Source organism: Schistocerca piceifrons, chromosome X (assembly GCF_021461385.2).
Source record: "Schistocerca piceifrons isolate TAMUIC-IGC-003096 chromosome X, iqSchPice1.1, whole genome shotgun sequence".
Taxonomy (NCBI): Eukaryota; Metazoa; Arthropoda; class Insecta; order Orthoptera; family Acrididae; genus Schistocerca; species Schistocerca piceifrons.
The window spans coordinates 628,676,636-628,820,814 of record NC_060149.1 but is presented as its reverse complement, the minus strand read 5'-3'; the positions used below and the strand labels follow the sequence as shown (position 1 = coordinate 628,820,814).

At 40.6% G+C, this 144,179-nt stretch overlaps 1 protein-coding gene across 3 annotated transcripts; it reads left to right on the top strand.

Moving 5' to 3' along the window:
* Positions 1-67,237: 67,237 nt before the first annotated feature.
* LOC124721430 (MOB kinase activator-like 3) lies at positions 67,238-132,509 on the top strand. 3 transcript variants are annotated; one of them, XM_047246406.1, is made up of 6 exons: positions 67,238-67,390; positions 75,488-75,638; positions 94,374-94,601; positions 94,910-95,025; positions 95,113-95,262; positions 132,405-132,509. In XM_047246406.1, the coding sequence occupies exons 1-5, from the start codon at positions 67,349-67,351 to the stop codon at positions 95,257-95,259; spliced, it is 684 nt and encodes a 227-aa protein (XP_047102362.1). In that variant the 5' UTR covers positions 67,238-67,348; the 3' UTR covers positions 95,260-95,262; positions 132,405-132,509. The 3 variants fall into 3 exon arrangements, with proteins under 3 accessions (XP_047102362.1, XP_047102361.1, XP_047102360.1); XM_047246405.1 differs by lacking the exon at positions 132,405-132,509 and adding an exon at positions 107,592-108,145; XM_047246404.1 differs by lacking the exon at positions 132,405-132,509 and having other exon boundaries at positions 95,113-95,487.
* Positions 132,510-144,179: the final 11,670 nt, after the last annotated feature.

The following is a 144,179-nucleotide window of genomic DNA, read 5'->3' as shown; positions in this document are numbered from 1 at the left end:
TACAATTACAGACTGCATAGGTACTGTGGTATAAACGTATGTTACAGATAGATGCTTGCATCTGTATCTCGAGCCTTATAGGCTGCACTGTATCTGTTATTACATTTACGATGCGATCATTAATTTTAAGTACTCTAGATGGTTCTGCCAATCTGTGAGTGACATCGAATGACTTGCTTCTCTGCCCACTTTTCAACTATCTTTCTGCACTATTGGTTATAACATATTGAACCAGCGTGTCAAGATGAGCTGTTTCCTAACTACCTACCATTAACAGAATGCCACCATTCCACTTCCAGCCATCTAGGTTCAGAATACTATTCTGAACAAGTAGGAAATCCGCTGTGTACACTCCCACCGCACGATGATTTTTGCTAATGTCAACTGAACACACCTCCAAGAAAAATCTAATTACTGCAGTAGCTTTGTGTAGTTGACTGTCACTTTAGATGAGCCACATATTCTACATAAGTGTTGTATGGTTATATATATATTATCTTGTTACTAGCAAGGATCTACCTGCATCTTATGGTTTTCATGATCAACTAAAGTACTGTGCTGTGCTTCTTGTTTTAGTATGTGTTATCGCTGTATTTGCGTTAAAATATGGCACTGTGCTACAAGTTTGTCATTTAAAGTTGTGTGTTTACTTATAGATCTTAGACTGGGATATGGGTGTATTTGGATTTAAAAAATCAGTAAAAGCTATAGCGAATAGCAATGGGAGGTGTATGTGCTTACGGAAAAAGATCATGACGTCCTTCTGATATATATTATTTTAATATGTATTCGATGGTGCTGAGCCACAGTCATACAGTATTTTTTTAAGGAATGCTGTTTATTGCTGTATTTTTCTTCTGTACATTCTAGATTTCCGCTTTTACGTCATTATCCAGTACGATGTTATTAGACCATTCACACATCATGTCCGGTAAAATCGGAGGGTTTACCTGCTTTGGGCTGACTTTACCAGATAAGAGTATTGGGGCAAGGGGGATTCTAAGCCAAAATAGGGTTATCCAAGATGACAGCGATGACGTCATCCAAGATAGCGGCGATGACGTCATCCAAGATGGCGTTCTTGACATCATCATACAAGATGGTGGCTTGTGGCGGGTTGTTTGAATTTTAGCGGGAAGGTAGGTCAATTGGGCTACCCCCACTAAACTAAGTCACCTGAGCGCCACCTCTTCCTAGGGACTGGCGCCAACTTTGAATTTTGGTGGTAAAGATAGGTTAATTGGTCTATCTCTAATATCCTAAGAAAATCGCGGGAAAGAAAGGGCATTAGGACTAACCTAAGTCATCCAACCTTCACCTCTTCCTAGGGATTGGTGGGGAAAGGACTCAGCCTGCACTGGGCTAGTGGAGAGAGGAAGGGGTGTACTTTATTTATTTTGGAACAATTTATTTAGGGGTGGAGTATATTTATCACAGTGATACAGAACACACTCTCTGGCATGCCACACAGCATACAAACCTGCAAACTACTCCTAAATAACTCATATATAATGCTCTACACACGCGCCTGCTAATTGCAAACTGTCAAAACAACCCATTGCACAGCCTACAGACCTGAAAACCACTCGTAAATAATGCAATACATTTATGTCCAGAGAGCCAAACAACTCGTAAATTATCAAAACAATAATCCATCTAAAAGACTCTGCAAACATCCTTGCTAATCGTCAACTGTCGAAATCATGCACCAGTCTTTCTCTAAACAAGCAATTTGCAAGCAATTTTAGAACACAGAACGAGAGGTTATGTCATGATTGCATGGATAGATCTGGCATAAAATCGATAGAATGGCGAAAAATAACGAGGGAACAGGTATAAATCTACCGAATATACATCGAAATGCGGGGAAATGAGGAAGTACTTGCATATCTATTGGTGTGCTGTTTATAGAGCTAGTGACGGAATGACTTGTATTTTTTACATGTCGGTTGCTGCTGTTATGCGTTTATCTGTTGCCTTGTAAGAGGTATTCGCCGTTACTAACGATCTTTTTATATAGGCCTGATGCAGGCATAGTATAATTTCCGAACCGTGATCGGATGTGAACAGTGAGTGCTATACATCTTCGGAAAGCTATATTGTACTCATATCACACAGCGCCAATGATTTAAGGCAGTAGTTTTTCGCTTTACGGTTCGGTAACATAGTTTATCGTAGAGAACGGGAAGAAGGATGTATGTCCTGCGCTTGAAATATATTTCTTACATTGGAGTATTAACAGCGCTACATTCCATACGACTGATATGTTGTAAATGCAAGCGATCTAACATTATAAGTGCAGAACGTTGTAGCCTTAGGAGCGTGTGTGTTTATGTTCTCTCTTACCAATACCTTCCAGGTACCCATCCTAGACTCTAGAACTCTACCCGTCTGGAGCTCCATCACACATAAAAATAATTTGTTTCTTGTTCTTCTTAACCGTCTGCTATTACATCAAGACACTTTGAAATCTGTTACTATACATCGATAAGGAATGCGCTTCTCGAGAAATCTCGTGCACTTGGATGGGTGAGGAATCGGAAAGCTCCATTCATTCACGAGACATGGAGAGTAGCGGCCTTCGTTTGATCGGTTGCAGATTAATCCGGTTACGGTGCTGCAGGGTGGGTTGGTCAATGACACTGTGTTGAGGGTCTTTCACTCTCTCATTTTACTCTAAGACAGCGAGAATGCTCTGTGACTCTCATACGCACAGAGATAGATCGTAAATTAAGCACTGTGCTTGAGGTGTTAGAAATATATAGAGTGCTGTCTGGTATACTTTGATGATTTGTGTGTTCGAGAATTAAGACTGACTGGACGTACTGAGCAGTTATCTATCTACATTCGCAATTATACTCGCAAAGCAGAGAAAGGGCGGCTTCTCTATGATACTGAAATTGGGGTAACATGCTGTCACATCATTGGCCAGTGTTCAAGTTATTGTAAAATTGCTAAAATTGTTCACGCTATCAGCTGTGATGCTTATTATTACAGTACACCAGCGGTGTCTTTTCCATCCCAACTGTGCATTGGCACACTGTTGGTTACCACATAATGATTGATGACAGCGCTTGTTTAAGTTGGGGAATGAGTTTTGTGGATGGGTGACACCTTCTGGGGGTTGCTAGCAGCGAAACAGAGATCGCGTGCATGAGTGCAATATGAGGAATCAGTCAATAGGGAACGCAGAGCCATCATCTATTCCGTCACTGTGACAGATGAGTTTAAATGTAGAGGTCGTCATCCGGACATCGGTTTGAAAACTCTCCACAATGCAGCCAAACTCCTCTAGTTTCCTTATGTTGTAACTGTCTTTTATTTAAAACCATTCACTGTGTGTCGCGTGTTATGGTCGCCGCAGTAACAAAATGATTTACACCGTGCGATGTCTAGTTTTCTGTGAGAGACCGTGGATCAGAGCATCTTAATGTCAGTTTAGGACCTGACGCAGACCCCGAAGTCGTGGCAGAAAAACAGAATGTATGGCAGTGTACAAAGCGTGTTAAAAAAGAATGTTTCAAACAACAGCACAGGGTCACAGGGAGCGTCTCTTGCGACTCACAGTATAGTCTATGGGATACGCTCATCATCCTACAGTACAGGTGATGAAACCTTAAACTGTCCTCTGCAATGGATCCACATAGGCAGCAGCATCAGTTTGATAGGTACATTCGATGACGGATGGGGTGACCCGTTAGGAATGCTATTCTGGGGAGCATTGCGAAATCTCTTTCTCCTCTCTGGACCGCACCGCAGCTATGCGTCATTGTGCCAGCACCAGTGTCTAGGTGACTTTTGTATCAGATGAAGTTAGTGGAGCTTTTATAGTTCGTAAATTTTCTCTTTTGGGGGGTAGAGAATAACGATGATAGCATGTTGGGCTGAATGCACGACGACCTGCTTCCGACTGCAGTATCTGTATCTAGTTTGGAGACATCCCACATTGTGCGCATTTCCACCGAATGGTCAAAACATCGTCCTGCTGCATTAACTCAGGTCGTTCTGTTTCTACACGGGTTGCAGAAGGTGGTGGATATGTCTTTCCCCGACTCCTGCTCAGTTCCGACTTAAACTGGAACGATCACATGCGGAAAGCTGTAGAAATGGGAGCAGTTGCAAGATGCGTAGGGGATGACTAAACACACGTTGGAATATTACTGTAGCAGCTAGGTTCAGGAAGGGTGACTCGTTTCAAGGTATGGGAGTGCCAGAAATATGATTGACTGGTGGTTGTAATCATAGCAGCTAGGTTCAGGAAAGGTGACTCGTTTCGAGATATGGGAGTGCCAGAAATATGACTGATTAGTGGTTGTAATCATTAAAGAAATTTTCAATAGGATCCAACGCAGGTATGTGCTTGAATGGAAAGACCTGATTCCAAATCATGGACATAATTTCTAGCAAATAGCGTAACACTAGAGATCTGAGAAACTAGTGCACATTTTCTTATGATCTCAATCGGCACATCATGTACTACTACTATTTGTGTTCCTTCTAAATCAGTCATCGCCTGTAACTCAGTGGTCATATCGCAGAACCTCTGATATGGTATTGAGATAGAATGCGCTACAAATAATATAGAATTATCTGTCTGTGGTGGTGTGAGGGAGTCGCAAATAGAACTTACATACCACGTTCCTCAGCCGAATCACTTTCAAAATGCGGTAATTTTATCACGAGGTTGCATCATGGGCATCGGGTTGGTCTGATAATACACATTACTACGATCACCGTCGTGGTATTTGTCCGGGAAAAAACACCTCATTCAGAGGTAATGTTGTACCTCGATTTGTAAAGTGGGTATAGCTTTTAACATTGATACTTGTATGCATCTATAGAACCAAGACCGCTTGTGACAGTAACATACAGTAGTTGTTGTGATCGGGTTTTTTAACTATGAGACGATTATGGCTCTCTTTGTAAGACACAGTAGTAACTTATGAGAAATGTCCACCCATCGCTGATTTTCTCTCAGTATTATTTTATATCGTAGGTAATCAGTTACTGATGAAGTATTATACTTAGTAGTAGGGGATGCGTGTTAGGTTTGCCTTGAGCATCAGGCTTATAAAGTATGTATTTGTGTTCAGACATATGCAAAGGAAATGACTATGTCCATTCATCAGGAAGGTATTGATTTGACGTCTAGGACTGTGATAGCAAAGGGAAGAGTATGTCAAGTCATAAGAATGGCACTAATATTTCTATTTCCAGAGCCATAGCCGTCAACAGGTTGTATTTCGAATACTTCGCTCATTGTTGAATATCGTCCAACTAAGACCGTGATCGTATCACTTAGTTATAAGTACAGGGATGAAATATATATGTGACCAATTTCTTAGGATGAGTGATTCTACCTGTGTGTGCTCGGCCTGCAGCGCTGGTGACCTGTGCGGGTGTTATTCACGTTTCCCTTTAACGGTAGGAGTTGTCAGAATGGAGAGGCCTGTTGGAGTGTAGGAATGTAGATGAATTAAGGTGTTGTCCTCTAGATTAGCGAACAGCGAACTAAAATGTAGTATGTGTTGGATAGCTTTCATGATCACGTGGAAATTTGAGAATGAATATGGAGGTGCGTTTGCGCTGGACCATTATTCCCTCCCATGTAAATTGTTCGGTTGACTGCTTCTGCACATTTCGCGCTTTTGTTTTGTTAAGAGAAGATTGGTTGTGGGGTGTGCATCTAGCATGTGGAAGACACGTTTGCCTGTTCTCTAGACATGATAAACACCTTAGTTGAATGGTTCAAATGGCTCTGAGCACTATGGGACTTAACGTCAATGGTCATCAGTCCCCTAGCACTTAGAACTACTTAAACCTAACTAACCTAAGGACATCACACAACACCCAGTCATCACGAGGCAGAGAAAATCCCTGACCCCGCCAGGAATCGAACCCGGGAACCCGGGCGCGGAAAGCGAGAACGCTACCCCACGACCACTTTAGTTGACCTTGTAAATTACAGGGATGATCTGGAATCTGTTACATAACCGAGATCGGTATTCTCAGGTGGAAATATCATTTTTCGTCTGTTTGCTTCTAGTTACTGAGTGCTCTAGAGTACGCTTCACCTAGCTAAAGTTTCAGGTTTGTATAGAAATATTTCCCAATCTATATCTTTGGAATTATGTTGCGTGAGCGATTGGTAGGATACTGCTGTGTGCGAACCATGCACAATTAGATATATTCTTGTAATCCCAGGGTCTGGAGATGGGTATAGAAACGCGAGCAGCAGGCAGGTCTGGACCAGAAACAGTAACGCGTTTGTACTGAGGGTGGGAAATGAGCCAGTCTTTGCGCAACAGTTCTGAGAGTCACTTTGATCTACTGACAGCTTTCTAATGTAAAAGGGATGATTTTGTATGATGGAGGATATGACTCATATGTTTACTACATTGACACGGTACGCGGTGATATATTGCTGGATTGGAGATCGGTTTCACGCTCTGTTATTCAAGCTCCTGTCCTCAGTGGGAGGGCAGTGTAACTGAGTAAGAGTCATTCTTTATTTGACGATATGTATGGCACTTTGCGAGGTTTAGTTGGCGGTGCAATATGGCGATCAGTGTAAAATAGTTTATTGCCACTGAATGTCACGTCTGTAGAAAGAAAGAAAAGGCGGACAGTGCTTCTCTAGGACTGAGGAGCATTGTGACATATAGCTGGTGTGAGTGTAGGCATACCATAATTTTTTCGGATGCTGTACAGATATAAAAGATAATGGCACTGTTTGCGTAAAATGTGTATATATTGCATTGTAAAGTTACTGTGGCTCATGTTGTGTAAAATGTGTATATATTGTATTGTAAAGTTACTGTGGTTTATGTTGTGGCATGACTAGAGAGGATAACTGTGTGTCCTATCGTGAGGGACGTATAGATTCAGCACATCAATAACCACAAGCGTATGAGAGAGATTTTTTATGTGGAAAATTATGTGTGTCCCAGTAGCACAGCCTTCAAGAGGAGACATTACCTGTACATCGATTGGTGTCAGACTGTAGCAGCAATCATAATATTTAATTGTAGTTACACTGGTAAATATGTTCCCGACTTCAAATATTCTTGTGAGTCTTGTATGTATTTGATGATTGGTAGACCACTTTGCAGGTTTAACTGCCAATGCAATTTAGCGATCTGTGCAAAATAATTTTACTGCTGAAAGTCCCATCCGCAGAAAGAAAGAAATGATGGATGGTGCTTCGATACCAGCAGCATCAGCAATTCGGCGGGTAAATTCGATAAGTGCCCATCATAACGCTAGATTCATTCACATCCTTTGTGCTGGGATATAGGAGCCTCTACATAGCGGTAGGAACGTTAGTGTGTGTTGAATCCAAGAAGGGTAGCACGTGATGGACTGGGGTATCACGTTAGGACCGCTGGGAAGAGTACATTCGATGGTATTCTGCGCTATTTGCAGTTAAGCACAGTTAGATGCATCTCTCATGTTGTGCTAGGAACAATGCACCTTCTGCTACTCTGTCATCAACAGCAATGACACATGCTGCCCGGAGGTGTCTCGCATATGGGAGCTGCGTCAGCGCGCCTTAGAGTTCTGTGACGTCAGTATAACACTGACTGTATACCCGAAAATAGAGGCAACTTTCACCTGTGTCTGCCGGTGGCTCGCGGCTGTGACGGCACTTGCGGCCCTGGAGCGTCTGCACTCCCACCCGGTCACGTCAGCAACAGTGTCTAGGTGAACATGTATTTCGAGAGGAATTTCTCAGGTATCAAGTACGAAAGGGATGTCACCGCCTCATACGTGAGGGCATCTGAGCATTTTTTGAGAGCTGATGGCCACGTCACTTCACGGGGCTGGAGGTAGCCTCCTGTGCAGTCTACTGGACAGGGGGTGGCAGACAGTGTCTGCGTACATTGTTTGCGTGTCTGTTGCATAATTTTGTGAGCAGGTCTGTAGGCTGGGCTATGCATTATTTGGACATTTTACAAGTACTGAGTGTGTCTACACATCAGTGTACTGCAGTATTTAGGATGAGTCTGCATGTCTGTCCTGAAATTATTTTGGTAAATTAGGAGTTGTTTGCATGTCTGCAGAGCATTATTTAGGAGTAGTTTACAGGTCTGTGGGCTGTTTGGCGTGACCCCAAGCAGTGTGACAAATATACTCCATCCCTAAATAAAGTGTTCCAAAATAAATAAAGTACACTGCTTCCTCACTCTCTCCAGCAGCCCAGCGCAGGCTGAGTCATTTTCACGCCATTGTCGCCCTCCAGACCACCATCTTGGATTACATACAGGAGGGATGACAGTACCCTCTGGTGGCAGTATTGTGTACTAGGTCAGACTCAGTCTAGATCTCATGGTGGAGACACTGCATGCAAAATAAAAACTTATGTCTAGCAGAGGCAGGGTCGTTTTCCCACCATTGCCCCCCACCATCTTGGATTATGTCACAAAACAGATGGCGGCGCTCTCTGGTGGTGGTACTGTGTACTAGGTCCAGACCTCGCGGTGAACACACTGTTTGCCGCCATCTTGGATAACGGTACTTGCGTCATCAGCTGACATCATGACTGCCATCTTGGATGACGTCACGGAACGGACGACAGGTGGTACTGTGGTACTGTGTACTAGGTCAGTTGGAGTGTGGACTTCGTGGCGAACACACTGGATGGTGGTGCTGCCTCTAATTGTTTAAATAAAGACTGGTGCATGACTTCGACAGTTGATGATTAGCAAGCATGTTTGCAGAGTTATTTAGATGGATTATTATTTTGACAATTTACGAGTTGTTTTGCTCTCTGGACATAAATGTATTGCATTATTTACGAGTGGTTTGCAGGTCAGTACGCTGTGCAATGCGTTATTTTGACAGTTTACAGTTAGCAGGTGCGTGTGCAGAGCATTATACGTGAGTTGTTTAGGAGTAGTTTGCAGTTCTGTATGCTGTGTGGCATGTCAGAGCGTGTGTTCTGTATCGCTGTGGTAAATATACTCCATCCCTAAATAAATTGTTCCAAAATAAATAAAGTACACTCCTTCCTCTCTCCACCAGCCCAGTGCAGGCTGTGTCCTTTTCCCACCAATTCCTAGGAAAAGGTGGTGGTCAGGTGAGTTAGGTTAGTCCTAATGCCCTTTCTTTTCTTAGTTTAGTAGAGATAGCCCAATTGACCTATCTTTACCACCAAAATTCAAACATGACACAAGTTCCTAGGAAGAGGTGGCAGTCGGGTGACTTAGTTTAGTGACCTATCTTCCCGCTATTTCTTAGGTTAGTAGAGGTAAGTATAGTGTGGTGCATTATCCTGTTGGAATTTTAACTTCCCACCATTTCTCTGGGGGAGGGGAGGGGGGTTAGGTTAGTGGAGGTAACCCAGTTGACCTATCTTCCCACCAAAATTCTAACTTCCCACCAAAAGCCACCATCTTGGATGATGTCATCGCCGCCATTTTTGGTAACAGTACTTTGGCTTAGAATCCCCCTTGCCACAGTACTGATATGACATATTAATGGTCTAAATACATTGTACTCGATATGGCGTAAAAGCGGAAATTTAGGTTGTACAGAAGCAAAAAATATCTGTTGCGGCATTTTTTTGACATTTATAGCAATGGAAGGTGGTCATACAATGGCGTCAGTGTCGACTTCTGTATAAGAGCACCCTTACTTTCGACACCTTTCGGATTTATTTTTTACTTTTCTTTGAATGCTGTTAAACGAAACATAGAAGCTGCAATCTGAAAGACACAGCACTTAAGTCTACCACACTGCTGCTCCTCTAGACTCTGTGAAACTTGCATCAGGGTCGCAACCACACCTTCAGTTGTGCACATTTTAAGGAAATTTTGCACATGCTCAACTCGCATGACGTATTTGCCTTACTGGCCAAATACGTATGGATTTGATAAACAACATACACGGTTCACGATGTGCACAGCTAGCCCTTGCCACTCAACTAGAAGCTTACATTAGTGCCACCACATGGTAGCACACTGCGGCAGACTTTTATCCCCGTTCGCTCAACATAAATGCTGCTAGATGACAGCAAACTCCTCAATTACGCTAATTCACTCACTATATAGTAAATTTAGATTCGATATAAGTATGTGATGAAGTTATACTGACATTAAACCTATTTGGTGGTTTCTAATGAGTTACAGAAATTTATGGTATGAACTTTATCATACAGTAATCCATTTGAGGTAGTGAGAATCATAAGAGCCTGAACCACATCACCATCGATTGTGAGATTGTAGCAATTGTTCATGCTTCTGAAATCTGTTGATCTTATGGTGAGTCAGGTTTATTTGTGCTGTGAACTCGCATTGTACGCAGAAAAATTCACAAAAAGCTGTATCACTGATTTCTCTGATATTCACTTAAATTTTGGATCGACGGCGGTGTGCATTAGGCCCCTATGGATCTCAGCGGCTTATTTGTATTCTAGTCAAGTGACCATGTTCGTTAACTTCACTACTTGACTTTAATCATTTCCACAAATGTCTTTTTGTGTCTGATGTTGATTGTAGTACTAGGACAAAGCCGTTTTCAGCGTACATTGCAGGTTGTCTACATCAGGATGAAGCATACACTCAGGGGGAAATCTATAGTTCTCCTTTGATTGACAGATACTTAGATTATTGTTCTGCTAAGAAGATTAAGACCCCCTGGGCATAATCCACCCTTTTAATTGACAGGTTAAGACATTATGGGGATAAGCTACCTGTCTGATTGACAGATCGTTAACCTATTGTTCCCCCACCCCTCCTCCTCCTCCCCCCACCTCCTCCACCTCCATCCCTCAGGGAACTCCTCTCGCCAATATAAGCACACTTTTGGTATAAATTTGATTGACTAATTAATTAAATCGATCAGTTAATTAAATCGATTTGCTGGAAAACCTCCCCATCCCCTCCCCCTCCCCGAAACTGGTGGGAAAAAATTCAGTTGATCGATCATTTGCAGGGAATTCGATTGCATGTATGGAATATTGTTTAAATAATTTAGACAATGTGTGGAACTTTGTTTACTTATTTATGACAGTGTATGGAATATGGTTTATTTATTTAGTTAAAGAATTTGTCAGGAAATCGATTGCAGTGTACGGAATGTTGTGCAAACAATTTAGAAAATGTGTTTAATATTGTTTATTTAAACAATTTACGTGATTAAGGAGGTGTTTGGAATATAGTTTAGTTATCAGTTAAAAAATTTTTTCAGGAAATTGACTGCTGTGTATGAAATATTGTTTATATAAACAGTGGACAGGATACAGGATGGTGTACAGAATATACTTCACTTAAAGAATTTGTCAGGAAATCCATCGCATAATGGAATATTTAAACAATTGCGGCGCGTTTTTATTCTGATCGTGCTTGGAAACTCTGAGTAGCCTTAGTTTATATCTGTTGCCGGAATCAGGGATGTTAATGCTCTTATTTTGCTCACTTTTCGAAGCACACTAATGTCTAAGCACAGACGGGAAAATCGGAACATTTACATATCTAAAAATTCATGATATATTTCGAAATCCACCGTCACTTAATGCAAACAGGCAAATTACTAGACTCTCAGTGGCAAACACAGTTCGAGAAACATACAAGAGTCATATTGCACTGACAGTTAAACAATACAAAAGTGGTCTACAGGTCATGAATGGAATGAAGTGTGGTATAGTAGCCGCCATTTGGGGCGTCCCTTGTGTGTCCCTATCGTCAAGACACCGCACGAAGGTCAAAACCGCTCAATGTCCTACTGATCGCGTTACTAAATACCATTGATCACGGATCACATATCAGCCTTCTCTCAAACAAAGCATCAAGTGTCGGCATTCTGTTGATCGGGAAATTCCAGACTCACTTCCTGTCTCTGTCTTTCTCAACAGGCCACTCTCTGATTGTCTGTGTGAACCAACGTCCCGAAACACGCAGACGGAGGTTTGCATCTCTCCTCAGAATACAGAGTTGATATTGACTAATGTTGGAGACAAAAGGAGACCTGATACAATTTCGATATCAAAAATAGCGTGAAATAAGCCATATGGACTACACTTTCAAATTAATTGCTTAACAAATTACAGCAGTCAAATAGATCGCTTAAAACACTCATTTCTACCTTATAATGAACTTTCTGCGTAACAAAACATATTTTTAACGTTTGAGTATCACGAACAACCATTATGCAAATCAAGTAATGAAATTACCGTCGAAAATAGATCGTAGGGCTAAATACACTCCTGGAAATGGAAAAAAGAACACATTGACACCGGTGTGTCAGACCCATCATACTTGCTCCGGACACTGCGAGAGGGCTGTACAAGCAATGATCACACGCACGGCACAGCGGACACACCAGGAACCGCGGTGTTGGCCGTCGAATGGCGCTAGCTGCGCAGCATTTGTGCACCGCCGCCGTCAGTGTCAGCCAGTTTGCCGTGGCATACGGAGCTCCATCGCAGCCTTTAACACTGGTAGCATGCCGCGACAGCGTGGACGTGAACCGTATGTGCAGTTGACGGACTTTGAGCGAGGGCGTATAGTGGGCATGCGGGAGGCCGGGTGGACGTCCGCCGAATTGCTCAACACGTGGGGCGTGAGGTCTCCACAGTACATCGATGTTGTCGCCAGTGGTCGGCGGAAGGTGCACGTGCCCGTCGACCTGGGACCGGAGGGCAGCGACGCACGGATGCACGCCAAGACCGTAGGATCCTACGCAGTGCCGTAGGGGACCGCTCCGCCACTTCCCAGCAATTTAGGGACACTGTTGCTTCTGGGGTATCGGCGAGGACCATTCGCAACCGTCTCCATGAAGCTGGGCTACGGTCCCGCACACCGTTAGGCCGTCTTCCGCTCACGCCCCAACATCGTGCAGCCCGCCTCCAGTGGTGTCGCGACAGGCGTGAATGGAGGGACGAATGGAGACGTGGCGTCTTCAGCGATGAGAGTCGCTTCTGCCTTGGTGCCAATGATGGTCGTATGCGTGTTTGGCGCCGTGCAGGTGAGCGCCACAATCAGGACTGCATACGACCGAGGCACACAGGGCCAACACCCGGCATCATGGTGTGGGGAGCGATCTCCTACACTGGCCGTACACCACTGGTGATCGTCGAGGGGACACTGAATAGTGCACGGTACATCCAAACCGCCATCGAACCCATCGTTCTACCATTCCTAGACCGGCAAGGGAACTTGCTGTTCCAACAGGACAATGCACGTCCGCATGTATCCCGTGCCACCCAACGTGCTCTAGAAGGTGTAAGTCAACTACCCTGGCCAGCAAGATCTCCGGATCTGTCCCCCATTGAGCATGTTTGGGACTGGATGAAGCGTCGTCTCACGCGGTCTACACGTCCAGCACGAACGCTGGTCCAACTGAGGCGCCAGGTGGAAATGGCATGGCAAGCCGTTCCACAGGACTACATCCAGCATCTCTACGATCGTCTCCATGGGAGAATAGCAGCCTGCATTGCTGCGAAAGGTGGATATACACTGTACTAGTGCCGACATTATGCATGCTCTGTTGCCTGTGTCTATGTGCCTGTGGTTCTGTCAGTGTGATCATGTGATGTGTCTGACCCCAGGAATATGTCAATAAAGTTTCCCCTTCCTGGGACAATGAATTCACGGTGTTATTATTTCAATTTCCAGGAGTGTATATCCGAAGGTACACACCAACGTTTGAGAGCACAAACACCCTCCTCCACCACAATTTTACACCAAACATATCTGGTGAAAAAAACAATGCTACTGATCACTAAAACTAGCGATCACGAGGTCCGCGCCATTCGCCGTCTACAGTGTAACTCCCCATCCGCACCGACTGGCGAACGAACCCATACCCAACGCATACGTGCGCGCAATACAACTATCGGAAACGCGATGGGGTTTTGAAAAGTAATATAGGATCCTAAATTGGTTCTCTCCACTACATTCGGAAGGAGGGAGGAGGGTTCTACTGCGTGATAAAATAGAGACAACAGCAAATACCACTGAAAGACAAGAGTCCACTACGATGTATTGAGAAGTACTAAACACAGGAAATTTTCGCTGACCTCTTAACGTCTGTGCTGGCGGTGTAAATAGGGATGGGTGCGATGCCTGTGGACCTCAAGACAGGAGCACGCAGTGTGTGCGAGTATTTTCAGCTGTCTCCAACATCTAGCCATGACAGCTTATTGCTGCAGATTGGTTTGTGTGTGTCGTGTTTAGTGCTTCTCAGTGTGAGTTAACGAGCATTTTGCTCTGATTTGAGTATACAGCTGAAAGAGTCAGCCTTCAGGAACTGTGAAACGGACCCTGCCGTCCAGGACTGTGTGCGACAAAGAGCGCAGATTCGCCACATACATACATACATAGATACATTACATACAATATGGGGAAATTCGCAGGCGTCTATTGTGCTGAATGAGGCCTAAGCGCTGAAGTGCGTGGATGAGACAGACGAGAACTTACGTCATAGGCAAACTCTATAGAAGCTGTTTGTGGTCAGGGAGATATAGTAGTGTTAAATATGGCGGACCTCAGATCGGCAATAAAGGGAAACATTTATGAAAACTATTTAATTCTGAAGTAATTCAGGAAATGAAGCCACAGTAATTTTAATCTACCATCCTTAGTAAATTTTCATGGTGAGCCCAATAACACTTGAGTATTGATCATATCTATAACAGTTTAGCATTTACTGTTAAAGTGAAATTAACAACTTTTGTAACAAAGACCAGAATGCTAAAATCTGAACGCTTTGGTCGATCTTAACGATCGACATTTCATACAGAAGCGCATCATTAAAATGACAAACATTGTAAATATCAATTCTCTAACTTTATTTGTTTAAAAGATATAGTAAATTTATATTATCAGTATTTTCAGTTAAGCATCAGTCATTTCCTCCACACAAAACACATTGAATGATGACAGCATGACACCTTATTGAATCATTAGGTAATAGAATATTTGTTGTTAAGTTTAGTGCATAATGGTTACTTTTGTTCTTTATTTATTTATCAGAAAGCACATTGGTGGAAGACTACTGACCGTGACATTCAAAGTTAAGAAGGAAATTGTATCGGTTTTATGGTTCAAATGGCTCTGAGCACTATGGGACTCAACTGCTGTGGTCATAAGTCCCCTAGAACTTAGAACTACTTAAACCCAACTAACCTAAGGACAGCACACAACACCCAGCCATCACGAGGCAGAGAAAATCCCTGACCCCGCCGGGAATCGAACCCGGGAACCCGGGCGTGGGAAGCGAGAACGCTACCGCACGACCACGAGATGCGGGCTATCGGTTTTATGTAAGAGAATTTAATTTTTATTATGTAATGGATATTTTTGTTACTTTACCTAGAACGTGAAAGTCGTCAAGCTTTGATTATTTAAATATGTTAAGTGGTAAAATAGTGTACAGTAAGCTGTAGCCAATCAGATTTACCGCTTCAGGGAGAGGAACTGCACTAGTCAGTTGAGCGATGATGTTCGGCACGCGGGAGACGCGGCCGGGAATGGGCAGATGGACAGTGCTAGTGGAGACCCGAAAGCGGACGGTCGGTCTTTAGGTAGCTAGGAAGTGAAACGACTTAGAAAATTTTGCGTTGTGTGGTATCGCGGGACTTCGTCTCTGAGCGGTGAGCTGCCGCGAGCCTAGTGTGTACTTCTCGCGTAGTTAAAGAGGTGGAGTACTGGACTTGTAATTCGCGACGAAATTGTGAATGATCGAGCTGTGTCAAATTGATATGCGCTCGAGTGTAACAATAATTCTAAATACGACCACTTTCGCTATTAGTTTGCTTTCTGAATAAACATTATTCGAACCAAATCGTAACTGTGTGGCCTACATCATTAATGGGTCGTTAATTTAGTTGCCGATATTATTATTACTGCCATTATAAGTTATGTAACTTTGTTTCATACAATTTAGCAGACTTGCATCAGTCAGACAATTTAACCAAAGGGTCACAAGTGTCTAATTTAGGGCGTGTAATGCGACACATGCGGTTCAATCCCTAGACTAGTTTGAATCAAGACATTTCACCGAACCGCATGTGAGCCCGAATATCTTTGGGATGTTAGCTCGCAGAAGCACTAAACACGACATACTTAAACCACAATCCAGTCGGTGGCAATAAGCTGTCATGGCTAGATGTTGGAGACAGCTGAAAATACTCGCACACACCGCACGCTCCTATCCTGAGGTCCACACGCAACGCGCCCATCCTCATTTACACCGCCAGCACCGACGTAAAGAGGTCAGCGAAAATTTCCAGAGTGCACCACCCCCAGTCATGCAGGGCATCTGGGAATGATTGGAGTGGTAGGACTTGGGATGTTATCAACACGTCCAGCGCAAACGTCCATCATTTTGAATCTTCTGTCATGTAACACACGCACACGTCTGCTTCTGTCGGCCTCACCCGGCACACTGGCCTCTTCGCCAGCCCTCGCTGCTGCGGGCAAGAACAGGCAGGCGCATTCTTTGTACACGTTAAAGGCTGAGCTAATCAGTTACTTCCAGTTGCCGACTCCTTGTGGCCCCCTTGAAGGCAGCCGCGGTGCACTGCAAAACAAGCAGCTGCAGCTTGGACATATACTGTAGTTCTGAACAATCCCACCTCCACAAAGACCCTCCAGTTTAAAAAATCTATTTTACCCATACGCGACAGCAATGTTGTTGACCTTACACCCGGAATTTTTCACACGAAATGTAGATGCCTGCGGCGCGGGATTAGCCGAGCAGTCTACGGCGCTGCAGTCATGGACTGTGCGGCTGGTACCGGCGGAGGTTCGAGTCCTCCCTTGGGCATGGGCGTGTGTGTTTGTCCTTAGGATAATTTGGGTTAAGTAATGTGTAAGCTTAGGGACTGATGGCCTCAGCTGTTAAGTCGCATAAGATTTCACATACAGTTCAACACATTTTTTTGTAGATGCCTCCCGTTTATACGAGTTATTTTCGAAGATAGAAGAAATCAGACAATACACGTCGCTAAAGTATCGTTACTTGTTATGGAAATCCCGTAAAGGACTATGACATAGACTATATTCCCTCTAAGTATTCTTTCACCAAACGGAAAAATATCTTTCCTTCTCTGTCCTTCATGTGTGGCTCTGAGCACTATGCGAGTTAACATCTGAGGTCATCAGTCGCCTAGAACTTAGAACTAATTAAACTTAACTAACCTAAGGACATCACACACATCCATGCCCGAGGCAGGATTCGAACTTGCGACCGTAGCGGTCACGCGGTTCCAGACTGAAGCGCCTTTAACCGCACGTCCACACCGGCCGGCCCTTCATGTGTCCCAGGACTAGAATATTAAACTAAATTTTGGCTCATGATGGAGTGCTACGATCTACCACTGTCACAGGACGCTCCCTCACTTTCGAGCTCTCTCTTAAGGTAATCAAATATCTCGTCACACACGAAGTTTCTAACGGTAGCAGCACAGAGAAGTTGTAAATGTAAGTTTTGTACCACGTATCACTTTAAAAATTCGGTAACACATCTGCTTTTACTACGATAGTTGTCTCCCTGTATAGGTGGACTATTGAAATATCGTTAAAAGACATCACTGCAACGAAAAAGAAAAACGCCAAGTGAAGAATCATATCCGTGGTGCCCCAGCTATCGCCTATACCCTCCAGGCGACATGTCACTGATATCAAATTGACAGGCTAATCAATTAAATTGATCAAGAGAGTCAGTTTGCATGACAAGTAATTTTTCTTTTCCGGTAGTCGGATTGCACTCACCAGGTAGTTCAAATAGGAACGATGTTCTTTCCAAGAAACACTATTGGGAATCGACATTCGAAGCTGATCACTGAAGGATTTTACGGCCAGCAATATACATTACACGAGGGACCGCGCTACTAAAAGCACGATCACAACGACTATGTTATCGTCACTCTGCACAAAAAGCGGTCTTGGTTCTACAGGCACACACAAGAGTCGCTGATAGTGTAAAGATTTCTGGTACAAATGTTGTCAATGATTCGGAATCAAGGCTCCCCATTCAGCCACACACTTGCGTTGGATTCTATGCAGACGTCTTTTAATGATTACAGCCACTAGAGAGTCCTATTAGCGGCACTCTCATATCTCGAAATGAGTAACCTGTTCGAACCTATCTGCTACAGCAAAAACTTCAACGTGGTTTTAGACAATTCCTCTGCATCTTGTAACTGTTCCTCAGTCTCTGTCCTGCCTCCCTGCAGCTTTGTCCATGTGATCGTCCCAATTTAAATCGGAACTTAACGGAAGTCGGAGAGAGCTATATGCACCACCTTCTGCAACCCGTGTAGAAATAGGTTGAGCTGAGTTAATACAACAGGACAGTATTTTCGCCACTCAGTGGAAATAGGAGCTTAAGGACCGCCCTATTGAAAACACGATCGCAACGACTATGTTACCGTCACCGTGCATAAAAAGCAGTCTTTGTTCTACACGTACACACAAGAGTCGCTGATAGTGTTACGCTTTCTGGTAGAAATGTTGTATGTAACTTGGAATCAAATCTCTCCATTTAACCAGACACCTGCATTTGATTCTACGGAGAGGTCTTTTAACTATTACAGACACTAGTGAATCGTATCCATGATACTGTCCTATCTCGAAATGAGTCACCTTTTTCGAATCTATCTGCTACAGTAAAATTCAGACGTGGGTTTAGATTGTCGCTATGCATCTTGTAACTGCTCCTCCGTCTCTGCCCCGCCATCGCTGCAGCTTTGCGCATGTGAACGTTCCAATTTAAGTCAGAACTGAGCAGAAGTCAGAGAGCGCTATACCTACCACATTCTGCAACCTGTGTAGAAACAGAGTGAGCTGAGTTAATTCCACAGGACCGTATTTCGACCACTCGGTGGAAATGGGGACATGTTGTCGTAGCTCTGCCAACCATGTTCGAAGTGTAAAGTCTGCGCCAAATGAAGCCTGAATCTGCCACACAAGGTAGTATAAGACAGTATGAAAAGTTACGGTGCTGTTTCTTATCAGGAAAATAAGGAAGACTCCACATCATACAGGTACTGCAGTCTGAAGCAGATCTGTATCCCTCAGGGTCCATTTACGTCTATCACCCAAACATTCTATCATCGTTATTCTGTACCACCCAACAGAGAAAAATTACGAGCTATAAAAGCTCCGCTTACTTCATCTGACAGGGAACTCGATAAGATTTTTACTACATCTCTCTCTTCCGATATATCGATAAAAAATACCGTCTGCATGCTGGCATCAAGCTTATGTGGTGATCCTATTATATATACAGGTATTGATCCAGTTGAGCAGGTGGCCAGTCATCGAAATCGCTTGCACAGACCAGTGTAAAGTTTCATCGCCTGTAGTGTAGGAGGACCATATCCCACAGACTATTAGTCACAATTGAGTGTCCCTCTTTTGTAGTTAGATACATTGTATTTTTCTGCTGTAACATGCTTTGTACACTGCCATACATTCTGTTTTTTCCGCCAAAACTTCGAGGTCTTTGTCAGGTTCTAAGATGACATTAATACACTTTGATCCATTGCCTCTCACAGAAAACTAGACATCGCAATAGCTGATGGCTCAATGTTCCGTTTCGATTGATTTCTCATATTGCAGTCATGTACGCGATCACAATTTCGGCGCTACCCATCCCAGAAGTTCTTTGTTCAAATGGCTCTGAGCACCATGGGACTTAACTTCTGAGGTCATCAGTCCCCTAGAACTCAGAACTACTTAAACCCAACTAACCTAACGACATCACACACATCCATGCCCGAGACAGGATTCGAACCTGCGACCGTAGCGGTCGCGCGGTTCCAGACTGTAGCGCCTAGAACCGCTCGGCCACTCCCGCCGGCCCGGAAGTTCTTGCCCTCCACCAAGACTCTTTCTCCATCTCACACAAGCGGTCTCAGTCAATCACTATGTGGTAATCAACAGCGTACCAGTGAACGGATGGCATGGAAAAGAAACGGTCGATGTACTGTAAGAAGCATCTCAGTTGATCGTGTGATCAATTTTAGCAATTTTACTGCAATTTCAACACCGACCAGTGATGCAGCAGCATGCTCCCTAATTTCTGTATCATCGCTAAACCGCCCCTCCTTTTCTTTTCGAGTACCATTGCGAATGTTGATAGAGGACTGTGCAGTACGTCTGTTCATTGTTAATTGTCGAACATATACACCAAAATATACCAGACAGCGATCTACATTTTCTAGCACTTCGAGCATAGTGTGTAATTTACAATCTTTCTCCGTGCGCATTCTTAGAATAAAGTTACAGTCCGAAAGATTTCCTCGATTTGTCTTTCACTAACCCTCCTTTCAGCAGTGTCACTCATTTAATCTGCAGTTGACCCCAAGTAAACCGCTACATACCATGTCTCGTGAAGGAATAGAGAGAGCCGAGTTCGTAACTGCTGTTCCGCACCCATCCAAGAGCACAAGATTTCTCCAGATGCGCACATGTCGAGGAGGTTAGCGCCCCTTATCGGCCTATAGTAGTAGATATGAAAGCTTTGTGATGTAATAGCAGATGGTTAAGAAGCAGAAGAAGAAACGGGTAGTTTTTATACATGATGGAGCTCCAGGTGGACAGAGCCTTCCGTGACCCAGACATGCAGAAAACAGAGTAAACGCACTGCAACTTTAGAATATGTGGTTGGAGGTGACTAGATGCATTCGAGTATAGTGCTACACTATGCTGCCCGATCAGAAAAATAGTGCATTTGCGCAAGTTGTTGGCAACTGTACTACGAGGAATTTTAGAATACGGACTGAGAAATGATGTTATGATCATATGGGTAGAAGTGACATAAAATCTATACAGGGTGTTACAAAAAGGTACTGCCAAACTTTCAGGAAACATTCCTCACACACAAATAAAGAAAAGATGTTATGTGGACATGTGTCCGGAAACGCTTAATTTCCATGTTAGAGCTCATTTTCGTTTCGTCCACCTACGTTCAATGGAGCATGTTATCATGATTTCATACGGGATACTCTACCTGTGCTGCTAGAACATGTGCCTTTACAAGTACGACACAACATGTGGTTCATGCACGATGGAGCTCCTGCACATTTCAGTCGAAGTGTTCGTACGCTTCTCAGCAACAGATTCGGTGACCGATGGATTGGTAGAGGCGGACCAATTCCATGGCCACCACGCTCGCCTGACCTCAACCCTCTTGACTTTCATTTATGGGGGAATTTGAAAGCTCTTGTCTACGGAACCCCGGTACCAAATGTAGAGACTCTTCGTGCTCGTATTGTGGACGCCATTCTCCAGGGCTGCATCAGCGCATCAGGGATTCCATGCGACGGAGGGTGGATGCATGTATCCTCGCTAACGGAGGACATTTTGAACATTTCCTGTAACAAAGTGTTTGAAGTCACGCTGGTACTTTCTGTTGCTGTGTGTTTCCATTCCATGATTAATGTGATTTGAAGAGAAGTAATAAAATGAGCTCTAACATGGAAAGTAAGCGTTTCCGGACACATGTCCACGTAACATCTTTTCTTTCTTTGTGTGTGAGGAATGTTTTCTGAAAGTTTGGCCGTACCTTTTTGTAACACCCCGTAGAATTACGAAAAATGGCAGAAAATACGTATAAACTAAAGGAAAATACGTCGAAATGCGGGGAAATTGAGGGATTACTTGCATGCTTTCTGCTTGGTGCAGAACAATTCTTGTACATGGGAACGAGTATGCAACAGCAAGAGGAATACGTGAAAATAATGGCACCAGGAACCAGGGAAACAGTCATTTTTTTCTTCAAGGTAACATTCCACTGTACGTCTATTGAGATAATACTGATACACGCGAATTGACTGCTGTCTTTGATGCTTTCCTGGAAAAAAGAGAACCATCTGCCTCTAACCTTACTGGGAAATGCGTTAAAGGATAACCGAGAGTGGATGGAGGGATCGGTTAAGATGGAGTTGTAACAAGGTATGATTTAATGGTAGAATGATGATGCATTCGAGAGAGAGAGGGAGATGTTGCTGCAGGGCATTTGACCATTTTTTTCCGGTGCTCTGTTCGGATGCATCAGTTGTGTGACATAACCTGCGTTCGACTCGTATACAACTGCTTGTTCTGTGTGTGATTTAAAGTACTGTCTACTTGCGATCGTCACAGGCAAACCTCTCAGTCATCAGAGGACTAACATTTCATGTGTGATGAAACATGTCCATCCTGTTTCGACACATTCCTCTGGATGAACAAAGATTTATTCGACGTTCTCCGTTGCCCTGCCCCATCTTCGGCATAAAATTAGGTCTTCAGGTCTATAACTACGGCGATACTAAGTTAGCGACAGCTGTTTGTGAGGTACTGCAATCCCAGTGTATACATTTGCTTGAAAGGTGTCTTGTTTACGGAGTTAGTGGCGGCATGACGCGTAATTTCACATAGTCATACACCGGTGCTATACGTTTGTCTCTTTCTTTGTAAGAGGTATTCTCTGTTCTAACCATCTTTTTATGTAGGTCTGATGCCAGCATAGCATAATTACTGTGTTGCCCGTGAGAGAATCCTTCAGTGATCAGTTTCGTTGGCAGAGCTACAATAACATGCTCTATTTCCACTGAGTGGCCAAAAGACTGTCCTGTTGCATTAACTCACCACAGTCTGTTTCTACACGGGTTTTAGAAGGTGGTGCATATAGCGTTCTCTGACTTCCGTTCAGTCCCGACTTAAATTGAGACGATCACATGGACGAAGCTGCAGGGAGGCCAGAGCAGAGACAGAGGAAAACAGTTACAAGATGCACAGGAATTGTCTAAACCCACGTTGGAGTTTTGCTGTAGCAAATAGGTTCGAAGAAGGTGAGTGGTTTCGAGATATGAGAGAGCACGAATATGACTCACTAGTGGCTGTAATCAGTAAAAGACGTCTCAGTAGGATGCAACGCAAGTGTGTTCCTGAATGGAGAGACTTGATTTCAAATCGCTGCCAACATTTCTACCAGCAAGCTTTACACCACGTAGTGTAGCACTTACATTTACAACTTCTCCGTGCTGTCACCTTAAGAGACTTCGTATGTAACGAGACTTCTGATTGCCTTAAGAGAGAGTTCGAAAGTGACTGGCCATCGCGTGACATTGGTAGATCTTAGTACTCCGTCATGAGCCAAAAATTAGTTTAATATTCTAGTCAGATATTTTTCTGTTTGGTGAAAGAATACTTAGAGGGAATATAATCTACGCCATAGTCCTGTGAGGGATTTTCACAACAAGTAACGATACTTTAGCGACGCGAAAACGCGTGTATTGTCCGATGTCTTCTGTCTTCGTAAATAACTCGTATAAACGGGAGGCATGTACATTTCACGTGAGGTATTCGAGGTGTATGGTCAACAACATCGTTGCCTCAGATTGGGTAAAATAAATCTTTTGAACTGGTGGTTCCATGTGGGTGTGGGACTGTTCAGAACTACTGCATACGTCCAAGCTGAAGCTGCTTGTTCCACAGTGCACCGAGACTACCTGCAAGGGCGGTCTCGAGGAGTCGGCAACCGGAAGTAACGGATTAGCTCAGCCTTTAATGTGAACAAAGAATGTGCCTACCTGCCTGATCTTGCCTGCGGTAGCGAGAGCTGACGAAGTGACCAGTGTGCCGTGTGCACGCGGCAGAAGCGGACGTGTGTGTGTTATGTGACAAAAGATTCAAAATGATGGACGTTTGCACTGGATGTGTTGATAAAACCCGAATTCCTACCACACCACTCATCCCCAGATACCCTGCATGGCAGGGGGTGGTGCACTCTGGCATCCATGCATGTCCACGAATGTGGCTACGGCCGCGGCGTAAATTTTCACTGACCTCGTTATGTCGGTGCTGGAGGTGTACATGGGATGGACCTCGGGACAGGAGTGCCCGGCATGTGCAAGTGTTCTCAGCTGTCTCCAACATCTAGCCATGACAGCTTATTGCTACGGACTATATTGTGGTTTAAGTATGATGTGTTTAGTGCTTCTCAATACACTACAGTGGGCTCTACCTTGCAGTGGTATTTGTTGTTATCTCTATTCTATCATGCAGTAGAACTTTCCTCCCTCCTTCCGAATGCAGCAAAGAGAACCAATTTAGGAATTCTACAGTGCTTTAAAAACCCAACCGCGATGTCAGATTCCGGATTGATAGAGATCTCTGACGTCTAGCCATGACAACTTGGTAATATGGACTGGATCGTGGTTTGTGTGTGTCGTGTTTAGTGCTTCTCAGTACATTTCAGTGGACTCTGTTTTGCAGTGGTATTTGCTGTTGTTTCTACCCTACCATGCAGGAGGCATTTCTTCTTCTCCTTCTTCCAAATGTAGCGGAGTGAAGAGGCTTAAGGGTTATATAGTGCTTTAAAACCCCAATCGCGACCTCAGATTCCAGATTGATAACCACCTCTGACATTTAGCCATGAACAGCTTATTACTACCGATAGGATCACGGTTTAATTACGTCGTGTTTAGTGCTTCTCCATACATCACACTGGACTTCGTCTTTCAGTGGCATTTCCTATAGTCTCTTCCATCACGCAGTAGAACCTTACTCCCTCCTTCCGAATGTAGCGGAGAGAACCAATTTACGAATCCTATAGTACTTTTCAAAACCCCATCGCGTTTCCGATAGTTGTTTTGCGAGTACGCATGCGTTCTGTTATGGCTCTCTCTCCCGGTCGGTGCGGACGGGAGCTATGCTGTAAATGGGGAATGGCGCGTGCCTCGCGATCGCTAGTTTGTGTGACAGGTAGGATTTTTTTTCACCAGACATGTTTAGTGGAACGTTGCGGCGGAGGAGGGTGTTTATGCCTTCAAACGTTGGTGTGTAAAGGACCTTGGATATATTTAGCCCGGCGATCTATTTGCGGTGGACATTCCATTATTTGATTTGCATAATGTTTGTGTGCGATACCCAGTCACCGAAAATATGTTTTATAATGAAGAATGATCATCGTAAGATGGAGGTGAGTGATTTAAGCGATCGACACACATTAAAAAAAGTTTTGCAACACCTCAGTTCCGAGAGTTCTGGAACCTGTACCGAAAATTGGAATAGAGATCAACATAAACATCATTTCCGCCCTTTTTATTGCTCATGAAAACCACACATTGCATGTTGTACCACTATACAGCGAGTCCTTCAGAGATGGTGGTCCAGATTGCTGTACACACCGGTACCTATGATACCCAGTAGCACGTCCTCTTGCACTGATGCATACCTGTATTCGTCGTGGCATACTATACACAATTTCATCAAGGCAATGTTGGTCCAGATTGTCCCACTCTTCAATGGCGATTTGGCGTAGATCCCTCAGAGTGGTTGGTGGGTCACGTAACCCATAAATTGCCCTTTTCAGTCTATCCCAGGCATGTTTGATAGGGTTCATCTCTGGAGAACATACTGGCCACTCTAGTCGAGCGATGTCGTTGTCCTGAAGGAAGTCATTCACAAGATGTGCACGATGGGGGCGCGAATTGTCGTCTATCAAGACAAATGTCTCGCCAATATGCTGCCGATATGGTTGCACTATCAGTCGGAGGATGGCAGTTTCGTATTGTACAGCCATTAAGGCTATTTCCATGACCACCAGCGGCGTACGTCGCCCCCACATAATGCCACCCCAAAACAGCACAGAACCTCCACCTTGCTTCACTCGCTGGAGAGTGTGTCTAAGGCATTCAGCCTGACTGGGTTTCCTGCAAACACGTCTCCAACGATTGTCTGGTTGAAGGCACATGCGACACTCATCAGTGAAGAGAACATGATGCGAATCCTGAGAAGTCCATTCGGCGTGTTGTTTTGCCCATCTGTACCACGCTGCATGGTGTTGTGGTTGCAAAGATGGACCTCGCCATGGACGTCAGGAGTGAAGTTGTGCATCATGCTGCCCATTGCACACAGCTTGAGTCGTAACACGACGTCCTGTGGCTGCACAAAAAGCATTATTCAACATGATGGCGTTGCTGCCCGACCCGTAATCCGTATGTAACGGTCATCCACTGCAGTAGCAATTGGGCGGCCTGAGCGAGTTCCTGTCTCTCTATATCTCCTCCATATCTGAACAACAGCGCTTTGGTTCACTCCGAGATGCCTGGGCGCTCCCCTTGTTGAGAGCCCTTTCTGGCGCAAAGTAAAAATGCGGACGCGATCAGACCGCGGTATTGACCGTCTAGGCATGGTTGAAATACAGACAACATGAGCCGTGTACCTCCTTCCTGGTGGAATGACTGGAACTGATTGGCTGTCGGACCCCGTCCGTCTAATAGGTGCTGTTCATGCATGGTTGTTTACATCTTTCAGAGGGTTTCGTGACATCTCTGAACAGTCAAAGGGACTGTGTCTGTGATACAATATCCACAGTCAACGTCTAGCTTCAGGAGTTCTGGGAACCAGGGTAATGCAAAACTTTTTTTCATGTGTGTATTTCACTGCTGTAATTTGTTAAATAATTAATTTGAAAGCGTAATCCAAATGGCTTATTTCACTCTGTCTTTGATATCGAAATTGTATCACCTCTCCCTTTGTCTGAAACATTAGCCAATAGGAACACTGTATTCTGAGGAGAGATGCAAACCTCCGTCTGCATGTTTCGGAACGTTGGTTCACGCAGACAATCAGGGAGTGGCCTCTTGAGAAATAGAGAGATAGGAAGCGACTCTGGAATTTCCTGATCAACAGAATGCCGCCACTTGTTGCTTTGTTTGGGGCCGCGAGATCAGAGGAGGGTGGTATGTGGTCTGTGGTCAGAGATATTTAGAAACTTGATCTGTAACTAGTACATTGGGAGGTTTTGACCTCTGTTGTGGTGCCTTGACGATAGAGGCACACACGGGAGATTCCACATGGCGGCTACTATACTGCCCTTCATTCCGTTCATGATCTGTAGACCACTTTTGCATAGTTTAACTGTCAGTGCTATATGACTGCTGTATGTTTCTCGATTTGTGTTTGTCACTGAGATTCTAGTAATTTACCTGTCTGCAGAAAGTGATGTTAGGTTTCGAAATACATCATGAACTTTTAGATATGTAATTTTTCCTATTTTCCCATCTATGTTTAGATATCAGTGTGCTTCGAAAAGTGAGGAAAATAAGAACTTAAACATCTCTGACTCCCGCAGCAGGTATAACCTACGACTATTCAGCATTTCCATGCACTGTCAGATTAAAAATGCCGTAATTGTTTAAATATTCCATTCTGTGATTGATTTCCTGACAAATTCTTTAAATAAACTATATTCCATTCACCATCCCATATCATGTACATTAGTTAAATAAATAGAGTTTCATACTCTGCTGTCAATTTCCAGACAATTTCTGTGACTACATAAATAAACTATATTCCAAACACCAACTTGTATTGTCTAAGTTGTTTAAATAAACAATATTCCACACCTTGTCTAAACTGTATAAACAATATTCCATACACTGCAATCGAATTCTCTGCAAATGGCCTATCGACTGGATCTTTTTCCCACAAATTCCAGAAGTGGGAGGGGAGGAGGAGGGTTGGGGATCCAGCCAGTGGATTTAATTAATTGATCGATTTAATTAATTAGTCCATCAAACTGATATCAAAAGTGTGCTTGTATTGGTGAGGGGATTTCCCTAAGGTATGGGGGAGAAGGAAGTGGAGGAGGAGGAGGAAGGGGGGTTGGCGAACAATAGGTTAAGAACCTGCCAATCAAAAGCTTGGATTATCCCTAGGGGCTCTTAATCCTCTTAGCAGAACAGTAGTTTAACTACCTGTCAATCAAAGGAGAACAATAGGTTTCTCTCTGATGTATGCAACCCACAATGTACGCTGAAAACGGCTTTGACTTACTACTGGTTGTTTACTGTGCGGGAATCGGCTTTCATGTGCAGTGTAAACTATGTTGAATCTGTTTTAAGTGTTAACAGAAAAGTAAAACTATGAGGATGTGTCTTGAGTCGTGTTTGGGTAGCTCAGTCAGTAGAGCACTTGCCCAAAAAAGACAAAGTTCTCAAGTTTGAGTCTTGGCTTCAATCTGCCAGGAAGTTTCATCTCAGCGCACACTCTGCTGCAGAGTGAAAATCTCATTCTGCGAACATTAAACTAAATTATCAGGAAACGTTAGCCGCAAAGAAACTGGGGCCTCTGAGAGCAGATCCTTTGATTGAGAGAGTGACAAAATCAAATAAGTGTGACTGTAAGCGAACATTTAACAAGACAAGTGTACAGTTAGCACAAGTTTTTGTGTGGGTGCAATGTAAGAATATCTGATTTTCAGCCCTGAAGCAGATTAGAGAGGGCTGTGAGAAGGCGTCAATCATTTGCACACTGACTGACCCTTCTCCAGGACGACAATGCTACAGGAGTGGCCCCTATGCGAAGAGGACATAAGCACCACGCTCGACTGGTGGCGCCCAGTTCTACAGCAGCTTCAAGACTACCATCTTGGATAGAAGCGTCAACTCTAATCACTTGCTTGTACTGTGTATGTAACATGGACTTGGGAACTGATATACTGAAGAGATTTCTTATTTTGTCTGTCGCCCTTTGCTTGCGACATATCGGTGTAACACAAAGTTAAGTTTTGTATAATTTCACTTTGTAATAAAACTCATAAACACGATTTGTTTGAATCTTGTCTAGCGATTCAAGAGAGCATGTTTCGTAGACACTCCATATTTGACGAATAGGCTGGTTTTAACAAACACAGTATCAGAAAATAGTTAATTTTTTGTCTTTGCAACTTCAAAAATTGATATGTATCTGTGGTAAAGCAAAACAATTTTTTATGAGTAAGATACGGAACAAATAACACAACCTGCAAACTTTGTGATATTAGTGAGCATCTGAATTGAATCATATTGAGCAACGTTCAGACTATGAGCTGACTTTATTTAGAAATTCACATTGCCAAACAGTATTTACATCACTACCAGTATAAACTACTATTAAGATGTAAGCTGGCAGGCTTACTAAAGCGCTATACATCTAGCCATCCACATGAAATTTAGTATGTATTATACATGCAATGATATAGTTTGAGAGCAGTATCGTCTAGTTGTTGACACTGATGCTGCTGCAGTTCCACCTTCCTGCTAGTCAAATCGTTACACCATATGACAACTGAACGACAGATGACAATCTATTATCACTCAATTACAGTAGGTTCCACTCATTGTATTCGAGCACCTACTCTGGTAATGCGTCTTCTGTGCCTGTATGTTGTGACTACGTCAGTTCTTCTAGGATTGGATCAGAAGCCTCTTGTCCTTCAATGCTTCAGGCAATACTATGTATATGATAGAGGCGAGTGCTGAGTAGGAGTATCACTACTGTGTGTAAACTGCTTCCATGTGACGTTAATTAAAGAATAAAGGAGGGAACAGTCTCTGTATGGTGTTTAACAATGTTCCTGCAGCGTGTCCACTGGAGTACAGGTACACCATTAACTATATTCTACCTGCATATGGCTATAACAAGCTACTCTGACGAAGTGCTATATTAAAACACGGGAAGCGCTCTTCTCCAAAATACTGTCAGTGGTACAGTCTGTCAATCGCAGTTTTCAAACACAAATCGCGGACTTTAGCATTAAACTCTTCCATCATGTCATTATTTGCAGCCATTTTTTTGGCAGAATGTGCTATGACGCCATTTATTTATAGATAGGACATGTGGTATTCACACTCTATTCTGTGTCATGAAACTACACGATAAATCTACACCAATGGAGCCAGCCTGCTTCGGTAGTTCTATAATGTTTTCCTAGGTGGAGCATAATGTTTGCTTGGAGACGACATCTCCCACATATACTGACACCTAGGGCTATACTTTGTGATAATGCAGTTGGGCTTGACTGTTTAACGTAGATGACTCCCAGTTGTCGAGCAAAATCTATACAATATATTTATGTGTAAAACCACAAGCCCAGCCATGAGTAAAGTTGTTGGTAACCACCTTGCAGATTTTATAGTGCCCAAACATGTTACTACAGGAAACTTTTATGTCTTCCTTGGCTAAAGAGCATGGTATTACTGGGCTGGAGAAAAGTACAGAATGAATCATGTGTTTGATCCCTGCACAAGACTGTTTAAGTATGTGCATGATGATTTGTATCTTTCTTTTCAACTACTGTGTTAAGGAATGTAATTGTGTCTCTTCGGTAATTTCTGACAATTCCTCACTGCTTTGCAGCTATAAGCATACTATGTTGTGTCTGTTTACTCTGTATTACCACATCGATACCATCATCTCTGCAAACCAGCATTGTCATGCTGTCACACTTCATTGCTGAGGTCCCATACCTCGTAATATTTACAGCCATTTTGTTTAAACTTTGCTTATTGGAAGTCTTAACATGAACGATGTGGTTAAGGGCTTGATATTAAATGTGTGTTTCAGATGTGGCAGTATCGTGGGCTGGTAGAATCTGTAATGTCATTTCCTATCGTGATCCACTAAATTTTAGAACACGACAACTTTCATATCTACATCTATGTATCTGTATGTTATAGAGAATAGCATTATTTCAGTATGTGCTGAGGGATTTGTTTGGCATTTGTAGCAATGGATTTGGTCATGCATTGTCATGTGTAAGGCATTAGTTGTATTTGGACATCTCATTGTCCTTTCAAGGCAAAATCGAATTTTCGTGGCGATTTTACTTAAATTAAATAAACCTGTATTGTAACGAGTTATACAGACAATTTAGATGTGGAAATATTTAATTGGAATGTGAGGCATTTCATTATTTATGGTAAGCCACTTTATTTATTTTCTGACATATCGACTCTGACATTGTCTTTGGAAATGTCACATTTCTCACTGTTACCATCTTTGATCGTGTGTTGACAGGAAGTCAATGCCCTGCGCAATATTTTGATAATAAAAGCACCTCATTCCTTTCTTCCCCAATAAAAAATTCTGTGGTGCATGTGTTTGTGGTGGTGTAGTTCATTATAGGTTTTTATTTTCACAAGCCAAGGTTTCCAGAAATGTAACTGCACAGACTGAGTATATACTTTACGTATTTAGATATGTCTATATGTACTTTCTTTTACATTACTGATGTATGTGATCCCACATTAATTGATTTGAGTCTTTGTCATTTGTAATAATATCAACAAATGGAAATCAGTAGCATCATTTGTAATTTTTTCTACTGAATAACACAATGCATGTACTAACCTCAACTAGGTCATGGATATTCAGTGTAAAATGTCATACTTTTTACGCTGCCTACATATTTTCCAGACATTTTAGAATTTTTCAGACTCTTAGATGTGAGAAATAATTAATTTACAACTTGTGTTTTATGACTGCAAACTAATGTTATTGGACATAGACTTCAGTAGGCCTGTATCGTTTGTAACAAATGCAATAACTGGCACTTAATAGCATCGTTTATATTTTTTTCTAGTACATAACATGATGCATTATCTTCGCCATCATACAGTGGTGCTTGAGAAGAATTTAACCTGCAGGTACATGCAAGTGATCTGTGAGACCATGGAGAATATTTTCACATTAATACAATGTCTGATAATCGCTTCCAAGAAGCTGTCTTCCCAGTACCTTTAAGTGACCGTAATTGGAGATGGTATGGTGTACCAGGTATTTTAACAATAGCAGTTTCAGTTAGCTTACAACAGACAGTTCTAGGGTATCGTAGACCAGCCACATGCACTGGTATCAGATTATTTTTGGTTCTGCTTAGGTTATTCCTGTGCATGCACATATGCAGTATTAGATATGTTTAGTGCTAGAACATACATCTTCTTCTGTGGTATCTTATTTTAGTGTCTTGTAAGTATTGTAACAGCAGCAAGGCATATTGTTAAAAGACAGAAGAGGAGAGAATCAGATACTTCTATCATTTTCAATACAAATAAGGAAGAACAACTGAGAAGAAGAGGATTCTTGAGGTAACTTTCTTTCATACTTCTGAAATACCATATTCAGCGAAGAGCAGTTTTAAAAATTGTGGCAAAATAGGTACCTGGGAGAACTAATGAGCATTGTGGTGTGAAAAGCCCTGAAGAGGAATCAACTGCGAGCTCACGAGGATGTTGTGTGGGCTGGAAAAGATTGTCGCAGCTGTTATACGACATGGGAAAAACTGTTGACAGATGGTGTATCAGGGGTTTTGACCAGAATGCCCCCCAGCCATTCTACTTACAGAGACATAGAAGCAGTATTTTCCCTGCAAGAGGAAAGGAAATGACTGGTAGTGGTAGAAGCTAGCTGCTAAGCAATACACCATTTGGTTGAAGACAGACACAAACCATAGTGAGAAAGTCTATTAACAAAGTTTCAAGAACTAGCTTTACATGATTGCTCTTAGAATATATTACAGACCCATATATATCGCTCACATAGGGATAATGAATATAAGATTACAGTAATTACTGCACACACAGAGGCATTCAAACAACCATTCTTCCCACACTTCAAACGTGAATGGAACAGGAAAAAAACCCTAATAACTGGTACAATGGGCATACCATCTGCCATGCACCTCTCCCAAGACTGTAACGAGATGATATCCCACTGAATATGTGTATTATTTTTTATAACAGCTTACTTTTATGTATCTCCATTTTTTGTAAATGTTTTCGACAAAATATAAAACGTTTCTTTTAAATAGATATATTAAACTGATTGATAATGATACTACTTAATTTATTCACACTTCCCTCCATAATATATATGTAACAATGTAAATTAAAAGTGATGGAAAATGTAAGGGTCTATGAAACCATCTGTGTGTATGGATGTAGAGTTTCCAGGCACATGCAGTGTCAGGTTAAATGTGGAAATATTCAGTTTGAGGGTTTGTGGTGATCATATCAAGAGTAGGTCCAATTAGTTACTTTCAGTCTACCTATATCCAGTTAACACGTATTCTTCTGCAGTTAGAAGCCTGATCATGTTTGTTTTAAGTGAATGAAGTACTTGGCCTTAAATGTCAACTGTTATTAGATGTTGACATCTAGCATTGGGGTACATGCTTTAGTTTGGCGAATACGTGCATATGTGGAAATTATCTCACACTTTCTTTTACAGTGCAGGGATATTTTTGCAATATAGTGACATCATATTAATTTATTTAAGTCCCACAGAGCTTTTTCGTGTATTAACCTCAACTTGCAATGTAGACATCGCACTTTTCCCGCTGCCGACGTATTTTGCAGATATTTTCGAGTTATTTCAACATCTTAGATGTGGAAGATAATTAATTACGACTCTGTTGTGTTTTTTCAGTGCAGTAGGTGACATTAAGGAATAACGGCACGAAGATCAAACATCCCTCGATTTTACTGACAGTGCAGTCATCTGTGGGTAGCCGTACGGATTTGCTTTAATTCACGTTTCAATATTTTGTGGGATAGTATTTAAGGTAAAGCTCATTTTGAATAAATGCAAATTCATCGTTTGTTATTTACATTTCATAAGCAAATGTTGACTTTTAATTATTCGTAGAGAAATGTGCTATCAACTCATTCGAGTATTCCATGGAGAATGATATGTCACTTCAAATGAAATTTATCAAAGTGACTGGTGAGCCAGTCGTTACACGAGTTTTTTGAGGTCAGTAATGCAAACATAGTTGACAAAATTTTCAGCAATTCAGAAACTTCATCATATTTGGCTGCAGAGTAGGGGTACTTGGGTTGGGTGTGCTTCGCGCAAATTGCAGTGGCATGGGGGCCCTCCCCTCTTCCCCCATCTTCTTCCCTCCTTGGCCTTAGCATGCGGTTCCCGGAGATATGGAGATGCTGATGCTGATGTCAGCGAAACGTAAAATGGACGATTGTCGTAGCTGTTATACGACATGGGAAAAACTGTTGACAGATGGTGTATCAGGGGTTTTGACCAGAATGCCCCCCAGCCATTCTACTTACAGAGGCATAGAAGCAGTATTTTCCCTCGCTCTCTTTGTGAATGCAAGAGGAAAGGAAATGACTGGTAGTGGTAGAAGCTACCTGCTCAGCAATACACCATACAGTGGCTTGCAGAGTATGTATGTAGATGTAGGTGAATGGAGTCTTTGTTTTCAGTTATAGTTGATGATTCCTCAGTACTGTTATGTGACTTCTCTGGAGTGGAAACATACATCAGGGAACATATTTTATTGAAATGTGGCCATGTTCTTGTTGCTTGTCTTTCTTAATCACTTTTCTCTTTGTAGCATCCTTTAAACCAAGTCCTTTCAGAGCCCCTCAGACTTTTCCTTGCGGTTTTGACTTCCTCAAAGTTGGAGATCATAAAAAATTAATTTACAAATCAATTTCATTTATTGTAACTTAATATTGTTTTCAGTGTCTCAGATTTTATTTATTTTGATTTAAATTAGACTGTTCATATAACAGCAATACCTAATTATTATTTTACAGGCATTTTCAAATAGGTTTGCCTTTCAAGTCGTTAGGTTACACATTTCACTGCTTTTATGTAGCAGGCCATAGAATCGTTTACAAAATGAGGTTGTGTGATATAGGAACAACTGGTCAATAATAACATGCCTTTTCTATTAGCAGTAAGTATAGGCTGAATTACTTCCAAATATTAGAACAAATGGAAACTTCTGAACTGTGCTGCTGTTTCAGTGGAAAACAGACTGCTCTGTGAAAAATCAAGAACTATGTATTTGTGATATATAAGTGAGCACAAAAGGTTTCCATCTGAGGGCGTTGCAACAGCGTGTACGCAATGTAGCGCGACCCTGATGTGAATAAAATATAAGCTCCAACTTCTTGGTAAGGGATTATCGTGACATTCATGTCTTTCCAACGTGCGGTAAATGCATGTTTGTCGAAAAGCAACGTTGTGGACTGGTACGACAAGGGATGCTGCTACTTCATGATAATGCATGGTCCCATATCACAAATGTCGTTACTCAGAAGTTAACTCCAATTCAAGTGGAAGACACACGAGCACCCGCCCTATAGTTGTGATCTCTCTCTATGTCATTATCGTGCCTTCAGTCCCCTAAAAACGGTCTTGAAGGGTCGACGATTTACGTCGGACGAGGATGTACATCAAGCAGTTATGGATTTCTTCAAGCAGCAGGAAATGGTGTTTTACCAAATGGGTGTGTTCAACACGGTGCGTCGGTGGGATGACCGCCTCACTTCCCATAGCGATTTTGCCTGATTGGCATACCCATTCAGGACTGCATGGCCTTTGAACAGAAACTTTTTGATTGCTGCTCATAAAAATATTTTCGACTGTGGGAATCAATTACAGCTTGATATGCAACACTGTTAGAGCGTATGGCAAACAAAGTGACAGCGGCCTTTTTAAAAATTACAGCTATTCAGAAATCTAGAGATTAACAAATTAGGAGACGTTTTTGAGTGCTGATATTACTGTGACTCACATTTTAGTAGGAGATGAAATATTCCCCATGAAAAACAGCTTGGAACCGTCTAAGCTCCACACAGAGGCCAATGTTGGCCCATTGGTACTCACCAACCACCGTTTCATCCTCTGCCAACGGTGTCATAGGATGCAATATGGGGTTGTGGGGTCAGCACACAGCTCTCTGGGCCGTTCTCAGATTTTGTGATCTGGAGCTGATACGAATCAGTCAAATAGCTCCTCAGGTGACACTAACGAATTTCATATATAAATGCCTAATATCATGTAGGGCCCCCATGAGGACGCAGAAGTGCTGCAACACGACATGGCACAGACTCGATTAATGTCTGAAGTCGTGCTGGAGGGAACTGACACTATGAATCCCGCAGGGCTGTCCATAAATCCGTGAGAGGACGAGAGGGTTGAGATCTCTTCTGAGTAGCACGTTGCAAGGCATCCCAGATATGCTCAATAATGCTCATGTCTGGGGAGTTTGGTGGCGAGCGGAAGTGTTTAAACACAGAAGAGTTTTCTTGGAGCCAATCTATAGGAATTCTGGACGTGTGGGGTGTCGCATTGTCCTGCTGGAATTGCCCAAGTCCTTCGGAATGGACAAAGGACATGAATGGGTGCAGGTGATCAAATAGGATGCACACGCCCCACACCATTACAGAGCCTCCACTAGATAGAACAGTCCCATGCTGACATGCAGGTTCCATGGATTAATGAGGCTGTCTCCATACTCGTACACACCAATCCGCTCGATACAGTTTGAAACGAGACTCGTTCGACCAGACAACATGTTTCCAGTCATCAACATTCCAATGTCGGTGTTGATGGGCCCAGGCGAGGTGTAATGCTTTGCGTCATGCAGTCATCAAGGGTACACGAGGGGGCCTTCGGCTCCGATAGCCCATATCGACGATGTTTTGTTGAATGGTTCTCACATTGACACTTGTTGATGGACCAGCACTGAAATCTGCAGCGATTTGCGGAACAGTTGCACTTCTGTCACGTTGAACGACTGTCTGCAGTCGTCGTTGGCCCCGTTCTTGCAGGATCTTCTTCCGGCCAGAGCTATGTCAGAGGTTTGATGTTTTAGCGGATTCCTGATATTCATGGTAAACTCTTGAAGTGTTCGTACGTGAATATCCCCACTTCATCGCTACCTCAGATATGTGTCCCATCGCTCATGCTCCGACTATAACACCACGTTCAAACTCAATTAAATCTTGATAACCTGCTATTGTAACAGCAGTAACCAATTTAACAACTGCGTCAGACACTTGTCTTATATAGGCGTTGTCAATCGCAGTGTCATATTCTGCCTGTTTACATGTCTCTAAATTTGAATATACATGCCTATACCAGTTTATTTGGCGCTCGTCCTACCTAAACTTTTCACCGCCAATATCTCTGGAACCACAATAAATATTGAGAAACGGCGTTCACTGGTATGAACGTACGGCAGGGGTTCACGAAAGAAAATTCTATGAGACATTATAAACCATGTGATCTGGAGCTGATACGACTCAGTCAAGTAGCTCCTTCGGTGACCGTAAAGAATTTGGCTAAAACACAAACTCATGTTTATTTTATGGATACCTCATATTATTCCGTACGCTATCAATAACATAAGAAATTACAATAATCATGGCGTTGGTTGCATCACAATACGCCAATTACATCTCGAGAAATTTTAACGCGAAATTGATGCGTGAAATCAACGAAACGCGCCGTTATTGCACTTCCCGCGATGCAAACTTGACCAACACGTTGCCCGTAATCGCGATGTGATTGACGTACTACGGTGCGACAAACGCTGTGCTTATGTATTGTTATGTACACTGTTAGTACATTGTCTGGGAAACACATGGTGTTCAGTTGCCCACAATGAAAACAAGGACATGGTTTCCTCATACGTGCTTTACTGAATTTTTTGACAGTAATACAATGGACATAACAGTAACGAAATACCGGCCAGGGTAAACAAAATTAATGGCTGTCAAGGGTTGTACATAGTTGTATATCAATTACACAACGCTAGATTCCACATACATAACATGTCACTGAATATTTTTAATGACTGCGACGGAATTGAACTGTTGCAGGTGGTGCAACGCACACGTAAATGTACAGTAGTACTAACAAAACAAACATACGTCTTCTCTGTAATACACAAAATGTACGCTGGTATGCAATCATATGTATCACAGCCAAAAAGTTACAACATATGTTCATAGAGAAGGCCATTTGCTTGGCAACACTGCTGTGCACTCTCCATCAGAAATCCATTCACGGCTGTCAGTGTTTCTGATGTAATTACAGCACATGCAGTGATAATAAGAGTTTTCTTGTTGGCTATTGTTGTTGGGACCTGCTGATACACATCTTTCACATGCCCCAAAGAAAAAAGTCCATGTGGGTGAGGTCCGGCAACCGTGCTGGAAATCTCTGAAAGGGACCGCTCCGTTCAATCCATCGATTTGGTAATTGTTGGTTTAGCGCCTGTCATGCCACCATGGCATTATGTACAGGGTACTCATCATGTTGATACCACATTATTTGACGCAGATGAAGCGGCAGGTTTTTCAACAGTCCAGGTAAGATACACCTCAGGAACCGTTCGTACTGTCACCTGCTAAGAATGCCATCAATGAAATGCAGGCCAGTGATGTGGTGTCCTACAATAGCATTCCATACATTGACACTCCACGCACGTTGAAGTTCGACCCGGCGAACCCAGTAAGGGTTTTCTAGTGGATATTAGTGCATATTGTGTAAGGTGACGTTTCCATGGTTTGTAACTGTGGCCTCATCTGTAAACAGTATCCTATGCATAAAGTCATGGCCTTGCCACAGAACCCACTGACCGCTGACAGTATTCCAGGCGATTGTGAACATCGTTGCCATGGAGGCCTTGATGTAGCACCAAGTGATAATGGGTAGTACCTATACCTGTGCAGAATATGCATCAGGCTTGTTCAAGGGATTCCCATCTGTCTCTACATTTCACAATTACTTGCATGAGGGTTCATTTCAATGGCCGCCAGAACAAGTACTTCTGCTGCTTCATGTCTTACACCTCTGCTCTAGATTCGCATTGATGGAGACTACTGCCCTGTCGTGCGAAGCCTTGTAACAGTATTCATGAAGGTAGGCAGGATGGATGACGTCTGTTAGGGTACCGTTGGGCATACACCTTTACTGCACGTGTTTGGTGACGTTCTCCATGCAGTAATATCATGTCAGTCATGTCCTCATGTGTAAACACCATGTCGAAAGCCTAGAACGGATGGACAGGTAAATTAATATCACGATTACAATAATGATACTAATTACAGTGTAAAGTACATTGGTGCCATGTACCTGTACGTACTTCCACACAGAATAGCGTGCTTCATAATGAACCATTCCCACACACAACGCCGATTGCAGCCTGTTCATGTACACAACTGCAGAGGTGAAGGGTTAATCTGGGCAACGTAATGGAGCGGCATACACTGGCCACTGTTGTTCTGTAGTCTATACGTTGATAAATACAATGGGCAGGAGGGACACCGTTACGTACATATCAATGTTTGTAGAAGGAATCCCTAGTACTACTTTCAGCCCTCGTGATAACAGTGAAAGTAAGCATACGTACGTCAATCACATCGCAGTTATGAGCAACGTGTGGGTCATGTTTGCATCGCTGGAAGCGCAATAGCGGCGCTTTTTCGTCATTTCTAACGTCAACTTCGTGTCTCAGTTCCTTGGGATGTAATTGATTTATGGTGACTGCTCATGGTATTGATTGCGTATGGAATAAAGTGGGCTGTCCATTTAACAAAAACATAAGTTTGTGTTAGTATTGGAGTAAATCCTATTCTGGCACACTCTGCACTGTTACCAGATGTATCCAAGATGGTGGCGATTACGTCATCCAACATGGCGGCATGTAGACTTGATAACAGCGCATGACGTCATCCAAGACGGCGGCCATGACATCAGCTGATGATGCAAGTACCATTATCCAAGATGGCCACTTTTGGTGGGAAAGTGCCACGCCCCCTCCCTTCCCCCAGAAAAATGGAGGGAAGTTCAGACTCAAACAGGATAATGCATCACAACTAATAAAATCAAGAGAATATAGGTCAATTGGGCTACCTCCACTAACCTAAGTCATCCGAGCGCCACTTCTTCCTAGGAACCAGCGCCAAGTTTGAGTTTTGGCGCTAAAGGAAGGTCAATTCGCGTATCTCTACTAAGCTAAGAAAATGGCGCGAAAGAAAGGTTACCTTCACTAATCTCAGTCACCCAACCACTTCCTCCTAAGGATTTGTGGGAAAAGGACCAGTGCTGGACATAAGTCTTTATTTAAAGAATTCGAATGTGTATCTGCCACACGTTATATCTGGAGCAATGTAGAGATGTGGATCCACAATATGCCACACATGGGATAGGCTTTGAAGGTGGATCCACTATGCACAATGTATGAAGTGGTGTTATGGGTGCAGATCCACAATATACCACATCCGAATTAGTGTTCGAGTGTGGATCTGCCATGGACTATATATGCGGACCAATGTTCGCAGGCAGATCCACCACACGTCACATCTGCGATAGGGTTCGCTGATGGACCAACTATGCGTTACGCCAGACACGTATTCTGTGCTTGAAGTTTGGTCCAACAGTGGACGGATCTGGGTCCCAGGTGCCATCCGCGAGGTATGCATATACACAGACATACAGAAAACAGAGCAAATGCTCTCCAAATTTGGGGGTGACTGGATACAGTCGAGCACAGTGCTATATTACACGTTCTGATCAGTGCATTTGGGCTAGGTGTTGGCAGCTGTGCTATAATTTTAGAACACAGAACGAGAGGTTATGTCAGGATTGCATGGATAGATCTGACATAAAATCGATGGAGTTCCGAGAAATTATGAGAGAATAGGTATAAATTGACCGCGTATGCGGGGAAATTGAGGAAGTACTTGCGTCTCTTCTGGTTCGCGCCGAACAATTTGTACATGGGAACAAGTATGTGGCAACAAGATGAATCTGAGAAAATGTCGACATCGAAACGAAGGGAATCAGGGAGGCAGTCAATTTTCTTCCGTCGAGGCACCATTATACTGTATGTCTATTGAGGTACGAGTGATACACAAGAGTTGACTACTGTATTTGATGCTTTTCAGGTGGACAGAGAACCATTCACCTCTATACTTACTTGCATCTGGGCTAAAGGATAACAGAGAGTGGATCGATTGAGATGGAGCTGTAACGAGGTACGATTTAATGATTGACTGATGCATTCTAGAGAAGGAGAAGTTATTGCAGGTAAATTTTTCCAGTGTTTTGTACGGATGCATCAGTTGCGTGATATACCCTGTATTCTACTCGTATACAGCCACATGTTCTGTATGTGGTTTAAAGCACTGTCTACTTGCGATCATTAACGGTAAACCTGTCGGTCATCAGAGGACTTCCATCTCATGCGTGATGAAACTTGACACATTCCTATAAATGAACTTTGATTTATGCAATGTACTCCATCCCCCTGTTGCATCTTGAGTGTAAAATGGAGACTGCAGCGTCATAATTAAGTTAGCGGTAGGTGCTTGTGAGGTGCTGTAATCCCTATGTACACATTTTCCAGATGGATGTGCTGTTTACAGAGAGAGTGACGGAATGACTTGTAATTTTCACATGTCGGACACTGCTGCTATGCATTTATCTGTTTCCTTGTAGGAGGTATTCCCCGCTACTAATGATCATTTTATATAGGCCTGATGCAGGCATCGTCTAATTTCTGAACCGTGATCGGATGTGAACAGTGGGCACTACATGTCTCCTGAAAGCTATATTGTGCTTGTATCACGCAGAGCAAGTGTTTTACGGAAGTAGTTTTTTTTCGTTTTACGGTTCGATAACATAGTTTATCGTAGAGAAACAGGGAAGAAGGATGTATGTCATACACTTGAAATATATTTCTCACAATGAAATATTAACAAAGCTACATTCCATATGGCTGATAGATCGGAAACACAGGCGATCTAACATGATAGCCCGTTTTAAGCGCAGAACGTTGTAGCCTTGGGAGTGCGTGTGTTTATGTTCTCTCTTACCAGTATCTTCCAGGTACCGATCCTAGATTCTAGAACAATACGTTAGAGATGATAGCTTGGCTGATTTACGTCAAAATGCGTCGAACTCCATCCATCTGGAGCTCCATCGCGCATAAAAATTATTCGTTTCTTGTTCTTCTTAACTGTCTGCTATTACATCACGGCACTTTCAAATCTGTTACTATACATCGATAAGGAGTGCTAAGCTCCTCGACATAGGCGCGTCTCGAGATGGGTGAGGACTCGGAAAGTTCCAGTCATTCACGAGACGTGGAGCGTAGCGGTCTTCTTCTGGTCGGTTGCAGATTAATTCGCTAACGGTGCTGCAGGGTGGGTTGGTCAATGACAGTGTGAGGAGGGTCTTTCACTCTCTAATTTTACCCTAAGACAGCGAGAATGCTCTGTGACTCCCATACGCAGAGAGATAGATCGTAAATTAACACCATGCTGGAGTTGATAGAAATATGTGCAGCGCTGTCTGGTATACTTTGATGATTTAGGTGTTCGAGAATTAACACTGAATGTATGTACTGCACAGTCATCTATCCATGTTTGCGATGATACTCGCAAAGTGGAGGAGGGGTGGTTTAGCTATGATACTGAAATTGGGGAAACATGCTGCCACATCATAGGCCTGTGTTCAACTTACTGTAAAGTTGCTAAAATTGTTCGCGCTATCAAATGTGATGCTTATTATTAGAGTACATCGATGGTGCCTTTTCCATCCCATCCGTGCACTGGCACGCTGTTGGTTACCACATAATGCTTGACTGATATCGCGTGTTTGAGTTGAGAAAAGAGTTTTGTCGGATGGACATCACCTTCTAGGGTGGATAGCACCGAAACACTGATCGCGTACATCAGTGCAATATGAGGAATCAGTCGAACAGGAATGCAGTGCCATCAGCTATTCCCAAAGTGTGAGAGACGAGTCTAAATGTAGAGCTCGTGAATCACCTTCGGACTGTACTTGGAAACCTACGCCAACGCTGTAACTCTTCCGGTTTCCTTATGTTGTAACTGTCTTTTATTTAACATCAGCCGATGTGTAGTGTGTTGTGCTATCTGCCGTAAGAACATGATATACACCGTGAAACATTTAGTTCCCTGCGAAATGCCATGGATCAAAACTGCTTAATTTCAGTTTAGAACCTGGCACAGGCCTCGAAGTCGTGACAGAAAAACGAAATGTTTGGCATTATACAAAAGCGTGTTAGAAAATAGTGTTTCAAACAACTAAGCAGGACCATAGAGAGCGTCTCATGCGATTTTGTATAGTCTGTGTGATACGATCATTCTTAAAACTTTAAAATGGCCTCTACAGTGCCTGTATATTTAATAGGATCGTGCCACATAGGCGGTAGTAGTAGCAACAGTTTGAGGTATAAATTTGGTGAGGGTCGGGGTATACCATTAGGAATGCTTGGAGGGCTGCTCGCTGTGCTAGTTTGGGGAGCATTGCGTAATCTCTTTCTCCGCACTGGACCGCACCGGAGCTATGCGTCATTGCGCCAGCATCGGTGCCTAGGTGACTTCTATATCGGATGAAGTTAGTGGGGCTTTTATAGTTCGTAATTTTTCACTATTGGGGGGTAGAGAATAACGATGACAGTATGTTGAGCGGATATATTTGAATGGACTTGGATCTGCTTCAGACTGTAGTACCTGTATCTAGTTTGGATATGTGCCACATTGCGCGCATTTCCGCCGAATGCCAAAAACACAATCCTGTTGCACTAATTCAGGTCATTCTGTTTCTACGCGGGTTGCAGAGGGTGGGGGTTATGTCTTTCTCCGACTTCTGCTCAGTTCCAACTTAAATTGGAACGATCACATGCGGAAAGCTGTAGAAATGGGATCAGTTGCAGGATGCGTAGGGACTGACTAAAACCAGGTTGTAATTCTACTGTAGCAGGTAGCTTCGAGGAAGGTGACTCATTGTGAGATATGAGAGTGTCAGAAATATGACTGAGTAGTGGGTGTGATACAATGCAGGTATGTGCTTGAATGGAAAGACCTGTTCCCAAATCCCAGACATCATTTCTAGCTAATAGCGTAACACTAGAGATCTGAGAAGCTAGTGTACATTTTCTTATGACTTAATTCGGTACATCATCTATTGCTACTGTTTGTGTTCCTTCTCAGTCAGTCATTGCGTATAACTCAGTGGATATATTGCAGAACCCCTGATATGGTATGGTATCGAGACAGAATGAGCTACAAATACTATAGAATTATCTAGCTGGGGCGGTGTGAGGGAGCCGCAAATAGAGCTTACATACCACGTTCCTTAGCCGAATCACTTTCAAAATGCGGTAATTTTATCACGAGGTTGCATCGTCGGCAACGTGTTGGTCTGATAGTACACATTCCTACAATCACCGTCACGGTATTTGTCCAGAAAAAACCACCTCATTCAGAGGCAATGTCGTAAGTCGATTCGTAAAGCGGGTATAGCTTTTAACATGGATACTTGTGTGCATCTGTAGAACCAAGATAGCTTGTGACAGTAACATGCAGTAGTTGTTGCGATCGGGTTTTTTTAACATCTGGCCGACTACATCTCTCTTTCTAAGGCAAAGTGGTAGTACTCGCAAGAAAAACCTAAGAGACGTGCCCACCCATCGTTGATTTTCGGTCAGTATTACTTTGCATCGTGTGGAATCATTTATTGGTCAATTATTATACTTAGTAGTAGTGGGGGGTACTTGATATGTTTGCATTTGAGCGTTAGGCTTATAATGTATGTGTCTGTGTTCCGACATGTGTAAAGGAAATGACTATGTCCAGTCATAACAGATATTTCCATTTCCAGGGCTAAAGCCTTCAGCAGGGTGTATTTCCGATACTTCGCTCATTGTCGAATGCCTTCAATTGAGACAGCGATCGTAACATTTAATTGTAACTATAATGATAAAACATATACGTGACTGATTTTCTGGAATGATTCCGTGTATGCATGGCCTGTGATGGTAATGATTCACGGCGGCAGCAGTCCGAATGCAGAGGCCTGTTTGAGTATAGGAATGTATCTGAGTTAACTTTGCGGTCGTCTAGACTACTGAATAGCGAACTAATAAAAACTCACTGTGTGTTGGGTGGCTTTCGTGATTATGTGGAAATCTGAGAAGATTGTGTATGGAGGGGCGTTTGCACTGGAGCGTTATTGCCTCCCATGTAAATTGTTCGGTTGACTGCTTCTGCACATTTCGCGCCTTTATTTAGTTTAGAGAAGATCGATTGTGGTGTGTGCATCTAGCATGTGGAAGACATGTTTACCTGTTCTCTAGACATGGGAAAGACCTTAGTTGGCTTGTAAATTATAGGGATGATTTGGAATTTGTTACACCACCGACATCGGTATTCGAGAGTGGAAATATCAGTTTCCTCTACTTGTTTCTAAGGTTTAGTTGACGGTGCAATATGGTGATCAGTGTAAAATAGTTTGTTGCCGCTGAATATCACATCTGTAGAAAGAAAAAAAAGGCGATGGTGCTTCCCTAGGGCTGAGGAGCATTGTGACATATAGCCGGTGTGAGTGTGGGCATACCATAATTTTTTGGGTGCTGTACAGATATAAAAGATAACTGCACTGTTTGTGTAAAATGTGTATATATTGTATTGTAAATTTTGTGTGGCTTACGTTGTAGCATGACTAGAGAAGACGAGTGTGTGTCCTATTGTGAGGGACGTATAGATTCAGCACATAGATAACCGTGAGGTTATGAGAGAGACTTTTTTCATGGAAAATTATGCGCGCTATAGATATGAATATTCGTTCCTGAACCACAACCATCAATAGCAGAAATTACGTGTACGTTGCTCAGTGTCAGACTGTTGCGGCATTCATAATAATATTTAATTGTAGTTAGACTGGTAAACATGTTCCTGGCTTCCGATATTCTTGTGAATATAGTATGTATGTATTTGGTGATCAGTGGACAAATTTTGTGGGTTTAACTGTGAGTGAAATTTAGCGATCTGTGGAAAATAATTTTAGCGCTAGAAGTCTCCTCTGCAGAAAACAATGGTGAACAGTTCCCACTGGAGCCGTACTGCAGCTATAGCATGACCGTGCCAGCAACATTAAAAACCACACGAGCACATGGTCTGGACCAGGCCTGAGCGCACTCTGAAAAAATAGGTCTTCACTCTCATGCGGTCGCGTCAGCAACTGTGCCCAAGTGAAGACGTATTTTGAGAGGAATTTCTGAGGTATAGTGTATGAATGGGTTGTCGCTGCCTCATGATTGCGGGCAGCTTTGCGTGACTTGGCAGCTGAGGGTCGCATCACTTCACTGGTAGCCTCCAGTGCGGTGCAGTGGACAGGGGGCTGCAAGCAGTTCTTGCGTGTGTCTGTTGGATTATTTTGTGAGCTGGTCAGTAGGCCATGCTATGCATTACTTGGACAGTTTACGAGTTTATTTCATGTCTGCACCTCAGTGTATTGAATTATTTATAAGCGGTGGAACAATTTTTGTATAGCACGATTTGGGAAGTCTGTATGCAGCTCACACACACACACACACATCATGAGTGGTGGAACAGCACAATCTGTAACGTCAGTATGGGCGTCACACACACCTCACAAGTGGTTGAAAAACACGATCTGTGACGTTGGTATCCGCGTGTCAGAGGTGTCCTGTTACAATGGCGATAGAGAGAAAGCAGATGAACAGATGAGAGGGATGATAGCTCACACTAGTGATGGTGCTGTGCACTAGGTCAGTTGGGTTCTGGACCTCGTGGCGAACACACCAGATGGCGTGGCTCACGTTGTTGCATAATTTCGACAGTTGTCGATTAGAGTCTTTTAGTGTTTTGCATGTCTGTAGGCTGTGTGATGTGACCCCAAAAATGTCAGAATATGTGTTTTTTATAAGTGTAATAAATATACTCCACCCTTAAATAAATTGTTTCAAAACAAATAAAGTACACTCCTTCGTCTCTCCACTAGACCAGTGCTGGTTGAGTCCCTCTCCCACGAATCCCTAGGAGGATGTGGCGGTCAGGTGACTTAGGTTAGTGGAGGTAGACCAAGTGTCCTTTCTTTTGTGTCATTTTCTTAAGGTTTCAGAGGTAGCCCAATTGACCTATCTTCCCGCCAAAATTCAAACTTGGCGCCAGTTCCTAGGATGAGGTGGTGGTCAGATGACTTAGTTTAGTGGAGGTAGTCCAAGTGTCCTTTCTGTCGCATCATTTCCTTAAGGTTGCAGAGGTAGCCCAATTGACCTATCTTCCTGCCAAAATTCAAACTTAGTGCCAGTTCGTAGGATTAGGTGGCGGTCGGATGACTTAGTTTAGTGGAGGTAGTCCAAGTGTCCTTTCTTTCACAACATTTTCTTAGCTTAATAGAGATACGCAAATTGACCGTTCTTTACTACCAAATTTCAAACTTCCCACCAGGGAGGTGTGGCACTTGTGTCATCAACTGACGTCACGGCCGCCATCTCGGATGATGTCATACACTGTGCACATTATTGCATGTTAGTACACATTGCGAGGTGCCGGGGCTAGCGGTGTATTTAACACTAAATTCTAGAATCTACACATGTAAATGATGCTGTAAGCCCCCCCTATTCTAACTCCGACTTTTGCTGTTGCACAAGGATTAAAAAATATACGCGAACTGACTGTAATCAACCCTGCAAGTGGAGTAGAAAAGAGTTTGGCACCTGCAATAATTTAATTTGATAAATAAGTTAAATAAAGGAAGGTTTCATTAACGTAGTGAGAAATGATGGGTTGCTCTACCGATTAACAGAATGAAAGTTCTGTCCAAAATAACAATATGATTTGTTAAGACTAAACACAAAATAATAAACAAAAACACATGAAACATTTATAATACATCAAATTGGCTCAAATTGGATACACAAACAAACGCTGTGAAGGTGAAGTTGTCCCTAAACTAGATTGTGAGGTTTATGACGAAGTGGTATGTGGACCCAATTCCTTGCCACTTAAATCTTAAGAGAGACACACAGCTAACCCAACATTAATTGCTGCTACTCAAAACAGAACAAAGTTAGAAAAAGACGAACAGGCGCACTCTGCTGGGCTCTGATTATCACCTAGGAAAATCCCTATCTGCCGGTGCTGCAGACATACATTACCAAACTGCCTTCTTAACTGCCAGAACACAATCTGGCGTACCGGAGGCGAGGGCTGGTTGCTTTGACGTCCTCGACCGAAAGGCGAGAGCCGACTACCTAGAGCACCCGTACAGGCCGAACACACAACATTCCCGCCCCACAACAGTGGCCGTGGTTAAACGTTCCAATCAGCAACTCGAAAACCGGCGGAAAATTCCACTCCATTGCCGGAGCAATGGAGATTCTTGGCGCCAATTTCTGCGCTGATTTTGCTACGTCACGGAGCTATGCCCTGAGCCAGCCAATCACACTTACTATTTTGCAGAAAGCGCGGGAATTTTCCCGCCACAACTGCCTGGGTACACAAGTCATTCCCACGCCTCGCTGGTAGCCCGCCAGAAAGTGTTTTCGCTAAGTTTCTGCGAAGTAACGGAACCTCTAGCCCAGCCGCCACTTCAGGCCCCGGCGGGCGTGTCTCTTGACAATGTCGGCGTCTGGAAAGCATTCACTCGACTGCCTCACACACGTCGGCTTAACCCTCTCGAGATCAGTGTAGCCCACCTGTCACTGGACCACCTGGGTGACGAGAGACACTGCGTGGGAAGTCCGCATGTGAAGGAATAGCAACTTTCCACTGCATGCAATTAGAGAGGAGAATCGTAAGATAGAAATATGAGAGGGGGCTCATGCCACCTCTCAACATTAGCCCACCAACATGTGTTGTAATGGGATGTGGCGGTCTGTTGAGGATCATGGTGGAAACGTTAAGTATTTTCTTCCAAGTCCAGGTGCGCGTGGCACTCGCGAAAATCTGACAATATTAGAATTTCCCACCTGGGTACGGGGCGTGGCACTTTTTGAATTTCCCGCCGCCGCCATCTTGGATTTGGGGTGGGAACCCTATCAGTGTGTCTGTGACATCACATATCTAATGGTACTTGAGTCATCACCTGATGTCATGGTCGCCATCTTGGTTGACAGCGCTATCTGGTCGTGGCCCTGCGTACTAGGTCAGTTCGAGTCTGGACCTCATGGCGAACACACTCCTTCCCACCATCTTGCATTACATCACTGATGAGCATGCCCTCAGGTGGTGGTACTGTGTACTAAGTCAACTGGAGTCTGGACCTCATCGTGAACACACTGGATGGCTGTACTGAATGAAATTTTTTAAATAAAGTCTTATGTCCAGCATTGGTCGAGTCCTTTTCCCACAAATCCTCAGGAGGAGGTGGCGGTCGGGTGACTGAGTTTAGTGAAGGTAACCTTTCACTCGCGCCATTTTCTTAGCTTTGTATAGATACATGAATAGACCTTTCTTTAGCGCCAAAACTCAAACTTGGCGCCGGTTCCTAGGAAGAAGTGGTAGTCAGATGACTTAGATTAGTGGAGGTAACCCAATTGACCTATCTTCCCGTCACTTTCTTAGGTGTAATGCATTATCCTGTTGGAATTTGAACTTCCCGCTATTTTTCTGGGGAGGGAAGGGGAGGGTGGTGTGGCACTTCCTCGCCAAAAGCTGTACTCTTGGATAACGGTACTTGTGTCATCAGCTGACATCATGACCGCCATCTTGGATGACGTCATGCTCTGTTGCCAAGTCTACACGCCGCCATGTTGTATGACGTCATCACCAACATCTTGGACACATCTGGAAACAATGCAGAGTGTGCCAGAAAAGGCTTTGCTCCAATACTTGTGTTGAAACCAATATTTCCACATGGCTTACAATGTCTCATAGTACTTACATTCGTGAGACCTTGTCATACATTCATACCTGTGAAAGCCATTTATCGATATCTATTGTGGTTCAAGAGATATTGGTGGTGAAAAGTCTAGATGGTACACCCTATGTTTATACATACATTTTAGTTCTGGTCTTGAGTGAATCATATGATATCTTTGACTGTGAATCACTCTTTATGTCGTTCAACATAAGCACTTATAAAGAGAGTGATATGAGGAAAATAATTAAAGCATTCTTTGTTAATAATAGCATGATAGAAACTTAGTGACTACGAATATTTGTTATTTAATTTATATTTAACATATAGAGAATCACTGTCTGACAAAAAAAAGTCAAGCTCCACAAGGGAATGAAGCAACAAAATGAAACTTAACGGTTTCAGAAGCTATATGATTTTACTGCAGCTATTAATAACTGAGTCAAATTTACAAATGACTTGACAGTGCGAACCTTCTTATCAGTAAGACATTGCACACCCTCTGGCCTGGATACTTGGTGCTGATTTGGTTGGATAGGGTGTCATAAAGCTGTTGTATCATATCCTGAGACAAAATGGACCACAACTGCTGCAAATGGTCCTTGATATCCTGGATACTGGCATTGGGATGCAGCTAAGGTTTGAACTAGTCCCACACATGATTTGCTGGGGCCAGATCTGGCGATCATGCTGGTCGCAGGAATACCTCAGCATCACAAAGGCAGCACATAGACACATGTGGTATGTATGAACAAGCATTGTGCTGTTGAAAAATGACGCCACGATACCGGTACTACCAGTGATCAATGGGAAATGAAGAGGATAAGTTTGCTCACAAAGCTACCAGGAATATTCCATGTCAACATCTTGGCAGCCTGCATTGATAATGTGACAGTATCATATGCATTGCTTGTGTCAGAAAAACAGTGATGAGATATCCATCGCAATGGAGACTTATCTGGGTATAGGGTATTAATTTTAATAGAGTGTCGTTCATGCCATGTGCTCTCTGAAAACCAAAATCTCTTGTTGGAAACAAGTTGTGGTGCTCAAACCATCACTCAAGTTATCCTTCCCAGCACTTTTTGTACTCAGCTCAGGAGCGTTATTGTCATATATAAGGTTTTTTCATTAAGTGGTTTATGGTGTTTTGCCATCGGCACTATCCGTGATGTCTTTCATTCAGGGATATCAATTCTTTTGTTTTAAATATTATTAACTATACTATAAAGATGGTTCGTCCCTTTCTGAGATAAGTGAGAGAGAGAGAACATGTGCTAATGTATAAGGGGTTTCAAATAAAAATGGGATGGATGGAAAAAAGTAAATAAACTGTTTATTATTTCAGAAGTATTCGTCATAACTATTAATACAGTTATTCCACTGTGAGACAAGAGGGCGAATACATTGATGGAAAAAAGTTTGCGATTGCCTACAGGATCGTTATCGTGTCTTTATGTGCTTGCTGCTTGTTGTAAAGCTCCCTCAGGATCATCTGTCACATGTGGACGTTTGTCAGCCTCGTTGAGCAGCTGTGAGTCCTCTGAAGGTTGCTATTTCATAGATGAATTGATGAGAAGCATCTCTTGGTTGTCGGCCAAGGTGACTTCAGTGGTGGATTCGTCCATATGGCCTTTGTCAGCGTCCAGGAGCTGAAGAGCATATAAATGGCGTTGGAATCCTCGCGTGGTGCTACTGACGGGTGATTACTATTGTTTGGCTGTTCCCCCCCTTCACCATACTACCCACTGTCCATTCCACACCCGTGACAAGATGCACACGCGAAAAAGCGCTAACACTCTGTTAAGTTTGTCACCAGAAAACCGAAATAATATCTCAAAATCGGATAAATCCTGAAGAGCGAAATTTGAGCGTGAATCATCCCATATCACGTGTGATACAAAATACCAGAGTATAGTATCGAAAGTAAGGCACTAATAACGAGAATGTTTATTAAAGGCCAAAGCAAACTTCATAATGGATGAACTCTATCAGATTTATATGGTAAACTGCTGAAGTGAAACATTTCAAAATATCGACATTTGTTTGCTAGCAAAAATGTATACATACAGACCCATCAAACAATATTTGTAAGAGAATAAATAGAGCCTGTTTACCTGATCCATTTTTTACTTATGTAACTAAAAACGTTACAAAGAACTGTATTTTTCCCATTCATTAGAGCTGAACAGAGAGTATAAATAAAAACATAGACCATTGAAGCCATTTCCATTAAGTAACCTTTTACTAACTGAAACATCAGCTCTACTGCAGGAGAAAAATACAGTTGTTTATGACTTTATTAGCTATGTAGGGAAAAAACCTAAAGGATAAGATAAATAAGCTCTATGTATTCCCTTTTAAACATTATTTCATGTGTTTGTATGAACATATTTTCCCTAGTACATGAATGTTGATATTTTGGAATGTTTGACTTCTACAGTTTACCATAGAAAATTGATAAAGATGATTAATGATGCAGTTTTCTTTGAACATTAATAAACATTCTCAGTGTTAGTTCCTTACTTTCCATAGTATGCTCATTTTGTATTGCAGATGATACGGGCTGATTCACAGTAGACAATGGAACATAACAGACAGTTCTATGCCATCATCATCAAATGATGTGGGGTTCACACTAGACAGAACATTAACATGATGTCAATTGTCTTAGTCCAGCATAGAACGGTGAATGTGAGCTATTGAGATACCATCTGTGATACAAAATGTAGAAGTATAATATTGAAATTGAGGAACTAACAATGATAAAGTTAATTAAGAGCCAAAACATGGTCATTACAGGTATTCTTGATCAGTTCTGTATGGCAGATTGCTAGGAACTGAAACAACATTTCAACAAATCGACATTTATTTGATAGCGAAAATACATACACACAAACACATCGATTAATATTTATAAGAGAATACATAGAGCCTATTTACCCTAAGCATTAAGGCAAATTCACACTGTCCATCACATCAAAGAACCCCAGAACATTTCACAATGTATTTCAGAATTGTGGTATACACCCTGCACCTCACATCACATCACATCATAGCAACAACAAGGTTTATAAGGAACGTAGTTTGATGGCGTATGGCATCGCCCATTGTTGATCATGTGACCCCTAAGGCTATTTACTTCCAATAAATAGCTCTCATCCTTCCATACTTTTGTGCATCAGGCTTTCGTTATGTCATGGTTTTTGTGATTGATGTCAGTTGTTACTCTACATATTTGTTATTCATTCTATATTATTCGTTCTTTGTTATTTTTTCTTATTTGATAGACTGAAAATGTTGAGTACAGGCATGAAAGTTGAGATCAGATGATTTGGATTGATTTGATGTGACGTGATGTGACACTGTGAATACATCCTGACACGATGGTGCTGTGACATGATGGTACAGTGATGGTCATTGTGAAGTGACCTCTATGGTTCTTTCCCTATGACTCAAGTAACACCATAAACAACTGTATTTTTATCCTTCAATATATCTGATTTTTCACTTTTACTTCATCATTGTTTGTTCTTATTTATTCACAGTGTAGGCGCCACCTCTGTTCTGTTATTGTAAAGCCTAAATCATTTTTCGATTTCAAATATCTAGACTCACTTGTGGAAGAACGCTCAACTGCAAAAATATCCAAGTCATTGTGGAACATTTGCAATTTGTCATGAAAACAAAGCAAAATAATAAAATAAAGCCATGTTCTCATCCTTCATACTTCATGCCAGTACCTTTTCATTAGGTCTGGTTTTTGTGGAAGATATTAGTTGTTGCTCTACATCTTTGTTATTTATTCATTATTATTCGTTCTTTGTCATGGTTTGTTGTTTGTTAGATTGTAAACAGATGAGATCACATGACTTGAATTAACTTGATGTTGTAAGACAGACATGTGTATTGGCCTTAAGAACTTTTTTCTATCTAGCAAAGACTGCCATAAATAACTGTATTTTTATCCTTTAATAGAGTTGATTTTTCACATAATAAAAGGTTATTTAATGAAACTTACTTCATCAGATTATGTTCTTATTTATGCACAGTGTAGGAGCCATCTCTGTACTGTAATTGTAAGATGATGATGATGAGGTCCCATACTCCAAGGAGCATCGGGGGATGATGCGGAAGACCCGCACCGTCGACTAGGCAAGGTCCTAGTGGAGGTGGTTTGCCATTGCCTTCCTCGACCGTAATGGGGATAAATGATGATGATGAAGATGACACAACAACACCCAGTCATTTCGAGGCAGGGAAAATCCCTGACCCTGCCGGAATCGAACCCGGGACCCCATGCGCGGGAAGTGAGACACTACCGCAAGATCATGAGCTGCGGACTGTAATTGTAAAACCTATATCATTTTACAATTTCAGATATCTGGCCTTGATTAAGGAAGAACACTCAACAGAAAAAAATATCCAAATTCGTCATGGAAAATTTGCAGTTTTCATGAAAACAAAGCAAAATAATAAAATAAAAGTTAAGGAAAAATAATAGCATGAAATCAACCCTGTTAGCAGACGATGACACAGAATCACCCCCCTAAAAACCATCAACTTCAAAATTTTCTTCCATAGAAACCTTGACCATCCCCCCCAAAAAACTATCAACTTCCAAACTTTATTCCAGAGAAAGCTTGACAGTGATGTATGTAGCGTTCCGTCCAACTGAAAGTCTGTGTGAATGCCGCTGTTCAAAATGAATTATGGAATGTTTTGAGCCGGCCGGAGTGGCCGTGCGGTTCTAGGCGCTACAGTCTGGAACTGAGCGACCGCTATGGTCGCAGGTTCGAATCCTGCCTCGGGCATGGATGTGTGTGATGTCCTTAGGTTAGTTAGGTTTAATTAGTTCTAAGTTCTAGGCGACTGATGACCTCAGAAGTTAAGTCGCATAGTGCTTAGAGCCATTGGAATCATTTGGAATGTTTTGAGGTGATGTGACATGATATTCTGTTCCATCGATTGTGAATCTACCTAATCCCATAACATCACTTTCACCGTTCAGTAATGGGATACGGATGGTGACATTGCCTAATGGTCCATTCAGTTGACGTTTAGTGCGTGACTCAGCCTCTAGCTATTTCACTTATACCTAATATTTCTAGTTTGTTTAGTAATATTTTATGGTGAGTAATGCCAAAAGCCTTGGTAAGGTCTGCAAATATGCCTGCAGCATACTTTATGACGAGCTTTAAGTACAACTTCTTTAAACACTGTTGTGAATTATTCGATATTTCTGCTGCCTCGGAAGCCAAACTGAACCATGTTATTAATATTTTTATTTATTTGCTTATTTCAAGTTCTATAGATCCGTATGTGAGCTGTTCACAAGATACAGAAGCAGTGAATTTATCAAATTGTTGTTTAGTACATAATTTCATTGAATTTATTATATGAAAGACATAAATAATATATGAGTAACAGGTACTCATGAGAAGTTGAGCACATGGCTAACATACATTTTTCACTAAAAAATGCAGATATTCATAAATCTGAGTTAGAGTTACGCTGTACATAACTAGGAATCATATTATGCGTTATGACTAAGAAATTCATCTATACTACAAGGTGTACAACGTTGCTTCCGCCGTTTTTTCCCCAACATTTGAGGCCTTAATGAAACAAATTGATTACACGTGTATCATTCAAAGTATTTTCCAGCGCTGGCCACTACTTTCTCCCATCTTTCGGGCAGTGTACGAATTCGGCGTCGAAAAAATTGTTCATCTTTTGAAGTGATCCACGAGTCGATCCAATTTGTGACTTCTTCATGAGATCAGAAGTGTTTGTAAGCCAGGTCATTCGCCATCGATCTAAACAGGTGATAGTCAAAGGGAGCAAAGTGTGGAGAATACGGTGGGTGGGGTAGGACTTTCCATTTTAACGTTTCCAAGTACGTTTTGACCTCTTTTGCAGCGTGGGGTCGAGCGTTGTCGTGCTGCAAAATCATTTTATCGTGCCTCTCGCTGTATTGTGGCCTTTTGTCATTTAATCCTCTGCTCAAACGCATTAATTGCGTTCGATAACGAGCTCGTGTGATTGTTTCACTTGTTTTTAACACCTCATAGTACACGACGCAAAGCTGATCCCACCAAATGCAGAGCATGATCTTGGAGCCGTAAATATTCGGTTTGGCGGTCGACGTGGAAACATGGCTGGAGTATCCCTACGTTTTTTTGCGTTTAGGGTTGTCATAATAAACCCATTTTTCGTCCCCGGTCACAATGCAATGCAGGAATCCCTTCCGTTTTTGCCGCTGAAGCAACTGTTCACAAACACGCAAACGCCGTTCACCGTCTCTTGGTTTCAGCTCACACGGGACCCAAGTTCTTTCTTTATGAATCATGCCCGTAGCCTTGAGACATTTTGAAATGGCTTCCTGTGTCACTCCCACTAATCGTGCCAATTCTTCTTGAGTTTGAAGCCAGTCTTCACTCAGCAATATCTCCAATTCTGCATCTTCGAAAACACTCTCTCTGCCACCACTATGCCGGTCTACGACGTTAAAATCACCGTTCTTGAAGTGTTGAAACAACTCACGACACGTTCTTTCACTAATAGCGTCCTTACCATACGTACTTGAGAGTATTCTGTGAGACTCAGCCGCTGTCTTCTTCATATTGAAACAAAACAGTAACACTTTCCGCAAATGACGAGAATGAGGCTCGTACACTGACACTGTCAATCAAGAACAACTTTATGATGTATACACAAATCAATTAATGTTTGAATGAGATATTACTGAGGTACAACCTAACTGTCTGACGTCTGCGATCTGTTTCTTTCGACCGCTACGTACCGTTGTCGCCACCTATCGGCAAACGGTGGAAGCAAAGTTGTACACCTTGTATAATAACATCCATCTAGAAGTAACTGCCTTAGTTTTTCTTTAAATTTGCGTAGGCTTCCAACAATATCTTTAATTTTTGATGGTAGGAGATTAAAAATATTGGTTCCACTGTACATAACCCCTTACCCACCTTTCTGTTTTTTATGTAGATCATAGTGGATATCAAGTTTCCTCCAGGTGTTATAGTTATGGAATGAACTATTGGTTTTGAGTGAGTTACTGTTTTTAATAACAAATCTTACCAGGGAAAAAATATAACTATTGGTTTTGAGTGAGTTACTGTTTTTAATAACAAATCTTACCAGGGAAAAAATATATTGCGTGGTTGTTGTGAAATTTTGGAGATTTCTAAACAGGTCTCTGCGTGAGTGCCAAGGAAGGACACCACACATAATTTTTGTAGCTCGCCTCTGTGCATAGAACAGTAGTTGATACCCCAGAATATTATACAATAGGCCATAAATGGATGAAAATAACTGAAGTATGCTGTTTTTATTGTGCGCATTTCCATACTGCCAGAGATAATTCTACATGAAATTGTTGCTGTGCTTAATCTTTTGCGCTGGTCTTGAGTATGTAAGTGCCACTTCAGTTTTATGTACATATGCAGATCAAAAAGCCTAGAGGACTCAAAATTTGGGATCCCGTGATCATCCATTTTTAGATTTCTTTCATCTGCAACATTAGTATTAGAGGAGAGATGAACGCAGTTTGTCTTTTTTAGGTTGACTGAAAGACCATTAATTTCAAACCAGTTTACCATATCTGCAAATGCCTTATTTACTACCTCACTTAAGGGTATATGGAATGAGTTTTTCGATGAAAAATCGATTTTTGGGTAAACGCATTTTCGAAAATTTTAGACTCTCCCGTTTAATACCATGTATAAAATATTTGGATGACGTGAATAGAACTATTTTAAATAATTTTTTAAAATAATTTGGACACATGATGTTCCACACCTTGTATATGAGACGCAAAATATACCTGATATAGACAGCCTTGCCAGAGATATAATTGAGCACAAGAGAGTTAGCTTTTCTGTTGGCTACACTGCTAGACAGTTGACAATAGATTCTGCTCCATTTGTATTGTTTCCTTTGTGAGTACTAGTGATGGACTAAACTGCGATTTTCCGATATCAGTGATTTCTGTGAATGCTACTTTTCAGTATCTGTTATTCTTAACTGTGATTTGTCGCAGTTAAGAGTCGCAGTTAAGGAACATAGGTCGTGTATCCCTCCGCCACTGCTATTTCTGCGATTTCTGCTACTTCTGCGATTTCAGCTACTTCTGCGATTTCTGTGACTTCTGCTACTTCTGCGATTTCTGTGACTCCTGCGATTTCTGCGACTTACCACCGTATGAAAAAGTTACATCTGTCCACACAGAAAATTGCATCTCAACAAACCTGTCATTGGCAAGTATGTTTTACGTTTTTTCTTCCGTTGGCTTTAATTTTGTATTAAAGAAACAACTGTGAAAATATTTATAGTGTAATTAATGTGTAAGTAGCCGTACAGTACCGTAATAGTTCGTGTTTAGAAAATGAATTCTAACATATTGTTATGTTCACAGGTACCTGAACTACATTTCAGTCAATCAGTAAAGTGATAACTCAAAATATCATTGTCAACAGATCTGAAGAAATTGCCACTGCATATTTAGACAGTTTTCGTCAGACGAGAGGTTAGTTACTAAGCGTTTCGATGGACTTAATTACTTCAGTGAGATCGTTCTTGCAAATGTGATATTCATTATAGCAAATATTAGCAATCTACTCTGCCAATGATATTGCTAGTAATTAGTGACAGCAAAAATTGTTTAATAATCCTTGTGTTTTTGCAGACGCAGTTCTGACTCTGATTACTGGTTGCTGTACGTATCTATCCACATCAAGGCAGTTGAGAGAGAGACTCATGAAGATTCAAGACAGCTCTTAGAGGATTTGCAGTTTAAAAGTTAAATAGTTGTGAAATAAGTGTGTGAATGATTAAACTGTGTTTTATTGAAGTTGTTGGACGATTTTAAAGTAATAATAAATGTTAAATACAGTGAGTGAATAATAAAAATCTCATTTTCCACATGTTAAGCCGTCCAATACCCATAATTTTCCCCCACTTACTTATTGGTAAATATGCATTTTGAGGCTGTTGATATGAAAGTGGGAAGTACAGATCTTCCAGTTAAATCAGGAATAGCTTAAGTGCATTACTTGAAAGTAACACAGGAAAAGCGTACCTATGTAGGTGGCAGTAGTGTCAGCAAAAAGTTCTTGTGTGTAAAGTTGCCATGTAGAATACCAGGTGTAAAACTTTTCTCCCTTGTATTGAACTGTGTTGGAACAAAAGTGAGGCATTCATATGACTGTTTTCATTTCACTACACTTATACAGATGTCTGAGTTCTGCTCTGTTAACATTGCAAAGTCCTGTAGGCATGTGGAGTATTAACCAAAACTGTCATATTGGAAGCAGAATGAAACACATTTGTTACGTTACTTGATATTTTCAGGAGAAAAAGGCAATGTTGCTTCTTATTAATATAATACATTCAGAGTCACAGCAGTATTTGACCAATCATAACTGATGCTGAATGTGCATGTCGTCATATAATATGAAGGGCTTATTTCAATAGTGGTACAAGTCCATTACCTCCACTTTCCTGTCTATAATGCTTCTGAAATTAATGATCCAAGCAAACATAAATAAAGGTTCATCTCTAGCAAGAAGCCATATGCTTGAATATTTCTGGTATCTCAACTGCAGATTTTTCAGCGTTCATTTAACTTTACGACTCTGTATCTCAAAATGAACAAAAATGGACTTGTACCACTATTGAAATAAGCCTTTCATATGCACACATAGCACATTGATCTCGTCAGGCACAAGGCTCTCATAACGAAGTACGTACGTCGGTCAACAGCTGGCACTAGGAAAAGTATGTTAACTGCGCTTTTTAGTTGCTACTTGCGACTATTAGTTGCGATTTGTCACAGAAATCGCAGTTTGACTCGGTAGCGAATAGCATAGTATGGACTTTGCTTAACAGATGGCAGTGCTAACTGCGCTTTTTAGTTGCTACTTGCGACTCTTAGTTGCGACTTGTCACGGAAATCGCAGTTTGACTCGATAGCGTGTCGCAGAGATGAGCGTAGTACGAACTTTGGCCTACAGATGGCACTGTTAACTGCGCTTTTTAGTTGCTACTTGCGACTCTTAGTTGCGACTTGTCACGGAAATCGCAGTTTGACTCGATAGCGTGTCGCAGAGGTGAGCGTAGTACGAACGTTGGCCAACAGATGGCACTGTTAACTGCGCTTTTTAGTTGCTACTTGCGACTCTTAGTTGCGACTTGTCACGGAAATCGCAGTTTGACTCGATAGCGTGTCGCAGAGATGAGCGTAGTACGAACTTTGGCCAACAGATGGCACTGTTACTGCGCTTTTTAGTTGCTACTTGAGACTTCTAGCCGCGAATTGTCACTGAAATCACAGAAAGGAGTATGGAATTCGGCCTACAGATGGCTCACGGCGTTGAATGTGAAATGCTACTTCCGACTGCTAACTGTGACTGAAATCGCAATTAGATTTTGTAAAGTTGTTATTGTGAAATCAGTGACTTCGCAATCACTGTGATTTCTAACAGATACGCGATTTCCTGCCCACCACTAGTGAGTACATCCATGTCATTGAGTTTTCTTTCCTTCAACATGCCAAGACATAGTCTGAAGGTATTTAGAAAGCGTGTACATTGGCGCAAGAAAGTAAAGTGTACTAAAAATTCGTCTGATTCATCTTCATCAGTATCTGATGTTCCAGTAGCGACTAACCTCAACACTGGTAGTGATACATTGAGTGATGCTGCTGCCACTACACCGGAAAGTGCTTCAAGAGGAAACCTAGCTGGAATTGAAGAAGAATACAAGAAACTAAATGCTGGGACTATAAAATATGAGGTAATTAACGTCTCTTTATTATCAGACTTTTAGAGAACAATGTGTGCTGCAAACAATGTGGGAAATGTGGTGTTTCATTGAAAACAAACTTACATGTAGGACTTGTTTGTGAACTAGAGTTGATGAGCAGTTATTGCAAACACAGTGTTACTTTCTTCAATTCCTCACATGTTACTGCAGATACAGGTAAACTATACGATATAAACATTAGACTGGTTTATGGATTACGGTGTATAGGAAAGGGCAGGGCTGCAGGTGCCATGTTGTGTGGTGTGATGAACCTCCCTCCTCCACCTTCAAAATTTAACAAACACATAATTGCAATAGGCTCTGCTGTAGAAGATGTGGCACAGGAAAACATGAAAGATGCTGTTGAGGAAGCAGTTGTTGAAAATAATAATAGCAGAGACTTGTCCATAGCTTTTGATGGAAGCTGGCAGAAGAGAGGCCACACATCTCTGAATGGTGTAGTAACAGCTACAAGTGTGGACACTGGTAAGGTAGTTGATGTGGCAATACTTTCCAAGCATTGTAGATGCAAGGAGAAAATGAAAAATAAACATGAAGAGGAGTGCATGGCAAATTATTATGGGTCAAGTGGTGGTATGGAAGTAGCTGGTGTAAGAAGAATTTATCAGCGCTCAGTAAAATGGTACAACGTTAGATACATAAATTATTTTGGAGATGGTGACTCAAAGGCTTTCAAAGAAATTGAGGAACTGAGACTCTATGGTAACGATGTGAAAATTTCCAAACTGGAGCGTGTTGGCCATGTTCAGAAAAGGATGGGATCAAGACTTCGACGGCTCAAGGCTAGCATGAAAGGCAAGAAATTGAGCAATGGAAAAACTTTAGATGGGAAAAATAGACTGACAGATGCTACAATAGATCATATTCAGAAGTGCTATGGTCCAGCAATAAGACAGAATACAGCAGATGCAGAATTAATGAGAAGAGCAGTCTGGGCTCTGTTTTTTCATATAGCTTCAAACAATGAGAATCCCCAATATGGGCTATGTCCAAAAGGAGACGATAGTTGGTGCAAGTACAACAGAGGCAAAGTAACTAAGAAACAATACAATCACCCTCGTCACCTGCCACCTGCCATAATGGATGAAATAAAACCAATATTCCGAGACCTCACAGATATTAGCCTACTAAAGAAATGTCTTCATGGCCGGACTCTAAATCCAAATGAGTGTGTGAACTATGTGATATGGAATAGACTACCTAAAACTGTGTTTGTGGGTATAAACACACTTCACTTTGGCGTTTATGATGCTGTTTCATCATTCAATCAGGGCAATATAACAAAGTGCAAAGTTCTGCAGAAGTTGGGGCTCTGTGTAGGACTACAAACTGCCGCAGCTATGCTTTGTTTGGAGAAGGAATGGCTCAGGTCTTCAGATAATGCCATAAAAGTATATTCAAAGATGGCTAGACAGCATAGCAGAGCCATCAAGAGGAAGCTGTTGGACAATTCTGATGATACAAGCTATGGAGCAGGCTTGTACTGAAGTAAAAACTTTGAAGCTAATTTCCCATAACTTTAGTTTTTTTGTGTATAAGGTACATTTCCTCAGGGCCTATTTATAGTAGAAAGATGAAATTTTCTGTAGTTGTTCCTTAAGACCTTCTATATATCTGAATTAAAAGATATGTGGAATTATTTTGTATTAGTGGATGTAAATTTTAAAATACTTGTTAAAACGTATAACTTTTTTTAACATTTACAAAAAATAAAATATCTGAAAAACTATACATTATTTTTTCAAAATTAATAATTCAGCATAAAAGCAGAACATATCTCTGCGTTCTGTGAAAAAATCAAGAGTATCGTCCAAATAACAAATGAGAAAGTGTTCCTAACTTTTAGCTCAATTTAACATTGTAAGCATAGGGCGTTCCGTATACCCTTAATATACGTCCTGAAGAATTACTAGGTGAGTAAATATTTTGACCTTTCCACGTCCTGGACATAGTGCCAAGTCATTTATAAACATAAAAAACGCAGTGGATATAATACTGAACCTTGGGGCTCTCCAATGCCAGTGGAGCCCCAATCTGAAGATACATTGCCACGGTGCATTCCTTAAATGATTACCTTCTGCCTTCTACCACTCAGGTAAGATTCGAGCCACTTGTCTACTATTCCACTCATTCCTAAAGTTTTGGCTTTATTCAGGAGATTATTGTGGCAAACACTGTAAAAAGCTATTGACATGTCACAAACTATTTTTAACTGCCATCATATTGCCATTTATGTATTCTACAACATTCTCAACAAATGCACATGTTGCATCCTCTGTTGATAACCGTTACTGAAAACCAAACTGGCAATTTCTGAGGATGTTGTATTTGCTAATATGTTCAACCATACTGCTGTGCATCAATATCTAGTACCTTAGGAAAAATCGAGAGTAATGAAATTGGTCGATAGTTTCTAGCATCTTTTTTTTCTCCCTTTTTATAAATTGGCAGCATAAATCCATATTTTAATCTGCAAGGGACTATTCCTTCCTCAAGTGACATATTAAAAATATGACAGAAGATTTGCTTATTTCTCTGAGCATTATTTCAATAACTTACTGAAAGTATTATCAACTCCAGCAGAATTTTTACGTTTTAAGGACAGAGTTATTTTTCTTATTTCCTTCACTGCTATTGTCATCTAATTTGTTAGTTTAAACTAATCATTTCTTTTGTTGTTGAACTATTCTCAGTCTCATTTTTCACATATTTCCATATGGTCTTCATTTTGTTACTAGATTTCTCAGTTTCCTCTTTTAAGCACATATTTTTCGATTTTTGTATCACCTTCCTTAATATCTTATAGTACACTTTGTTTTGTCTCATCATTTCGAAATTTTCAGACATTCTGTCTGATGCATACATCTCCCTGTTTATTTTACTTGAGAGTTTTAGCTGGGTAATCCATGGCTTAAATGTAGTGTTGCGCTAGTTTTCTGCCATTCTTTTTTTAAACACTTCCTCAGGAAGACTTGTAGATGATTAATAAATTCATTTAATTTTTTAATCTGCTGCATTGTATACTTCCGACCAGTCACCTAGCTGTACTGTAGTTTCTATCTGTATGTCTCCATTGTTTATTTACTACTCTCAAAGTTTTCCAGACAGGTTTTGGCTATACCTTAAGACTGAAATGAGGGATAGTAACAAATATAGCATTGTGGGCTGACAGTTGATTTAAAACTTTTACTGACTGCCAAACTGCTGTGCCTAGACGTATCAACAAAAACATTATCAACTGAATTACTCGAGTGGTCAGTTACCCTAATCGTAAAATCTATTAGTTGCACTAAATCGTAAGGGCTTATCAATTGCTCCAGTTCTACTGTGTTACTACTTTCAGCCAACAAATTTACTTTAAGATCTCCTAGCAATAGGATTCAGATGGATTTTTTGTACAATTTTGAGAAGACTACTTCACACTATTTCAGAAAGTTTCTGAGCATCTACAGGTGACATGTAAATTGATAATGCGACAACTTATGTACTGTCTGCTGACAGTTCACTGCCACACACTTCAAAGTGTTGTTGAACACAAAAATTGCTAAGTCTAGCACTCAAAATACTACATTATTTGTAGCATAAATCACTACCCTGTCTTTGTCAATGGTTAATCTACAAAAATGACATGCTTATCAGGCTCTGTCAATGCACAACATGTCAATTCCATTAGTGACGTGATGTTTGGCGAAACATCATATCTCAGGTTGCTTTTCATATTCAGTATCATTTAAATTCATTACTAACCGGTCTATTTTATTTGTAAGTCCTTTTATGCTTTGGTAGAAAATTGCTAGAGATTTAAACTAGTTTAAATTTGCACTGTTTTTAGAATTATCAGATGTCAGGGTAATTCCACTGTGCACTCATATTTATGGTTTGAACTTACGATCCTCTGCTGTACCCTCTTCCTCTGCAGTGAAGAACAGCAAAAATCATCCTGGAATGTGGGAGTCTTCTTATTTCTTAGTTTTGTTACACTGTTCACCTTAGAATTCCTATGCAGCCCATGTCTTGTAAAGTGTTCTCTAAGTGAACTGCCAGTTTCAATAAATTTAGCATGCTTGAAAATGTTACATGCTTCACTTAGTTTTCAATTCACTACATTTATTTCCTGGTTTACACATTAGCTTTCTATAAAGTCGTACCTTTGAGGAATGCTCACTATAAAATCATTTCACGTGAGGAATTATTCATAACACTTCCCTTAGCGTTATTGATTCTAGGTGGTTCTCATTTCTATAAACAGGGTTCCCTCCCCCAATTATCACACAGCTACAATTATTCTCTAATACATTTTGGCAGTTTTTCAGTACCTCAGAGAGAGGAGCTCCAGGTTTAATAATACCAGTTATTGATTATTCTGTATGCATGTTAGACATAAATCCAACAAGGCCTTTTCAGTGGCTGTCAGATAATACACATACATCATACATCTTCTTGCCTCTGTTTATGTTATCATTAGGTCTTTTTTACATTATGAAGTTTTTCATAGATTACACTTTGTGGCTTTTCAGTGTTCACATGTTGTTGGCTTTGTCATGGAACTGAACACGAAGTTTGGCATCATTGATGTAATACTGGTTGTATCGTATATCTCCTGTTTCTAAGTTTTGCAGGGCAGTTCATACTGGCTGTCGTGTCATGGTAAAACATTCCACAATGCATTTCAAATGGCATCATTCACCCTAGCTGTCATGTCATGTCGCATCATGTCAGGGGGATCCATGAGAAGCCTTACGTCACAGCACCATCAAGGTTTCTCCGAGATGAAGTTTTGATGGCTGGTATCATCATCCATTGTTGATTACTACCCTCTTGGTAGTGACATGTGGTAGTCTGCACCACAGTCTTCTTGCGACCATACATTTTCGTGACCACCACTGTCAGCAATCATATACAATGGCTACTTTCCTGCCAAGTCTTTCTCCAGTATTGCTGAAGTAACATCCAGCTTCTCAAAGCCCTATTACACAGCCCCATTCAAACTCAGTGAGGTGTCGATAATGGTGTCTTCGTCGCTTTAAAGGCATTCTTGACTAACATCAACTCACCACGTCCGATCTCAAAGGTAACTAACACTCTCATTTTTTTCCCTTTGTTATCACATCATCTTCCTCGCCCCATGTGGGTGGGGTGGGAGGGGTTGGCAGCGGACAACCAAACCTGCTCTTCAGCCAGTGGACGTTATTTTCTGACTTAGTCGCTAAACACAGAACAAGGAGACATAGTTACCATGAATTGAAGGGCTTATTTCAATAGTGGTACAAGTCCATTTTTGTTCATTCTGAGATACAGAGTCCTAAAGTTAAAAGAGCGCTGCAGATTTTTCAGTGCTCTTTTAACTTTAGGACTCTTTATCTCAGAATGAACAAAAATGGACTTGTACCACTATTGAAATAAGCCCTTCAATTTAAAGTTAATTCCAAAGGCGATGTTAATGGGAGAATGTGAGAAATAGTGATGTTCCTATGAACAGTTGAAAAACAGCGATAAAAATGTGGACATGCAGGACAGTTAAAAACACTTAAAGAACACTACATCTACATCTACATGGATACTCTGCACAACACATGTAAGTGCCTGGCAGATGGTTCATCGAACTACCTTCACAATTCTCTATTATTCCCATATAGTATAGTACAAGGAAAGAACGAACACCTATATCTTTCTGTACGAGCTCTGATTTTCCTTATTTTATCGTGGTGATCGTTTCTCCCTATGTAGGTCAGTGTCAAAAAAAACTTTCGCATTCGGAGCAGAAAGTTTGTGATTGGAATTTCGTGAGAAGATGGGGTGTGGGTTGAAGGTTTAGAGAGGGTAGGATATGGCTCTGGGCTGGTCCCTCCAGTGGGCTGCAATCAGTGCAGCTGCTGTTTGATAGTGTTGTGGCGTCTGGTGTAGCAGTGGTGGTGCAGTGAGATATAACTTGTGCAGGTGTTGCAGGGGCAATGGCGAGTGCAGGAAAGGGTGTAAGTGGAGGATAGGCAAATGAAAATGGCGGAAGGTGGCAGAGGAGGTGTCGCAGGGAGGGGTGGATATGCAGCTGATGTGGCTATGGATGGGGAAGATACTGTGGGGAGCGGGGGTAGGCATACGGTGGTCGGCTGGACAAAGCACTCCATGTAGTGATGGTGGGAGTAGGGAAGGTGGTGGTGTTAATGGATGTGGTTGGGGTGTTCATAGTAGGTTGAGGAGTTGGGTATAAGGTTGATGCATCCCAGTGACAGAATGCCTCTGAGATGGTATAGGGTGGGCTCAACGATGTCTGAGATGATGTCATGATGGTAGATGAGGAGTGGCAGTGATGGAGACAAAGACGAGTAGATGGAGGCGGCGGTGAGGCTGTGGCTGTGACGACAAAGTCTAGGAGGAAATGCATGCGAGAAGATGGTGACGGTGCTGCTGGCAGCGACAACGGTTGGAAGCTACGACAGCGACGGCAGTTGTGCAGCAAGACTAAGGTGACGACAGGAAAACAACGATACGCGAGGAGATGATGAAGAACACATACACAGAAGACTGTCTGGACGACACAAGCAAAACTATACAGATACATAGCATAGGGGAGTGGCTGCTACTGGTCTATGTAAAACCAAACAGTAGCAATAAACGAACTAGTGCTAGTCAGTTGATGCAGCTCCGCTCACGGCTGTTAAAGCGTGTATTTAAAGCAAACCTGATTTGCATCCTCATAGTGGTGCTACCATGCGACTGGCGCGAAATTTGAATAAACATTGTCTTTCAAGTGTAGAAAAACGCCAACCAACCTTCGTTTTTGTCGCACAGCTCCTTGTTTGTGTTGCGATTTTTTTTCCATCAGTGTATTTATGTATTCGGGTAACTCGTTAGCCTGTCTTTCATCATTTATTACATATTTTTGACACTGATGAGGGTAGGGAAACTGACCGGTAGTTCTAAATATTTTCCTAAATATTGTTTTTTACAGAGGACACAAGTACGTGCCGTAATGCTCTGGGAAAATATCTGTACTTAAACACTCGTTTATTAAGCCTGTGACTGGAGTTTGTAGGCCGTCAGTGCACGCTATCGGAACAGAGAACTACTACCAAAACATATAATGAAATGTGTAAATTTCCATGTATTCTTTTTAATCGACACGCCACTATCGAAACATGAACTATCGTGCATCCACCTGTTTCGACTGTCACGCTCGAATCTGAATACACTTTGTGGCATAGCGATAGGGACAACCGCAATATCCTGTTTGTTTTGTTGTTTGTGCGTGTGGGGTGTGCAAGTTTTGTAATATATGGGCAAAACCAATGGCACTGAGTGGTTTCGTGGAATTCTTCCAGAAAGGAAGGGTATGGTGATATTTGCGTAAAATTATCGACAGAGTGCTGTATCATCTCGTATATTTTTAGAAAAGTAGACTCGCTCCAGCGGGTCGGCATCGGTTATTTACGTTTAGTTTTTTGCCGTTCGGCACATAATTTCAGCTGTTTCGGTGACTTTCTGTTTTTAACTTTATATGGTCATCTGCACTGATGTAACAAGGACAAGAAATGTCGCGAGAGAAGTGTAGATGTGTATGATTGCATTTTTCTCCACAGTGAAGCTAGTTCTATTAACCAAGCGGATTAAGTGATTTTAATTAGTGTCCGAAGAGCCAAAGATTTGGCCAAGGTGTGTCTCAAATTCTGTTGTTTTACTGTATAGATTTGGATAAAATGGAAATAGATACCCGGAATCTAATTTGCCATGGTACGCACGTTATACTGGTCGTACACAGTAAATCATAGATTCATACAGCAATTTAGATAGATTGTCTTGTACAGCAGTATCACTGTATCGGTTCCCGTAACAACAATGCAGTTTACTTTTCATTTATTGTTGTTGCAATTGTCCACAAAGGAGGCAGGCTGTCAGCGGATAGAAACCCCAGTTCATTTAAAGGTTCCATAAACTGTATTGAAAAGATGGTCAAAAGATATAAAAGATGATTTTGTAAGAAAACTTGGGTGAACGATATTTATGACTTTTACGTAAAAACAAGTGACAATAAACAAGGGTTTTGTAAAATACACATAGATGGAAAATGTTGATGGTTTTTAAAACTGGTTTTTATGATTTTATTTTATAGTTAATATATTGTCACTTATGAATGCGAATTATGTCATGATGTAATGGTGATACTAGATGATACATGAAGAATTGTCATGATGGTGACTATGGGGCACTGTTGAACCACAGGTAGCAACCAGAAGTCAGCTGGAATTTTAACCAATTTTCACTCCCCCAACTATAAAACCCGTCTCTAGATGTACCCCTCTTCCAAGCCCTAATCACAGTGCTCCACCTCACACCATCCTTCCATTTTCTCCTTCATCCATCTTGTTGACTTCTAGTTGCCACCTGTGGTTCTAGATGGAGAGATGGAAATCTGGAAGACGGAAACACCAAGTGGTGCGAACAAAGATGGTGGCTTTGCTTTTCTCTAGATTTACTTGAAGTTTCCTGTATTACACCATTTGACTAGGAGATTCAGGTGGCATTGGAGGGAGGCATGGGAGAGATGAAGGGTGTGGTGAGTGGCTTGGTAGGTGGTGGTGTCAGCATATTGCAGGTGGTGTGTTGGGGTAACGGTTTGGGATTGTCTGCAGTGTACAGGATGTAAAGGAAGGTTGAAAGGACAGAATCTTGAGGCACACCTGCAGTGGCGTGAAAGATACGGGAGCAGGAGTGATTGATTGTGACGTCTAGTATGGTGTTGAAGCAAGGAGTGCATAGGTTTGTAGCTTGAAGAGCAGTTCAGAATGCCAAATCTGTCAAAGGCTTTTAGGATATCAAGGGAGACAGATATGGCAGACTTACATTTAATGCAGTTGATGGGAGATTAGGTAGGTAAGGTAAAGAAGGTGGTTGTCAATGGAATAGGTGGGACAATAGCAAACTGGATATCGGGAATGGGTAGGTCGGTTGCAATTTGGTGATGGAGTCATTGAGAAATAATGATTTAGAAGATCTTACTGAAGACTGCTGTGAGGCTGATAAGTTGACGAGGGTGGTTTATACAATGCAATTGTGTACTTTTGCATATATGTGTTATAGATATTCTGGGTTCCATCTCACGATATAGTGTTTCTCACCTCTTCCACTTCTTGATGCAATTGGTCAGGTAATGTTGGTAAGAATGTGAAATAGACCAGCTGTTGTCCCATGACAGCTTGTATGTGCTCTATGGGGGACAGTTCTGGTGACGGAGCTGGTCAGAACAGGTGACAATCAACTTCAAGAGCAGAAACATTAATGTGAGAAGTGTTTGCACTGTTCAATGCCCAGCAAGTACAGCAAGTGTAAGGTTATTGTAAGCTCTTACCTAAAATGGTCTTGTATGTGATTTCAGTTGTGGCTGTTCTCATCAGTCCCACACTTGCGAAAATCCATTGCTTACGGCATGGCACAGTCTACTGTTGTCACCAAAGACAACTTTGCACCATCTGCCTCTCTAGTTGCCTTTTGCTGCAGAGATGGATTGCATGGTGTTAAGGTGTAGATGACACCTAATGAGTGGCACTCGTCATCTTAGTCTTAAGCAAACTTTTCCAGTTGGTTAGAGATGACAGACTGATTGCAAAATTGTTTTTCATTTATCCTACAGTCATTACACTTTTAGCATTGGCTTTTCATCTGATACAGTGGTCCAGCCATTAATCTCTGTGCTGCTGCCATCCAAAACTGGTACAAGAAGCATACACACCTTCCTCAGGCCACTGGCATCAACATTGATACGAATGTGATGCCTCATTGGCAAAATTATTTATTTATTATTTATCATATTCAGTGTGACCATGTGAGCCAAAGCCATTTGTTCATAGAATGAGCCAGTACATAGATCACATTACACTGATTAGAAACTTTATGAACAAAAGAATTAATAAAACATTGACCATATGAACAAATTATGAGAAAAATTCTGAACTACTGTAAGGTTCTCCTATACAGAATAGTAGTAGTGTGCCTCAGAGAAATATTTCAACTTAGATTGGAATACTTGGGATGTGTCATTGTTTCAGCTCTACTGGGATCTTATTGAACATGAAACCTGCTGAATAATGCACATCTGCTCGTACTTAAGGTGGTGTAATGGGTCTCTTGAACCACCCATACTGGATGTCATCTTTGTGAGGAAGAGAATAGCATGCAGACTACATTTATTGTGTCTATATTATTGTTTGGAATGTAGCCTGTGGTAACAGAGAGATCTGTAGTGTAGCCCAAGGTCTATGTCAGGTTGAAAAGTGACAATTTGGTTGAGTGTTGGTGAAGCTAACAAGTGTAAACACAAAATCATAGTCATGGTGACATAATGATCTGTAGCACAGTCATAGCTCTAAGTCAGGTGGAAACATTACAGTTTGGTTGTGTGTCGGCAAAGCCAAATTTAAAGTTTCAGTTAAATTACTGTGTGCCTCAGAGGATCATAGAGTTTATCAAATTGCATCTCACTACCAGCAGCTAACCCATAATTTGGCTTTTGTACTTTACATGACACTACAGTACTTTCAGTACATGTGCGGAAGGATCCATTGTTTAATAGTATAGAGAAAACTGGTGTGGGTATTTCATCAGAAGCTTTCATAATATCCGCTGCACTTACTTCAGGAAGTTACAGGAAAGGGATAGAATGACCATATCGTGGTGGTTGTTGCCAGTGATATGCAACACTCTTCAAAGTTGGTGTTGATGACTTTACTAGAAATCATTGCTGGTATCTTGCATTTTCGTATCATTATGCTTTCTAACTTTGATGGTACGTCCGGACATAGGATTACTACATTGTTGCCCAGGAGCATGCAGCCACTTACTTACCTCATATTTTAGATCTCCATGAACAGATCATGCATAGCTATTTAATGTTATATAGCAGTTTGTCTTAATATATGTAGCAACAGTTTAAAAATTATATTACTCCATAATTCTCCGAAATATGGAAGCGTCTGATCCCACCCGTCTGCTTTGACTCATGACGTCACAGATATGGTGGAAATGACCATAAAGCACGATTCCAATATGGCACATATAAAGTCCTTATGTACACATTATGAGGACGAAAATAGGGCCTACATCGAAAAACAAACACACACACTTTCCACAAAAAGCCTAATGACACTAACTGTACAAGTGCGCGAAATGGGGTGTTTTTGGGTGTGGGCAAACAAAATATAAACAAATTTAGACGCCCACCTCCATACAAAACCTCACAAAATGACGAAAAAAAACAGACATCAAAAAACTCCCCAAATACCACTAAACACAATATCATCTGGAATTGGACACTTCACTTGACCTATATAGCTCAATAGCAGCTCCGATCCCATAAATTAGGATCAAACACTTCCCTTGGCCTATATAGCTCAAAAACATCTCCCAATATCAATACCAACATACACAGCCACTCATTGGGATCGAACACTTCCCTTGACCTGCACACTGTTAATTTTATCCATCATATCCATTCCTGAACAAAAACAACAACCAATTAATTTTACTAAAATTACCACACGATGTACAGCGAACAACACTAAATTAACCTTAACGCAAAATCGTTAACTCACTGAAACGAATTCCACTACAAACACAGCCGACACTCGAACAATTCTGGAAAATGAGCCCATTACACCACACAAACGAAAACACTGAACATACCACCAGAGAGCACAACAAACCACAACACGACGACATCTACAAACACACCACACACACACAAACCAAACTCCGCGCCATCATGACGTCACACACGACAACACCCTTATGTCACGGGTCAAAGCCGACATGTGGGATCGGACGCTTCTGTTGATCCCTAATTCTCCACTGGAGTTTACAATTTTCAGAAATGTCACATTCACAGAATTGTCTGTGTGTATGAATCGAACATTATGCTTGACCAGAATGGGCAAGGAAAGTGCCATGGTAGTGTCGATGGTGGAACGACTGAAAGTCTGGGACGACAGGGAACATGACGTCACACACGACAACACCCTTATGTCACGGGTCAAAGCCGACATGTGGGATCGGACGCTTCTGTTGATCCCTAATTCTCCACTGGAGTTTACAATTTTCAGAAATGTCACATTCACAGAATTGTCTGTGTGTATGAATCGAACATTATGCTTGACCAGAATGGGCAAGGAAAGTGCCATGGTAGTGTCGATGGTGGAACGACTGAAAGTCTGGGACGACAGGGAACAGATGTAATAAACTGGACCAGTTTGAGGTGCACTTCAGTCTTTTACATGTCACAGGAAGATACTTAGTCCATAATTTTTATATATTCATGCATACATCCATGGATTCTCTGACAATGATATAGCATTTGTCATCATAATACATTGAAAATAAATTGCTCAAATATACACATACAGAGTACACAAGGGCGTTTTTATGAAGATAGGATAGGACAGGTGCTTGGCTGTGGCCTTGCTGGAGGAACCAGCCCGGCATTTTCCTGAAATGATTTAGGAAAACCTAATTAAGGTGACCGGACAGAGGAAAACTCTGTTGTGCTGAATATGATGTCATTGTTTTAACAACTGCACTGCTTCAGTTGTTTGGTCCTTATTGTACCATGTTGTTTTGACTACATAATTTGCACAACATAATTTATAGTACCAAAATAGTTTTGCACTGTTTGTGCACATCTCATTATACTGTCACTGCGCACACTGTGGAAATAGTTATGACTCAAGGCCACAAAACATGCTGCTATGTTCTTTGCATTCCCTTCAGTCTGTCCAGAAAAGTGACTGCTGGCCCATAAACATGCAGCTATGCCCCATGACCTCTCTTTAGTCTGTATGGAAAACAGTCAGCATGCTCCCCATCATGAGGGTGATATGAAGCTCAGTAGAGTAATACGACATTAGTACCAGACACTACAGATACTGATCTGCAATTTTCTTGAAAAAACATTGCATTGAGAAATAACTCATTTTGTACAACTATATTCGCAAACAGTAATACCTGTTGCTCATCCTGGATCATATAGTAGATATCTTTTACAAGAGCTGGGCTTTGAAGCTATATATTGTCTCATAGTGGATAAATGCTTTATTGGAATATTTCAATGGCAGTTATAGGTGACAGGGTAGTGATGCACAGAATTATAATTCTAGGGGAAAAAAAGAGATGTTAATTACTTGTATGTTAAGTTCTATTTAGTTAAAAATGAAATCAATAATGATGCGACTAAATTTTCGGGCTAAACCAAAAATTTTGGTACCACCTGTCAGCTTTGACCTATGATGTCATCAAAGTGGTGGGCACAACTATTTCAAAGTTGTGCAATATGGTGACTATGACGTTGGTTATTAAACCTGTGAATAAACATACATAACACTCAAAACATTTAACTCCAGCAATAACATGAAACTGATTGAACACCTGCTTGATTAGGTGTTTTGGGCAGGAACAGACTAAATACACAACAAGGATAATGTTACCATTCCAAAACAAGTATTATACCACAAATCAAGGACACAAATTCTCAGCTTTCAAGGTAATCATGCAAAAATGAAATACTATTGGTATTGTAAACTGCTCTTGACCTGCATAGCTCATATGAAGACCATGATACCAAGAATCCCACATGTTGTTGTTGTTGTTCTGGTCTTCAGTCCTGAGACTGGTTTGATGCAGCTCTCCATGCTACTCTATCCTGTGCAAGCTTCTTCATCTCCCAGTACTTACTGCACCCTACATCCTTCTGAATCTGCTTAGTGTATTCATCTCTTGGTCTCCCTCTACGGTTTTTACCCTCCATGCTGCCCTCCAGTGCTAAATTTGTGATCCCTTGATGCCTCAGAATATGCCCTACCAACCGATCCCTTCTTCTTGTCAAGTTGTGCCACAAGCTCCTCTTCTCCCCAATTCTATTCAATACCTCCTCATTAGTTATGTGTTCTACCCATCTAATTTCAGCATTCTTCTGTAGCACCACATTTCGAAAGCTTCTATTCTCTTCTTGTCCAAAATGGTTATCGTCCATGTTTCACTTCCATACATGGCTACACTCCATACAAATACTTTCAGAAACAACTTCCTGACACTTAAATATATACTCGATGTTAACAAATTTCTCTTTTTCAGAAACGCTTTCCTTGCCATTGCCAGTCTACATTTTATATCCTCTCTACTTCGACCATCATCAGTTATTTTGCTCCCCAAATAGCAAAACTCCTTTATTACTTTAAGTGTCTCATTTCCTAATCTAATTCCCTCAGCATCACCCAATTTATTTGATTACATTCCATTATCCTCGTTTTGCTTTTGTTGATGTTCATCTTATATCCTCCTTTCAAGACACTGTCCATTCCGTTCAACTGCTCTTCAAAGTCCTTTGCTGTCTCTGACAGAATTACAATGTCATCGGCGAACCTCAAAGTTTTTAATATTTCTCCATGGATTTTAATACCTACTTCAAATTTTTCTTTTGTTTCCTTTACTGCTTGCTCAATATACAGATTGAATAACATTGGGGAGAGGCTACTACCCTGTCTCACTCCCTTCCCTACCACCGCTTCCCTTTCGTGCCCCTCGACTGTTATAACTGCCATCTGGTTTCTGTACAAATTGTAAACAGCCTTTCACTCCCTGTACAACTCAAATTTCACTAGACCTCTACAGCTCAAACAAAACTCTCAATACAAAAACTCACACACACCACCTCAGCTGACACAAATGGTTTGGTGGTTGTATTTAGTGTTGAATACCTAATCCAAAAAGACTGATCAAAAACATTCTGCTGACTGCCTGGTGGAAGTACGGTGAGCAGATGTGTCATGTTGCATTTGGTAAACTGAAGATGCTCATTACTGATTGAAATTAATAACCTGATTACAAGTAAACATTGTGATTCAACATTAGAATCATAATAAAGCAAATATGGCTAAACTAACAGAAGTGGTGTATATGCATGATTAATATAACACTTTTGGCACTGTGTATCTGTTGACAGCACAGTGTTTGTACTAGTTTTTGAAATGAGCCTTTTTTTATTTCTTTCTTTCTTTTGTTTCCCTGTGTCATTAGTAGCTTTTTGGAGACTGAAAGTAGGCTCTAAGAACAAGTATGAACAGTGAAAAACCATTGTTATCCATGAGTTGCAAGGTTCCAAATCCTATCTTTCACCAGCACTGACACTATTACTAACACGCTTGTACTGTGTGATAGTTTTTTATTTTTTACACTGTCTGTCATTGGGTTGGTTATTTTGTAGATACGAGAGAGTGTGATACTTGCCTGTGATATGGAATGTCAACAAATAACAACTTGCTACAGGGTGAACATTTGTATTAATAACTTGAGTTTATATTTACATTGCTCTTGATTTAGGTGATGTGAATAGTGATTGTATTAAGATTTCGAGAAATGTACTTCATTATTAATTTATCTGCTTGCAGACTTTCCGTCCCAAAAAGAGCTTTGAACCAGGAACCTTAAGGTATTCCCTTCATAAACAAGCCCAAGCGTCATTGAGCTCTGGAATTAATTTACGAGCTGTTGTACAGCTGCCAAATGGTGAAGATACAAATGACTGGATTGCAGTTCATGGTAAGAATATTTACTGTCATGAATTCAGATATGATTGCCATTTTGTGTCGGGTTTTTATACTATACATTGGATGTTACTGTTTTTTAATTTGTTTATATAAACATAACTTTTTGTCTAGATATCATTGTATTAATTATTTTGGGGGAGTCGTGGTGGTAACCCATTGCTTCACAGAAAGTGAAGAATATTTTAAAAATTATTTCATTTTCAGTTAATCTCCCATGCTTTCTCCAATATTGTATTAGTATCACTTCACTATTCCTGAGTTCTGTGTATTTGAATCCCTAATATAATCCATGTGTTGTTGCTTCTATACCCTCATATAATGGTAAATGTTTGTATCCTCAGGTAATTTCTCTTGTCACTCTCATGGTGATTTTTTTGAACCAAACAAAAATTAAAACAGGCAACATGTAGTAATTTTGGCTGATGGGGCAGGAACGTAAATTTCAGTTTATTTTCTTTAAATGTAAAGATTGTGGTTCTTGGAGTTCATTTATCAGATAAATTCAGAAATTATCTCCATCATCAAGCAGGTTTTGGGCATTGAGACAGCAAACATTATTGTTTTTATGGTTTCCTTTCTTTCCCACATTAGATACCTTACTTTTTAAGTACATTTTTGTTTAGTTAGGGAAAATATTATTTCTAGGTGGTGGTGATTTACAAAATCTTAATATTTTTCAAAAGAACGTGAACTGGAACAAGAGCTGAACAACAGACCATCCCCAAGCATCTATATGTACAAAAAATGAACAGTGTGTTCAGTGATCACCAATCAAGAGTAATTGGCACACATGGCCTATAATTTGTGTCATTCATTCATTTAGTTAATATATTTTGTGGTTATATGAGGATCACGTTTGGTTTGAAATTGTTGACCCCATTGTTTCTAATTATAGGCTGTTTCATTACCTGTAGAAATATTAGGATGGTTTGTTTGATCAAAACTCTACTATTCCAGTAAGTAAGAGACATACAGTTATGTCAAATTATGATTTTTAAAAAGAATGGAAATGCATTTGGGGATTCTGCCTTGACCAAAACAAAGTTCTTCTTTATCTGTTAATTTCTGTTAACTGGTGTAATATGGATTTTATATCGCCCTTCTAGTTTCAGGGTCCCAGATTAAATTCTCTGTCGCCACTTTGAAATTTTCTGTGTTAAAAAGGCCCAGATTCCCATGCTCTGATGTTAACTTAGAAACTGTATGAATAAAAAAGCAGTGGTGTTTATACAAAATCTGCCAAATTGACATAAAGTCAAAATGTTTATTCCCAAGGTGAAAGAGACAAAATTTTTCTCATCATTCCATTCTCTTATCTTAAAACAGAAATACCTACATGTCATAATGTATCATAAACAATCAACCAAGTTTGTTAGGTATTAAAGGAATACGGTACTGCTATAAAAATATATTTAAAGATGCTGCTTCGTGCATAGCACAGTTTCTGTTTGTTCACTATTTCTTGTCTAGATATAAAATTTTTAAGCAACAGACCTGGATTACTAACCACATATTCATTTTTAATTGGCAGAAGGGCAGCTCTGAAAACGTATCTACATTGTATAATTGGAAAGTCTTAAAAAAAAAAAAAAATTGCTAAATTCCCAAGCCTGTCATATTCTTTCCAAAACAGAAATTTATGGTGGACACATTAACATCCCATCAAACATCTGCTATGCTGAACTAAAAGCATCGTGAAAGCACTCTGTAGAAACAGAACTGCATAGTTCACTTGTTTTTAGCAATACTTTTATAGCCTGCAGTGACAAAATGCCAAAGGTTACGGAGTTGAAAAATATAAATACAAGAATTGGTGTTGAACTGTGGAAGTCTTCAACATTTAATCTTACCTACAGTTCACCCAGTTCGCCCAATAATACGAGGCGTGTTTTATAAGTAAGTAGCATTTTGAAATTAAAAAAAGACGTGCTAAGATATCTCAATAATTTTATTTTTACATGAAAGCCTGTAACTTAATCTACTTTTCTACATAATTTCCATCAATATTCAGGCACTTGTCATAACGTTGTACCAGTTTTTGAATACCCTCCTCATAGAAGTCTGCCGCCTGACTCCTTAACCACTGTATCACCTCTGTTTTGACTTCATCATTGTTTTGAAGACACTGACTGCTCATGTGTTTCTTCAACATTAGGAAAGTCATCCCGCAAGGAGGAAATCATAAAGTGTCAGTTTTCTCTCACCTTATTGTCCACTTCCTGCACCAAACTGTCATTAACGACCGAAGGACACACATTCCGTTGTTCATCATGCATATTTGTGCGGCCATCTGTAAATGCTCTCACCCACTTTCTTACCATTCCATCACTCATAATGTTTTCTCTCTAAACTGCACAGATCTCATGATGAATATCGATCGCTTTTAGGCCTTTAGCACTAAGAAATCTTATAACAGCCTGTACTTCACAGTCAGCGGGACTCATGATTATCAGAGGCATCTTAAACACTCAATGTACGCAACATAAACAAGGAAGAATCAGTCTGTAATGGCGTCAGTGTGTACACAACAGATGTAGGTACCCAGTGTGCATGCGCAGAACGCCGACAGCAGTGCTGTGGCCGCGGTGTGGCAAAATGTTACTTACTTAAAAAACATGCTTCGTATTAAGGCTACCTTCATCTCTGCCAGGTCATATTATACACCCTAACTACAGTGTGATGGTTCAGTTAATATAAATTTCACCACGTTAACTTATGATTCAATCGGTGAGTGCAACATGTAGAAAAATTTCGTTCTGATCAGCACAATTTAGAAACGGAATGTTTGGGGTGACTAGTGGGTGAAAATTGTGTGAACATTCATGGACTTTGGAGCTCTATAGATATCCCCATCATCACAGTAAAAAATCTAATACAAGGGTTGGAGGTAATTAGGCATTAGAGGTGGGTCATTTGCGGAGTAACTGATTCAATGGAATGGTTCGTTAAACTGAACGGTAGAACCAAGGAATGACTTCTAAGGAGGAGTCATTCACCATTCCTTTCATGTCAGTTTCATACATGCCTGCCTGCCTCTCTCCTTCAGTACAGTTGAAGAGAGAAAATCGCCGACAGTTGAAATTGGCTTGGCACAGGTGCTTTGCACGTCTACCATAACCAGTCATGTAATAGGATATTGCATAAAACAGGTTTATAGATGACTGTTTTCACTTGCAGGCATTTGCTCTTAGTAGACAAAAGCTGGCTACTGTGCTGCCAGCTGTCAGAGACACTACCGTAGTTCCAATTACACCATTCCTATTTTCTACCTCAGACTCATTCTTAAGCTATGCTCAGTAGTGTGAAAGTACTCCAATCATACAGTATTAGTTGGAGGTGACTTTAACCTACAGGGTATAGACTGAGGCGTATGTGAATTTATTACAGGTGGTGTAGACACATGCAATGGAAATATTGTTGACATTGTAGTTACAGGGAGGCGTAACCTTGCTGACAGTGTCAGATGTCATCATAGCGATAATGGGTACTTAGGGAACTAAACCAGTCAAAGAGGATAGGAGAGCTTTTATGCTTGACAGTGAATGGATATTCTATTTGGTTTCAATATGGTGAAAAGAGAAGAATTATGCGCCATGTTGAAACTGATTATAAAATGCACTTTAGAGAAGTAATGTGCTGAATAAGTGGATTAGGATGGAAAAGACCCACCATAGTTTAATAATAAAATTCAGAAAATGCATAGGAAACAAATTCTTGCACACTCTGTTCAAAAAAGAATGTAGAAATGTTGACAGTGGAAGTTGTTGTATGCTTCATGCTCAGATCTTTACATAGATGCTCATGACAGTGAAAGCTGTTGCCAACAACCTGTATTAAGTCACTTGACAACCAGTCTGTTGTGGCAATAGAAGACAGAAAAAGAAAATTGTCAATTTTAAATGTTGTGTTTAAAATAACATACATGCAGGAAGTGTGTGTAGACATACCATCATTTGACCGTCTTGTCGACTCTATACAGGACATAGGGATAGGCATCCCTGCCATTGAGAAGCAACTGAAAGAGTTGAAAGCAAAAAAGGTGCCAGGTTCGAATGGAATAACAATTTGGTTGTGCAGGGAGTATACATTGGCATCAGCCTGTTACTTAACTAGCACTTAGTGCAAATCTCTTCTCAAATGCAAAGTCCCAAGTGACTAGAAAACAGCACATGTGACTCCAATGTATAAGAAGGGTAGAACAACACACTCAAAATTACATACCAATATCCTTAACATCAGTATGCTGCAGGAGTCTTGAGCATACTACCACTTTGAATATAATAAATTTTCTTGCGACAGAAAAGCTTTTATCCATGTGTCAGTACAAATTTAGGAAAAAATCGCTTGTGTGAAACTCAGCTTGCCATTTTCTTGCATGATATCCTGCAAACTGTTGGTGAAGGGTAACAGGCCATTTCTGTGTTCCTAATTCCAAGATTTATGGAAAGCAGTTTGACGCAGTTATAAATGAAAGTGTGAGCACACAGAATAGATTCTCTGATCTGCAGGTGGCTCGAAGACTTCTTAAGTAATTGACTCTAGTATGTTGTCCTGCACGGCGATTGTTCATTGGAGACAAGGGTACCGTCAAGAGTGCTCAAGAGAAGTGTGATAGACCCACTCTTGTTCTCTATATACATAAACACTCTGACAGATAGTGTGAATAGCAATGTGTGACTGTTTGCTGATGATGTAGTGTATGGGGAAAGTGTTGTCATTGGGTTACTGTGGCAGGATACAGAATTTATATTTAATGTTGATGAATGGCAGCATGCTCTAAATGTAGAAAAATGTAAGTTAATGCATGTAAATAGAAAATACAATCATATAGTGTTCAAATGTGCCATTAGTGGTGTGCTGCGTGACTCAGTCACATTAATTAAATATCCAGACATAATGTTGCAGAGTGATACGAAATGGAACAGTCATGTAAGTGCGGTGATAAGGAAAGCGAATGGAAGGTGTCAGTGTATCAGGAGGATTTTAGGGAAGCGTAGCTCATCTGTAAGAGACTGCTTCAGAACACTTCTGTGACCCATTCTTGTTGTACTGGTCCAAGTATTCGGGACCCTCACCAGGTTGGGCTATAGGCAGGGATTGAAACAATTCAGTTGCATGCTACTAGATTTGTCACTGGTAGGTTCAGCCAACACAAAACTGGTACAGATGCTATGTGAGCTGAAATGGGAATGAATCCCTGGTGAAAAGTCAACATTCTTTTCACGAAACTCTATTAAGAAAGTAGAAAACTGGCATTTGTGGCTGACTGCAGAATGATTCTAATGTTGCCACTAATTTGTGCTCCATGTAATAACTGTAAACTCAAGGTAAGGGATTACTTTTACAGGGGCATACAGACCGTAATTTTTCCCTCGCATATCTTGCCAATCGAAGATGAGAACTAAACTTTGGCACTTCCTCTTCCGCACCCCCCCCCCCCCCCCCCCCCCCCCGCCTTTCCCCGAAAATCACAATGATGATAGGTTCAGAATAAATAGTACATTTTACGAAGTAAAGCAGGTACTAAAAAAACAATGTAACACCTTTTATAGTTTCATGTTTGTTTCGGGGTTTTGGAATTGGATGAAATGCCACTTGCTGCATCACAGGTCTTAGGTAGTCTATAGTTAAATTTGTCCCCTTTTCGACATGTGAACCACATTCTTAATTTATTAAGCTAATAATTCTTGTAGCTCTAACAAATACTAATTTATCACAATGTTTTAGATAAAACAATGTCAATGCTATTGAGATCCATTTTACTATGCATGTTGTTACATTGGTGTTCAGTGTTGGATAGGCACTAGGGGCTCACCTCTTGCCAGTGGCACTAGCCCCAGGGGCATCCAGCTGGAGCCACTTCCATACTGTCCCCCTCCCCACTCCCACAATATTTTTCTTTTTTTAGCTCCTCCCCCTAAAAATTGCCATGTTAGAAAGTACCAAGGTTTCCTCTCTTTAAACTGCCTCATTTAAATAATACGACAGAGTTTAGCCACAAGTACAGGGTCAGAGACTGTGAAACAGACCATTACGTTTTCTGATTTCAATTACAATTTTTACTGCATTTGTTTGAAAAGGAGGAACTGTAATGACACTGTTTAGTCCTACTGAAATAGCAATCATCATCACTGCTTATGAGACCTTGTGTGGTATTAATCGTGACTGGATACATAAAATCATACATGCTGGACTAGATTTTGTTTTCACTTACTGGAATTTTAAAAGAACATTGTTATTGTAATGAATGACAGTATTGTGCTTTACAATATTTCTTCATTGTTATTAAGACTAAAGTGCCATAAAAATTCACTATACGTGGTGTAGAGTTACAATCTTTCCATAGTCATCCAATTTTCTTGGAACTCAGTAATAAATAGAGGAAGATTCCAGCAGACCGAACGATTCAGAAAGTAAAAGATGCACTATAGTATCTGTCGATTTGAGGAAAGATTTTGTTCTTTTATCTATTGCATCACCTTGCCAAAGAGAGAAAAGGTCTAAGAAATGGAGTGGCAGATGGCGTTTGTATTCTGGACTGCCTGGTGCGAATTCATATTCTCCTACATGATGTTATCCAACATCACAAGGCTGCAATGAAAAATGTCACGTGGCTGGGAAAATGAGTGACTGGGAGTACAGACAATACACTAATGTTAGTAAACCCAACAACCAGTAGCCTCAGTGAAAATAGTTGTGTTAATCAGTGTTTATCCAAAACACAATGAAATATTGTTGTCTGTTCTGGTTGTTTCAAACTCATTAGTGTTTGTGTTATAGTGTGCCATTTTTATTAATGCAAAAAAAGTGATCAGTATCTTATATACAGGCATCAGTGGGCAGAAGTAAAGCCTCACATTGTGCACATAGGGCATCAACATGAAATGCAGCGTTAATATCTGGGTCTGGTGTGGAGTATTTGTCATCTCAACACTGTATGTCATTTGAACAACTTCTTTTCTTCAAAACATATTAATTATGGATACTTTGTTCCATGACAAGCTAGATCACCAGACCATACTCTATTTTTTATGAGGCAATGTTGAAATGTATAATATATGAGGAAGAGATTTCTAGCATGAAAGGAAATAAAAAATGCCAATGGTATTACACAAAGGGGGCACAGACACGATGGATTATGTTCACTAATCCTTTCTTTGAAGTGTCAAAGTTGACCCCCCCCCCCCCCCCCCCACACACACACACACACACACACACACACACACACACACACACACAGTACTTCGCTGCGGGTCCGGGAGTCAGAATAGGCCCGAGGTACTCCTGCCTGTTGTAAGAGGCAACTAAAAGGAGTCCCACAAGTTTCGGCCTTTGTGATGGTCCCCTGTAGGGTTTGATCTCCATTTTTCAAAATTTTCCCGAAGAGCGAGCCAATTGGGGAAGGGCACCTTACATGGTGCATCGTGTCCATCATGCGCTGAGACCTATCACATAATTTGTTGACGTGGATCTGCACTTCTGCTCATTCTTCAACTGTTGGGCAAGGTCACCCTCCCGGGTGCGTATTTTTCCATCAACTGTGCTGTATCGTTTTATGCGCTGACGATGACAATCGACTTGTTTGCTTGGGTGCACCTGATACTCAGCATGGTAGCCAGTCCGTTGTGGTGGGGCCGCCATGTACCCTGTTGGTTGTAGCTCCTGACCACACAGGGATCACTCTGCTGATGCCTGCACTGTTAACTCCCCACGTATGCCAAGGAGTAGATGCCTGTCTCCCTGGGGCATCAAGACTCCCGGCAATGGCCATCCTGCCAGGTGGCCCTTTCTGAGGCTGGGTGGCACCTGTGAGGAGGGCGCCTGATCGGAGTGGGTGGCATCAGGGTGGATGACACGCGATGAAGCGTAGTACATCATCTCTTGCTGGTGGTCAAACACCAGCAGTCTCTAAGCGTTCACGGGCTCAATTCAATGCACAGAAGTACGACCCCATATCGCTCCCCTCTGTGGCTACACCATGGGAGGAACATCAGGCTAAGGATGGCAGCAGCTTTTATTCGCCCCAGTACCTTCTATGTTAGAGAGCTGATGGGCATCTTCAAGACGATGAAGCTTCAGTTTTTTGTTGAGCATTTAGAGGACAAGTTTGAATAGGTGGAGGGCTTGTGCAAAATAAGATCTGGGTCAGTCTTGATCAAAACAGCATCCTCTGCCAAGTCACAGGCTTTACTCACTTGTGACAAGCCTTAGGGATATTTCTGTAACCATCATGCCCCAGAAGAGCTTAAATAAGGTCCAGGGTATCATATTTCCACAGGGACCTTCATTTGCAGTTCAACAATGAGCTGTGCGAGGTGTACATTTCGTTCGGCATGTCCACCAGGGGTTGGAGGGATAATCACATTTCCACAGGTGCCTTCATCTTGGCCTTTGAAGGTGATACATTACCCGACAAGGTCAAGGTGATGGTCTACTGCTGTGATGTAAAACCCTATATCCCTCCTCCAATGTGGTGCTTTAAATGTTGGAAGTTTGGTCATATGTCTTCCCACATGTCGAGATTGCGGACGCACATCACATCCCAATACTCCATGTGCCCAGCCTCCCATCTGTGTCAACTGTGGAGAGCACATTCTCCTTTCTTGCAGACTGCAGGATTCTCCAGAAAGAAAGGAAAATCATGGAGTACAATACCCTGGACCAACTGACCTACACTGACGCTAAGAGGAAATTTGAACGCCTACATCCTGTACGCATGACATCGTCTTATGCGCCTCTACAACTGTTCTAACCCCATCAGCCCCGCCAACCCCAGTCACCTCCCAGAGCCAGAAGACTACACCTGCCCCCTTGATGGTGGGAGCACTTCCCACCCTGTTGCTCCTGCACCACCTGCTTCAGGAGCAACACCCTCCCAACCATCGGGGACGTCCGTCCCCCATTCTAAGGCCGGATAAGCGTACAACTTTCTTCGGCTGCTCTCGATGGAAGGGGTCCCCTTGGGTCACTCCTTCCCAGATTTCTACTAAGGGAAAGATGACACCTGCCAGTGGCTGAAGAGCCCAAAAGCAGCTGGTTGCAGGGCTTCACGCTCATCCTCAGTCCTGAGACAATCAGTGAAGTCCTCCCAGCCAGGGAAACCAAGGAACAGTGAGAGAAATCCAAAAAGAAGGTCCCTAACACCAAGGGAATTTGCGGTGGGCACCCACACCACGCTACCTCCAAGCTCTGTGTCTGTGGATGAGGTGGAGATTCTGGTGTCCGCTGAGGCCCTAGATCTCGCCGGACCCTCAGACAAAATGGATATAGACTGCTCAGTCAAAAAGTCGGTGCCAGCAGGTGACCCAGAGCGTAAACTGCCTCACTGAATGTTTCCATGCCTTCCCAGTCTCATGATGACATCATCCTCCAGTGGAATAGCGGCGGTTTTTTCCACCACCTGGCTGAGCTACAGCAACTGTTAAGCTTTACACCTGCTATTTGCATTGCCCTCCAGGAAACCTGGTTCCCAGCAATGCGTACCCCTGCCCGGCTATAAGGGATATTACAGGAACCGTAGCGACCATAATAGAGTGTCAGGTGGCATTTGCGTTTATGTCCTAAATTCAGTCTGTAGTGAACATTTGTCCCTTCAAACCCCACTTGAAGCTGTGGCTGTCAGAATAAGGACGACACAGGAAATAACTGTCTGCAGTGTAAATCTTTCTGCATATGGTGTAGTATCCCTGAATGTATTAGCTGCACTGATTGATCAACTCCCTAAACTTTTCCTACTTTTGGTAGATTTTAACACCCATAACCCCTTGTGGGGTCGCACTGTGCTTACTGGCCGAGGCAGAGATGTCGAAACTTTACTGCCTCAGTTCAACCTCTGCCTCTTAAATACTGTGGCTGCCACAACATTTCAGTGTGGCTCATGGTAGTTACTCGGCCAGTGATTTATCAATATGCACCCCAGGACTTCTCCCATCTGTACACTGGAGAGCACATGACGACCTGTATTGTCATAACCACTTCCCCATCTTCCTGTCACTGCCCCGGCATCAAGTCCACGGACGCCTGCCCACATGAATCTCACCGACATGGGAAACACAGATGTGATGGTTGAGAAGCTGAAAACAACAATCTTTTTCTGTGGCAGAAAACGTGATCCCTCGTTCTTTAGCGTGCCCCCGGTGAAAGACAGTACCTTGGTTGTCACCGGAAGGTACTGAAGCAATTAAGGAGCACCAGCAAGCTCTACAGTGGCATAGGTGGCACCCTTGCCTGGAGCACATCATAGCCTTTAAACAGCTCCGTGCTCGCGTTCAGCAACTTATCAAACGACGGAAGTAGGAGTGTTGGGAGAGATATGTCTCAACCACTGGGTGCCATATGTCACCTTCCCAAGTCTGGGCAGAGATGAAACATGTTTTCAGGTGCCAGACCCCAACAGGTGTTCCTGGTGTTAACATAAATGGCGTGTTATCTACCGATGCAAACGTGATTGCTGAGCACTATTCTCGAGTCTGTGCGTCAGAGAATTACCCCCAGCCTTTCGCACTCTCAAACGGCAGCTGGAAGGGAAATTCCTCTCATTTACTACATGCCACAGTGAATCCTATAATGCCCCATTTACAGAGTGCGAGCTCCTGAGTGCCCTTGCACATTGCCCCAACTCAGCTCCTGAATCAGACAGAATCCACAATCAGATGATTAAACATGTCTCATCTGACTACAAGGGACATCTCCTCATCTTCAACTGGATCTGGTGCGATGGCATTTTTCCATAGCAATGGCGGGAGAGCACCATCATTCCGGTGCTCAAACCCTGTAAAAGCCAACTTCATGTGGATAGCTATCAGCCAATCAACTTCACCAACATTCTTTGTATGCTGCTGGAATGTGTGGTGTGTCGGCGGTTGGGTTGGGTCCTAGAGTCACGTGGCCTATTGGCTCCATGTCAGGGCGGCTTCCGCCAGGGTTGCTCTACCACTGGTAATCTTGTCCCCCTCAAGTCTGCCATTCAGTCATCCTTTTCCAGACGCCAATACCTGCTTGCCATCTTTTTTGACTTACGTAAAGCATATGACATGACATGCTGACATCAAATCCTTTTCACATTATACAAATGGGGCCTCAGAGGCTCACTCCCGATTTTCATCTAGAATTTCCTGTCGCTTCGCACTTCCCATGTCCAAGTTGGTGTCCCCCATAGTACATCCGTCCGCCATAGCACATCCGTACATGCCCCGAGGAATCGTTTGTTGTGTGTACTGATTCCTTGAGCAGCCTACAAGCTATTGACCAGTGCTACCCTTGCCATCCTTTGGTGGCGTCCATCCAGGAGTGCGTCTATGCCCTGGACCAGTCGCGTCATTCAGTGGTGTTTGTCTAGACCCTAGGACATGTCGGCATCCCAGGCAACGAACTTGCTGACAGTCTGGCCAAACAGGCTACGTGGAAACCGCTTCTGGAGATGGGGATCTCTGAACCTGACCTGCGTTTTGACATTCGCTGCAGGATTTTTCGCCTTTGGGAGACGGAATGGCATAACAATATGCACAACAAAGAGTGTGTCATTAAGGAGTCTATGAATGTGTGGAAGTCTTATATGTGGGCCTCTCGCAGGGAATCAGTTATCCTCTGCTGGCTCCGCATTGGCCATGCTTGGGCGACCCACGGTTACCTCTTGCGCCATGAAGACCCGCCTCAGCGTAGGTGCGGCGCCCGGTTGACAGTGGCCCATATTCTGGTGCACTTTCTCACTTTGACTGCCCAGTGACGAAATCTTGGGTTACCGGACTCATTGCCGCTAATTTTATCTGACAACACCTCATTGGCTGATTTAGTTTTACGTTTTATTCATGAGGGTGGGTTTTATCATTTGACCTAAGTTTTAGCGCATGTCCTTTGTCCCTTTGTGTCCTCCACCCTAGTTCTTTTAGGGTGGAGGTTTTAATGTATTGCAGAGTGGCTGGCTTTTCCTTTTTATTCTTGTGGTCAGCCAGCCACTGTAGTCTGCTTTCTTGTTTTACTCTCTTCTGTTTCTAGCATCTCTGTTTTCTTGTTCTCTTTTGTTCCTTTTGGGGTTTCTTGCCTTTCCTTCGTTCTTGTGGTTTTTCCTTTCTTTCTGTTTTTTTTATATGTCTCATCTGTTTTATTGTAACACTTGTGGCATTGTTTTATTAGGAACAAGGGACCGATAACCTCGCAGTTTGGTCCCTCCCCCCCCTCTCTTTTAAGCCAGCCAACCAACCAACCAATCAGACAGTACTTATGAAATGTATATACAACAAAAGGTTTTGTGTTTCTGTGTAATTTCAGTGCTCACACTTTCATATTACATCTGTTTTGTGTAACTGAGACATAAATCAGTTTCCACATTTTGGTTTGTGATTCTTTTTACCAGTTCATTTTAACACATTGGCTGCCATGGTATAGTTGGGTTACCGACCCCTTGGGCCATTTACTTTTTTTCAATATCGTTTTTTAGTTTGCTCCAAGTAAACTTGTGAAGTGCAAATGAAGTGAAAATATGGCATTTTAGTAACTTTTTAAAATTTTTGTGAGAGTTGCATATGATTCACATGGCCCCAGTGTAAAGGTACCAGGTGTGTCATTTGCTATGTCGCTAATAATTTTAGGTTTGTACTCCTGTCAGTTTTTCATTCCACAGCATTATTTGTATACAGTTCCTTTATTGTTGCTACAGTCTTTATTCAGTGTTGTTTGCTCCATAACAATGTGATACTGTGGCAGAAGAAAATTTCTCATAGAAGTTATGAAGATGAACAAAGGCATGTACAGCAGCTTTTAGATGAAGTTATGGACATAAGTGATGAAGATCTGTGTCTTTATTTGGTGATAGCTCAGAAAAATTTTTACCAGAGGAGACCAGAAGCGAAACCGGAAGGTCTGATGATGGACTCACATCAGTGAAGATAGGAAGAAGAGTTTTAAGTCCACATTCAGTCAAAGAACCAGACTTCACAGCTGTAAAAGCCAGGCAACAAAGCACATCTAACCATGTTGGTGCCATAACTACTGCAGTTGATTCAGAGTCAATTGAAGTAAGTGTAATATCAGAAAGTTATGAAGATGACACACTTAGAACAAATTCTAATGAGGTTATCTGGGGGGACTTATGGGTAAAAATATGAATAACTTTACATTTATTAATTCCAGTTCTGGTGTAAATGGTTCTGTTGCACTAACTCTCAAAGGCAAGACACCATACGATTTCTTCAAATATTTTGTAACTGATGTAATTTTAGAATATGTGACTCAACAAACTAGTTTGTACGCAAAACAAGTCTTAGAAAGCCATTCAGTAACTGTTAATTCATGAGTGAAAGCGTGGACTGATGTCAGCAAAACTGAAATTTTTAGGATTTTTGTTAAGGATGTCACTAAATGTAAAGCCAAGGATTCCAAATTATTGGTCAAAAAATATGCTCTATCACAACAACGTAAAAAATGTTATGTCACAAAATTGTTTTGAACTGATTTTACGTATATGGCATTTTCCCAGTGCCAATTGGGAAATCCTTTATTCAAAGTTCAACCTCTTACTGATAAATTACTGCAGAGATTTCAAAGTGTAGTTGTGCCGGAGAAAGACGTTTACATTGATGAAACACTTGTGCCATTTCGAGGAAGACTGAGTTTCATTCAGCATATAAAGAATAAGCACCATAAATTCAGAATTAAATTGTTTAAACTTTATCTAAAGGGTGGCTACACCTGGAATATGAAAGTTTACTGTGGGAAGAATGCAAATCCTGGTGTTTCTCTTGCACTTCTGTTGTTATGAGCCATATGAGAGGATTACTAATGGGAGGAGAATCTTATATACAGACAATTTTTACACAAGTGTTCATCTAGCACACCAGCTTCTTGAACAATCAACACATTTAGTTGGTACTGTAAGATCAAACAGAAAACTTAATCCTCAAAACTGAAGAAGGGGGAACACAAAGCAGAGGGAAGTACCACAGATGTAGTAGTACTGAAATGGAAAGATAAGAGGGATGTTCTGATGCTGAGCACTGTTCATGGAGGAGGAGGAGGAGGAGGAGGAGAAGGAGAAGAAGAAGAAGAAGAAGTTCAAACCAGGAAGGGGGAAAAATAAAAAGCTAACAATGATAATTGACTATAGTCCATCAACGTCTTTTATAGATCTTTCTGACCAAATGTAGTCATACTCACATTGTCTAAGGTGGGGTGTGAAATGATACAGGAAGCTTGCAATTGAATTGCTGACAGGGGCAGCACTAGTAAATGCTCATGTGATTTACCGATACATCATCAACAACAACAACAACAACACCTCTCACCAAAGCCCAGTGTTACCTGCAGATTGTGCACTTGTGAAAAGGGGAGCAGCCAGATGTAGCTGTACAGTGTGCTACGAAAAAATGAAGAATGGATTTGCATGAAAGCAAGCTGTCAAGAAATGCAAACAAACTGCATGGAAATGTAAGAATTGTGACTCATATTTTTGCATAGTGTTTTTTCATAAAGCACAGTGCATAAAGGTGTTAGAGAAACAAAGTGGAATGACCCAAATTTTTCAGTTTCATTGTTGCCGCAATTAGAGTTGAAGAATGTAAATAAAATTGTATGTAATTTGCAATCTGCTGTGTAAGTAATATGTCAAACTAAATAATGAATAAATAATAAAAAGAAGAAAAGTCCAGTACGACTTAGCCACGTGAGTTATATATAACTCACAAATTCAAATGTCAATAACTACTCTTGAGCTCTAGAAAACCGTAGGCCATGAACTTGATTTGTTACTGGGGCCATAACCTACTATAACACCAAGTCACAGCATGCTCCTGTGAGTTCCAACTGCACCACGGAGCTTTAAATGGAAAAATGTCCGTGAGTTGTATTTACTTCACGTGGCCCAAAGAGAACACTTCCTGTGAGTCATATTTAATTCACGTGGCAGTCAATGTGTTAAAGAACTAAAACAAAAATAAATAGAACTAAAAAGTATACAAATCAATACATTTATTTCTTAATTTTCTTTTAGCTTGCTATCTAGCCATGATGCGTGATACAAATACTGAAAGAGGGCGTTGAGGGATAAAAGCTGTTACTGATCACATTTGGTTGTATAGGCTATCCCATAATGTCATCTCCCTTGCAAGAGAATTTGTGGCATAGAGAGCAACAACATGCTCCAGTTATTATGCCATTTTGTTGTTATTTCTTCCTTGGTTCTAAAGGTGCGCAAAAACACTGAGAATCTGATGCCACTTTTCTCCAATATATGAAGTTCAGTTGTTGCACTCTCTTGGCCTAGTAATTTTTGGGGGGGGGAGGGGGGAGAAACAGTTTTGCATTTGTAGTTCAATATGTGACAATGTGCATGATTTTTGCTCGTCCTCCTTATATTGTTGGAGTCATTCGAGACTGTCTGGAATGCTTCTGTTTATAAGGTTTAGAGATTTCACATTGTGGAATGATGGAAGAAATTGCTTGATGATTTGTGTGGAGGAAAAGGCTACAGCCTTTTTTTTAAATTTTTTTCCTAGTTTTGTCCTTGCTTCAGACCTGGTAGTTGACAAAACTGAGATGAGAAATTAAAATACCATATTAGGATTACCCAGTGCAACAAAAGGGTAGAAGGACGAACAAATTTTAGTCATGAAAAAGTCTTTGTGCCAAGTTCAAATCGTGGACAGAATACACAAATGATAAGTATGATACTGAGATTATGACCTTTACATATAAGGAGAGCAGAGAGATATCTGGCACAGTGTGTGGCAGAAACCAATAAAAATAGAAAACAGAACAGATATTGATTTTTCTATTCAGAAGTTACTATGTGAAGAAAAAGCAATGTGACTGAACTTCATATAATGAATAAAGTGAAGTGAGATTTTGAGTTGCTGTTTGTTTCTTTCAATTTTTCTAAATCAAGACTATTAAAGAAAACACTGCATAAGAATATAAATGTGTATATTACATACAGCTTTGATCAAGGATACAAACGTAGCTAATGTATTTAGATATTTTTCAAGAGTTCCAGTGCTTCCGGCAACAGAATTTTTCAGTATAGGTACGTATGTTATGGTTAAGGATGCCCAAGCTTTGTGTTATTTAATATCCTGAAATGTCCTCAGCCATTAGGTTTGTTTAATAGATGAAATGTGTGTCCCATTTCTGCCATGTTGTGGCAACTAACACACAACTTACTTGTAGGGAAACGTTGGTTAAAACAGACAACTGGCTACATACAGGACAAGAAATTCCAATGTAAGCCACTGATCCACCTAAAGATAAGGGTGTAAGCCCTCTGTGGTGTCCTGCCCACTCGTCTCTTATAGGGTGCCTAAAGGATGCTGCTTTCTTGGATAGCTATACAACAATTCAAGCAAATCACATTAATGGTTTTTGTTATAATAAGGTAGATTGACAAAACTTAACTTTGGGTCTCAAGCAATTGGCAACATGCACGTAATCAATGTCCTTCGCTGTATACAATGTCCATACAAGTAATTCACACAAGTTCATAGGGATCACAAGTTACGGCTGTTCTAGTGCCTCTCTTCTAGTGCCTCTTTTACTAATGCATGGTTCCTAGTCCAGGTCTGCTAGTGCCTGTCTTCTACTGTCTGGCAGATGCTGGCAGGAGCGGCACTTATATTCTAGTCAGATAGAGGCCGCTGCTGTCGTGATGTGTTCCTAGTCAGTATACTACTGGCTGACACCATCTCTCGGCCTTCTCTGCTCTTGCATTCTTCATCTTCGTGCCGGCGCTTGTCATTACACTGGAACATCCTCAAAATGTGCTACAAAAGAAAATAAGTAGCTAACACAAATAACTTTTTTAGTTTGTCTTTTATTCCGTAAACAATCATTGTTTCCAAATCACAGTCTAATGTAGACAATATAAAGGAAATGTTTTCTGCCATGGTTAGAAGGCATTAAACGTTGTAACAGTTGATATAATCTCTATTTTAGCTGAAGAGGTGAATCTGGTATGTATTTTAAGATTTTGTGCTGCCTGACCTTCCAAAATTGTTAGCTAGGGTACTTGAATGTGACTAATAGATTTATTTTGAAAGGGATCAGTTAGCCACATTTTTGTGGCGTATTGTCCATCTTAGTAATGACGCTAATAACTACTCTGTTGAATACCATTGACTCCCACTCACAACCAACACCACCATCACATCTGTTGTCAGGGACATGTACCATTAGGCACTCAGGAGGAGGAAATGCAGTGGAACCACACTGTGACTTCAGAGTAATACTTGCTAGTTACAGGTTATGGAACTTTTACTGATGTGTGTCATGAGAGTTCCTTTATGTGCCTCAATAGTGTTTACCATTATATAATGATTTGTTATGCTTCTACGAAGTGTGTTCAAAAAGTATCAAACCTTCGATTGTCAGAAATACATTTATTGACTTGGTACAGAATTGTAATCACCTTCAAAGTATTCTCCTGGGTAATGCGCAGAGTTCTCCCGGTGCTCCTGCCATTGTTTGAAGTACTTATGGATCTTGCCTTAAGGAATGTTGATCAGCTGGGTCATCACATTCTGCATGTTGACCTAAATTGCTCTCCTTTCAGGCAAATTTTCTGCTTGAGAAATAGTGAAAAGTCTTATAGGGACATGTTGTAAGTGTAGAAAGCCTGACTAACCACTGAAATGTTGTGTTTGCTGAGAAAAGTCTGAATGAGATGTGCTCAGTGTATGGGTCCTTTACCATGACAGAGCTGCTGAGTCATTCATGCTGCATGGCATCACAAAAGTGAGGAAGGACCTCCTGGTAGTGTTGGCCTTTTGATTCATAATTGTGATGCACCATCCCATAAAAATTGAAGAAAACAATCCATGTGACTGGACCTGGCATGCTTGTTTTGGCCTTGATTATGTTATATGTTGTCACTGTGATGACTTCATTTTGGTCTCTTGAGTCGTATCCATAAACCTATGCCTCATCCATGCAGTCTTATTGTTCAGAAAGTTGGGGATACTGTGTATATTTTCCAGAATGTCCTGTGCAAGTTCCAGATGGTGTTCCTTCTGCCCCATTGGCAGCAATTTTTGGTACAAATTTCACTGACACACTTCTCGTGCACAAATCTCCAGTCAAAATTGAAAGTTCTTATCCAATGCTTACCCCTATCTTGCTCAAAAGCTTTTATACTGTGATACTATTGTCTTCCATGACTAAAGTCAGCCCTTGCTAAATGACATTGTCATTTTGGCTTGTTGAAGGTCTTCCTGAATGTGGTTTGCTGTTCACTGATGTGTGACCATATTTGAAGTGGTGATTGTACCACTCCTTTATCTGTGAGTTGCTCATAGTGTCATCCTCGAAAGCCTTTTGAATATTGTGAATATTTTCCACTTGAGTGTTGTCCAAGCTTTTGGGAAAACTTGATGCAGTATCACTGCTTAATTTTTCTCTGTCAACGTACTGGGATCAAAGGACTGCTCACTGTATGTTCTCACTCTCAGATGGACTGGTAGCAATTGACACTTTCTCCTGGAGGGAAAAAATTCACAACTGTACATGAATGTTCCCACACCATATCTCCATTGGATAAAGTTTGCAGGGCTTTATAGTTTTACATGGGAAAGGTAGTGGTTTTATACTTTTGGAGCACACATTGTATTTTGGAGAGAACATTATTATACATATATTTGTGTGTGTGTGTGTGTGTGTGTGTGTGTGTGTGTGTGTGTGTGTGTGTGCACGCGCGCGCGCGCGCGCGCGCACACGCGCTTTGTCTCAATTATTCTGTTTGTTTCAGTTGTTGATTTTTTCAATCGTATCAACTTAATTTATGGTACGGTGTCTGAGTATTGCACTCCAGAAAGCTGTCCAACTATGTCAGGAGGACCAAAATTTGAATATTTGTGGGCAGATGGTGTAAAGTACAAGAAACCAACTCCTCTTCCTGCACCACAATATGTTAGCCTCCTTATGGACTGGGTAGAGTCACAGATAAACAATGAAACTTTATTTCCTGTTTCAACAGGTAATTATTGACATTCTCTAAATAACCTCAAATTAAAACAAAGTTGCTGTATTTGTAGGGAAATAAGTCATAGTGACTGAAGTGTAAATATGAATTATTGATTAACAGTTGCACTAAGTACTTAGATTGTCAGAGTATTTAAATGTGTTACAAATTATAAAAGACAACATGCCACTGAATTGGGAATGGACTAGATAAATTACCTATGCGGTTAAGTTAAATATTTGTATATGTCCATGTATTGTATTGTGTTGTGTTGTAAAGAATTACAGAACAGAATAAGTGCAGATGTACATTTTTTATTTCAGATGTACCTTTTCCAAAGACATTTATCCCCTTGTGTCGAAAAATTCTGACCCGTCTTTTCAGAGTCTTTGTACATGTTTATATTCACCATTTTGATAGAATTGTGGCTATTGGAGCGGTAGGTATATTTCATATTTATATGTAAATTCTGATCTGAACAAAATGTTTAACTTGCGTCTGATAAATTCTGAATTTTATTTTCCAGGAACCTCATGTCAATACCTGCTACAAGCATTTTTACTATTTTGTGAAAGAATTTGATCTTGTCAGTAGCAAAGAGCTTGAACCTCTGAAAGAAATGACTGCTCATATTTGCCGGGATCATGTGGAATCTCAGACTACCTCTAGCTGACCAGTTAGTTTCTTCAAATGTTATTTCTTCTTTTACTATAAGTGTAGTAAGTTTTTGTTTTTATTATCTTTAACATGGCTGTGTACAATACATATTCAGTGTATTAAGAGGATGTCAGAAATATGTTGGCAAAAGGGATAAGTGTACAATTAAGACATTGATTAGGTATTGGATCTTCTTTGGATGAAAATATGTTGTAAAACCTTTTTTTTAATGACTCACTTATTTCTAAAAATTTATATTTGAAATATGAGAGAGAAGTGAAAAGTAAATATAATGTTCTTGCTAAATGCTACACATGTTTAGGATGAATATCTTCTTTCACTTGTCTTTATAGTTCCTGTGCACTGATTTTTCTTCTGTGTGTGAATCCCAGATGAAAAGAAAATCCTAAGACTGAACGTGTAGCCAGTTAATCAACATCTGTTTTATAATTGATTATGTCAAACTTATCCATCATCATCATTTGTATCTAGAGTGCAGCAAAGCATGATACTCAAGGTTAGAGGTGTAGAAATGGAGGAGACCACTGTTCCAGTCATTGTGAAACTGGCCATGATCTAGGTTTAGCTACACTCCAAAATAGAGGTGAATATGTCATTTTGATATGAACATATGATAAGATTGGTCCTGAAGTAAATCCAAATACAGTTTCCTACTGATAATTAGTGCACTGAGCATGCAATAACAAAGCATATGGAATTTAGTAGTTTGTGAACCAAAATGAGTTTTCCATAACTTTGTGGTTTTAATGAGGAAGAATGTTTCCATCTGGTATTGAGGCCCTAGTCTGTAAACAACAGTGGAAGCAGATTTATCATATTTAAATCAGTAATAAAGTTATTCATCTCTTTTATTATTGTAGCATAATATAAATTTAAAGTAAAACAAATGTTACCTTGACCAAAGCCATAATTTACATTGCAGTTTGTTTTCTAATCAGTCATCAGATGCTTTCTGATAGACTAAAGCTGGAATAAAATAACTTTGTGACTGACGGATTGCAGTGGTGGGGATGGGGGGAGGGGGGGTCAGTGACATATTGCAGTATGCAGCCAGCCACACTTGACGTGGTGTTGCATGTACCTACAAGACACACAACACATCAAGCCTTGTGGCACTCGTGAAAGACCTAAAACTATCTTGTGGCTGAGTTCTACAACTTGTCTCACCGAAACAAGCCACCATTATTTTAATTGAAGTAAAAAATTAGCTGTTGATCTAAGACCCAAACTTAAGTTTTTCTCATGAGCATTTCTCTTCTATCTAAGTAGCATATCGTGCTGAAACAAAGCTTCAGCCAGCAAGTACCTTGTTTCCATCTCAAGCCACAAGCTGATGTAGAATGAAAGATTAATTTTGGAATTCCATCAGTCATTATAGCTAAATTTTCATGTAGATCCTCTTATGGATGCTTTTTGTGCAAAAAATCACCTAGATTGTTTGGTGTTGTGAAATTACTTTGTCTCTCTCTTGTGCGCTGATTTTAAGATTGTGTTGTCGAGTTTGACATGCTCTGTAACTTCTAATTATCTCTCAATCGGTAAGGAGAGTGAACTCATGCTTTTGCTATCCATCACTGTATGATGCATAATGCTATAAGATTTAAGGATTTAGAAAAGAAATTATTTCCTTTCCCCAATTTTGAAACTGATTAACTTCAAGTGTGAGACAGCTTTTCTGTAAACTTTGGATGAAACTGACTGAGATATTACTGAGCAATCCTCTACACAGCAGACTACCATTTATCGGTTTAGGTGGACTCCCAATGAATGTGTTGAAATTTTGTGAATATGTTGCCTAAACTGGGAGCACTTAGAGTTCTCATATCCATTATTGGAATTTGTATATGCTGTTTCTGGCATCCTCCAAAAATGTGCTGTAAAACCCAAATTGTGTGTGTGTGTGTGTTTTTCGGGCATTAAATGTGACATGTGATGTAGAAAAATTTAAAAAGAAAGCAGAAGCCAAATCACGAGTCGTATTAATCAAATACCTCATTCTATAGATATATTGCAGATATTCAGATGGTGAGGTGAGATTCACATTAATTCAGGGGTCCATTAGAAATACAAACTTTATCACTAAAAAAACACTTTTGTTCTTGTGACCAGGGTTACCTGCCTAATGAGTCAAAATAGAATGTAATGTTTGCTGTTAATGGTGGGGTGGTCACATGTTAGACTCCTGAATGTTCTCCCTCCCTCCAGTTAGTAGATCTGGCAAGATAAACTTGGAATTTCGTGGTGTGTTATGCATTTAATTTTTGTGTATCTACTAACATAAGTAGTGTGACTATTTTTCAAACAGGGCATATGTTCTAAGGTGATGACATTGAGAATCTTGTGTTTAGAAATGTAAAATACAGCTGAATTTTGTACAGAACACTTACTCCTTTTCTCCACTTTAGTATGTCATTCTGTAACAAATTTTAGATTATTGAATTTTGCAGTGATAATAATGTTCAAATATTCCATATAAAGCTCTTCTTTCTTATTCATTGTATCATTTTTTAAGTCCATGTTGGCACATACTTGCTCACAATCTGCAACGAAAATAATGTACTATACTGTTTGGTCCCCCATAGGAGAAGCTACTGACAAACCAAAGAATAGTGCAAGAGAGAAAACTTATATAACTTGTGTTTGGTGAACATTGGAAAGTACTTTCCTACTGAATCCATTTGTTGTAACAGTCAAACCTAATTATTTTCAAGTTCTTTGAATATTTCTTTAATCTTGTGGGCATTTAAACTGGAAATGCTTCTTTAATCAAAATTCAATTTTGTGAGCATTTCATAAAATCAAATACATAAACAAAGTTATGTGCTATATATTTTTCATTTGCTTCTGAGACCCACAGAATCTCTCTCTTTAGCAATAGGGCAACGTAGTGTTGTTACGCAGTGTAAATGGGGAGGGGGAAAATGAAAGCTATGGCAAAGTTTGTAAAGGATTCCAAAATCCCCTTTGAATAAGAGTCAAAATTTTTAATCCATACTTTACATGTCTCATCTGGAGCTCTCGTAAGTCATTTCCTGGGAGTCTCTCTCTCTCTCTCTCTCTCTCTCTCTCTCTCTCTCTCTCTCTCTCTCTCTGTGTGTGTGTGTGTGTGTGTGTGTGTGTGTCCAGACTATTCTGCATTTTGATAAAGATCCTGAAAGGAGAGGTTAGAAAATGTCATAGTACTTTTGTGAGCTGTGGGGTATCACCTCCACAAAATATATTGGGAAAGGTTAGAGTTTCACTATTATTTACTCCAGTATTGTGCAGCCTATTTATTGTTCTTATTACATGAATTGTGACATGATTCTCAGTTATTTAGAATTTCTTCCCAGTATTCTTCCTTTCCTTCAGTATTTGCCTCACCTGTATAGCAGGTTCTGCTACTGGTTGGCAATTAACCATTCAGAATTTGGCAATAATCTTTGTCTTAAGTCAGTAATGAGATTGACTTTCTTATCACTGCACACATTACGTGCACAAAAGGAGGGAAATCGCGTGTGGCATCTGTCTGTGACTTGTGTAAAATTTTACTATATATATTCATATTTCATCTGTTGGCGTGTTGTGTTTCTGGGATTTATATGGGGGAATGTCTCTTGCATTTGTCGAGATAAATCGGGAAAGACTACCTAAAAATCACAGTCAGACAGACCTGGTATATCAGACAAACTGACTTTAACCGAGCACACACATTAATTCCATGTTTGGCTCACTTTCTAGTCTCGCAAGTTAGGATGCTGTTCATTAATCTTTATCAGCAAGTCATTGCTTACCAAATGTGTGTTTCCATTTTTCTTTTTACTAAGTGTACATGGCAGTTGTCAGTTTGTGTTGATCTGTGCTTATACATTTTTGTTGTTGTTGACAACTTAGCTCATTGCAGTATCTTATTTAACATACCCCTCTCTTTTATTATGGTTTGCTGTTAGAGGTGCAGTTCTACATCTACATATATACTCTGCTAGCCACCAAGTGGTGTGTGGGGAGGGCACAATTCACGCCAAAGTCATATCCCCCCCCGTTCCACTCGTGGATTGCGTGAGGGAAAAACTACTGTCTGAATGCCTCAGAACAAGCTCTAATTTCTCTTATTTTTTGAATGATGATCATTACACGATTTGAAAATTGGTGGTAATAACACATACTCTACATCCTTGGTGAAGATCATATTTCGGAATTTAGTGAGCAGCCCCTTTCGTTTCACGCGCCGTCCATCTGCAGTCACTTGAAAGTACAACAAGCAGTTGTGGAATATTTAGCTACTGTCATGCTCAACTGTGTAACTTAAGATACATTTTGTCATGTAGAGAGTGGCCCAAGGAAACACAAAAAAATTGAAGTAGTTTTTGAAAATAAGGTCCATATGATATGGCCATTCAGATGTATGCATTCCTGGAAGGAGATGTTGCATTGCACTTTGAAACACCAGAGATTTTTTCACTAATCCCTGTCTTCAGCTCTGTGTTAGTCGTATAGCATGTGGTGTATAGTTTGCGTTTGAGGCAGCTACTGACAAATCTGATGTTCTTGAGGACCAGTGAATGTTGTCAGTCTGTTAAATTATGAGGTTACCAAAGCGCTGCCAACCAGCTGGCATTGACACTCTGGCAGTATAGGATGTGGCTATATTTTGCTGAAACCAAGAACCAAGTATTATGAAAATAGGGTAAGTTTGGAGATTATTCTGCTACAAATGTGTCAAGCATATACACCAATTGTTCAGATGTTACTGTTGTTGCATTCCGTGTGTCATCCCCAAAGCAGTAAGGCCCCATCAACACCTCACATTGATATGACAAAAAAACTTTAACCTTTACGCAGAGTATTTCTGGTTTTTACTATTGACAATGGTTTTCTGGAGCTTAGTAGCTGAACCTCTGCTTGTTTACTTCTGCTGATACAGACCTAAGCCTCGCCAAATATGGAAAGATTGTCGAGAAAATTGGAGTTATCATTAATCAATCCCATCATTTTTCACAGAATATGTGCTCTGATTGTGTCAGTTCCTGAAAACTTGAATTTTGTAAGAGTGAAACTTCAAATCACTGTGGAGTATTGGATGGATGGTAGTTGGACATAGGTTTAATGCTACCATATGTTTCCATACCGATGCTTCTGACGTGGCACTCAGGGTGCTTAAATGTTTTATGGAGCATGTTGAATATGTTGACCTCTGGGTAGATTCTGTTTTATAACTGAACCAGTCTCCTCGAAATTCTCAACCTATGCCTTGATAGTGTGGCAAGATGTAACATGGCCACAGTGTCCTACATTTTAGTATCTGAATTTTTGTTGAGCAGAAGTTAGACTGTCACCATTCTTATAAAATGCCTTCACAGCAAATGCACATTGTGTACTGACCCACTGCTCCTTGTTTACTAAATGCCAAGAAATTGTGCACAGAGAGATTGTACTTGCCACTATTACTTTCCTGAATCCTTCAGACACCCTGTACAGTGCTCGTGTGGTTCTCTGATTATGTGATGAAATGTGTATGAGTGGAAGTGAGAAGGAAGTTTTACTTGTAAGAGTCAAACCTCGTGCTTCTTTGCTCTACTTTCTTTAAACATTTAGCTGTTTGCTGTGATTTTTCATGACATTTTCTTTAACAGTTAGTCATTTTTTTCCAAACGGTATCAGTCGCGTGTTTGATTTCTGAATGTGTTATGCTTTTCCTACATGTATCTCACAAAGTTCCCACAATAATCTAACTTGTGAATGTATGCATGTATGCAAAAATGTAGGTACTCAGTTTTGCTGCATTTGATCAGTAGATACTATGAATGAGAGTAAATGGCTATGCAACAGCCATGTTAGACTGCATCATATGGCGAGCTTTCAGACTGTGATTGAAAACCTGTATGTCAAGGTTTAGTTAGTTAGATTTTTCTAATATCAGTGCTGTTTTGCACCAAATGCCATTTGCTGTTGTATTAAAAGTGGTGATACCATACATTTTACATGTGGATTTTGATAAGCATACTCTGAACATCAAGTAAAAAGGGCAAATGTTGCCAGAGCAATGTGCAAATAGTGATTTGCATGTTTCCTGGTCCAAAAGTATACAGCAGCATTGTGCGTAATGTACTATTGGGCGACCATAAGAATTTATATATTAAAATACTAAAAACTGATACCTATAAAAACAGGAATGGGCAAGAATTTGGCATTGCAAGGAGTTCTCTTGTTCATGTGCCATAGCTCTCTTGCCTGGCTGCACACTTCTCCCACCACCACACTGTGCTGTCAGAGCATGAGGAACGAAAAGAGGGGAAAACTGCGAAAGCTTCGCATGTAAACAGCAATACAGCCATATTGCATGTAACACGATTTGATGTTTCTCAACATCATAGATCGCAAACAAAACAAATTTTCATAATTTTCCATCTGGTACAAAATGTCAACATACAGTCAGATGCAGACTATGTCACAGATTTTTGCACTCGGGTTGCTATGTAGTGGTGACTTGTGTAGTTCTATAATTGAAAAAGTCTTTAACACTTTATTATGTTTCCAACCTCATAATGGAGATGTGGAACTTCTTCAGAAGAAAACTATGTAGGCCCTCTGGACAGTTTAAACAAAAAAATAATTTATTTTTTAAATGGGAGTTACATTGTAATTTGCACATGCACAGGGCCACTTCTATCTGAAATGGCAAACTGTCTCGGGAAAAAGCCTAAGCTTGGCAGTGTCCCCAAAATGTTTAGAAAACTGTCCTTTAATTCTTTCAAGTCCTCAATGTATTCTTCAAACCTTGCATTTTCTTTAACATGAGTTGGTTTAGGGAAATGGATGGCATTTCTTTTTCATCTCAAATTATTCCTTGCGCAGTGCGAGATCTGCAGTCCATACCAGATGTTCTTATTTTCGTTTCTGCTCTTCCTTTTTCCTTCATAAATTTAAACTGATAAATAATTGCAGGCATACCCCTTGACTTAACCAATGTACTTTGCAGTAATATGTAGTGTCTCCATACTTTTCGTTTATTTCCATTGAAAACTGTTACAGTTCACAGTGGAATAATGTGTGAGGCTTCAGAAAACTTGCTATTCACACACCAGTTTGATCACATGTTCCATGCCTACAAATTTAGCACAAAGTGCTGCTTGATGAATCCCATGTGTCGATAATAATTTTTTGCTCTTTTTGTCAGCTAAATCTTTAAATTCTTTCTGATGGTGTTGCAATGTTGTTCCATAGCAGATTTGTGGTACGCTTTGACTATATGATGGGTGTTGTTCCCATTCATTTTTAAAAGCTTGTGACAGTAGATAACTAGATTGCCTCATTTTGTGCAGTAGATAGTGCAAAGAGTCACTGAACCTGTCAAGTTTTTTTTATACCATGAACGAATAACAAAGATTAAACATTGCCGACACAACAATTCCACTAAACTGAAGAAAGTAGTGCTCACTGAAGAATGCTGCACCTCATTGTTAAATAAAACGTTGCACTGTGCTGAATACTTCTGGGAAGTACCAAGCAATGTTGAGACAGACCGAGCCTTGGCCTGCACATTGTACTCACATGCTTTTTGCCACATAGTGGCGTACCATGTATAAAAGCAACCAGAAAATAGATTTGTAATCATCATCATCATCATCCATCATCAGAATATCAGGTTCCTATTGCTAGGGATCAAAGGATTCTTAGAAGCTGTTTCATAAATCTTGTGCTAGGATGAGTAGTAGTATTAGAAACATAAAAGCATACCGTATTTACTCGAATCTAAGCCGCACTTTTTTCCGGTTTTTGTAATCCAAAAAACCGCCTACGGCTTAGAATCGAGTGCAAAGCAAGCGGAAGTTCTGAAAAATGTTGATAGGTGCCGCCACAACTAACTTCTGCCGTCGAATATATGTAGCGCTACACAAGCATGCTTTGTGGGCACAAAGATAAATACTGGCGCCAAAACCTCTGCATCAGTAAATAAATTTAAAAAAAGGTAGAAGACGAGCTTTTTTTTCTCCACCCCGAGTTTCGACCACTGCATTTCATACATTATCCAACGAAGTAAATACAAATTCCGTATTGTTCATCTTCGAATGTAGCAGAATTTCAATGTACTACGAAAATCCGACTGGCAAGACTGTTAGGGATGTTTGTCAATATGGCCAACTCTACGTTCCGAGTTTTTTCCTACCTGTGAGAAGAGATGGTTGCTAATGCTAACCTGATGAAATGTGAATCACATGCAGTATTCTCTTCACCATAAGAATAATACGAATATAAACATTTTGCCATGTATTCTTTCGTGTTTGCTGCTATCTCATTTATATCCTGTCTGCGTAATAAACTACGAAACTAGAGTGAGACAACAGCAAACGCGGAAGAATATACGCATAGTGTCATGTTTATATTCGTATTATTCTTATGCCTAATAGTGATACAGTCAGAAATGAAGCACGGCAACTGACTAGATTTTAAATGTAAGATGACTAATTTCTGTGCAGAATTTGATGTACTAAAGAAGCGGCCGCAAAGATTTTCAAACGGAGGAAAATTTTCGCAAAACTCTCGTTCAGAACATGTTCTATCATACGCATGTTCTATCATACGCATTTGGTTCTTGTTGATCATTATCAAAGAAAGCAGCAGTGTAAGTAACAACAAATAGCAGTATCTGGCCATTGTTTCGCTAATGAGACGATTCCTCTTTTTTTTTTAAGCGGCGGTAGCGCGCACAAAAGCAAGTCATGCCGCGAGCGGCGACAGGCCGTAAACACGCACTATCAAAATGCGACAAACAATGCATTACACAGTACAGTAATGCATTTTCAGCTTAGAGTGACGTAAACACCTATAACAAAGAAAACGGCACTTATCAGATGAAAGCAAAATAAGCAATCGACTCAAACGAGACGAAGCACGTGAAAAGGAAGGGTACCCGTATAAATACGGACGGAGCGCATGACGCATAGCAGTGGCTACCTGGTAAAGCTTAACTGCTAAGCTTACGACTCGAACAAAACTACTGTAGCTGTATCGTCTTTCATTCGACGTAAATTGTGTCTCATATTACAATGGACCAACTTTGTTTCGATTTGGAGGTGCGGCCTAAAACTTTTCTCTCCCCTTGAATTTCGAGTCTCAAATTTCAGGTGCGGCTCAGATTCGGGAATTTTTTTTTCCCTTTATTTCGAGTCTCATTTTTCAGGTGCGGCTTAGATTCGAGTGCGGCTTAGATTCGAGTAAATACGGTATACAGGAAAAATACAGTAAAATCTCCTTTTCACATTTTTCAGTGGACCGATCCAAAAAAGTGTAGAATGCAGCAAAGTTAAAATAAAGGAAATCATAGGAAATAAAACAAACAAAAATCAATACATTACTCTGTCATTCTCTTTAAATTGTTCAAAATATGAAATTAAAATAATTTAAATTTTGCCTATTTAAAAAAAATCTGAAATAATTGATTGTTTTTGTTTCTTTCTAACAGCACTTTGCTCTACATGTCTCTGCACAGTATATACGGCATCAAACGCATTACCACCACCTGATGCACTACCAATGTACTGCCTAAAATTTTTTAATAGCTTCCATAGCATCTGTACTGCTTGGCACAAGTGGTTCTTGGTCATCATCTTTGTCGACCTCTTCACCAGTTATCTCTATTTTCCCTTCTTCAAAAAGTTTGGTAATTTGATGCTGTGAAGTTGGTGATTCCCATTTTTGCAGCAGACTGCAATGCCTTTTCCCCCAGTATTTTGCTGTTAAGTGGAATTTCTGATGCTCTCGTGCTAACAAACCGCTCTCCAACAAGTTTATCCAAACAGTCATATGCTGGTGGCCAAGTGTATTTACACTTTCTTTCCATGGAACCAGACTGTCTTACATTGGCTTCGATGTTAGGCTGATTTCTCACAGTAACGTTCAAGGTGGAAGAGGAAAATCCTAGTCCCTTCACTAACTGAGCTTGCGATCCAACATGTGAATCTACATATTGTAGAATTGTCGTAAGTGATGATCACGAAGTAAGTGGCTGAGAACTGACACACAATTGCGCGTGCGGGTTTCTCTCTTCATTCTGATCAAAAGTCTCTTGTGAAACCACGTTAAGAAGATGTTCATGTTCTAATGTGAGACTTATTGTTGATAATCATTACAAAATTATGGTGAATTTTCAAACAGAGAGCAATAGGCTCAAAATCTTCAGCTTGTTGACAGCTAGGAAGTAAATTGGTTCAGGGATATCCTGGGTGAGAAAGAGGGCAGAAATTGTCATAATGTTATGGAGCATCTTGAGTAGTAATGTTTGTTGGACATCAGGTTGTACCAATCTAAGACTGTGTGCTTAGTGTGGATTAGTGTACTTGACGCGGAAGTAACAATGATTCATGAAAGCCCATTATGGAGACAGCCGTCTTCAAACGTAGAGTTTGTTTGTTTGTGAAATTAAATTAAAGCTGTTGTAACACAGTGCAATGAGCAGAAGGAAGGTTGCTACTAGCCACTACCATCAGATCGTGATTATCATTAAGGCAGTGGTTCAGCATACTTTCCCAACCTTTCAAACACTGTGAACGTATCATACAGGTGGCTGGGATCCAACACACTGACAGTGGAAATCTTTCTTACTGCTTTAATGCTATGTTACATGATCAATAACGGTGCATATAGTCTGCATGTTCTGCTTTGTTCCAAGGCTGACTGAGCAGGAATATGATGCACTTGTTGATGATAACATCAAAGAAAACTTAAAATGCAGGAAATGTTGTAACATTGGATTGTTCGTGATGGGAAAGCATTATCAAGAGAATAGGACTAACAAAAACGAACGTAAAAAGCAGGAAATCATAAAATGCAGAAACTTTGAAATGGGGTTTTACTGTAGATGCTTGAATCCTGTGAATATACATCTTCCATCATAAAATAATAATTTCTCAAAAAACACAAATTTAGGTTTAGTAATGCCTTTTTTATAAAATTATATTATGGTTGAAAGCGGTCTTCTTACAAGAAAAGAAATATTTCTTCCAATAAGGAAATGGAACAAAGTACATGTTGCCATGTAATTTGGTTGTGGTTGTTGTGGTCAAAGGAGCAGTTTGCATCTTCAGTATATTTAAGGCAAATGATGATTGCTTAACAAGAACAAAAATTTATATTATATAACACAGCAGAAGATAAAGATTGAAAGTTTTAGATATCATCATGTGAATTGTAACATTTTGTGTCTGCTTTGAGTTAAACAGTTGGAACTGCAGTTCACATTTGTGGAATAAATTAATCTATTGGAATATGAATGTTGTGAGGTAGGTAGGTTAGAGTTTAATTCTTCAATGACATTGAGATAGTTAGGCATAAAGCAGTAGTTCAGTGGAAGAATGAAAGAAGGCATCAACAGTGGTTTTGTTCTGACAGTACCATCCTGGTATTTGACTAAAATGATTTACGTGAAGTCCCAAAAGTTTGTCAAGATGACTGGATGAAGAATGGACCCTTCCTTCTCCTGAATATGATTCCAGTGTCTTAACCATTTTGCTAGAGTCGCCTCTTGGTCAGCAATTTTCAGTAACATTCAGTTGGTTGTTGATGTATTAATTCTTGTCCCCCACCTCCAAAGGCTATCTCTCTCTCTCTCTCTCTCTCTCTCTCTCTCTCTCTCTCTCTCTCACACACACACACACACACACACACACACACACACACACACACACACACACACACACACACACACACACAAGGGGAATGATAATGTTGAAATGAAACAGTTTGAACATTTTTATCACATTGTTTATGATTTAATCTCCATAGAGATTGGTGTTACTGTTTACATGATTGTGATGAATGTCTAAAATTTTCTAGAAGCACAGCATTTATGTATGAATAAGACTTTAATGCATTGTATGTGGTTTTTGATACAGCAACAGAAGTTTAACTTTTTTGATTTTCCTAGTAACTTGAAGAAAAAAGTTACCCAACTATCATGTATTTGTCCCCCTTATCCCCCAGACTTTTATTAATAGAGACTGAATCAAGTGTTTCATTATTGTCATTGTTAACACTGTGATAACAATAAGATCTTAGTTTAATCCTCAGGGTATATTTGTGGGTAAATGTAAACATCACTCACTTATGTAGCTGTTTGTTGATAGTTATTCCTGAGACAGTTTCTACTATGGGCATACTTTGTCAATATCTTGCAGTATTTTAGATGAAATTGTATGTGTTATGAATTTTTAGTTCACTGCAATTTTAAAGAAATAAGTGTCATGTTTCAAGTATTGCATTATTTACACATATATTTGTGAACCGTGTGGATGTAAACCTAGTCATTGTAATTGGAATTATCATGTTTTAAAAATGCATTTATCTGTTCTGGTATCTGTTTTAAAGTTCACTGTTACAAATTTGGAGAAAGAAATAACTGGTTCCATAGTCAGCATGATCAGTATTTTTTTCTTTTACTGACAGTTGAGTGGTGTAACAGGTGAAGAGTATACTGTGGATCATGTACAGAATACAAAGAAATACATTTTTAAAGGCCCTGGAACATTTCTCCCCCAGTTTCATTTACTTGTGTGTCTCAGAAAAAAGTGGTGTGCTAAACATCCAGAACTTTGTTCAATGTAATTTTTGTGTACAAATTTTTAAACGGTGGCTAAGATGAACATTTGTCACTTTTTGTTTTAAATTAGCATTAATTTGTAGCTAAACTTTATGAAAAGGAAACTTTTCAAGATCTGAAGTTTTGTGCCATTGGTTGTATTATTTTAATTATTAAATTATTGGATTGCTGTGCATAATTTGCTTTGCAGTAATGCTATTGTTCTTGTGTGATGTACTCACTAGTCAGAAATGTCAAGAATTCTAATGCCTCCTAGTAATGTGAAAATAAATTAATGTGGATGCATTTGTAAACATATTATATTCTTTTGTAAGCCACCTTCACCGTGTTTTATTTCATAATAGTCAAGACATACTTGGTATGAAGGGGACAGAAAGCAAATCAGTACTTGCAAGTCTTAAAAGTGCTCTGTGGCATTCGTGTAAGTTGAAAAGCAAAGAAGAAAAATTGAAGTGGGCTTTCTTCATTACATTAAAAATTTTGATATGTAACACACACTTCAGGTGGGTATCATTTGTGCCAATATAACGTTAAACCTAGCCATGCGTACACTGTCTGACGAAACATGTGAAAAGCGAAGCACCCATAAGGGGAGATGGAAAGCAAGCTGTCCCATAACTGTTGTAACTTGTTCTTGATATCCTGGATGCTGGCACTGCATCAGAGCTGATAGTACACATGTTCTGTTGAGGACATACCCGGGGATCTTCCTGGCCACAGGAGTACCTCAATATCACAAACAGTTCGTAGAAATGTGTCAAGTATGGATGAGTAGTGTTGAAAAATTGCACCATGATAGTGTCACATGAAAGGTAACACATGGAAATGCAGGATGTTCATGGCAATTTGTTGTGCTGCCAGAGTTCTCTCAATAACTACCAGCCATGATCTGAAGTCATACATGATGGCTCCCATACCATGATGTCAGGAGTAACAACTCTGTGCCTCTCCCAAACATTAGAAGAATGGGACCTCTTCCCAGGTAATTGACGATGGTCATCAGGGGTTAATGCAGAACTAAGGTTCATTGCTGAACACAATGTGGTGCCATTCATCAGCAGTCCATGCTGACATCATCCAAGCACAGCTGTTTGTGCTGTTATTAACGGCAACCTAAGCATTGACAGTAATTGCGTAGTCTGGCTGCTGCTAGTCTCTGAGCAATGGTGTGGGATGACACAGAATTTTGTCAGGAGTCCATTAATCGTTCTCGAATGGCATGTGGAGATGTGAAAGTGTTACAAGGTGCTTGGTGCACAATGCGGCTATCCTCCCATGTGGTGGTCAGACATGATCAACTGGGACCTCGATAATAAATATACCTGTCCCACATTCCCATGCAGTCCAATATTGGGCCTCTGTCACTAGTGAATACCCCACAAATCTGGATATTGCATAATATAACCAGCGGAACAAGGGGACCCCCACAATGAGGTCACTTCCAAGTAATGTGAGGTGCTGATAACAATGCTAAAACATGAGGAACACCATTTTAATTGGTGGCCATTCTATGCGCTGGAGAGAATTGCAACTCTGGTCATTTACACCGTCACAGATGGTGTGTACATCTACAAAGCTAAATTGACATCTGATTGTTTCTTCGGAATGCTTCACTGTGTCAGTCAATGTACTATCAGTATAACCTTTCTCATTATAACAGTACAAAACAATATCACATGTTATGAACGTGAGGGGTCAAAGGACTTTTGCAAATATGTGATCACTTACAGGTTAACTGGATTTCAGCAGCATTATAATGATATGCAAGATATTGCTCCTCCTGCTGGAAGTCCAACTATCCTTAATAGTCTAGTTTATTTCCGTGTACACAACTGTTGTGTTGGTTATATATTGGAGGAGATTCCATTTGAATATGCTCAACATTATTGTCACAGTCTACTTACTCTACTACACAATGGCACATGCTCTTGGACAACTCTTATTCTGCAAAGTCAGTTCAATGATTTTGCAGAAGTCACCAATATTTGGTGTTTCACATTCTAATATTCACGGATGGCTTCTACATGCTTGTTCATTAAAATCTCTTCATTTATAATTTGTTTGACATAACCTCATTTACACATTTACTTGCCAAAGTTCACAAAAAAGCTTCGCAAAGAACTGCTGTCACCATGAATCAATTTTGCAAGCAGTATACACTCACTGTTGCAGAATAAACCTATGTACTTTCTTGTCATACCATGGGCACACACATGCTGAATATGTACACTAATATACACAAACAACAAACATATGTGTCCTCAGCTTACTGGTGAAAACAAATGTTGCCAGTAGAGACAATTCAGCTGGAAGAAATATGGCTGGCTGGAAACCAATTCGTAACCACTGTTCTTCAGGTATAACAGTACCAATATTTTATTGCTTGTAGAATGTATATGTTATTTTTAATCATTGTTCTTGTTATTACATAAGTTTATTTATCCACATTGCTCCAAATACACAATGCTTACTAGTAACATAAACTAAATTAAATCTTCCAATCATTTGTATAGAAAAAACTTTTACAGGGGCAGTCCATTTTTGTTCACATTAATTAAACACAACTGTCATGTATATAAAGTTACAAATATGGAAAATTGTAATGTCAAACCAACATAAAATACATACAAACTCAAAGTAAACATACCTTGTAGGGACAACAATCCATAGTAGTCTCTTGTCATACTGTAAGAAAATAGCTGTGCGAATAGTGCACAGTAGTTACAAATAAAATACATAAGACATGTATAAGCTGTTTTCATGTTGTGTCCTTGACATGTCATAGGAAACTGTTATGAGGCAAACAATGGAATATATTATGTTTAGAGGTGCTGCCAAATGGCAGCAGTTTTTTACAACATAAGATAATATCTTCGAAATACAGTGTAAAGAATATATCCATAGAAGGAAAAGGATTAGATACCAGGTTTTCCAAATATATACATCAAAAAATTCTGTATTAGTGTTATGATCATTATTACCAGGCACATAAAGTGATAAACTATTAATGTTACAATAATAAATTTATGCGATATAGAGATTAAAAGTATGAAAACGGTGTTCTGTGACTTCACTACATAAGAGTGTAGAGCCTCGTATAATAATGTCTTCAATGATGAGCTGATGTGTGCTGAGTAGCTCGAGGTGTAGATTATGGTTCAATGTATTAAGTCTTATCTGTGTCATGGTCTATGTTACGATAAGTGTTACATATTGACACATTAAACAAAAGTTTCAGAACAGACGGCATCTTTAAGCATAAAAAAGACAGAAAACAGCTGCAAGGTGGAACCATAAAAACAACAGACGTGGCGTGTAGTTATTATCTATAAAACAAGCTGGTGAGCTCTATTTTAATCTATTCCAGCATAATACCATGTATAATTATATAACAGATGGAAATCTATAGGTTTGTTTGATGACTCAGTTAAGCGGCAGGTAACTGACTTAAAAATGAGGGATATGATTTCTGGTACGTCCAAGGATTTCTTCTGGCATTTAGTACAACTGTTCCCTCATATTGACTTATTAAATAAATTAACGAAACTTCACCATAGACGGTAAGTTCCATCATAACTGATAAGGTGAGCTAGTTGAAAGGCTGCAGAGACTCAATAGTTTACCACCTCCAACAGAGAGGTGCTGCTGAAATTGCAATTGCACTTGCACTGAAATTGCTGTTGTGCTGAAATCATCTTGCAGGTTAATACTGATTTCTTTTCTTTGCGAAATGTTTGACTCTACTACAAGTGGGACACAGCACTTGGTGCCTGGTATATGCTGTAAATCTGTCACAACCTTTCAGCCTACAAGTCATTAAACCAAAATGAATGTGAATGGATAAAAACATATTTTTTGTGCATGATAGTTTCACAGGCACAAAAATGTGGGCTTAAAAGCAATTAGTCATTCAGTAACACAAGAACAGTGGATCTGGTGGGATCCTGTTGATAACAAAACTGACTTGTCTACTCACTGAAGCTTGTGGAAGCAACATGGAATCCTCTGTGACTGTGAATAGATTCAATTTGTTCCAATTTTCAGAACAGATTGCTGCACAAATGAGACGTAAACTACAGACCTGTAATGTTGTTACTGGTTTGTTGTAGGCTCATAGAACATGAGTTGATGCACAATAACATTTTTGCAGACCAAAATTCACATCTATCGATCCAGCACAGATTCCACCACCTGAAACTGATACTCAGCAGTCCCCCTCCCCATTTCCCACTCTTTCATAGATTCAGAAGGTAATGATCACATGTGTTTGACTGTTTTCCAAACTGTCACTTTGTGAACAGAATTTGTACATCTGAATTTTAGGTCAGATGTCTTACTGGAATGACATCCTAGCAGACAAACCCAGTGACAAAATATTAGAAACTGTCAGGTACAATTAAAGAAAATTTGATAGCACTGTCAATAACGATATTTTAAAGAGACTTACAAAGTGTATCTATGGTTCTGAAACTGTCGATGGGCAATATTATATACTTGAAGATGACACTAATAGAACATTGTTGAAAAAGACAAGACTTGTGGATGATCAGTGCTTGGTGCAAAGATTCACAGAATACCCTCAGTGTTTGTAAGAGCCATAAACAGAAAAAAATATCTTAGAGTATGCCATATGTTAAGTTGATCTAGAGATGTACGGGTATTCATTCTTGGTTGTACTGTGCAGGAAAATAATAGTAATATGGAGAAACTGTGCAACCACTGCAATGTATACTCTCTACCATACACAATTAAAGGAGCAGAAGATCTGGGATCAAAGATGACCAGTTAAGCCATGGAAGGATGCTGATATTGTGATGAAAGCCGTAGATGAAAATTTGCGAATAATCAGGAGAGGAGCATTTTGTCCATTTTAGTAATCATGAATAAACAAGTATGCTGTGAATATATTGTGGATGCAGCTAGTAATTGCACAGACACATTCCTACTCAGTCTCTTCCAACATACGGCTTCTGTAATTCTTGCTGAGAGAAACTTTAAATTTATGTCCACATTTTTGTAAAGCGATTGGTGGTGCGAATAAAAAAACTATAACTCAATTTCTGACATCCAACTCTTCATTGAATGGGCCTGCACTATTGTGTATTTGAGCATCTACAGCAGCTCAAGCAATAGACTAATTGTATTGTTTCAATTAAGAATTGCTCTTAAAGTAATGAAAAGATGTCTGTATGGGAACCCAAAGACTCGCATATCCTGACAGTTGTAACAGTGAAGTTAGTATACCTGCAACGAGCGGCCAGAACAGGTTTTTATAACATTGTGCTCTGCACTATGTGATGTTACGTTGTGAGTTACGACCTACTGGTGGAGCAGCATTGTCCATGCAGTATTGTGGCTGATGGAGTTAGCCTTTAGTGTGCTTAAAAAGAAGAGTCCATAGTTTTTTTTTTGTGTGTGTGTGGGGGGGGGGGGGGGGGAGAGAGGAGGACAACAACAGTCCAGTTGTCCATAAGGATATTTGATGCTAAAGTCCCTTGAAACGTAGACCATCAGATATTTGTTTGAAAGAGCTTTCAGCCCCCCATTTCTCTGCGCATATTCAATCAAGTATCACAGTTTTGCATTTTCCTTATACAAACAACAGTAGGGCTACATCGCTGACATCAGTTGAACTTGTTTAACACTTTCGCTGTGGCATCGCTGCAGGCGCGCAACTCTCCAGTGCGGGCCGGTAACGCTCGAATGCGGGCCGGTAACACTCCGAAATGGCAGGTACTGCTCATAGCCGACGCTCCTAAGCACACCTGAGCTACAGGCTGACGTCAAGACCTCGTAAGATCTGTAGGATCATGTTCTGTACTGACTTAATGATGACACCTTAGATGCACTACTTCAAATAAGCTTTGACTGTATCGTGGTCATGTTTTAAATTCTGTTTGCTGTCTGACACCTATAGGGGTCACAGGTGTCATTCAAATGTTCGTGATTTGTTGATAATGTAACAAAAAATACAATTCAAACAAACAACAAATCCCCTGCCTTCAGGAAAAATTTGGATTCCATATATACCTTAATGCCATATTTATTACATTTGCTTTTTATGTATTGTCTAAATGACAATCTTCCCCTCCAAAGAATCATTGATTCATCTATTGATAAACCTCTTCCTGGGTAATACATTTGAGACATTCTCGTGTTAAAATAATCCAATACAGATCGTACCTTATATAGACGGTCGTCTGGTTTTGGGTTTCCTGGAAGTGGATTTTTTACAAAATGCAGAGGTCGTAATATTAAATACCGGTCTCTGCTTATACACACTGCTATTCCTCTATTCTCAAACAGCGGTTCTTTCTTCGAGTAGTATTGTAATCGCGGATATTTAACGTTACCCATATGTAACGAAACACCCAGGAAAACTACACTCCTGGAAATTGAAATAAGAACACCGTGAATTCATTGTCCCAGGAAGGGGAAATTTTATTGACACATTCCTGGGGTCAGATACATCACATGATCACACTGACAGAACCACAGGCACATAGACACAGGCAACAGAGCATGCACAATGTCGGCACTAGTACAGTGTATATCCACCTTTCGCAGCAATGCAGGCTGCTATTCTCCCATGGAGACGATCGTAGAGATGCTGGATGTAGTCCTGTGGAACGGCTTGCCATGCCATTTCCACCTGGCGCCTCAGTTGGACCAGCGTTCGTGCTGGACGTGCAGACCGCGTGAGACGACGCTTCATCCAGTTCCAAACATGCTCAATGGGGAACAGATCCGGAGATCTTGCTGGCCAGGGTAGTTGACTTACACCTTCTAGAGCACGTTGGGTGGCACGGGATACATGCGGACGTGCATTGTCCTGTTGGAACAGCAAGTTCCCTTGCCGGTCTAGGAATGGTAGAACGATGGGTTCGTTGACGGTTTGGATGTACCGTGCACTATTCAGTGTCCCCTCGACGATCACCAGTGGTGTACAGCCAGTGTAGGAGATCGCTCCCCACACCATGATGCCGGGTGTTGGCCCTGTGTGCCTCGGTCGTATGCAGTCCTGATTGTGGCGCTCACCTGCACGGCGCCAAACACGCATACGACCATCATTGGCACCAAGGCAGAAGCGACTCTCATCGCTGAAGACGACACGTCTCCATTCGTCCCTCCATTCACGCCTGTCGCGACACCACTGGAGGCTGGCTGCACGATGTTGGGGCGTGAGCGGAAGACGGCCTGACGGTGTGCGGGACCGTAGCCCAGCTTCATGGAGACGGTTGCGAATGGTCCTCGCCGATATCCCAGGAGCAACAGTGTCCCTAATTTGCTGGGAAGTGACGGTGCAGTCCCCTACGGCACTGCGTAGGATCCTATGGTCTTGGCGTGCATCCGTGCGTCGTTGCGGTCCGGTCCCAGGTCGATGGGCACGTGCACCTTCCGCCGACCACTGGCGACAACATCGATGTACTGTGGAGACCTCACGCCCCACGTGTTGAGCAATTCGGCGGTACGTCCACCCGGCCTCCCGCATGCCCACTATACGCCCTCGCTCAAAGTCCGTCAACTGCACATACGGTTCACGTCCACACTGTCGCGGCATGCTACCAGTGTTAAAGACTGCGATGGAGCTCCGTATGCCACGGCAAACTGGCTGACACTGACGGCGGCGGTGCACAAATGCTGCGCAGCTAGCGCCATTCGACGGCCAACACCGCGGTTCCTGGTGTGTCCGCTGTGCCGTGCGTGTGATCATTGCTTGTACAGCCCTCTCGCAGTGTCCGGAGCAAGTATGGTGGGTCTGACACACCGGTGTCAATGTGTTCTTTTTTCCATTTCCAGGAGTGTAGTAATTCGCCTATACTTAGAGGTTTCCATTTACAGATCCTAGATCCCTCTTTTGTATTTTAGATCAGCAGTATGTCGACTGCTTTATCGTGCGTTTCTCGTCAACTACGAGTTGCAACACTTAGTCTGTTAACCAATAATATGAAGAAATCCATAGAAGATTTGCCAGCAGGATGAATTTGCAAAACTTCTTCCTTCGTAAATGAGCGATACTGCATATTATGTGGTTCTTTATGTCAGGACTCGCCTGGATTATCTCTGTGTGACAGGTCGGGCTCTTTTTCTTCTTCGATTTCCACACAATCATCGTGATCCGTATCGTCAAATTCGGAACTGTCACGAAACAGATTTGAAAGCCGTGCTTCCACGCTATCATCCCTCTGCAATTCTTCTGCAGGCTCTAAATGACAATCTCCATGGTATGCCGTGTCCTCACTACACAGAAAAATCACTGTCGTCTAGCACACTAAGTAACTGTTCCTCTGTCAATTTAACACTTTTCCTGCTCCTTTTCACATTGGAAGGTCCAGGTGTCGGTTCATTAGCCGCCATTACGAACAATATACATTCAATAACTGACCACACAAAACAAAAGTTTACATGCTATGATGCTAGCTTAGACATTGCAACTACACTGAGTAATCCGATAGTGAGCGCGGACGCTTATAAGCGTCAGCCGCACTGGCTCATGGCTTGTTGTGACGCTTATAAGCGCCAGCCGCAGCGAAAGTGTTAATGTTCGAATAATATGACCTGCCTGGTGACAAAAAAATCTCTGTAGGAATCAACATGAATTCTGCAAATAATGATCTTGAGAAATCCAGCTTGTTCTCTTCATAAGACACACAGTGCAATAGATGCCAGCAACAATGCTGATACCATTTTTCTTGACTTCTGGAAGTAGTTTGATACCATTCTCTATTGCCAAATATGGGCACGCACAATGTCAGACCAACTTCGTGATTTGATAGAAGACCTCCAAACAAATAGAACACAGCATGTCAATCTTAGTGGGGAAAAATCTGCAGACATGAAATTAGCTTCAGACATATTCCAAGGGGGCCTTATAGGGCTACTTCTGTTTGTAATTTATATTAATGATGTAGTAGATAATGCTGGAAGTCCACAAGATTGTTCACAGGTAACACTGTTACATTTAGAGAAGTCACAGTGTTAGAATATTGTATTGAATATAAGAAAGATAGAAGACAGGACCTGCAAAATTACAGACCAATATCCTTAACATCAGTATGCTGCAGAATCCTTGAGCATATTCCAAGTTTGAATATAATAAATTTCCTTGAGACAGAAATCCACAAATCAGCATAGATATGGAAAGCATTGCTCATTTGAAACTTATCTTGGCCTTTTTTCACATGATATCCTGCAAACTGCAGATGGAGGGTGTAACAGGCAGATTCCATATTTCTAAAATTCCAATAAGTGTTTGACATGGTGCCACACTACAGACTATTAACAAAGGTCTGAGCGTACAGAAGTGGTTCCCAGATATGTGAGTGGTTTGAAGACTTCTTAAGTAATGGACTTGAATGGGCCTGCACTATTGGGTATTTGAGCACCAGCAGCAGCACAGTGCATTGCCCTGAATGGTGAGTGTTCATTTGAGTCAGGAGAGCTGCTGGGAAGAGTGATAGGACCACTCTTGTTCTCTATATACATAAATGATCAGACATACAGGGTGATAAGAAATCTGTGACAATTTGCTGATGACACTGTAGTGTACTAGAAAGTATCGTCACTGAGTGACCGTAGGAGGGTACAGGATGACTTAAAGACAGAATTTCAATTTGGTGTGATGAATGGCAGCATGCTCTAAATGTAGAAATGTTTGAATAAATTACTAATGGTGTGCTGTTTGACACAGTCAGGTCATTTAAATATCTAGGTGTAATGTTGCAAAGCAATATGAATTGGAATGAGAATGTAAAGGTGGTACTAGGAAAGTCAAATGGTCAACTTTGGTTTATTGGGAGAATTTTCTGAAGTACAGCTCATCTATAAAGGACATCTCATACAGAACACTTGTATCATCCATACTTGAGCACTGGTCAAATGTTTTCGATCCCCATCAAGTTGGATTAAATGAAGACACCAAGGCAATTCAGAGGCGTATTGTTAGATGTGTTACCGAAGAAACATGAAACATAGGAAGGGGAAGGAAAGGGAAAGGAGGGGTGACAAATTGTGATTGCTAACCATTTGGGGCATTGTGGTAATGCAGTGGCAATAGCTCAACAACTTGTACTGGACTGGAACTAGAATCCAGATTTACCATTTTACGTGCATGGTTACTTTAATTGTCCTAACCACTTTGGCCATAACGACACAGTTTCTGACTGACTCAAATTTCCAACTTATTGCACACTGCAATGCAGCATCTCTCATCCATTATACTCACTACATGCAAATTCTGATTCCCGTAGGAGTTCAGACAATATTTGTGAATTCATACTGAAACAAACATTGAGGAGCAGTTACCCTCTTTATCAGAAATGTATGTGTCCAAGTGGTGTCTGTTCTGTTGACCATGCCCAACAGAACAGGCATCACTCAGATACCCTGATGAGCTAGGAGTAGGTTTGATCAACACATGAGTATTATGGAGATGCTTCATCAACTCAAACCAAAATCCCTGGAGGGAAGAAGACATTCTTTTCACAAAACACTATTGAGAAAAATTGGAGACCAGCATTTGCATCCGACGGCAGAACAGTTCTAGTGCTGCCAATGTATATTTTGCGTAAAGGCAGTGAGGACAGAGTAAAAGAAATTAGGGTTTGTACAGAGACGTATTGACAGTTATGTTCCCCTTGCCCAATGGAACAGGAATGGGAACAACTAGTAATGGTACAAGGTACCCTCCAGCATGACCAGTATGGTGGCTTTAGGAATTTGTATGTAGATGTAGAATATCTACAGAGGACTGACACTTGACGCAAAAATTGACGGTTGACTCTCAACGTAAATAAATTTAACTTGTTCCACATAAATAACTGGAAAGACCTTTTACTTTCTAACTAGCTGAGTACCCCATGTTGCCCAGGTATTTATTTATTTCAAGATTCTATAAATCTATTTCCTTCTTCCTTCATCTCTGTCCATCCCCCCTGCAGGTCAGGGGGTAAGGATAGGCCCGAGGTATTCCTGCCTGTCATAAGAGGCGACTAAAGGAGTCTTACAATGTTACAGCCTTTACATGTTGGTCCCCTGTGGTGCTTGACCTCCCTTCTTCAAAATTTTTCTGAAGAGCGAGCCAGTTGGGGAAGGGTGCCTTACATGGTGCATCGTGCATTGAGATCTTTATAGCCATTTTCTTGTCATTGCATTGCAGTTCCGCTCATTCTCCATCTTTTGGGCGAGGACACCTTCTTGGGTGCGTTTTCCACCATGCACTAAGCAGTGTCACTTTCTGTGCCGATGATGACCATGGACTTCTTTGCACCTGATATCCAGTATGGTAGCATGGTACCTCGTCTGTACAAGTTGATGGGAAATCATTCATGTCAACGAAGCATCAGTTTTTTGTGGAGCATTTAGAGGACAAGTTTGGGGAGGTGGAGGGCTTGTCCAAAATGCACTCTGGATCAGTTTTAAGAAAACAGTATCCTCTGCACAGTCATGTGCATTACTTGCCTGTGACAAGCTGGGGGATGTTTCTGTTTCCATCACCCCCCCATAAGAGCTTAAATATGGTGCAGGGTATTATATTACATAGGGACCTTCTTTTACAGTCTGATGACGAGCTGTGCGCCAATTTAGAGCAGCGAGGTGTTCACTTCGTCTGGCGCATCCATCGGGGTCTGAGGGATAATCAGGTTGCCACCAGTGCCTTCATCTTGGCATTCAAGGTTGACACATTACCCGAGAAGGTCAAGGTGATGGTCTACCACTGTGATGTCAAGCCATATATCCCTCCCCCGATGCGGTGCTTTATGTGCTGGAAGTTCAGTCATATGTTTTCCCGCTATACTTCCAGCCCCACCTGTCGAGATTGTGGACGTCCTTCGCACCCCAATACTACATGTGCCCCACTTCCCATCTGTGTCAAGTGTGGAGAGCACCATTCCCCCTGCTTGCCAGACTGTAGGATTCTACAGAAAGACCAGAAAATAATGGAATACAAGACCCTGGACCACCTGACCTACACTGAGGCTCCATCCTGTACCTATGACATTAACATTAACCTACACTGCCGCTACGACAACAGTTCTACCATCTCCAGTTTCGCCATGTACAGTTAGCTCTCAGAGCCATCAACACACACACCCCGCCCCTCCCCCAACCATCAGGGACTTCTCATCCAGAGAAGCGTAAGTCCTCTTTGGCTCCTCTCTCCAGGAAGGGGTCCCTTGGGTCGTTCCCTTTCCAGGTTCCGACCAGTGGATAAGCAGATACCCGCCAGTGGCTGAAGCAACCACAGGTAGCTGGTTGTAGGACTCCATTGTCCTTCTCAGTCCCTGGGACTGACCCAGTCAAGCCCTCCCAGCCAGAAACACCGAAGGAACAGCGAGAGAAACCAAAAAAGCAGAAGGCACTCAAGAATCGAGACCTTGCGGTGGCACCCATACCACCGCGCCCTACAAGCTCTGAATCTGAGGATGTGGTGGAGATTCTGGCGTCCACTGAAGACCTAGATCTCACTGGACTCTCAGACACAATGGATGTCGATCGCACAGGCACTGAATCGGTGGCACCAGGTGACCCTGAGGTGTAACTTGCCTCCTTGAGCTCTTCATCCCTTCCCAGCCTAACAATGACGTCATCCTCCAGTGGAATTGCGGTGGTTTTTTCCACCACCTGGCTGAGTTACGGGAATTGTTAGGCTTTACACCTGCTTTCTGCATTGCTCCCCCAGGAAACCTGGTTCTGGCAATGTGAACCTGTGCCCTCCGTGGCTATAGGGGATATTACAAGAACCATAGCGAATGTAATAGCATGTCACATGGTATTTGTGTCAGTGTCCTGAACTCGGTATGTAGTGAAGTGAACCTGTACCTCTTAAAACTCCTCTTGATGCTGTGGCTGTCAGGATAAGGACGACACAGGAAATAACTGTCTGCAGTGTAAATCTTCCTCCAGATGGTGTGGTACCCCTGCCCTGATTGATCAACTCCCTAAACCTTTCCTACTTATGGGAGATTTTAACGCCCATAACCCCTTGTGGGGTGTACCATGCTTACTGGCCGAGGCAGAGGAGTCGAAAATTTACTGTCCCAACTCGACCTCTGCCTCTTAAATACTGGGGCCGCCACACATTTCAGTGTGGCTCTTGGTAGTTACTTGGCCATCGATTTATCAATTTGCAGCCCAGGACTTCTCCCATCTACCCACTGGAGAGCACATGACGGCCTGTAGGGTAGTGACCACTACCCCATTTTTCTGTCACTCCCCTGGCATCATGCCCATGGACGCCTACACAGGTGGGCTTTAGACAAGGCAGACTGGGAAGCCTTCACCTCTGCTGTCACTGTTGAATCTCCCCCACATGGTACCATCCATGTGGTTGACCAGGTCACCACAACGGTCGATTCTGTGGCGGAAAATGCGATCCCTCTTTCTCTAGGGTGCCCCTGGCAAAAGACAGTCCTGTGGTCATCGTCGGAAGTCGCTGAAGCCATTTAAGAGTGTCGACGAGCTCTAGAACGACATAAGCGGCACCCTTCCCTTGAGCACCTCGTATCCTTTAAACAGCTCCGTGCTCGCATTCGCCATCTTATACAAAGACGGAAACAGGAGTGTTGGGAGAGGTATGTGTCGACAACTGGGTGCCATATGTCACCTTCCCAAGTCTGGACCAAGATCAAATGTCTTTTCAGGTAGCAGACCCCTACGGGTGTCTCTGGTGTTCACATCAATGGCGTTGTTGTCTACAGACGCAAACGCAATTGCCGAGCACTTTGCTGAACACTATGCTTGCGCCTCTGCATCGGAGAATTATCCCCCCCCCCTTTCGCGTCCTCAAATGGCGGCTACATGCCACTCTGAGCCCTATAATGCCCCATTTATGGAGTGTCGAGCTCTTCAGTGCCCTTGCATGTTGCCCCGACACAGCTCCTGGGCCAGATCGGATCCACAGTTAATGATTAAACATATCTCGCCTGACTACAAGTGGCATCTCTTCGTAGTCTTCAACCGAATCTGGTGCGATGGTGTCTTTCCATTGCAATGGCGTGAAAGCACTGTCATTCCAGTGCTCAGACCCAGTAAGAACCCGCTTGACGTGGGTAGCTATTGGCCCATTAGCCTCACCAACATTCTTTGTAAGCTGCTAGAACGTATGGTGTGTCGACGGTAGGGTTGGGTGCTGGAGTCATGTGCCCTACTGGCTCCATGTCAGGGTGGCTTCCGCCAGGGTTGCTCTACCACTTGTTATCTTGTCCCCCTTGAGTCTGCCATCCGAACAGCCTTTTCCAGACGCAAACACCTGGTTGCTGTCTTTTGACTTACGTAAGGCATACGACATGATGTAAGGCATAGGACGTCATATCTTTGCCACATTGTATGATGGGGTCTCCGGGGCGCGCTCCCAATTTTTATCCAAAGCTTCCTGTCGCTGTGTACTTTCCGTGTCCAAGTTAGTGCCTCCCATAGTTACCCCCATATCCAGGAGAATGGCATCCCACAGGGCTCTGTATTGAGTGTCTATCTCTTTTTAGTGGCCATTAACGGTCTAGCAGCATGTGTCGGGCCTTCAATCTCACAATCTTTGTATGCAGACGATTCCTTCATTTTGTACTGCTGCTCCAGTACTGGTGTTGCTCAGCGGTGCCTACAGGGAGCCATCCACAAGGCGGTCATGGGATCTAGCCCACGGCTTCCAGTTTTCAGCCGCAAAGTCATGTGTCATGCACTTCTGTCGGCGTCGTACCGTTCATCCGGACCCAGGACTTTATCTTAATGATGATCCACTCACTGTAGTGGAAACATATCGATTCTTAGGACTGGTTTTCGATGTTCCATTGCCTTGGCTTCCTCATCTTCGTCAGCTTAAGCGGAAGTGCTGGTAGCACCTCACTGTCATCCGTTGCCTGAGCAACACCAGTTGGGGTGCAGATCGCTTTATGCTGCCGCAGCTCTACAGAACTGTAGTCCAATCCCGAATTGACTATGGGAGTGAGGTTTATGGTTTGTCAGTGCCCTCAGCATTGCATGTACTCGACCCTGTGCATCAGTGTGTGTGGGGTTCGACTTAGTGACACAAGCTTTTAGGATGAGTCCGGTGACCAGTGTGCTGGTGGAGGCTGGGGTCCGTCCACTGCAGATCAGACGTGCACAACTGCTCGCCAGTTACACTGCACACATTCGTAGTTCTCTGGAGCATCCGAATTACTGTCTACTTTTCCCACTTGTGGCAGTCCATCTCCTGCATCGGGGGCCCACGTTGGGGCTAATGATTGTGGTTCACGTGTGATCCCTTCTATCTGAACTAGAGTCCTTTCCTTTACCACCTCTACTTGCGGTCCTTTCACGTATGCCTCCATGGTGTATGCCTCAGCCGCAGTATCGTCTGGATCTTTTGCATGGCCCTAAGGACTCCATTAACCCTGCCCCTCTCCCCTGTCACTTCCTCTTGCTTCTTGACGTATTCCAGGGCTCTGACGTGGTTTGCACTGACGCCTCAATGGCTGATGGTCATGTAGGCTTTGTGTATGTTCATGGAGGACATATTGAACAGCACTCCTTGCCAGGTGGCTGCAGTGTTTTCACTGCAGAGCTGGCGGCCATATCTCGTGCTCTTGAGCACATCTGCTCTTGCCCTGGCATGTCCTTTCTCCTGTGTACTGACTCATTGAGCAGCCTACAAGCTATCGACCACCATCCTCTGGTAGTGTCTATCCAGGAGTCCATATATGCCCTGGAATGGTCCCGTCGTCCAGTGCTGTTTGTATGGACCCCAGGACATGTCAGAATCCCAGGCAATGAACTTGCCGACAGGCTGGCCAGACAGGCGACGCGGAAAACCCTTCTGGAGATGAGCATCTTCGAAGCTGACCTGCGTTGTGCCGCAAGCCACAGGGTTTTCTGGCTTTGGGAGATGGAATGGCGTAACAGTATGCACAACAAATTGCATGTCATTAAGGAGACTACGAATGAGTGGAAGTCTTCCATTCAGTCCTCTCGCAGGAAATCAGTTGTACTCTGCCGGCTCTGCATTGGCCATACATGGCTAATGCATGGTTACCTACTCTGTCACGAGGACCCACCTCTGCGTCTACCAAATGACAGTCGTCCACCTCTTGCTGGACTGCCCACTTTTAGCCGCTATCCGTGAGAGTGGGATTTATACTTCTATGTAGGTTTTAGCGCATGTCCTTTGTCCCTCTGTGTTTTCCACCCTAGTGCTTTTAGGGTGGAGGCTTTAATGTGTTGCAGAATGGCTGGCTTTTTCCTTTTTATTCTCGTGGTTGGCCAGCCACTGTAATCTGCTTTCTTGTTTTACTGTCTTCTGTTTCTAGTGTCTCTCTGCTGTTTTCTTGTCCTTTTTTCTTCCTTTTTGTGTTTGTTGCCTTTCCTTCATTCTTGTGGTTTTTCCTTCCTTTCCGTTTTGTGTTATATGTCTCGTCCGTTTTATTCTCACACTTGTGGCATTGTTTTATTAGGAATGAGGGACCGATGACCTTGTAGTTTGGTCCCTTCCCCCCCTCTTTTAAACTAACTAATCTCCGTCCATCTCTTCGCCCGCCCCCCCCCCCCCCCCCCCCCCGCCCCCTTCCATCTGCTATTTCCCCTGTCATCTCCTCCTCCCCGTTTCTCTCTTCAGTTGTCACCCCAACCCCAATTGGAGGTTTGATGTTTCTTACCCCCACAGTATTTCTTTCTAGATCGTAATTATTAAAGTGTGTACTAAATTTGCTTGAAATCGTTCCATGGGTTTAGGATGAACTTTTTACCCATGGACTTGCCACGTACTCACAACTCAAATGTTTTTCACCTGTATCTTCCGCAGATCCCGAATTTTGTCCTGCAGTTCCATTTTCATGCAGCTCATTGTTTGTGATGATGTATATCCTGAACTATGTCGTACTGTGATATAATTTTGCTGGTATGTTACCCATGAATTCCACGTACTCACAAGTCAAATGTGTTTCACACATATTACACCTGTATCTTCTGCAGATCCTGAATTTTGCCGTGCAGTTCCATTTTTGTACAGCTCATTGTTTGTGATTATGTGTATCCTGAACTATGTCATACAGTGGTATAATTTTGTTGGTATGATCAGTGGTAACGTGAATATTGCCTGCAAAATATGTCATGAATACAGTTAGTAGTAAAGAAGTAATAAATTAAAATGTCATGCATGATGTGGCAGTTTTAATATTTTCCCTTTATCATTTCGTAAGTGACAAAAAGTTCCATAAAGGTTTGAAATCAAACATTTTTTTTGCACATCACTAAGTGCTCTCATTCTCAAATACTGAATGAATAAAGTATGGGTATTCACACACCTTGGGCTACACTGTATTTTCACACCCACCCCCTTGATAGGATGGTGGTTCATATCCCCACAGAAGTCGTTTGCAGACAGTAAGTGATGTGTGTACCAAACATGGTCGAAATCAGTCCAATGGTTGAGGAGGTGATGTGGTACATACATATATACAACTGTTTTTATTATGTATATAGATTATTCAATTTCCAAATAATTACATTCATTAAGAATCTGGTAGGTGGGTATGGAGTGAGCTAAATTGGAACAACCACATAAAACTAATTGTAGGAATGGCAGATGCCAGACTGAAATTTATTGTATGAATTCACAGCAAGTGTAGTCAACCCAAAAAGGAGTAACTTACAAAAACCCCTACTCTACCGATATTTGAGGGTTTGCTGCTCAGTTTGGGACCCTAACCAACTATTACTGACACAAGAAATAGAGAAAATCCAAAAAAGAGCAGCACATTTTGTGACAGATTCATTTAGTGAGTGCAAAAGCATAAGGGAGGTACTTATCCAGCTACATTGACTGCTGCTACAAGAGAGGCACGCATCACATTGTGCTTTGTTGTTAAAATTCCGAGAGCATGTGTTCCTATAAGAGTCAGCCAACATATTGCTTCCTCCTATTTGTATCTTGTAAAAAGACCCTAAAGTAAAATTAGAGAGATTTGATCTAGTATGGAGAACTGTAAATTAAAACTGAAGAAACTGCAGAAAGGTGAGAATTTAAGGAGATGGGACCTGGATAAACTGACTAAAGCAGAGATTGTACAGAGTTTCAGGGAGAGCATAAGGGAACAATTGACAGGGATGGGGGAAAGAAATACAGTAGAAGAAGAATGGGTAGCTCTGAGGGATGAAGTAGTGAAGGCAGCAGAGGATCAAGTAGGTAAAAAGACGAGGGCTAGTAGAAATCCTTGGGTAACAGAAGAACTATTGAATTTAATTGATGAAAGGAGAAAATATAAAAATGCAGTAAATGAAGCAGACAAAAATGAATACAAACATCTCAAAAATGAGATTGACAGGAAGTGCAAAATGGCAAAGCAGGTATGGCTAGAGGACAAATGTAAGGATGTAGAGGCATGTAGAGGGTAAGATAGATACTGCCTACAGGAAAATTAGAGACTTTTGGAGAAAAGAGAACCACTTGTATGAATATCAAGAGCTCAGATGGAAACCCAGCTCTAAGCCAAGAGGAGACAGCAGAAAGTTGGAAGGAGTATATACAGGATCTGTACAAGCGTGATGTACTTGAAGACAATATTATGGAAATGGAAGAGGATGTAGATGAAATGGGAGATATGATACTGTGTGAAGAGTTTGACAGAGCACTGAAAGACCTAAGCCGAAACAAGGCCTCGGGAGTAGACAACATTCCATTAGAACTACTGACGGCCTTGGGAGAGTCAGTCCTGACAAAACTCTACCATCTGGTGAGCAAGATGTACGAGACAGGCGAAATACCCTCAGATTTCAAGAAGACTATAATAATTCCAATCCCGAAGAAAGCAGGTGTTGACAGATGTGAAAATTACCGAACTGTCAGTTTAATAAGTCACGGCTGCAAAATACTAACACGAATTCTTTACAGACGAATGGAAAAATTGGTAGAAGCCAACCTGGGGAAGATCAGTTTGGATTCTGTAGAAATATTGGAACACGTGAGGCAATACTGACCTTATGACTTATCTTAGAAGAAAGATTAAGGAAAGGCAAACCTACGTTTCTAGCATTTGTAGACTTAGAGAAAGCTTTTGACAATGTTGACTGGAATACTCTCAAATTCTAAAGGTGGCTGGGGTAAAATACAGGGAGCAAAAGGCTATTTACAATTTTTACATAAACCAGATGGCAGTTATAAGAGTAGAGGGACATGAAAGGGAAGCAGTGGTTGGGAAGAGAGTGAGACAGGGTTGTAGCCTCTCCCTGGTGTTATTCAATCTGTATATTGAGCAAGCAGTAAAGGAAACAAAAGAAAAATGTTGGAGTAGGAATTAAAATCCATGGAGAAGAAATAAAAACTTTGAGGTTCACCGATGACATTGTAATTCTGTCAGAGACAGCAAAGGACTTGGAAGAGCAGTTGAATGGAATGGACAGTGTCTTGAAAGGAGGATATAAGATGAACATCAACAAAAGCAAAACGAGGATAATGGAATGTAGTCGAATTAAGTCGGGTGATGCTGAGGGAATTAGGTTAGAAAATAAGACACTTAAAGTAGTAAAGGAGTTTTGCTATTTGGGGAGCAAGATAACTGATGATGGTCGAAGTAGAGATGATATAAAATGAAGATGGGAAAAGGCAAGGAAAGGGTTTCTGAAGAAGAGAAATTTGCTAACATCCAGTATAGATTTAAGTGTCAGGAAGTCATTTCTGAAAGTATTTGTATGGAGTGTAGCCATGTATGGAAGTGAAACATGGATGGTAAATAGTTTGGACAAGAAGAGAATAGAAGCTTTCGAAATGTGGTGCTACAGAAGAATGCTGAAGATTAGATGGGTAGATCACATAACTAATGAGGAGGTATTGAATAGAATTGGGGAGAAGAGGAGTTTGTGGCACAACTTGACAAGAAGAAGGGACCGGTTGGTAGGACATATTCTGAGGCATCAAGGGATCACAAATTTAGCATTGGAGGGCAGCGTGGAGGGTAAAAATCGTAGAGGGAGACCAAGAGATGAATACACTAAGCAGATTCAGAAGGATGTAGGTTGCAGTAAGTACTGGGAGATGAAGAAGCTTGCACAGGATAGAGTAGCATGGAGAGCTGCATCAAACCAGTCTCAGGACTGCGGACCACAACATGGAGATCTGAAACAGTTGTAACTCTAGTGCACTGTTTGCGACTGGAGAAGGAAAAGGGGTTAAGTTACAGTGGGAAACAGAGTATCCTATGAAATGAAATGCACCATACGGCAGGGGGGGAAGAGGAATTAATCCCGAAGTTATCTTGAAGCTGAAAGGGTATAGTTTCTTACTTGGGATTTAATTGTTTTTGATAAGCTCTACAGAAATTGGTAATATGTGATGTAAATATTCCATCTTGTCTATAAATGTATTTGTATGTACATTCAACCCAGTACCCAACAATGTTTTTGTTTTTCACTGTAAATTACACTAAAGGATGTATATCTGTTCCACTCAGTGTGTTTACTTTATATATATAATTATTACATTTAACTTCTTGACTTCCCCGCATTTTGACCAGCCCATTAAATTTTGGGCATGTGGTCCAAGAAACTCCATTTTGTTTACTAATATTTTGGTCATATATCATCCACCTATCTTCCATGCAAGATGGCTGGCTGAAGCTACAGCACATGTCTGTGCTCATATAAACCACAGGGCTGTGCCATTGCACACACAGATGCAAATACAAATTTCTTCAGAGATGTTTATTTGCTGAGCATCAAAGATATTCCTATGAACTTACTGTAACACGTTAAGGAATGGAAACTGTGGTCAGACCTGCATAACATGCTGAAATACTCATGGAAATGCCACTGTGGTGACATCTGTGAGACCACTGTATGTCGAGGTTGAAACCATTATTATAATTGATTAAACCCATCACCAACCAAATTTTTACTGTTTCTTTCATAAGAGAGTCCTGAAAGGATGAAGTAGACATTAAAATTTTAACACTGTTATACACAGACCATAGTAAATGCTGTGTGTGCCACAGTAGATTTATCTGGCTGTAAAACGCCACATGTATCACTGATGTTCTGTGCATCTCCTAAGAATGAAAATTAGTCCTCCTTTATGAAACACATGGTAAATTGAATATTTATAAGGGTGGCAAGTGTGGCCTTTCATACATCAAGTAGACAAAGTCAATAATACAAGAGAGATACGAGGGTGGTTTGAAAAGTTCTCAGAACAGAATAGAAAAAAAGGACTTCAATAACTGAAACTTTTTAAATTTTTCTCATAAGTGTCCTTGTAGATTAATGCACTTGGTCCAACGATGTTCCAGTGCCTTGATCCCATCCCGAAAATGAGTTTCCTCCAGGCGTGCAAAATAGTTGTCGACTCCGGCTATAAATTCTTTGTTTGAAGTGAATCTTCGTTCACCAAGAAAAATTTTCAGTTTTGGGAAGAGATGGAAGTTTGATGGAGCCATATCAGTTGAATAAGGTGGGTGTGGTAACAATTCATACCATAGTTCGTGTAATTTTGCCATGGTGACGGCACATGTGCGGGTGTGTTTTTGATCCTGCCTCAAGAGTCGCGGCACTCATCTTGCAGATAATTTTTTCATTTCTAATTATTCAGTTAAAATGTGATATACCCTTTCAGATGACATCTAACAAGCATGAGAAATTTCACGCACTTTCAATCGGCAATCACCCATGACCATTTTGTGCACTTTTGCAGTGATTTTTGGAGTGGTGCCACATCTCTGCTGACCACTGTGCGGATCATCATCTAAGTTCTCCTGATTAAATTTAAATTCATTTTTCCACTTGGCAACAGTTGAATATAAATGAGCAGAGTTCCCCAGTGTATTCTGGAAATCAGCATGAATGTCCTTTGCTTTCATACCTTTCTTTACGAAGTCAATCACTGCTCGAGTCTCGATTTTTTCCATCTTCGCAAATCCCTATGTGGGAACAACAACAGAGCCATGTCACCGCCACAGCTCTCTTCCAAGAGCACTGATGTGGTGTGTGTTTACAGGCAACAGTCCAATGAATATTACGTGAACAACTCGTTGCGCTAGTGCTGACTTCTTGTTGTGATTCCGAGAACTTTTCAAACCACCCTTGTACAAGGAACATTTATGATATGAATAACTCTTGAAGCCCAATAAATCATGAACATCTTCCCTGACAATTAATACCATAGTGTTAACATTGATTACTATACAGGTGGGGCCATAAGCAAGAAAAAATATATGCATAGGATCACATATTGAATTAAAAACAGAAAATTATTTTTCCCAGCATTCCATGTTGAGGAATGGAAATAAAAATGGATCTCGTGAAACAGAACAATGTGAAGGAGATCTTTTCGTTTATTCTGTGCATAAGCAGAAGCAAGGGCAGCAAAGACTGCACAACAGGTACATTAATTGTTGTCTATACTGCATAATTGTACAAGAAATGTGGAACAGACACTTCTTCCTAACTTTCTCTATTTTCCTTCAAATGTTATTATGTGCCAGGACTATTTCTATGCAGAGAGGAACCTGAGAACTAACTGTATTTAGCAATAATTAACTGTATTTAGCAAAATACATTTTATTCTATATCTTCATTCTGTAAACCACTGTGAAGTGCATGTCAAAGGGTAGTTCCATTGTACATGTTAGGGTCTCTTCTACTTCCAATTGCATATGGAATACAGGAAGAATGACTGCTTAAATGCTTCTATGCATGCTGTACTTAGTTTAATCTTGTCTTTGTGTTCGTACAGCTGTTCGTGTTGTATTCCATATCAACCAGTATTCTGGATGGCATCAATGTTTGGAGTTATCGATTGAGTCCAAATACAACCACTGTAGTATTTGCTTCAACTGATTGTTCACTCATGGCTTCAACATCGTTATCTGAAGGGTTCTGAGGGGCTCTGCAACTGCTTGGAATTTGAACTGTCACTGAGTTCTCACTGTACCTTGATTGTAAAGCAGCATCCAACATACCACCTGACATCAGAATTTTGGATGGATGTATCACTGGAATTGTAGATTAGCACATTTAAAGTGATCCATTCTGTTCTAAATAGGTGATTGTGGTGGCCAGTTGCAATGGTAAGTATCCATCTCTCTTAGCTGACAGCTCACAAATGGGAATTTATCACTCGAAGAGAGGTTTTACATTGAATAGATGAAGGGCAGGGAAGGAAACTAAGACACTAGTGGTTAAGTAATGACACAATACCAGGGCAGAAATGTGTCCAGTGCTCCGTACTTAGAAAGTAAAATTCATTTGACAAGATGAGATTTTTCATTATTTGATCAATGAGGAGGGTAAGTTTGTGTTTTTGTTTTAGGGCGCAGAAACAACTAGGGTCATATGCGCCCAAGAGAGTAAGTTATCAAAGTCAATCAAACCTGCTTATAGTCTAATTAGCATTGTGGTTATACTTCCTGTGAAGAGCTTCTGTGTTGAAAACAGGTGTAAAACTTTATGCTAAAACTTTCAGATTCACTTTCATTTGCATTTAAGTTTCATGTGGATACTTTAACCAAATAGGTGAGGTTACTCCCTTTCATTTTCTTTCCACTGAAGTCTTTGAAAAGTATGGAAATAAACTTCGTGACTAACACTTTCCCTTCTGACAAATCTCAACTATTACAAAAATCATCCACATAGATGGTGGAGATTTGAGATGGGGTGACCCACAGAGCCATCAAGTAAGCTTTCTTTTTTAAATTTTATCTGCATCTTTTCCCATCAGAGTAGTTACAGCTTGAGGCATGAAGACCACAGGATAGTACAAACAAGCAGTTGCAATGTGTCATACAATGTTTTCTCTGGTTCCCAGACAAAGTTTTGGCAACTTGGTGGAATGAGTATTTAAGATTTAATTTAAATGTCCCAATAGACATGGTAGCGACTATGAACATTTTCTCTGTGATGTATGACCTGCTGTACTGCATTTCCTGAAGTTTTGAAGATCTTGAATTAGACTGTAAAATGACTCATTGCATGTGTAACATACAACAGACTTTAGTGCATAAAAATGTTGTTTTTCATTAATTACTTTTCTCAGTACAGTACTTTAAGGTATTCAAGCAACACACTCTCTTCATGTGTGCTATTCCCTCCCTGTATTATATTTTTTGCTTCATTTGGGCCATATAGTTGCTCTCTTTCTAATATTTATTGAGAATTCTCACCGGTTTTGACACTCTTTCAGACATTGGTTCAAATGGCTCTGAGCACTATGGGACTTAACATCTGAGGTCATCAGTCCCCTAGAACTTAGAACTACTTAAACCTAACTAACCTAAGGACATCACACACATCCATGCCCGAGGCAGGATTCGAACCTGCAACCAGAGCGGCCACGTGGTTCCAGACTGAAGTGCCAAGAACCACACGGCCACTAGTTTCAGACAGCCATAAAGTTTTTAAATGTTGGAAGTTTTTAGATTTGATAGTATGACAAAAACTTTTATTAGAAGTATACAGCCTCTTAAAATGCTTGACTGCTTTAAATGCCGAAGTTCTTTCTGTAAGTGTGATATTGTTGCCTTTCCTTTCTTTACTCCTGCGACCAAATTATGTCACTGTGTGCCATTTTACTAACATTTATTTTTAACAATATTTGTGGTATGTTGCAGGTAACTCACATCCCATACTCTAGTTTGTGAGTTTTGTCACAGCCCACTCAACTCTGCAACTGTGGGTGCTTTGTTTCACCACAAACTATGAATACCCCAGTCACCTATGAACTCAGCTCCTGTTTTAATGTGGAAGAAACTGTTACAAATTATATTAAAGTTCTACTAATGTCTCAGTTATTCATAACACACATACTTTAGGAAATATTTTTCTGTCTCTTCACATTTGCATGCTAGAACTCTTGACACACAATATTTTTTACAATTGTTATATGGATGCCATTGAGATAATTCTATGTCTATGAGGTATGGGGGGCAAAAGCACTATTTCCACAGCTAATATGTATTTGCCATTCTCACATGTTGTTTCATTTATGGTGGAAGGTCAGTAGTGCTGCTCAGCTGATTATGCAGTGTCAAAGGGGTGCACATCCATGTCATGGAATTTCATTCCTTCCCACAAATTAAGTAGTGCCTAGAAGTTACAAATGTGATCCTTGGCAGAAATTGCAGACTTTGGACTTGTGCTTCTTTACTTCTTTGGTATACAATTATAAGTAACAGATCTGTTTTAAAACAAAACTGAGATCACTTTGACAGTTCAACTGTGAAGTGTACAGAGAAATATTTTCATCTTAACAATTTCTCTTCATACTGCAAAGAAATAGATTCTGCACTAGAGTGTGTAAGTATAATGGAGTTAGTCAACATCATGATGTTGTTGCCTTTAGTCTAAAGATTGGTCTGATGCAACTAGTCTATTCTATATAAATATCAGTGGCATAACTACTGCAACTTCCACTGAAGCCTGATTATTGTAACAGAGCCTTGATGTCCTATTTTTAACAACCTCCCCTCCCCAATTACCAAATCAACATTTCCTTGATGCCTCAGAATGTGTCCTATCAAGCAATACATTCATTTAATCAATTTATACCATAAATTTTTCTCCCCAATTTGATTCAGTACCTATTCATTTGTTATCCAATAATTTTTAGCACACCACTGCAGTATCGCATTTCAGAAATTTCTATTCTCTTCTTGTCTGAGCTGTTTGTAGTCCACAAGTACTTCTGTACAAGGTTATACTCCAGACTAATATCTTCAGTAAAGACTTCTAACATTTGAATTGTATTCAATGTTAACAAATTTTCTCTTATTCAGCAATGCTTTCCTTGCTATTGCCAGTCTGCATTTTATATCATCTGTACTTTGGTTATCATCAATAATTTTTTGCATAAACACCAAAACTCATCAACCATGTTTGGTGTCTCCTTTCATAATCTAATTCCCTCAAAATCATCTGCTTTAATTGGACTTCATTCCATTACCTTTGTTTTACTTTTATTGTTATTCATTGTATAACCTCTTTTCAAGATAATATGCACTCTGCTCAGCCGCTCTCTCAATTACAATGTCACTGGCAAAGCAGTTACATTCAATATCTTCTGTGTTATTCAAGGATTTTCACTGGGCCTTGTCTTTTTGTCTTTTGATCCTCTACTGTCTTCACTATTTCATCTGTCAAAGCTATCCTTTCATCTTCTGTTGTACTGCTTTCATTTGTTTCAGTCAATCGCCTAATACTGCATTCAAAACTCTCAATAACTGATGATTCTTTCTATTTATCCAGTTCCTATCTCCTTAATTTCCTACTGCAATTTCTTCAGTTCACAATTACTAAATTATGGCCATAGTCCACATTTGGGCCTGCAAATGTTTTGGAGTTTCAAACCTAGTTTTGAAATTTCTGTCTTCAATCACATAATCTATCTGAAACAGTTCACTGTCTCCAGGCCTCTTTCATGTACACAACCTTCTTTCAGGAATCCTTGATTCTTAAGCCAAGAGTGAGAATTTCAGACTGCACACAACTAACAATTGCTATCAGGCTGCTTCCCCTATCTGTTTTCCCAGTCCATTTTTGCCAACTAATTTTTCTTCTCTCCTTTTTTCCTACTACTCAGTTCCAGTCTCTATCACAATTAAATTTTTGTCTACTTTCATGGACTGAATAATTTCTTTTATTTCATCATCCATTCTTTCAAGCCCTTCATATGTGGTGTTAGTAGGAATATGCACTGATACTACTGGAGTGGATGTTGGCTATGTGTTTATCATAGCTACAATAACGCCTTTACTAAACTGTTCAGAATAGCTCGCATGCATTCCTCTTTTGTTATTCATTATTAGACCTAATCCTGCGTTACCCCTATTTGACATTGAGTTGATAATCCTGTACTCAACTGAACAGAAGTTTGTTTTTCCAACCACCGCACTCCACTAATTCCCTTGAATGATACAATACAATTATCCCATGGGTATTTGTTTTCTAACTTAGCCTTCCCTGAATGCAACAAGTGTAATAAGGCAGCTACCTTCTAGTCAACAAAATCATCATGAAAAATTTAAATAGAAATACACAAATCAGGTATTGGAAATAGTAAAAAACCTTTTGAATCTTATTACAATAATCACAAATAATGAGCTTTCACTAAGCATGCAGAAAAAAGTACAGAGGAATAACCTTATCATTGTTAACCAATGCAAGAATACATTCCTTAATTAATATTTAAGTAGCTGAAAAATAATGAACACCTTCGGATGAAATATTTATTTCACAGACTATTTAGTCCACTGCTAGTAGCTGTTCAGCTAAAATGTGATCAGAACACATTTACATTTACTGCAGATGAAAGCTTATTACATATAGCATACATCCTTGCAGAGTCTCAAAAAACACTATTATTATTATTATTATTTAGTTTCTAGGAAAATATAATGGAGTGACAGTATTTTATCATGATATATGATACAGCTAAAGTAAGTGTGATATTTAAAGAAAAATACCAAGGCTATATTGTTACAATAAAAATTTAAGTGCAGTTACATTACATACTATCTCATTTATGAATACAAATTAAAAATATAGCTTACTATTTGTCTCCTCAAATTATTACTGACTTAGTGCACCTTCAGACAAAACAATCATTTTGCATGTCTGTGTTTTATTTATCTATTTGTTTCTCTAACACAAAACTACTCAATTCAGTAATCAGCAATACATTGAGGAGAACAAATTCTGTACAATTCTTGGAGCTATACATACAAAAATATTTGTTCTTCAGTCCAATACACAATCTGACATTTTCTAATCTGAATACACGAAACAAAATTTCAATCATGTTTCTAGATTCATACATCAACTGTTTACAGTCCATACATTATCAAAACTCCCACAACAGTCTCCAAAGATAAAATAATAATGCCCATTATTTTCTGACAGGAAAATTTATGTTAATCTTTTGTATACATAAAATATTGAAATATCAACACTGAATTATAATAATTCAGAATGTCCAAATATTTTTAGAATATGTAACCATCTTTCCAAAAACTATACAGCTAAATGAAAACATTAAAACAACCTATTCTTGGAAAGCAGTCTCTTTAAAAGTGCCACAACATAGTATGTCATAAGTTAAAATGCAAATCAATCTGATTCTACATAAAATACGAGCAGAGGGGGGGAAAAAAAACACCAACCAAGTTCTTCAAATGAATGTAAGCTTTGGACAGTTTTCAATGACATACTTTAGGCAAAAATAACATAGTGTTTAACTTCTTAGTGCTGTCAATTATTGAGACTATGCTGCAAAATCTTCTATACATATTTTATGAGGTAACCTCACAATTCTGAGGCAGTATGGCAGTGTCCATGTTAAATAATACAGACAGGCAGAATAACACAAGAAAACATCAACAGATACAGTACTACCACACATACAATTAAAAGCTAAAATTGCACATGAACACAACTTTTCCACTCGCACCTGCAATATTCACAACCCACTGTTATTTATTCACCAAAGAATTAATTTACAAAAAGAAACTGTATATGAATGATTAAGCAAAATTTAGCTGTGAGAGAGATTTGTTCCTCACATTTGTGAATTTCTTTTCTTCTGAGTTCGTGATTTCAAATTGAGATTTGTCACTTAAAGGTGTACACAGTCATTTCCTTTTACACACTTACTTGTAATCCATATGAACATGTGAAACAGATTAATCCATCCAATTCATTTTGAGTGGAGCATACTCGACAAAAACTACAATCATGTAGAGTTTACATGATTTTATTTTGCCTCTGCATACAAACTAAGAACCAATCTACAGATTCAAGAGTCAATCAGTTATTTGTATGCTACCTGGCCACTATCATTAATGAAATGACATGAATCTCAGAATCACCTGATCATTAAATTTTTTATCTGATGTAACGGATTCAAGACAATAAAGCACAGAATTTAGTGCAACATCCTAAGTGTTGTATGAATTTTATTATAGAAACATAAGGTAAACTCCCATTTCACAATGGACAAACAGAGAAAGAACTGCATTGCTCCATTTATCTTCTGTAGATACAATATGATTGGAAGATGTGTAGTGTTTTATATAAAATTTTCTTACTTTAAGGCCTACAAAATGGTTTCAAAAACATTTTAGAATTCAGTTTTATTTCCTCCATTTTTCTTGAGTTTTTGTAGGAGTAATTACACCTTCACGAATACAACAACAACAAGGTGAAATGTTAGTGAAGTGTTTTTTAATTGGAACACAGAAGGTAGTGGGATCTCAGTTGATATGAAAATTTATCCAAAACATGTTAGTGAGATTTTGACAGTAAAAACTGACTGAACTGGTGTTAACTTGCAGCACCATTAAATAACCTTTTAAACACACACACACACACACACACACACACACACACACACACACACACACAGAGACAGAGACAGAGACAGAGAGAGAGAGAGAGAGAGAGAGAGAGAGAGAGCGGGGAGGTAGGGGGGAGGAGGGGGGGGGGGGGTTACATGCGTGAACAGATTTTACATAATATTATGATCTAACACATTCATAACAAATTAGAAACAACCTTTAAAGATGAGAAACAAGACTGATCAGTAAGGTGATGTGTGATAAATATGAGCCTGCCAATGTGTGTCAACAAATCAAATCATTCAATTGAATGAACCATTTCATAAACTATTTCTGATGAACCTACATCATCATGGCACGTCAGCATGATATTTATCAAAGGTAACATTTGATTAATTATAGAAAATAGTTTCTAAAAATATGTTAATGATATGGAAGAAACTGCGCATTCATGACTGATAAGGTATATCTTAATGTACCTTCAAAGAATTTTGCACTTGCATTCAACGTTCTTCGTAAAATATTCAAATGTGTCCCAAATGAAATGGAAAAATGATCAGTTTCTGAAATATATAAAGCTAACATAGAAGGGATATATTAAGAATGGACCCATGTTGAGCATTTTGAAACTCAGCGAATAATTATTTAATGATACAGACATAGCCACCAGTTTTAAAATTAAAAAAAAATGAACTGAATTACTCCAGATGAATGAGTGAGAAGGGTCAATTAAAGAATTAATCAACTAAGGAAATGAATCTCTTCTATAGTCTGATATGATTTTCCTTTAAAAGCACAAATATTTTATATCGTTATAATTGAATAAGAGACTTGCATTCTTTTCATTGCAGCTATATTTTGTTACCTTCATGAAAACATCCAGTGTAAACATTTTTTTTTTCTTTTTCCCTCCTCTCAAGTTACCCAAGTTGGGGAGATATAAACATAAACATGTTCAGAGCACACAGGGACAGGTACAAAGGCGTGCGCGTTAACACGTCCAGAGCAGTTAAAGGGTTAAATAATGCTGCATGCTTTTAAAAATCTTTCATATTTGTATGGAAAAATAGCGTATTTTAAATATTTTATGAGAAAAAAGTAAAAGGATATGAGTATTTAAACTGATTTGTTTTCTTTGAAATAAATGCTAACTTCTTTACAAAGAAATTGATCAGATTTTGAGATAAATCCATTGTGATTTAATGTCTATATTTCCTATCTAGTCAATAGGGAATTCCCCAGTGTGTGGCTGATGTAGTGCAGGATTACAGGTTTAAATTCTGGATAATTCAATGGCTCAAAAATATGCAAATCATAAAGTCAATGATATTTTAAAATCAATATGAAAATGGTGTAAACAAATAATGTTAACACATATTATGGCAAATGCCCAACAACTTAAGTGTGTGTGTGTGTGTGTGTGTGTGTGTGTGTGTGTGTGTGTGTGAGAGAGAGAGAGAGAGAGAGAGAGAGAGAGAGAGAGAGAGAGAGAGAGAGAGAGAGAGAGAGTGAGCGAGCGAGCATATGAAATCCCGAATTGGGTCCTTCATCAAAACAAGCGAGACAAATGGAACATAAAAGTTTCATTACTTGCGATATTGCAGAGCATGTTATTAGTTTTGACATCAACTTAATGATCTTTAGCTATTTAACATGGATAGCTACTACCATTGAGTGCTTACAAAAGCTTCTTCAACCAATATATAGAAATGATTTTTCCCTCCAAAACTACAGCAATTACTTCGTACAAAAACTTTGGCGTTTGTTCTGTGGTGACATGTTTTATCCAAAACACAATTGCTACCATATGAATGATTATTAAACAACTTCATTTTGTACCATTTTAGCACTAATTACAATACATTGTTGATATTGCATATTTGAAGTTTAACTACATCACACAATGTGATACTGTTTTTCACACACAATCCCTACATTTCATTTCTTTGGAAAGAGAGGCCCTCATATAAAGAAATAAGATAATTGATAAGGATCGAATATAGTAACAGTGAAACTCCTTCAATTTGGAAGTAGTATGAGAACAGCATTATAATTTCTGACATAAAACACAATGATCTGTGGTCCCATTGAGGAAGCAATCAAGCTGATTAATATCTTTACAGTTTGGTAGTGACAAGGACAAGGGGGTGGGGGTGGGGGGTAGGATAGGTGTGGAAATTTGAATTTTAAATTGTAGCATCATTTGACTAGTGTGATCATAATAAGCTTTTATTTAATACCTTTAGTAACACTTGAAATGTAATGAGTACCATATTAGGAATTAATGTAACTGTCCAGATTTTATTGACAACTCAAAACATTGTCTTTTCTGGCACTATAAGCAGAAATTCACTCTTCATAATGTTGCTCAGTGAAACCTTTTCACTTACATAACACATTTATGCATACACAGATGCCAAATGTCTCATTGATGAAACATTCATTAATAATATGAATTTAAAATTTATTGCTGAATCACTGAAATGATATAAGAGTACAAACATAACAATCACAAGCCAAGGTGCACCACCAGTTTGATTACTGAACAAAATAAATTTAGAACAGTAAAATTTCATTCTGCAATATTCATATAGACAGTGACTTCACTAAATGGGGTATACATAATACTGTTGAAGTTTGCTGAAACACTTCTGCTTACTGTTTCTACAAGTACAATTCTTATTTGTAGACAACTTAATTTCATTATATCTCGAAAAGGCTGAAAAATGATTCTATCAAACCTGGTTCTACGTTTATACAGACAAAAATATAAAGCAATTTCCTTTGGTTACTGAACATGTTCACATGTGCTTTTGGGAAATGACGGAAGCTAAAAAGTTTGTTTATGTTCTACTAAACTATAATATCTAACAAAATTTTTATTGGGCACATCTTCACCGGTTTTAAAGAAAGTAAGTCCAAACATACCACAGAAAGGTAGTGTTAACTCACAGACAAGTTTCCAGTGCTATATTGAAATTAGGGATCATTGTACACACCTCGAAGCATGCTCTGATAACAGGACAAAAGAAATGATGTTGGCGTGTTTTTACCTTTCACTGTGTCCACTGACAAACCAAAAAACTATCTGACATGTTAATATTAAGTGCTGGTCATTACAACAGCATTACGTAATTATAGTCAACAATCATCTCGATAAATTGACAACCTGAACATGTGGAGAAATAACTGGACCATTGGCTGCTGTCTGCATTTCATTGTACTTAGGCCTATTTTATTTTCTCCTGTGTCTGGACTTCATGTTAAACAACTTACATGTACAGTATTAAAGTGATGGGATATGGAAATATCCATTACACAAAATATTGCTTTATGAGTCAACATTTAAAACCACACTGAACTACATTGTTAGAACAAGTACAAAAATCAATATTTATGACCTCATCTCTCTAGCTGTCATGACCTTAAAGTCCAAAATAAAAATTTATCATTCACATGTTCCACATGTACAGTGTATGCTGATGGATTATCAGAATATGATAACTGAGATGCCTGGATTGTTTTAATATGCAAATACGTACTTGTAGTGTAGCTCTGTGTTCCACAATAATTCTCTAGGTCAGTGGTCATCAAACTTTGTTTGCTTAAGTGCCAATACCGACATTGTAGGGCAATACCTCAGGCTGCATCAGAAATGTGTGTGTGATTTAAACATTTTGTATTATAAGGTATCACATCAAATATTTTAAGTGGAAAAGTAAATGTACTGGAACTGCATGCAGTTTCCTGAAGGCTTACACAATGACCAATTTTTTGTACCTAAGCAGGTACTTTGGCCAGTGCAATCGCAACAGGATCCCATGTTTGTCTTTCTGATTTCTGGGCACATTTTCTAGGCATCTTCTTCACACCCTAATATCTGCAAGAATACCTGGCACCTGCAGCACACCATTTTCAATCGGGCTTTTGTATTAGGTCAAATATAATAGAATGGAGACAGTTTTAAGAAATATAACTTCATTCATTCAAAATTGTCACAAAGGGACAGACTGGCAGATGATAGTTTTACATATATTAAATGATGGAAAATCAGTCTGATCTGTAATATTCTGCTTGATATACCAAAGTAACAAAATCTTCAATAAGGATAGAAGCCGAAGCAATGAATTAACATGTGTGCCACAGCTGGGACTTGAGCCTGGGTCTACTGCTAACTGAGCAGATGTACTAGCCATTTTTTTTTTAAATTTATTTATTTCGGGCCTTCCCTCACCCCTTATAGCCTGTCCTTGCACTCTTCATAATTCGCCTTCTTCAGCAACCTTCAAAGCTATAGCCAAATGAAATGCTCCTCTGCAGATAAAGAAATCTGAACTAGTCTTCATAATGGAAAGCAAATTAGCAATTATACCATAAACTGAGGGATTATTTGTTCAGACATAGTTCATAACACTGTGCAAGTCTCCGTTCACACAAATTCCAAACACCACTTCATCCTGTGCCTTCCTTTTAAAATACTATTTCTAACTTATTTCCAAAGTTCTTCTTGTGGTTCTTTTTTGTTAGCTGCTTGTAATATTCCTTCATGATATAGCATTTGTAGTCCTCAATGCTGTTGGAGTTCTGCTTTGTGGATGATGGTGTGAACAAAATTGCTGTGTAGCCACATTATGGTGTTAGTTTTTTGTCATGGAAAGTACATCCGATCTGGAGCAGCTAGTTCATTTACAGTGATGAATCTACCATCATTTCTCCTGAGGAATGCCACCCACTCCTTTATTTGGGTCCATATGGCATTACACCCTGAGCAAGTAAACCTGTGAACTGTCATGTCAACAAATCCACATCAGTGACACAAATGGCAGTCAGTGAGTTCTACAGTATGTAGTCTCTTGTTTGATGCTAAAATGTCATTAACCACCTGGTACCATGTTGATCATACTGCCATAGTTAAAACTTTGTTACTAATGTTCTGCCACATGGTATTCCAATCCTTAATAGGATATTTTTTCTCTATTCGGACTACCTAAGTCCAATGCCCTCCCTAATACAAACACCATTTCAAACCTTCAGCCCCATTTTCCCCTTCTCACACCATCACTATTGCCGAGGCTCTCCAACATTGGAGCAACACTCTAGCTTTATATGTAATAGGGAAATCATGGCTGTACCTCAGGCATATGTGAACCATTGACCTGATGGAATTACATTTTTCTGAAGACATATGAGGGACGCATTTGACATAGGTAGTCTGTGCAGCTGTGGTAGCCACAACACTATGGTGGTCTAGTGGCTAGCACGTCTGCCTAATAAGCAAGAGACCTAGGTTCAAGTCCCGGCAGTGACACAAATGTTAATTCATTGCTTCAGCTTCTATCCTTATCAAAGATAAAGTTGAGACTCATTGTGTATCCAGAAAAATGTAATTCCATTAACTAACTCTTATTGGGATGGACACCTTGGGCACTTTTCCTGATTGGATACCATGTCGGCATTAGTGATTCAAAGAAGAAACTTCCAGACTGAAATAAATAAAAGTGAACTACATTTGTAGGTCAAAAGATGTTTAAATCTTGATATTACACAAATTATTATTCTTCACACAAGTAAGGTCACAAGAATAATATAAATGACTTATTTTATGTCAGACAAAAAAAAAAAAAAAGTTTACATAAATAATTGCAGGTGGAGGAGGACAGGTGGGGGGAGAAATGAAAGGAAAGCGAAGGGATTACTGATGTCAGCTGCAATCGGACATTATGTGGAATCAGTAGCGATGAGTGAAAATGTGTACTGGACCGGGATTTGGAACTGGAATCTTCAGCTTACTAGGTAGGTGCGTTAACTACTCTGCCATCCAGGACATAGTGTTATCGCAACTGGTAGAACCATCTTGGCACAACTTACGGCCAACTCACATTCCCACTGAGTGCCACCTATTCCGAGTCCAGTTCCTCCATGCTCACTACTCTGAGATTCCTGCAGCTGCACAGAAGAAGGTGGATCCATTGCCTATCTAGGCGATTCAGTTATATGAATGTATGGTGTCTGTTCTTTCGGACATGGTATACAAAAAAGATTTTACTACACACATGTATCATATCTGTATAATGCACTTTCATGAGCACGTGTACTTCTGTTTAGCATTTATACCATAGCAGCTAATTGGATCTATTTGTGCACACTCATGAGTTGTCAGTATTGGAATGCAAACAATAAAATATTCCCTCATTTCTATTAACATGCAGTGAGCATGCTACTTCCCCTATGTCCCTGAGGTGAGCGGCCGAATTCACCAACGTCGATTAAAATAAAGCACATCTTAAAATATTACTCTATCTGTACATATTTTTGTTTGTTACTGAACAAGAAAAATACACTCTTAAGAAGCCCTTAATGTTGGTTGACTTTTTAGATTCTGCTTTTAGGTGCCAGAAGCACGTTATAAAATATGGCTGAGAATGACAAGCCACATGAACTCTTGATTCCAACCACATGAGGCCCGCAGGCTGTAGTTTGATGACCATGGCTGTAGATGATGCCAACAACTGCCTCGGGTCCCATTCTAACACTGAATGGATATTTTTAAAGTACTATCAATCTATACTCACTGAAGGCAATGTCAATTTATTAACTGTGAAACATATTTTAGTTTCACTCAGTTATCAAAAATGTCTCTGAAAGGATCTGATCTGACGAATGAAAATGTGTCCAAGCTAAACTTAAACCCATAATATGTGTAGATACTGCACTGAATCTTTGAATAATTAGTAGTAAACTGTTTAATGGTTTCATTCATTTTAATGGTGTTCCTCAGGGTCCACAGCTGAAATAATTCAGGAAGACACTGAATGATCCTTCCATGTTTAATATTTTTAATGTCCTAGCTGTGGTTCTAGTAATATCATCTATAATTTTTCTGAAAACTCTTTGTTAGACTGGGATTGGAATGCAATTTTTTTCCTTTTCAAATGCAATGATGTACTGACTAAGCCATCTGAGCATGTCTTATGGCCCAGTTCATAATTTCAATGTGCCACTGGCACATATTTTTAAATAATTTGAAGCTCTAATCATTGTTGACCACAACTAAGA

Excerpts from the sequence above, each read along its gene's own strand:
- LOC124721430 (XM_047246406.1), top strand. The coding sequence starts at position 67,349 with ATGGCACTGAGTGGTTTCGTGGAATTCTTCCAGAAAGGAAGG. Across the intron at positions 94,602-94,909 it reads TTTATTTCCTGTTTCAACAG|ATGTACCTTTTCCAAAGACA; the intron begins GTAATTATTGAC and ends TTTTTATTTCAG. Across the intron at positions 95,026-95,112 it reads GAATTGTGGCTATTGGAGCG|GAACCTCATGTCAATACCTG; the intron begins GTAGGTATATTT and ends TTTATTTTCCAG.